General features: G+C 36.3%; 2 protein-coding genes and 1 pseudogene across 2 annotated transcripts; 2 read left to right on the top strand and 1 right to left on the bottom strand.

Moving 5' to 3' along the window:
* The first annotated feature begins 302 nt into the window (after positions 1-302).
* On the top strand, positions 303-99,597 carry ABCB5 (ATP binding cassette subfamily B member 5). The gene is made up of 27 exons (XM_054691917.1): positions 303-355; positions 2,465-2,522; positions 5,195-5,345; positions 8,936-8,990; positions 10,767-10,958; positions 11,045-11,216; positions 13,923-14,047; positions 14,128-14,305; positions 15,630-15,743; positions 17,142-17,252; positions 19,876-20,001; positions 21,528-21,731; positions 33,648-33,818; positions 41,624-41,785; positions 46,146-46,286; positions 57,067-57,210; positions 58,154-58,258; positions 58,455-58,532; positions 62,652-62,735; positions 70,773-70,976; positions 72,522-72,622; positions 74,099-74,239; positions 86,070-86,226; positions 87,754-87,951; positions 90,172-90,378; positions 97,964-98,110; positions 99,400-99,597. Exons 1-27 carry the CDS (start codon positions 303-305, stop codon positions 99,595-99,597), a joined length of 3,777 nt encoding a protein of 1,258 aa, XP_054547892.1.
* LOC119248263 (cytochrome b-c1 complex subunit 6, mitochondrial-like) lies at positions 29,298-29,743 on the top strand (annotated as a pseudogene).
* On the bottom strand, positions 61,909-62,241 carry LOC119248162 (60S ribosomal protein L31-like). Its single transcript, XM_037515173.2, has one exon. The coding sequence runs from the start codon at positions 62,239-62,241 to the stop codon at positions 61,930-61,932; it is 312 nt and encodes a 103-aa protein (XP_037371070.1). The 3' UTR covers positions 61,909-61,929.
* Positions 99,598-103,415: the final 3,818 nt, after the last annotated feature.

The following is a 103,415-nucleotide window of genomic DNA, read 5'->3' on the forward strand; positions in this document are numbered from 1 at the left end:
GTCCTGAAAAACCATGCATTGTACATGGATTATGGCTTTCTACCTTTTACCTTTTCTGTTTCTAGAATTTTTATAAGCTAATCTAAGCCTAGAATATTCAAAGAAGTTTTAAAATCAATAATAAAATCTATGCAAACTTTAGTTGGAGAGGAGAGAAAGGAGGTAGGATGAAACTGAGCAGCATCATATTTTAGAAGCTTTTAGGAATGCAAAAAATGCTTTCTATCAACTAATTGATAAAATCACACATACACATGATATTTGTAAATATTTAATTTCAGAATAATTAAATTATAAACAAGATGGAAAATTCTGAAAGAGCTGAAGAGATGCAAGAAAATTATCAGAAAAATGAGTAAGTTTTCTTAAGTTCTACAAAAAGTATTCTGCGACTTCAAATATGCCTTATCATTTTCACAGATTAGCAAAAATGTTTATAGTTTTTTTCAGAAAATAGCAATACTATTTGCATTTTGCAATATCAACATAATTAGTGTTAGTGTTTTAATAGTAATTTTAGGAAGCATAATAGCTATAGGATTTACTGATATAATACTTCTGATATGTCCTCTTTTCAATTTCTTGTAGCTTACTTTAGAAAAAAATCCCTAAGTGATTTCATTTCAGTTCTCTGTGAATCTATCATTCCATACGTTACACTTTTAAAATAAAATGTTGGATTCTGATTATTTTTTCATTGAATATCTATGATTATGTATTTTTACAAAATTATCTACATATATAATAATTTAATTTAGATATTTAAAATGAAAGTGACTTAAAATCTATTTTATTTCCATTACCCATGACAATTGTGTTACATTTCGATGTATAATCTGTGAAGCAGGAGAGTATGCCTCTACATCACTTGATTCATTAATATAGAGCTTCTAGTAGCCAGAAAGGGTGCTCTTGCCATTCCAGCCCATCTGCTCTTCTCTGCTCTCAACATGGGTAGAAGGAGTTAAAAAACCACCAGAACCCACCTTTGAAGGATTTCCCTGAAGGTCAATGGGACATAAATGTTGCCTAAAACAAAATTTATCAAAAGAAGATAGCTTACTGGGTCTTAAACTTTAAAATATGCATTTGGGATGGAATGGGTAAAGGGGACTTCGCAATCTTAAAACCCTTTTTTTTTTTTTTTTTTTTGGTCATCTGTGAATCATCTCAGAGAAAAATGGCCCAATACATAAGTAAATTATTAACTTCAGGTAGAACAAAATTAAATGACTTACCATTGATCAAAGCTGATGGAACGATATGTTATAAAGCTGGAAAAGAGTCAGAAGTTCATCCTTCTGTGACATCTTTCTTATAAAATTTACTCTGATCCCTTTCCTATCTTCCTTTAATGTTTCAGAATTTTTGTGAGTGTATGTGTTGGGTGTATGTGTTTAATTGACAGATATTCCTGAACTTAGTGGGTGAAACTTGAAATTTTCAACTGGACCTCCTTGAAATGGGACCTAAGAAATGAAATCTTCAAGGGGAGACCAAACTCACTGTACACTTCTTTAATGTAGAACTTTTTCATTTAAACCTCATAGTTGTTCTTGAGCAATTTGTTAACAATGGGTTAGAAATTCTAATCCGCTATCTCACAACCTTAGGATGGTTACTATTTTAATTATTATAAAAAAGAAACAATATAACAAGTGTTGGTGAGGATGTAAAGAAATTGGAACCCTTTTGCATAGTTTGTGGGAATATAAAATGATGCAGATGCTATGGAAAGCAGTATGATGGTTTCTCAAGAAATTAAAAACAGAATTAGCATATGATCTAGCAATTCTACTCTTGATTATATAGCCAAAAGAACTGAAATTAAGTACTTGAAGAAATATTAGTATACCCATATTAATAGCAGCATTATTCACAGTAACAAAAATGTGGAAGCAATCCAAGTGTCCAGTGATTGAGGAATGGATAAACAAAAATGTGGTATACACATACAGTAGAGCCAGAAAGACTGAGGTAGCCAGAGGCTGGGAGTGGGAGGAAGATACTATGGGGAGATACTATTTACTGGAATGGTTATAGAATTTCAGTTTTGCAAGATAAAGAGAGTACTGTAAATGGGTAGTGGTAATGGTAGCACAATAATATGAGTATACCTAATACCACTGAACTGTATACTTAAAATTAGTCAAGATGACAAATTCATTATTATTTATATTTTATGACAATGTAATAAAGATCTAGAGTTTCTTCCATTACCCTAACTAAGGTAGAGACAGCCAGTAACAACTTACTCTCCAGGTGATTATACTGAGTATCTCCATATTATCACTTATAAAGTTTGTTTTTAAAACTTTAGCGTTGGTATAAATTTCATAATGGTAAAATTTGACACTTTGATACAGTTATAATTGAAAAATTATAATTGATACAGTTATAATTGAAAAATTTTGCAAATTATATTCACATTATAACTTTTGTATTTTAAACATTTATTTTCCAGAAAGTTGCAAGAACAACCACCCCAAGTAAGAAAACAAGTCGTTGGACCTATTGAGATAGTAAGTGAAATCAATCTATCAGAAAATTTCAGGGAGTTGTTATTAATATGTAGAATGATTGTGTTTGTTAGTTTATATCTATTTGGGGAAAAAGCATGCATTCATCAAATTGTTATTTCTAATAGGAAATAATATGCAAACAACCCAAACTTCTACAATAAGGTATAAGAAATAACACAATATCCATATTGTTCCCAGTTTAGGAAAAAAGTGTGTGTGTATATATACACATATATGTGTGTTTGTGTATATGTGTCATACATGTGTGTTATCAAGGTATTTTTCCTCACTGGTGGAGAATTCTTTTTTTTTTTTTTTTTTTTTTTGGTAAAATATTATGTAAATAACCAGAGTAGTCAAATTACAGCACCATATATTAAATAATGCCTTGCTCTATGATAAACAGAATTTATCTGGAACAACAGATTTTATTCTGATAATTTTGGTTTGCAAATATAAAGAAGCAAATATATGCTTTTTGTCAGACTAACTGTAAAACACCTCATAATCTAAAATTTCAGTTTTCTAATGTACCTTGTCACTGAATTTTTTTTTCTTTTTTTTTTTTAATATTAAATTTTATTTTTATATTCCCCCATACAATTGCAAACGCCCCATTCTGACCCCAATCCTTCCCCTCCCGCCCCCACCCCCCAAAAAGTGTCTCTGGTTCATAGTTTTTTGTTGATTTTGATTTTCACTTTCTTATATTCATTTTCCTGGTCCCTTATTTAAGTTTTCTAGATTCCTGCTATGAGTGAGACCATCCGGTATTTTTCTTTTTCTTTTTGGCTTATTTCGCTGAGCATGATCCCTTCCAGCACCATCCATGTTGCTGCAAATTGCATGTGTTTATCTTTTTTGAATGCTGAGTAATATTCCATGGTATATATGTACCACATCTTCTTGATCCAGTCATCTATTTTTGGGCATTTGGGTTGTTTCCAAAGCTTAGCTATTGTAAACAGTGCTGCTATAAACATAGGGGTGCAGGTGCTCTTTGGAATTGATGTTTCTGTGTCCTTTGGGTAAATACCTAGGAGTGGAATTGCTGGATCATATGGAAGCTCTATGTTTAGTAGGTCCAGAAATCTACTGGTGGAGAATTCTAAGTGACTTTTACCATTTAATATTTACTGTCCATTATTTTCTGTTGATAAGACATTGATGTGAGTTTTAATTACATTTAAAATTTCATTATTCCTTTTTAAATAAAAAATATTTATCTAAAAATTTTGTACAGCCTATGCATTAAAAAGTATATGAGCATACATCTTTGGGATTAACTTAGGAACATTTTTATACATGTGTTCAACCCCTCTACCTACTCTAATCTACAATATGTCAGCCTGATTGTCAGTATGATTAGAAATAAACATGAAACAGTATATTTCTTTTCCAAGTCAAATCTTACAAACCTGAGAAATAATAGAACATGATAAACTTTATCAACAAGATAATACACTATTCTAGGAAAAGGTGGAAATGCAAATACCCTCTTATCATCTGTGGTAAAAAGTTCAATGCCAACTAAAGCAGTTACTCTATAAATATGTGTTAGCTATTGAATGATTGAATATAAAAACATAACATTTTGTCCCCACTCAAAAATATGAAAAATATGTACTAACTTCCTTTTACTATTTTTCAAATCTGATTTCATTGTATACCAATGTATATTTTATCTTAGTTCTCTCAATAAGATAAAATAAAATCCATGTTTTCAAGTTTTGTTCATGTTTTGGTTTTGGAATATTGTGGGGACCTATTAGAGGCATGTTTATTTATTTATTTATTTATTTATTTATTTTATTTGTTTGTTTGTTTTGTTTATACATGCACTGGGTACAGTCAGAAGCGCGGGAGGGTGAGAGAATTCACCAGAGCCAGAGTGGGGAACAGAGCAGGCAGAGGACTGAAGTACACTGCTGAGGGGAGCAGCAGGCAGCAGGAGAGGTCTGCGCACCATGTGGGATCCTCCTCCGGTGGCCGGGGAGCAGCCGGGGATCGAACTGGCGCCACAGAGGCTGCGGGCAGCTTCGCAACCCACCGCTCAACCGCTGCGCCACCGGGGAGGCCCGGGACCTATTATAGGGCAGAATATAAAGCAGTCAGTAGTTGACTTTCAATCATTTCTTTCTTAAACGGTCTTGCAAATAAATATACTTACTTATAGGATAATATGTTATCCTTGGTAGAAAAAAATCTGAGAAATGTGAAAAATATGATTAATTTACACTTGGTGAATGAATTTTTACCAGGTAATTACTGTTCACTGGTCACTTGTGCCATTGCTATGATCCTGATAAGCCTAGAAAATTTAAAGTTTGAAGATTAACTTTCCATAAGCTAACATATGAAGGCCTTAGAAACAATTTATTCCAGAATCAACAATATAAAAGGATATTTCTGATTCATGACCAAATCTGACCTGACTTGTGTCACACAATTTGTATACTAATTATGTTACTTTATTTTTCAGTATCTTTGTCAAAGTACATTATAAATCCTTAAGATCAGGGACTTTTTTTTAACTTTATAAATACTCATAATTTAATATTGATTATTCCCTTTATCAGTTTGTAAAATAATGTTTACTTGATGGTAAAAACATAAGTTGACTTATTTTTTTATTGCTATAAAGTTAACCGTGTTTTATTTGTTTTCCTCAGTTTCGCTTTGCTGATGGACTGGACATCACACTCATGATTTTGGGGTTACTGGCATCACTTGTAAATGGAGCCTGTCTGCCTGTAATGTCACTGATTTTAGGAGAAATGAGTGATAACCTCATTGGTGGATGTCTAGTCAAAGCCAACACAAGTGAGTACATACCTACCTTTCTGAATTGTTAGGGACTCAAAGCAGTAAATAAAACAAGCAGTGCACAATATATTATTGTACTATCAAACAATGTCTATATAATATGCATTTGTCATTTATTCTATAGTCCTAATAGACTAAAAATCCAACTCCATGTCAGCATTCTTCAAAGAAACAGTACTACTAGAACACATATACATATACACACAAATATATAATCTATATAGGTGTATATATAACATAAAAGTTTCTCTTATTATCTGCAAGTGGAGTGTTCCCATGAAATCTTTGTAAACCACAATGGCATAAAGTGAAGAATCAATTACTATTAATCTGGGTTTTTTTAAGATTTATTTATTTATACAAGAACTGAGGTACAGGCCAGATATGCGGGAGGGTGAGAGGATTCTCACAGAGTGGGGAACAGGCAGACTGACTGAAATACACTGCTGAGGGGAGCAGCGGGCGAGACAGGAGAGTTCTGTGTGCCATGTGGGTTGCTCTGCGCCTGGCGGGGATTGAACTGGCATTGCAGTGGCTGCAGATAGCTTCACAGCGCTGCACTTAACCACCTGTGCCACTAGGGAGGCCCTACCATTAATATATAGAGAAAAAATTTCTAGCATTCCCAGGCCCAAAAAGTTACCTACCACATCATACCAAATAACACATGAAACCTAAAATAACACTGACATGGTATATAAATCATCTGAGACCCACAGTAGCACAGCTTGTTTCTATAGGAATTCAAATCCTTTTCTATCAGAACTGATGATTATATCAGGATTTAATAAAAAAAAAAAAAGAACTTAAGCCATTCCACACCACTGAACTGTAAAGCACCCTTTAAAAAGAAAGCAAGAATGACTAACCCTTGTTGTATATACTCAGATTGAAAGTATATAGATAAGCATTACGTGTAACACTGTAGACATAATGCAGCAAGGAAGCAGAAAAGAATATGAAGAGAAGTACAATGCTAGAGACAGTCATAATAATAGGAAGGGAATAGGAAGGGAATAATAGGAAGGGAATCTAGCAATCAGGTGTATTTCCCATAATTATAGATTTCCCCCAAGTGTTATTACCTTCGTAGCATCCTATTTCAGGGTCATGTCTTTTAGGGTGGCATTCTCAAGATATAAATTCTAGCAATTCTTCTATGCACTAACATAGCATCCACAGTCGTTATCTTGTGAATATCATAAATATTGATAATTCCCTGATTTTTACATGCTTCCCCCAAAATTACACAGCACAAAGAACTCTTATAACAGTTTATTGTAGCTGGAAAAACTGTCTCATTAAGCCTGAACTATCTTTTAAATACTAACCTAGCTTTTTGCAGTGTACCTTTCTAGAGTATGCCCTACTTGACTTTAAACACTAATTTATACCCTCTTGTTTCCTACCTAAAGCCTAATCTTTTAAGTGTCCTAGTCTAGTTTGAGTGGAATAAATTTAGTACTTCCATTTCTGTATCTTTCATGTAATGATTTCCTAATAGACAGTTATTAATTTTTTTGATAATTTAATGATAGAAATTAAGGATGCCATTCTCTTTGGAAAACAAATGGCACTACAGATAACTGAGGAAATATTCATTGATTGAAAGCTATGTCTTGTTCTCACTCTCTCTCTGAATGTGTGACAGAAAGGAAGGGAAAAAAGAAAAAAAAGGATAAATTCACTTAAGACAGTTTGCTTGGAAATATTCTTCTTGTTAGATCTAGTCTATAATTGAGTACCTTACTTCCTATAGATAGGATAGGAAGTACATAGCTGACTGATATTGCTGTGAATTTTTCACTTTTGTTTTTATTTAAAGGCTTCTCCAGATTTCTTGAGTTTTATTGTTTTTTCAAATGTAGTGAACATTTGAAACAGTGTAGGTTTGATAAGAATTTAGACAATTAGGGCCTCCCTGGTGGCGCAAGGGGTTAAGCACTGCGCTATGAAGCAATCCACAGCTCTGCAGCATGAGATCAATCCCCGGCTGGCCAGGGAGAAAAACACATGGCGCGTCAGACCTCTCATATCTCGCTTGCTGCTCCCCTCAGCAGTGTATTTCAGTCAATCTGCCTGTTCTGTTCTCTACTCTGTCTCTGGTGAGTCCTCTCACCCCCCGCACCTCTGGCCTGTACCCCAGCTCTTGTATGCATAAATAAATAAATCTTTAAAAAAAATTTAGACAATTACATGAATATTATTGGTGTATTATGTTTTATTAAGGAGATTTTTTTAAAGATTATGTCCTCAATCTTCTAACCATTGATTTTCTGGCAGATAATAGAGGAAGATTATTTGCCCTTACTAATGAAAATAAGAAAAATAGCTATCATTTTTGTGCCAGCACTGAATTTTTGCAGTTTTTGTCACCATTAATATAATCTCCAAAATGAAATTATGCTTTGTTTATGTGATCCTGTGTACCACTTTTGGACACAATGTATATTCTCTATTAAAAGTGAAATCTCACTAAAACTTCTTCTAGGTTTTCATATTTTGATTCTGTTGATTCTCATATTTACAAGAAACTGCTTTAAAAATTTTTCCCTACAAGAATTCCAGAAATGAAGTAAGGGAAAAATAATTATATTTGTAAGGGAAAAAATTACTTATATTTGCATATAAGTAAAAGTCATAGATATTATTATATATGATGTCATGGTTTTATAAGAGATGATATGTCATAATGTCTTCAATTCATTTCAAATACCTACTATAGAGGTTTGAGAAAGAAAATTGATTGTAGATATAGACCATTATATTAAATTGTTGATAAAATTGGGCCTCCCTTGTGGCACAAGGGGTTAAGACTCAGCACTATGAAACTATTGGCAGCCCCTGTAGCACAAGTTCGATTCCCAGCCACTTGGCACAGCAGACCTCTCCTGTCTTGCCTGCTGCTGCCCTCAACAGTATATTTCAGTCAATCCACCTGTTCTGCTCCCCATTCTGTTTTTGGCGAATCCTCTTACCAACCCACACCTCTGGCTATACCCCAGCTCTTCTATGCAAAAATAAATAAATCTTTTAAAAAAAATAAATAAATTGTTGACAGATTACAACCTTGGCATACCAATTAATATGTATTGTATTTTTTACAGAAACTATATCAAAAGTTTACATAACAAACTTGTAACCCAAGGACTACTTTAAATACAACTTTATTTTTACTATCCTTGTTGTAGCCAATATATTTCAGTGAGCTTCATTTAAATTTTCCAGTGATTTACTATTTTGAGAACTTTCACATGTGTTCTTGCTTTTCTTGAATCACCTCAGCAGAAAAGGATAATTCTATTACTATTACTTACACAACCTTTGCCTGAAATAAAAAATGGCCTAAAGAATTCTTTCTGGGCATGAGCTACATAGTTAATATTTCCTTGTACTTTTTTTAATTGCATAAGTGCTTCTTGAGATCATAGATAATTATTCAAATTTTAGGTTAAAGAGAGAAAATATTATAATCATAAACTGATTATGTGTGTGTTATGTCTATTTTTTTTGAGACCTCACCACATTTGGTTTAGATAACTGAGTGAAAATTAATTTCTATTATAATTTAAACAACTGTTTTACAGCAAATTATCAGAACTGTACTCAGTCTCAAGAAAAGCTGGATGAAGATATAACTATGTGAGTCCAAATGAAATGTTAATATGTTCATTTCATGTTGCTTTGTTCAGTACTTAAGGAAGAAGAACTGCAAGGTTTGTCTAATCATTACTATCACATATTAGCAATTAGAGCAAACGTGTTCTCTTTCACCAGGTACATAAAATATAATGATCACATAATTCTTTCTCCCATTTAAGCTCTTCTTCTTTATACTGAGTTGTATGTAATAAAATTGTCATCAATAGAAAAGTTGTTTAAGGATTTTATTTTTATGACAGTTTTGCCTACTGAAGTTGAAGGCACATATCCAAGAGGCTAAATGACTTGTTTTTTCTTTTTCCAAATTATGTTTCTTAGAAAACCTATGGAAAAAATGCCATAGCCATAAAATTAAAAGCCAAAAAATTTTGTGCAAGAAATAGCAAAAATAGTAATAACATAATAGCATATTAAAATAAAACAGTGAAGTTTTATTCAGACTAATTTTAGAAACTGTTCAGATTCATAGTAAAGCTATACACAGAGTAAAAAGTCGACAATCTAAAATAAATGATTTATAAAGACATTCTGTTTTTGTAGTCTTATGTGTTAAGTAGTGCTTTTACTCTGTCACATATGTTGAGTTTGTTTAGAGAACTGCTGCCTCAATAGATATATTCAGTGGATTTCAGTAATGACCTTACTTCTGAAACTTGAGCAACCCTAAGAGATTCATCACATTGCAGTGACACTCTCTGGGCTATAATTTTTGACCTGTATGTGCCACAGTCACAGATGTCAATTTAAATTTGAAGTGATTAAAATTAAATAAGACTAAATACTCATTTTTCATTCTCAGTCAAATGTTCAGCAGCCACATATGGCTGGCTGACATTTTTGTATTGTACAAATATGAGACATTTCCCTCATCACAGAAAGTTTTATTGGACAGTACTGTTTGGGACTATAGTACGCGTGTTTCCCCCTCAAGTTGTGCTTTGCTGCAGCCTCAACTTTCCTTGAGGGGAAAATCCTATTTTTTAGCACCCTTTATAGAACATTTCTTTATATTGGATATTTTGAAAATTCCTCATTAGGATTTCTACTCTTATGGTTTAATGAAGGCTTCTAATGTACAAACCATGACTTAGGAGTTGCTTACAAAAAAGAAGTTTGTAACTTTTAAAAATAGGGGCATCCATTTGGAAAAAAAAATCAAAAAGAAAGATTAATATAAAAAATATATCTGTGCACAGTATTAAAGGGTTACTAATTTTGAGAGACTATTCTTAACATTCATAATTTAGTATTTGTTACACTGTTGTTTCCCATACCAGTATTCTGTTTTGGAAATGTTTAAGATACATGATAAAATAATTTTCATGATCAAGTGAGCTTGGAAAATCTTGTATATGATAACCTCCTCTTAAATATACACAAGAAGATTGGCATAGTAAAGTCTCCATTTAGTTAATTTTGTTTAAGCTAAGTGTTTCAAACCTATTTGACTATGGAACCTAGTTTTTCCCATAACACCTGTTAATGTTTTGATTAACATAATTGTGGAAACATTACTTTCTATAACATTTTGGTGAAAACAGGTAATTAGTTGTTTCATCAGTAATCATCAGGTACTGATGGGAAACTGGAGTTGTACATTCAATATATTTTACTCTTTCTCATAGCAGATTTTTTTTTTACAGGTTCTAGTATTGTTTCTCAAATATTGATATATTGATAAATATGTCTTTTTGGCAACAAGGGGAAAAAAGTTTTGCTTCAGTCTTACTAAGATTTTCAATCATCTTTTTTCAGGTTGACCCTTTATTATATTGGAGTAGGTGTTACAGCCTTGGTTTTTGGCTATATGCAGATTTCTTTTTGGGTTATGACTGCAGCACGACAGACCAAAAGAATTCAAAAACAGTTTTTTCATTCAATGTTGGCACAGGACATCAGCTGGTTTGACAGAAGTGACACTGGTGAAATTAACACTCGCATGACTGAGTAAGAGGATGATTGTGTAGTATTTCAACTTTGTTTTCACTTAGTGATGTATAAATTACTTAACTGCATTTATTTACTTGTTTCAGTGATATCAACAAAATCAACGATGGTATTGGAGACAAGATTGCTTTGTTGTTTCAAAACATATCTACCTTTTCTATTGGCCTGGTGATTGGTTTGATGAAAGGCTGGAAACTCACCCTGGTGACTCTGTCCACATCTCCTCTTATAATTGCTTCAGCAGCCATGTTTTCTAGGGTAGGCAAGATGACTGATGTGATGCTTATTGAAAGCAGGAATGTGAACTAAATGTTTTACTAAGTTTTTCAAAAAAGATATGTCCATTTTCTGTATCTAAAAAATAACAAGGGATAATATACTCCACAAATTTTTATCATTATTAATCACCTATTTTATTTTATTTTATTTTTTTGTTGTGGAACACTCGCCGGTGGCTGGGGATCGAACTGGCGCTGCAGAGGCTGCGAGCAGCCTCGCAACCCAGTGCTCAACCACTGCGCAACCAGGGGAGGCCCAATCACCTATTTTATTTAATTAATTTATTTATTTACTTGCTTACTTACTTACTTACTTATTTTTAAATGGATGTCTTCAAGTTGCTACAATGAGATTTAGTTTTACTATCTTACTAACACTGAAAAGCATTTATCTTCATTTAATAAATTAATGCAATTTCAAATAATGGTATGATAAAATGTTATACTATTATACAATAGATGCCAGCACAGCCTTGGGTGGTCTCAATTCCCAAATAAATATCCTACAAATCATTTCACTAGAACATATGAGAAAATCCTGAAACAGTAAACACTTAAATACTTTATGTCAGCCATTTCAGGTTTATATATTTTCATAGGATTCTAAATTACTTTTGAAATCTCTATTATGTCAATTTAAGTATTATGTAAATCTGATTCAGTTCTTTAAAACCAATTATATATAGTCATCCTCCCTTACATGCACTTTAGAGTTCTGCATTTTTAGTTATCCATGGTCAACCACAGTCTGAAAATACTGTGTAGAACAAGATGCTTTGAAAGAGAGGGAAAGAGAGAAAGATCACGCTCATATAACTTATTACATCATATCATTATAATTGTGATATTTTATTTTTTGCTAGGTCATTAAATCTTAAGCTGCCTATTTTTTTAAATTAAATTTTATCATAGGTATGTATGTATTGGCAAAGCATATTCAGGCATCAACTGTGGGCCTTGGAATATATCCCTCTCAGACAACAGGGAACTGCTGTACCTGTGTTATAATTTATGTTCTTTGCAGTTATACTGTGAGTATATAATATTAATTTATTCACAGTCTGGTCTTAAAAACAATGCACTTTGTGAAGTCCAAAAACAACTATTATATTTCTCCAAATGATATCTTTAAGTATTCCCAATTATATACCTATCTCCTAGAATAGAGGCACAGTGCACGCTTGAGGAATACAGTTGTATATTTTTTGGAGTTTTTAATTTTGCAAAGCTAACTGTTTTTATGCAAATCAAACCCACAAAATTTACTGTTTACTTGCTAGCAATATATAAATTCAACCAAAGAACAATTTTTTTGGCAATAAAAATATTCTATGGCTGAGTGATTCCTTACCAATAGGCTTGGATGTTTAGACAACAAATTTTTATTTAGGGTGAGTTTAATGTTGACTTTGTAACCCTTATCACAATCTTCATCCGCAGCTTATTTGAAATGGGTACCCCAAGTAGGAAAATTATCCATATTAAGTTACTAAGATTAGAGACTTTACTGCCTGGAGAAGTGAAGTGAATTGGGGGTTTAAAAGGAACAGTAGCCAGAATCTTAAGTACTGCTATTGTATTAACTGATTGGGAAGAGGAAGAAAGTAAAGGTCAAAGTTATCCAGATAATTAAAGAAGCCAGGGTATATGGTTTCTAACTTCCTTCAATTCAATTTAATTTGGCAAACATTTATTAAATACTCCTTATGTACAAAGACTTTTTTGCTAGGTGCTGTTTCCCCTCCAGCAATATAAGAATAATTGTCATTATTAAGTGAATTCAGAAAATGATGAGTATTGTTCAGCTTTTGCTATCTTCTGACTTTAACAACTCAAGTATGTTTTATGTAAAATCAGCTCCAATTATGTGAAATGTGTTTTGAATGTGGATAAATATGTTATGTGAGTTGGCAAGAGTTACAGAGTCACAGTTCTAAGAACAATTTCCCTGCTGTTCCCTTTCATTAAACAGTGTGCTGATTACTAAATTAAATCCTTTACTAAGTAAATGAGCAGTGAGATTTTTAATAGATGAAAAGGCATATTCTGATTAAAAATATTTGAGAAATTAAATAAACCTGCCTGATATCACCAAGAAAAATATCCTTCTCCTAAAATGTCACCTCTTAGTGTTTAGAGATATAGCATTTTACTAGGCAGGCTGCATTATGCAGTTATAATCATACCACAGACAAATGTAGGGTCATCTTCCTCATACTGCCACAATCCTGTGACCTATGCATGTCCTTTGGAATCTTTACTTTTTACGTAATAACAAGTTGAATCAAGCTCATTAATTTGCAGAGTGTATCCCAAAAGAATTGTGTCCCTAATGTCCTTCTCCAAATCAGTTCTTTCCAAGTTATATTAATATAGATATCCATCGTCTAAAAAGAGTTTTTAAATATACAGAGAGAAAACAATGAAACTCTGCTAGTAGAAGGACAAACAGACTTTCAGATTCTAGATTATGTTAGGCTAAGCTCTTTCACTGCCATGAGACTTTTTTAAAAGTAGGTTAATATGTCTGGCCATTAGTTTCCTCATTTGCAAACTGACAAATTTAGGTTAAGTGATATTAACTATGTTTCCAATAATTAAATATCTTCTTCGAGATTCTACTTGAATTAAATTTTTGCTATGTCAGGGTCATTCTTTGGTTAACTTTTGTCATGGCTTATTACAGATAGTCATCTCATTGACTGGTAAAGAATTAAATGCGTATTCCAAAGCTGGGGCTGTAGCAGAAGAAGTCTTGTCATCAATCCGAACAGTCGTAGCCTTTGGGGCCCAGGAGAAAGAAATTCAAAGGTCTGTCCTATTAATTACAATAATATATGTTTAGTTTTACTTTTCCTCAATACTATTACATTGTGTTCTATCTTTTTAAGGTATACACAGAATCTAAAAGATGCAAAGGATGTTGGCATAAAAAAGACTATAGCTTCAAAACTCTCTCTTGGTGCTGTGTACTTCTTTATGAATGGAACCTATGGACTTGCTTTTTGGTATGGCACCTCCTTGATTCTTAGCGGAGAAGCTGGGTATACCATCGGGACTGTTCTTGCTGTAAGTCTTGTTTAAGAGCAAAGGTAACTGGCCTAGGTAAAATATTCTTATCTACAGTTTAATAAAATTTATCTTTGAATGACAATGAATAATCAAATAATGTTTTCAATACAAAAATTTGTTTCCATCAAATTATTTCTATCCATCTTTAAATTATAAATTGGCAATACTTGTTCATCCAGCATGTCTTCTAAATGCATGTGCTTTTCTTAGAGATTTTTTAATCTGACAGTCAAAATGATGAATCTCTAGTGAGACTTTTTCCTTTCAGTCTTGCTGTGGTAAGATGGCATTCTGTTCCTTGCTAAATGTCTTCCCTCTGGAATGCTCTGTAGATTGGACTCTGCTGCCTTTCCTCCATCCTTTCAGCATACAGTTAATGTTAAAAACAAAATATATGCAGTTCTGTTCAACATCACAATTAAGTTTTTTAAATTTAGTTTTTTAAAACCCTTAGGGCTTATGCAATAAATTACAGTTTATTCAGTTATCCTACCACAATTGAGTACTGAACAGATCATTTCAGATTTAAGAATACTTATCTAATTGAACTGAATTGACATTGTCTATATACTTCAGTTCTCATTTGGCCTTCCCATCAATGTAGCTTTTTTTCTTTCAACTAAAATGATCTTGTGGATTTAAGACTTTCCTAATTAACACTTTAAACTACTCATTTATTTTACATTAAACCTGATCAAGAGGGATTTTTGATGCATCCTTGCTCCCCAATTTATGAATGAGTGTGGTCAAATGACTTAAATAAGCCTTAGTTTCCTCACCTATAAAAGAAAAAATAACACGAAGCATGTGGGGTTCTTTCTTTATCTAACTTTTTGCAGAGATTTGTCTGTCTGCAATACAGACAGGAATACAGAAATCAGGAAAGTTTAGACAGAAACAGTACAGTGTCTCTAAGCTAGTGAAACCTATCACATTCTTCTCTTTAAAGCTCAAGGGGTTGACCAGGAAGAAGGGGAATGAAACTCATCTCTTCACCCAACCACGTTTGCTTATGGCCAGCATTCTGCAGTTGAACCAACTGCCATTCACTGCTACCTCCATCCCCAGACATCCCCACAAATGAAAATAACAAGGCTGTTACAATCACAAGTTGTTCTACATTAGGAAAAGTCCAGATATACTTGGAGGAAATGGTGTTTCATTTCTATTTGGCAGCATCTTCTGTTCTTTTCTACCTAATTTCCTAATTTCTTTCCTAATTACTCTTAATATCTTTCTGTGAGTATTAACCAAATATAAACTCCATTCCCTTGTCTGTATTACATAAGTGAGGAAGGATAATTTTTTTTTGTCCCTATAGGTTTTCTTTAGTGTAATCCATAGTAGCTATTGCATTGGAGCAGCAGCCCCTAATTTTGAAACCTTCACTATAGCCCGAGGAGCCGCCTATAATATTTTCCAGGTTATTGATAAGGTAAGACTTCTAAGTGCTTCAAAAGATAGCTACTTACCCCTACGTTTATTGCAGCACTATTTACAATAGGTAAAACATGGAAACAACCCAAATGCCCAAAAATAGATGACTGGATCAAGAAGATGTGGTATATATACGCAATGGAATATTATTCAGCAATCAAAAAAGATAAACTCAGGCCTCCCCAGTGGCACAGTGGGTTGAACACCCGCTGTGAAGCTGTCTGCAGCCTCTGCAGCATGGGTTCGATTCCTGGCCAGCCAGGGAGATTCCCACATGGCGTGGCAGACCTCTCCTGCCTTGCCCGCTGCTCCCCTCAGCAGTGTCTTCTGCCTGTTCTGCTTCCCGCTCTGTCTCTGGTTAATTCTCTCACCCTCCCATGCCTCTGGCCTGTACACCAGCTCTTGTATAAATAAATAAATCTTTAAAAGAAAAAAAAAAGAAAAAGTCATGCCATTCGCAGCAACATGGATGGAACTAGAAGGAATTATGCTCAGTGAAATAAGTCAGAAGGAAAAAGAAAAATATCAGATGGTTTCACTTATAGCAGGAATATAGGAACCAAATAAGACATCAGTGTTAAAAAATAATAACAGTACAGCGCCTACCTGGTGTCGCAGGTGGTTGAGCGTAGTGCTGTGAAGCTGTCCACAGCCTGTGCAGTACCGGGTTCGATCCCCACTGGCCTCAGAGCAACCCACATGGCGAGCAGACCTCTCCTATATCGCCCGCTGCTCCCCTTAGCAGTGTATTTCGTCAGTATGCCTGTTCTGTTCCCTGCTCTGTCTCTGGTGAATCCTCTCACCCTCCCGCACATCTGGTCTGTACCCCGGTTCTTGTATAAATAAAAAATAAATCTTTTAAAATAATAATAATAATAATAACGGTACAAAACACAACAAAACATAAACGGACAATTATAAATCAGAGACATCCTGCAGGGAAGGAGGAGGGAGAGAGATCAGCAGGGGAGAGGGAGGAGCACAGGGGACTGAGGTAATGGTGCACGGTGCATTGGTGAAGGAAATTCTATGGGGACTAAACCTGAGGGGGGTGGGAGAAGCAAATATTGTTTAAAAATGAACAATGGTGTAAGAAATAAAAAAAATTAATAAAAATAAATAAAAGATAGCTACTATTACTACAAGAAGGAAATGAAAAAACAGACACTCTCACTTCACTAAACAAAATCCATGTTGACCAATTGGCTGTGGAAAAGGGATTGTTTATATTCTTCTAGAAACAGATTGAATTTATTGACACTTTCAGTCCAAACCCATGTACTTCTAAAGCAGAGAAGGAGACATAAAAGAAACCCATCATTAAGCTATATTCAGGTTATGTAAAGTTTTAACTTACTCCCCCAAAGATTTGTAATAATTCCTTTGTTTTTCCAAGAAACCTACTATAGATAACTTTTCAACAATGGGATATAAACCTGAATGCATACAAGGAAATGTGGAATTTAAAAATGTTTCTTTCAGTTATCCATCAAGACCAACTATCAAGGTATGTTCATTTTAACAATAAAATTTTACAGTATTTATTATATTATCTTCTGCTGGTTAAAATATCTTATATGATTATTTAGGATCATTTTCACAAGATTTGGCCACTTTACTTAGCGACTTGAGAGAATGAGACAGAGACAGAGGTAAAGGAGGGGGTGGTGAAGAAAGAAAGATTAGTAATGGGCAAATAACTCTGAAAGTGATTGTTAAATTTTGCAACCTCTTTTCTATATTCAACTGACCAAAACATTTAAACTCTAGGAATTCCTCCACTCTGGATTTGGGAGCACACCAAAATGTCTTGGACTGATGGTGCACCTATTGATGATACCTAGAGCTTATTCCATTCAGTGTAGCTAACTCATTTTAAACTCCTAGTGTTCAGTCTGAGAGAATTATACACGTGTGTCTTTCCAGTTTCCCTTTCTTGGTGCTTTTAGTGTACTAGTATTCGTGCCTCTGGTGCTTTCTCTCTCTCTTCTACACACATATATATACACACACATACACACACACACACACACACACACACACAAAAATTTACTCTCCTCCCTCTATCATTCAGCTTTTGACAAGATGTGTAAATGTGCCTCTTATATTGTTTTCCTCCTTTTGTTGTGTTAATGTATTTATCCAAAATAGTAGTATAGTAGTTACTATTTAAAGACTTCAAAGTGCAATTACTAGTAATCATCTGTCATAGAAAAAGAATGTGACTTTAAATGAAATTGGTAAAATGACTAATGTCATCAATCTGTTATGCCTTTTAAAGTGACCACATATCCCCTGCTGAATTTGCATCAAAAAAGTATCTTCCTTTTTCCTCATTTTTCTATAATGTAACTCTTTGAAATTCTCTCTTCAAAGGAAGAGAGAATTTTATTTTAAAATATTTTTGTAACTTAATTACCATTAGTAGAGTATTGTTGTCTTCAACCATTTTTCTTCACATAGAATTTTTCAACTTCATTTTGGAACTACATTTGGAATGAAATTTACTGATGACTTAAACACCATTTGTGATTTTTACATGGGAAAGAACTTTTGAAACAACATTTTTTGTTAAGGTGAAGAATTAATAGTTAAAAATAAAAAGTCCATCCACTTTAAATAAGACACAGATTATTCCAAGGAAAAAAAGGAACTCCTCTCTGTGATAAAAATTCATGTCGCAGAGGAGACACTCCACTAAGGTTTCCCCTATTTCTCGCCATGTAGGGACTTTTTCTCTCCTTGGCCCTTTGAAGGTTTTATTTTTGGTTTATATGAGCATCTGTTTCTTTTTTTTTTTTTGAAGATTTATTTATTTATGCATATAAGAACTGGGGTACAGGCCAGAGGTGTGGGGGATGAGAAGATTCACCAGAGACAGCGGGGAGCAGAACAGGCAGACTGAGTGAAATACACTGCTGAGGGAAGCAGCGGGTGAAACAGGAGAGGTCTGCTGCACCATGTGGGTGGCTCCCTGCAGGTCTGGGATTGAACTCATGCTGCAGTGGCTGCAGACAGCTTCATAGCTTGCGTCTTAACCCTTGTGCCACTAAGGAGGCCCAAGAATCTGTTTCTTTACATATGTGAGGTCAAAGTGACAAAATCCAAGGGCTTATTTCCATGTTTGTTGTGGAATATATACACGTAAGCAGGCAAAGATAGTTGAGGGATTCTCAGTGAGATTGTTATTATCATTTTGGAAGTGTAATTATTTGTGAGACTTCTCTCATGTTGCAAGTCCCAATAATAGTAAATGCCAACACCACCACCCACTTATTAAGAAAATTTTAAAAGTGTTCCCCACAGGCCTCCCTGGTGGTGTAAGGGGTTAAGATGCAACCTATGAAGCTTCTGCAGCCTCTGCAGCAGGAGTTCAATCCCCTGGCCAGCCAGGGAGCAACCCACATGGCACAGCAGACCTCTCCTGACTCGCCTGCTGCTCCCCTCAGCAGTGTACTTCGGTCAGTCTGCCTGTTCTGTTCCCCACTCTATCTCTGGTCAATCCTCTTACCCCCCACACCACTGGCCTGTACCCCAGCTCTTGTATACATAAATAAATAAATCTTTAAAAAAATTAAAAAATAAAAGTGTTCCCCACATGTTAAAATGTCCCCATGATATTCAGCATTAGAGAAGGAGAATTTCTACTGGTAGAATCCCATCCATGGTAGTCCCTAAGGAGTCTCACCAGTTATTTTACTTCTGAGTGTATTTTGCAATAAAGTTAAGTATATTCTAAGAAAAACTCCCTTAAATAGCTCACAAAGATATCTGGAGAGATTTCATTCAAGGTTACAGATTAAAATATAAAACTTTAACTTGATAGGAAATTCATATGAAGTATTTCAGTTGAAAATGTGAACAGTTTGCTGTGACTAATGTTCTATGAGTGCTCTAAATTTACATCTCCTCTTTATAGAAAGTTGATGAGTCTTTTACTATTATTTTCCAAAATGAGATAGGTTATTATTTTATATGCACATGATACAAACATAACAAAAACTAAATTTGTTTTTAAATGCCACCAAGTAATTCATTATTTGCTTATAACTATAAATTTCTGAAAATATGTATATCATATTGTCACTTACCCTAGTTTTATGAACTTTCTTCCCTGTGCATTCCAATAGATTCTGAAAGGTTTGAATCTCAAAATTAAATCTGGAGAAACAGTAGCCTTGGTTGGCCCCAATGGCAGTGGAAAGAGTACAGCAGTCCAACTTCTGCAGAGGCTGTATGATCCTGATGACGGCTTTGTAAGTACAGCTAGCAAAACCGTGTACAGTCCATACAATAGGTCTTGGAAATACCACCTTTTACTAAGAGTTTACTGTTATGTCAACTTTTTATTGTTAACAGTGGAGCCAGGAGAGAAGCCATATTTTTTTTCCTTACGTGCATATTCATTTATTCAACAAATATTTATTAAGTGCCTACTATGTGCCTAGGTGCTGGGGATACATTGGTGAGCAAAGCATAAGAAATTCTGCCTTTACCAAGCTTACATTCTAATAGGAAGAGATAATCAATAAATTAAATAAATTATATAGTATGTTAGAAGGAAATAAATGCTATGGAAAATAATAACATAGTCATGTGTAGTACCCAGAACATATCAAACATTTCAGTTTCTCAAAACATCCCAGAAGAATGCTACCTGTAGAAAATATGCTCACATACTTCCTTTCTGTCATCCATAATGTTTCACTTAACTTATTCCCCCTTGTATATGCAGAGAGAATAAGATCAAGATATTTACAGGGGCATAATTCTTAATGCTACTATTCAAATATCCACTTTTATTTTTAAAAGGAAATCTACTCTCCTAGAGCCTGGTTTCACTTAATTATATTTCTTAACTCTTCATTTGGAATATACTAGACCCATGTGTCCATGATAATATTGAATAACATTAGATAAGCATTCCATTTATAAAGCAGTTGCATAAAATGCCCAGGCCTAGACAGACTACCAGAGTCAGTCAGAAGGGGAGACCCTGTGAGTTGTAATTATCAAACCCTGGCTTCTGTCATTGGCATATGTTGGGTGGTGGGTAATGATACTGTCTGTCGATGGAGAAGACAGCATTTATTTACTATTATTTATGGAAATGAATATAAGATGCTTTTGCCTTTTTCAGGGAAATGGGGTATTAAAAAGAAATAAGGAAGGAAGGTTATTTCCTAAAAAAAATTTAAGATCTTACCAGTCTTACAATACCAAAATTGGGGCCTCCCCTGGTGGCGCAGCCTCTGCAGCGCCGGTTCGATCCCCAACAAGGGTCCCACATGGCACGTAGACCTCTCCTGCCATGCCCGCTGCTCCCCTCAGCAGTGTATTTCGTCGCTCTGTCTGCTCTGTTCCCCGCTCTGGCTCTGGTGAATTCTCTCACCCTCCCGCGCTTCTGACCGTACCCAATGCTTGTATAAATAAATAAATAAATCTTAAAAAAAAAAAAAATTGAAGTCTGTAACGTGTTTACATGAAAATATTTGTCACTCCTAGAGTAAATAACTTTAAAATATCTAATTTATGGATCTTAGAATAAAGATATTTAGGTGTTTGACAAGATTGTAATCCATTTTTTTAGGCTTTGTATTTCCTGTTTGCCAGAAAAAGTCCATGGACAATATATATATTATAAATATTTGTCAAAATATAGTTAATCTTTGATTCCTGAAATACCTTGCTTCTCAGCTCATGTTTTAGACTAGTAAAAAACACTATAAAGCCAGTACAACAAAAGACAAACACAACATCATTGATTCCTTTGGATTGGCAGATCACTATAGATGGACAAGACATCAGAACTTTAAATGTAAAGTATTATCGAGAACATATTGGAGTCGTCAGCCAAGAGCCTGTTTTATTTGGGACCACCATTACTAACAATATTAAATATGGACGAGATGGTGTAACCAAGGAAGAGATTGAGAGAGCTGCAAAGGAAGCAAATGCTTATGAATTTATAATGGAATTCCCAAATGTAAGTGCACCACGTAACCTATGTCCTTAACTTAGAGATTGAGCACTGCAATATTCCAAAATAAGATAACAAAGCATTTAGTTTCTACAGAGTAAGGAATATGATTAGTTGTCTCATCAGTGAGAGAGCGTTATAACAAGCAAAAGAGGAAATGCATCATTGAAAAGTCAGTTTTTTAAAATCATATTTAGTTCTTACTGCTTATCACTACAAATGGAAAAGAAAAAAAATGAAAGATATGTTAAAATAAAACAAAGAAGTAGAAGACAGAATCATCACTCCACGCTGAGAAATGATGTCTGCAAAATGTTGAATTGCGAGGACATCTTGTGGCTAAGACAGGGAATAGCGTACACACGGGTCAGTTTAGTTTTGTGAGACGGTAAAAAGGAAAACGGATCGTTTTTTTAGAAGCACACGAAGGTAATAGTAAAAAAAAAAAAAAAAATTTTGAAATCGTGCTTGGAAAGAGATATAATGGACTAAAATTCTTGATCTGAGGACATAGATCAGATTCTAATGGGTATTTTAGAATTGATAGCTGTAATACCACTTATTTACATTTCTCGAAGTATTTGTCCATCAGTTACTACCTGAAATGGTTCTGGGGAGTATGGTAAAATATGTAAGGAGAGATTTGAAATTAAAATACAGACTAAGTATCACCATCCCATAAAATGATAATAAGTTCACTTTAATGAATCTGTTTTACAGACCACACACTGTGGTTTATAATAATTTTGTTTTTTCTTTTGTATGTTTTATAAAAACTTTTGTTGTGATAGTAATTAACTCATATCCCCATTACTGAGGATCATAATTAGGACAGCAAACTCACTAAAAGCTTCAGATCATTTCTTTGTGTTATAGTTTGGAAAAACACACACTTTCTTTCTTTACCACTCTCAATATCTTTTTTTCCTTCAAACATAGATGATCTTTAGTTTCCTATTTGGAATTAAGGAGCTTTACGGTGACTCTTAAATCCTACCCTATACCTTCTTGCATTTATTCGAAGCTCAAAGATGTCCCTTGCAGAAAATCTAACAGAAAATCCTGAAGATATAATCCAAAGAACAAATGAAAGGTATTATATTAGCTTATCATGATGGAAACTAATACTGCAGCTATGGTGAATCAGAGAAAGAAGAATTAAGTGTAATAATAAAAGTTTCATCACTCATAGCAGGAATTTAAAAAACCTAAATAAGGGACCAGGAAAAAGACTAAATAGTACAAAGTAAAAATCAAAATCAACAAGCAGCTATAAACCAGAGACACACTACAGGGATGGGGAGGGAAGAGGAGAGGAAGGACTAGAGTCAAAATAAGGGGGGGTGCAATTGTATGGGGAATATAACCAAAATGATAATGCATACATTGTGCAAAAATGAAAAATGATGTAAGAATTCTATAAAATAAAATATTAATTAAAAAATAATAAATAAAAGTTTCAGAAGTGGTTAACTCAGGTAGGTGGAAAAATGGGGAAGCTCAAAAGTAAATACCATTAGTTTTTCTATGATGCACTTATATTAAAATTAATATACTAAGATTAACTGACACTTGATAGCCTTTTTCCATAAAAAAATTTTAAAAATGAAAAAAATATATATAAAAATGGATAAAATATATAAGATATATAAGACATAGGACAATTGTTTCCAAGCATTGAGTTAGTAGTAGTTCAAGACCATGAGTCCTGAGAGAAAGGAAACACATGAAGATCTGTTTTAATGTGCGGCATTCCACCTGGGAACAAGTTTCTGACCACATGTCCTTAAAGTGGAATCCAGACAAAATAAGATAGTTCTATTCAGCTGTAAGACAGAGATCAGGTTTCAGGACAGCTAAAGCAACTGAAGAAGTAATGAGAGAGCTGTGGAGTTGAGGTGGGGAGTAGAAGACCATCCTTTTGGGGAGTCTTTGTCTGAGGAAAGAGTACACCCAAAGCCTAACAGAAATAGCAACTGAAAAGCTGAGAGTAAAGTGAAGCAGTGTATTGGAGATTTTGAAAGCACAGAGTAGTGAGATCACGTTAACATCCTTTTTTTTTTAATACCTCAGGCGTATAGCTTAAACACACACACATACACACACGCACATGCACACACATACACACGCCACACCTTAGGAATAAAGACCACGCCTCAGAGTAAAGCTGACTCTGGACCTGCCCTATCAAAGCCTAAAATCAAGCCAAGACAAGATCCCCAGAGGAGACAGAATTTGGAGTTGGGCCCTGCCAAGTTTTCAGACTTTCTGCAGATACACTGCAACAAAGCATAAAACCCAAGGTTACTCAGTTGAAGATGATTAATCAGTATTTGAATTGCCAACTAGAATAAAAATCAGCATTTTTAAAGAAGAAAATAGAATTCAGACTCTTTCTGTCTTATCATGAATAGTATGCAGGATATATTCTACAATAACTAGACATACTTTATTATAATTAGTCTTTATCCTGGAGACACACTACAGAGGGGGAGGAGAGAGTAGGATCAAAACAAGGGGGGGGTGGGAATTATATGGGGACTATAACCAAAATGAAAATGCATAAATTGTGCAAAAATGAAAAATGATGTAAAAAATATATAAAATTTAAAAAATAATAAAAAACAGGGGAACAGAATAATATGACCCATAGCAAGAAAGCAATCCTAAATATATATGTACTTAAAACTATGTATGTTTTACATATATATATGTACTTAAAATATATATGAAACTTAAAAGCTTCAAAATGCATGAGGCAAAAATCTAATATATTAAAAGGAGAAACAGACAAATCTACTATGCTAGTCAAAGGCTTCAGTACTTTATATATCAAGTAAACAAAAACTCAGCAAGTATGTATTGATAGGTGACCTGAACAATACTGTCAACCAGTTCATCTAAATGACATTTGTAGAACACTGCACCCAATAATAGCCAAATACTTCTCCTGGAGTGATCACTGAGATAAGCAATATTCTACTTCATTTAAAACAACTGCAATTTCAACAAATAAAAAACATATAAAATATATTCTTAGACCATAATAAACTATGGAAATCAATAACAAATATATCTGGAAAATTCACAAATATTTGAAAATTACATAAGATACTTCTAAATAATTTATGACTCTAAGAAGAATCCTGAAGGAAAAATAAAACTATTTTGAAAAAATAAAATACATGCAATGCAATGTGTCACTATTCGTAGAATACTTTAAGCACTGCTGTAAGAGAAACTTTTAACATCAAATGCTTACTTTAGAAAAGAAAAAAAGACGTAAAATCTATAAAATATGTTTACATCTTGAGAAGCCAAAGCAGAGTAAGAAGAACAGATCAAACACAAGGCAAGCAGAAGGAAGGAAATAATAAAAATTAAGAGGTGAAATTGAAAACTGAAAACCATTAGACACAAGCACTGACGCCAAAAGCTAATTATTTGAAAAGATAAATAAAATCAGTGAACACTAGCAAAGGCTAACAAGGGGGGTGGGAGAGAGAGAGAGAGAGAGAGAGAGAGAGATTTTACAAATATGAGGAATAAAAGCTACATAACTATCCCAAAGACATTAAAAGGTTTATATTGGAATGCTATGAACAATGCTATACCTATAGATTTGACAGCTTAAATAAAAGTCAGTGCTTTGAAAGATACAAATTACCAAAACTCACTCAAATAGAAATAACACTAAGATCTCTAACGTTGAAACTATCAACTGGGTCTCAAAATAATACTACTACTTATGGATGAAATAAAAATTCAAAGACAAAAAAAGCATCAAGAAAAAACCAAAAACATTTAATAATAAAGTTATATAAGAAGTGTAAGTCTTCTATGTGAAATATATAAAATATCATTGAGAAAAATTAAAGCTCTTAATAGAATGTACCTTATGTATTGATTTAGAGTCAATATTCATGAAGACATACATTCTTCTCAAATTGATAAATAAATTTGATGCTAACAATCTTTTGTGGGTTAACCAAACTCTAGTAAACAATACCTTAAGTGTGTGTGTGTGTGTGTGTGTGTAAATCGACATGCTAATTCCAAAATTTATTTGGAAAGTTAAAAGACCAAGAATAACCAAAACAATTCTGAGGAAAAAAATAACAAAACTGGAAGACCTTTGCTATCTAATTTTAAGGCAGCATTTAAGAAAATAGTAATAGTATAATGAAAGGCTTAATCAAGATCAGTGAGCAAAATAGAGAATACATGCAGAAATAAACCCACATATATCTAGTGAATTGATTTTTGACAATGTCAGTGTAATTCAGTGGGGCAAAGGAAATTCTTTCCAACAAATAATGCTGGAGCAATTAGATACCCATTTGAATAGAAAAAAGGTGAAATCTGGCCCATCACACCGTACATAAATACCAATTTTCCATGGACTGCAGACCAAATGTAAGAATTTAAACTTCACAAATAAAACCTTAGAAGAAAATATTCGTGACATTGAGATAAGAAAAATTTCTTAGATAGAAAAAAATCTAGTATTTTAAAAGATGATAAACTGGACTTTATCATAATTAAAACCTTCTCTCTAAAGTAAACCATATAGAACATAAGATGGCAAGACACAGGGTGAAAGAAAATACATACACAGATATAATGAGGGATGTGGATCGATACCAGCAATAGAATAATAAAACAAAAAAATAAACTGAGAAGTGGACAAAAACACGAACAGTATTTCATCAGAAAGAATCAAATAAACAATATACATATGGAAAATAATCGACATTATTAATCACCAGGGAAACCCAAAGTTAAAAACCACAATGCAGTACCAATTCATTAGAGTTGCCAAAATTAAATAGACTAACAGTAACTTTAGGCGAAGATGTAAAGCAACCGTATCTCTAGTTCATTACAAATAAAGTGAAATTGGTACAATCAGTTTAGAAAGCAATTTACCAGTTTATTATACTGTTAAACATGCATTTATGATAGCATTTTATCCTAGATACCAGCAGTTGAATGGATAAGCAAGTTCATATTGATATAGGTTGCCAGATCAAATACAAAATTTTTAAATAAATTTTTATTTCAAATATATAATGAGTAATGTTTTAATGAAAGTCTATTCCCCAATATTATATAAAACATGATTATATAAAGAGTATTCCCTATTTGAAATTCAATTTTTTTAATTTAATTATTTTTTTTTATTTTTAAACAACACTTGCTTCCCCCCACCCCCTCAGATTGAGTCCCCATAGAATTTCCTTCCCCAAGGCACCCATGCACCATCACCACAGTCCTCTGTGCTCCTCCCTCCCTTCCTCTGATTCCTCGCCCTCCTCCTCCCCTGCAGTATATCTCTCATTTATAATTGTCTGTTTTTGTTTTGTTGTGTTTTGTACTGTTACTTTTTTTTTACACCGATGTCTTATTTGCTTCCCCTATATTCCTGTTACAAGTGAAACCATCCAATATTTTTTTTTCCTTCTGGCTAATTTCACTGAGCATAATTCCTTCTAGCACCATCCACGTTGCTGCAAATGTAATGAGTTTATCCTTTTTGATTGCTGAATAATATTCCATTGTGTATATATACCACATCTTCTTGATCCAGTCATCTATTTTGGGCATTTAGGTTGTTTCCAGGTTTTGCCTATTGTAAATAGTGCTGCAATAAACATCTCAATGACATTCTTCAAAGAAATAGAACAAATACTGATGAAATTCATATAGAGCCATGAAAAACCATGAATAGCCAAAGCCTTACTGATGAAAAAAAGGACAAAGGAGGTATCACACTTCCAAACTTCCAGCTATACTACAAAGCCATAAAAATGAAAACAGTTAGGTATTGGAACAAAAACAGACACACAGACCAATGGAACCAAATAGAAAACCCAGAAATAAAGCCACACTTATATGAACAACTAATTTTTGACAAAGGAGCAAAGAATATGCAATGGAACACGGACAGTTTGTTCAATAAATGGTGCTGGGAAAACTGGACCTCCACATGCAAAAAAATGAAACTAGACCACTACCTATCACTGTGCACAAAAATCAACTCAAAATGGATAAAAGGACTGGACATAAGACCTGAAACCATAAAATATATAGAAGAAAATATAGGTAAAACACTACAAGACATACATCTCAGAAACATCTTTAAAGACTCATCAACCAAAGCAGTGATAGTGAAGGCAAAGATAAACACCTTGGATTATATCAAACTGAAAAGCTTCTGCACAGCAAAAGAGACATTAACCAAAACAGAGAGACATGCCATTGATTGGGGAAAAATCTTTGCACGCCATTCAACTGATAAGGGACTGATCACAAAGATTTACAAAGAACTCACATGGCTCAACAAAAATAAAATAAACAGTCCAATCAAGAAATGGGCAGAAGAACTTAAATGACATTTCTCCAAAGAGGAAATGCAAATGGCCAACAGGCATATGAAAAAATGTTCAACATCCCTTATAATCAGGGAAATGCAAATCAAAACCACACTGAGATACCACCTTACACCAGGAAGAATGGCACATATCAAAAAAACAAGCAACAACAAATGTTGGCGAAGATGTGGTGAAAAAGGAACTCTCCTATATTGCTGGTGGGAGTGCAAACTGTTCCAACCACTATAGAAAGCTGTCTGGAGGATCCTCAGTCTACTGAAAATGGAACTACCATAAGAACCGGTAATTCCCCTACTAGGGATCTACCCAAAGGACACAAAAACATTGATTCAAAAGAACACCTGTACACCTATGTTTATTGAAATTCAAATTTAACTGAGCTCCAATGGTTTTTATGTTTTCACTTGGTTTTGCTAAATCTGGAATGTAGCTTGACATTCAAAGCACAATACCACGTCCTCCAAAAGGAAATACTTAGGTGTAAGTCTAACAAAATATGTACAAGATATATATGAGGAAAACTATAAAACTCTAATGAACAAAATCAAAGAACTAAATTAATGAAGGAATATTCCATCTTTACAGATAGGAACAATCAACATTGCCTAAGTATCAGTCATTCCCAGCTATAGATTCAATGAAATTCTTGTCAAAATCTCAGCAAGTTATTTTGTGGAAATTAACAAACTGATTCCAAAGTTTATATAGAAAGACAAAAGACCCAGACAAGCCAACATAATATCAAGGAGAATAAAGTTAAAGGACTACACTATCTGACTTAGAGACTTATTATAAAGCTGTAGTAATCAAAACAGTGTGATACAGTCAGGCACCATTTGATGACATTTCAGTCAACGATGGATCACAGAGACAGTGGTCCCAATGGACTGTACTAGATCGGTATATAGCTATACCATGTAAGTTTGTGTAATTACACTCTTACAACATTCACACAACAACAATATCACCTAATGACTCATAGACTGTCCAGAACTAGATCCATGTAAATATAACCAACAGATACTTAACAAAGGCACAAAGACATTACATGAGAACAACAACTGTCTTTTCAATTAATGGTTCTGAAACAAGTGGACATATACACGCAAAAAAAATTTTTTTTTTTTTACATAGACCTTACACCCTTCTCAAAAACTATAAAATGGGCTTTTTGGTCCTGAAGCGGGGTAGGTATCGCTGTTGCTGCTCGGCTTGAATTCAGAAACGTAGCCGGACATGGGGCTGGAGGACGAGCGAAAGATGCTAGCCGGGTCTGGAGATCCCAAGGAGGAGGAAGCCGAGGAGGAGGAATTAGTGGATCCCCTGACAACAATGAGAGAACATTGAGAGCAGCTGGAGAAATGTGTAAAGGCTCGGGAACGACTAGAGCTCTGTGATGAGCATGTATCCTCCCGATCACAGACAAAGGAGGATTGCACTGAGGAGCTCTTTGACTTCGTGCATGCAAGGGACCACTGCGTGGCCCACAAACTCTTTAACAGCTTGAAGTAAATGTGCAGCCTCATTCGCCCCAGCTTTCGTCACCGGGGTATCAGGATAATTCCTTATGATTTTGAACATGCCATTTAGTTCTTATTTGTGTAAGTTCATGTGAAACTTGTGGATTTGAATTTACACAGTAGTCTGTGTAATTAACAGTATTTCATCTTAATAAAGTCCTATTATCTGCAAAAAACCCCACAAAACTATAAAATGGGTCATAGGCCTAAATATGAAATACAAAATTATGAAACTTCTAGGAGATAATTTAGGAGGAAGTTTAGATGATATTGGATATGGCAATGGTTTTTTAATATACTTTTTTTTTTTTTTTAAATAGAGGCATGTTTTATTTATTTATTTGTTTGTTTGTTTGCTTGTTTTCTTTATACATGCACTGGGTACAGTCAGAAGCACGGGAGGGTGAGAGAATTCACCAGAGCCAGAGCGGGGAGCAGAGCAGGCAGAATGACGAAGTACACTGCTGAGGGGAGCAGCGGGCGGCAGGAGAGGTCTGCGCGCCATGTGGGACCCTCCTCCGGTGGCCGGGGAGCAGCCGGGGATCGAACTGGTGCCGCAGAGGCCGCGGGCAGCTTCGCAACCCAGCGCTCAACCGCTGCGCCACCGGGGAGGCCCACAATGGTTTTTTAGATACTGCACCAAAGAACATACCATGCAAGAAGTAATTAATAAGTTATACTTCATCAAATTAAAAACAGCTCTGTGGAAGACAATGTGAAAAGAATGAAAAGACAAAGACACATAAAGGACTAGAATCCAAAAATGTATAGAGAACTCTTGAAAAAATAAGAAAACAGTCCTATTAAGAAACGGGCCAAAAACCTTAACAGACATCTTACTAAAGAAGATATTTGGATGGCAAATAAGCAAATTAAAAGATAATACTTATCATATGTTTATCAGAAAAATGTATATTAAAATAACAACAACATACCACTGCACTCCTATTGGAATGACCAAACCCCAGAATAATGACAATAAAAAATACTGATGAGACTGTAGAGCAACAAGAGTTCTCATTCATTGCTGGTGAGAATGTAAAATGGTACAGCCATTTTGGAAGACAGTTTGATAATTTCTTGTAAAACTACACATTCTTAACCATAAGATCCTTTAACTGTGTCCACAGCAGCTAAAAACTTATGTCAACACAAAATCCAAAACACACGAATAAAGCAGCTTTATTCATAATTGCCAAGGGTTGGAAGAAACCCAAATATCCTTTATTAGGTGAATGGATAAATGAATTGTGTTATTTGTGAAATGAAGCAATGGAATATTATCCAACACTAAAAAAGAACTGTGCTGTTCAGCCATGAAAAAAGACATGGAGGAACTTTTTTTTTTTAATTTTTATATTCCCCATACAATTGCAACCCCCTGATTTTGATCCCAAACCCTCCTTTCCGTCCCACCCCCAAAGTGTGTCTCTGGTTCGTAGTTGTTCGTTGATTTTGATTTTTTTCTTTCTTATAGTTATTCTTTTTCCTGGTCTCTTATTTAGGTTTTCTAGATTCCTGTTATGAGTAAGATCATCTGGTATTTTTCTTTTTCTTTCTGGCTTATTTTGCTGAGCATGATCCCTTCCAGCTCCATCATGTTGCTGCAAATTGCATGTGTTTATCTTTTTTGAATGCTGAGTAATATTCCATTGTGTATATGTACCACATCTTCTTGATCCAGTCATCTATTTTTGGGCATTTGGGTTGTCTCCAAAGCTTAGCTATTGTAAATTGTGCTGCTATAAACATAGGGGTGCAGGTACCCTTTTGTTTTTGCTTTGTTTTGTTTTGTTTTTTAAATTTTATTTTTATATTCCCCATACAATTGCAACCCCCTTATTTTGACCCCAATCCCTCCTTTCCCTGCCCCCCCACCCCCCATAGTGCAGGTACCCTTTTGAATTAATGTTTCTGTGTCCTTTGGGTAAGTACCTAGAAGTGGAATTGCTGGATCATATGGAAGCTCTATCTTTAGTAGGTTGAGGAATCTCCACACAGCTCTCCATAGTGGTTGGACCAGTTTGCACTCCCACCAACAGTGCAGGAGAGTTCCTTTCTCTCCACACCCTCACCAACATTTGTTGTTGCTAGTTTTTTTAATATGTGCCATTCTCACTGGTGTGAGATGGTATCTTATTGTAGTTTTGATTTGCATTTCCCTGATTATAAGGGATGTTGAACATTTTTTCATATGCCTGGTGGCCATTTGCATTTCCTCTTCAGAGAAGTTTCTTTTTAGCTCTTCTGCCCATTTTTTGACTGGATTATTTTCTTTGTTTTTGTTGAATCTTATCTGCTCTTTGTAGATTTTTGTGGTCAGTCCTTCATCATTAGTGTTGGGTACAAAAATGTTCTCCCAGTTGGTGGGGTTTCTCTTTGTTTTGGTTATTGTCTCTCGCTGAACAGAAGCTCTTTAATTTGATGTAGTCCCAGCTGTTTATCTTTGCCTTCACTATCACTGCTTTGGGTGATGCATCTGTAAAGATGTCTTTGAGGTGCATGTCATGTAGTGTTTCGCCTATATTTCCTTCTATATATTTTATGGTTTCAGGTCTTATGTCTAGTTCTTTAATCCATTTTGAGTTGGTTTTTGTGCATGGTGTGAGGTAGTAGTCAAGCTTCATTCTTTTGCATGTAGCGACCCAGTTTTCCCAGCACCATTTATTGAACAAACTTTCTTTGCTCCAGTGCATATTCTTTGCTCCTTTGTCAAAGATTAGTTGACCATAGATCTGTGGGTTTATTTCTATTCAGTTCCACTGGTCCGACATGGAGGAACTTTAAATGCATATTACTAAGTGAAAACAAGACAGTCTGAAAAGGTTCATACTTTAGGATTACAACTGAGAATTGGAATTCGCATTCTAATTCCTGAGATTGTAGAGAAGATTATGCTATGGAGATAATTAAAAAGACTAGTGTAAAGATTAATAGATAGAGCACAGAGGATGTTTATTGCAAGAAAAATGCTCTGTATGATAGTATAATGATGTAATAAGAGCAGTTTTAAGTTCAAAGCAAAATTACGAGAAAAAGAGAAAGTTTCCAGATACCCCTCCTCCCTCAGATGCATAGTTATCATTATCAACATCCCCTGCCAGAGTGGCACCTTTGTTATAACTGATGAACCTAGACTGACAGATCATAATCACCCTTAAATCCATAGTTTACATTAAGATTCCCTCTCAGGGTTGGGCATTTTATGGCTATGGACAAATGTATAATGATGTGTATATCATTGATATCAATGAATCCTAATGTAAACTATGGACTTAAGGGTGATTATGATCTGTCAGGTTCATCAGTTATAACAAAGGTGCCACTCTGGCAGGGGATGTTGATAATGATAACTATGCATGTGAGGGAGAAGGGGTATGTGGGAACTTTCTCTTTTTCTCTTAATTTTTCTTTGAACCTAAAACTGCTCTAAAAAATAGCCTTTTTTAAAAAGTTTCATCATATGAAATTCTAGAGCAAATATCTATAGTATCTAATTTGTTAAAGATGCATATAGCCAGAAAAAGTGAAAGAAGACCTAAAAGTCTCCCAAGATTGAAAAGTCTTGCAGTAATTTTTACATCCTATTTTTCAGAATATGCAATAAGGTAATTGTGGAAAATATATTAAATTGCTAATAAACATTTCAAATTATAGTTATGTATTTGTGTTAGCATGGTTCTTTTAAAGATACCAGTATATCCTAAGATTGTCTTAAAAACTTCCAAAATTGCTTCAAATTATCATTAATTTTTCTATAAACTCTCAGTTATCATATTTCCTAGTTTCTTTTAGGCCTAACTAAATTTTCTTTGGTTAGTCCTTTCTTCACGAGATTCTTTTTTATATACAATTGTTTGGTTATATGAAGAACAAATCAAAGGTCAAAATCAGCCAGACTGAAGTAGTGAGTACGCTGATATCAAACCACAACTGTAATTATTTTTTGTTCCAATCATTTGATCATGCTCTTTTCTGTCTCTGTGCTCTTTCCTATTTATCATTAGAAATTTAATACCTTGGTAGGGGAAAAAGGAGCTCAAATGAGTGGAGGACAGAAACAAAGAATCGCAATTGCTCGAGCTTTAGTTCGAAACCCCAAGATTCTGCTCTTAGATGAGGCTACATCTGCCCTGGATACAGAAAGTGAATCGCTTGTTCAAGCAGCATTGGAGAAGGTAAGTGAACGGTTGTATTTCTTACTTCAGTATTCCTGGTTTAGCATTATTTTAAAATACAAGAAAATATGGCTCTATAGAAAATCATTTATTAAGTTTGGAATCCTCAAGATATGGATGGAGGGTGTTCACCCTTTTAAACATTTGTTTAGTATTTATAGGAAATAATTTGGAAGAGAAGAGATCCTATACTTGGTGTTAAAAATATATATGAAGCTGATGTCCAAGCAGCCATGGTATATATGCTCTCATTCCACTATGTCTTTACTTCCCACTCTCCCAAAATCTCCATCGTGACTATAACCATATCCACCAATTGCCTCTTCCAGGCACACCTGTGGGATTCTCTTCCCTGACCACTTTTCCTTGTAGGGCAGCCAGAGAGTGGTCATTTTAACTTCATTCCATCTCAAGTAGAGAAGCATTCGTGTGGTTTGCCCTGACTTTGAACCTTCCTCCTCCAACTGCCCTGAACCCGCAAATATTGCCCTGACCTCCTGTTTACTATAAGATGCTGCAACCAAACTTAGCTCAGGCTTTTAAAATAAACTGTTAATTGGCAACATAATAACTAGTAAAAAGTTTTCCATTACTGGTGAAAATGGAATCTGTATCATAAATGAAGAAAGATGAATGCAGACCATTTTTAAATTACTGTTCCAATTTATACAAAACAGGCATGTGTACATGTGGATATAAAAGAAGGAACAATGCATGAAAATAATAGTAGTTATGCGGCAGAATTGTAGGGGAATTAAGGATTGTTTTTAAATTTTTTTTCAGTTTTTAAAGAGGCGAGAAGATAAAATCAACACTGTAGGGATATATAGGTATGAAACTGCTTTAAGTAAGGTCTGCTGGTCTTTTCTGGGATGAGTATAAGTGGTAAATGGGGTGACAAATAGAACAATAAGCTTGATTATTTATATAAACTGCAGTTTATCAGAAAATGACTCATGGTGAAGAGGAGAATTAAAATACAGAAATAGTAATGAAAACTCTATCACCATGAGATTCCTCTACATCTACTACATACTGTAGTTGTGGAATCAAGCTTTTAGAGAGGTCCCTACCTAAAGAGGGGAAGGAATAGAGCAGGTCTTATTTATGCTAAGAACTCCCAGACCCTGATGCCTAATACAACCTGATCTGTAACAGTCACCAGATTTTATCTAAAAGTGACACCCATTCACTAATCAATCAAAGAAGGTGCAATAAAATGTATTCCTCCTCTTGGGTGAAAGCTACATGCACTCCCCTCCACAGCCTACCCTCACATATTCTTCCCATTACCTCCTCTCCATTGCCCCATTGTCTTCCTTTTAAATGAAATTCTAGAATAGTAAAACTAATCTATAGTAATAAAATATCCAATCAGTATTTTCCTGGGATGTCGGGTAGGTTTTCAGTAAAAAGGAGCATGAAGGAACTATCATTCTTGTTCTTACTTGTATTATTGCAATTGATTCCTTCTTCAATCCATGCCATTTCCAATCAGGGCTCAACACAGCAACCAGGTATTGCCATTAAAAATAAATTTGATCATGTCATGCTTCTGCTTCAAATCCTCCAATGAGTCCCTAGCTCAATCTTTCAGTAATCTAAATTACTAGGTTACTTTCAGTAATCTAAAGAGTTCTAAGGAGTGCCAAGCTCCTTCTGGAACCTATCACACGATTCCCCACCCACACGGAACTTTCTTTGAACATCCAGTCATAGCATTTTTCATCAGCTAACATAATACATATATATTTGTTGATTGTGTTTTTATCTCTTACCTCCCTGGAATGTCAGCTCTCTGATGACAAAGTCTTTGATTGGTAAACTTCAGCATCCCCAGCTTTACAATGATACCTAACCCTTAAACAGCCAATAAAGATTTGTTAAATGGATTTTGGATAAGTATGATACAGAATTTTTCCAAAGTCTGAAGTACTGTTTTCTGGATTTCTTAATCTAGGCTTGCTACAAACAAGTTGTGCTTCACTAATCTTGTTTAAGAGGAGGATCTAGGGTGAGTGGATAAAGGTTTATGCCATAAGCTATGGACTTCCACTCTAGCTTGGACCTGGCATGTCACTGCAGCATGTTTCCAAGCTGTCCCGCTACAAGGAGGCATGGCAGTGAACACCTGCAAGCCCCTGGGGAAGCTGAAAGAAACCCACACTGATTCTATGATAAAGTCTATGAAAGTTCTTTGAAATGTTAAAAGTAGTATGCAAATCTAAGGAATAATTATTATTAAGTGAAGTTCAGCTACACCACATCAATGGAGAATCTTTAAAAGGGCCCTTTACTAATTATGAGGGAAGGGTTTCCATCACAGTTTTATTCTTTGAAGAAACAGTACTGCTTTATTGAAGCCCTCATGAATTTTTCTTTATCATCACTGTTCTCTCTCTCTATGATGCACTGTTAGTCTTCCTCCCAGGCCCCTTAAAATTATACTACTTGGAGAACTGAACAACAAGAAAATTTGTTAGTACATTAAGTTATGGACTATTTTAATAAAACCCCAAGAAGCAGTTATCTAAAGTTGAATTTAGGTTAATTAGTACACAAACACACACATGCACATACATATTTTTCTGTGATTGTTAGTTAAATAACACAACCTTTATTTATTTATGGAATTAGGGATTTGTTATGTTTTTTTCTTTCTCTTTCTTAACCATTTGTAACAACACAATAATTGTGTGGTACGAAAAGGGGATTTCTGCAAGGGGATTTCCTTGACTGGAATTAAGCCAGAAGACTAAATAAAGGTGACACACAGACCACTTTATTCCAAAAGCATCATGGAACATTTTATTAACCCACTTAATCAGACTCATATTTGTAACCATTTATAAGTTATTTAGGTGTAATAAAGGAACAAATGGATGATAGTAGCTGATCCTTACAAAAACTCAGTGAGAAAAAAATATTTATTCTCCTGCTTATTCTACATCTCACATTTACATATGTGCACACTGAGTCATGAGGATATTGAATAACTGCTAGTAATAATGAAGTCAGAACTTGGATCCATACAGTTGGCCCTCTACCCCATTCACATAACCACTGTGCTGTGTCGCCTCAAGACCTCTTCTGACTTGCCTGCTGCTCCCCTCAACAGTGTATTTTAATCTGCCTATTCTGTTCCCCACTGTGTCTCTGGTGAATCCTCTCACCCCCTTACACCCGTGGCCTGTACCCCAGTACTTGCATGCATAAATAAATACATCTTTTTTTAAAAAGAATATATCTACTAGGGACTGAAGCTAAATCTAATCTAATATCTTCAAAACCAGCCTCTTTTAAACACAGAATTGCCATATGATCCAGCAATTACACTTCTTAGTATATACCAAAAAAATTAAAAGCAAGGACTCAAGTAGATAGCTGTGCATCAGTGTTCACAGCAGCATCATTCACAATAGTCAAAAGGTGAACATTTGATGAATGAATAAGCAAAATATGATATATACATGTACTCAGTCTTTAAAAAATAAAGGTAATTCTGATACATGCTATAACATACGTTACCCTAGAAGACATTACGCTAAGCAAACTTAAAAAAAATGAAAAATGTCCAAACATTTATATGTAATAGCTAAAATAGTCAAATTCATAAACAGAAGGTGTAATACAGGCTACAAGATTCTGAGAAAAGGTAGATAGGGCGTTATGCTTTAAAAGGAACAGAGTTTCTGTATGGGATGAAGAAAAACTTGGAACTGCATAGTAGTTAATGCCACTGAATTGTACACTTAAAAGTGGTTAAAATTTTACCATATACAGAAAAATGATAGCAATACAAGCCTCAGTAAAAAAGAACATACACAGAGGAAATGGCCTCTTGGGTCCAGGAGAACCCCACCCTTCTAAAATGGCTAAAGTGGTAAATTTCATGTTATACATATTTTACTAGAATTAAAAATAAAACACCTCTATACAAACCACATTGCTACTTTGGAAAAAAACTCACACCATATCCCATGGTAGTCTTATAATAGACATCCTTTTGTCCCCTTATTGTGTTTATTTTGAGTCTATTGTAATACAATCAGTGGGTTTTTCTTTCATAGATGAATTATAATTTTTACTTAACATGACATTTCAGCCCTTTAAAATATAGTAAAAAATATTAAAAGTATATTATAATATCTTCCATTATATGGGTAAGTACCTCAATGGTATCTGTAAATTTAAATTATTCCTAAGCTTTGTCCTCTCCCACAAATAGGGAAAATGCCTATGTGAAGTCAGGCTTTTCCTGGAGTCCAGCAAAATGGTGAAAGAGTGACATAGAAGATAGAAGTTTATCCCATGCTCAGGGATGGAAAAAATTAGCATAACCAAAATGACTATCATGCATAAAGCAATGTATACATTTAACACAATCCTATCAAAATGCTAGCAGTATTTTTCCAAGTAATTGAACAGAAAAATATGTCAGGTTATATGGAACCATAAAAGGCCTCAAATTGCAAAGCAATCCTGAGAAAAAGGAAAAAATGGAGGTATCATGTTACCTGACTTCAAACTTTACTATAAAGAGCACCAGTAGCTGCTGTGAACTCTGATGTACAGCTATCTACTTGAGTCCTTGCTTTCAATTTTTTGGTATATACTAAGAAGTGTAATTGCTGGATCATATGGCAATTCTGTGTTTAAAACAGGCTGGTTTTGAAGATATTGCTCTTTACTATAAAGAGCACAGATACATTGATCAATGGAAGAAAATTAAAATTCCAGAGATAAATTCATATACATATCAATACCTAATCTATAAGAAATCATCCATGATCATAAAATGGGGAAAGGACAGTGCCTTTAAGAAACATTGCTGGGAAAATTAGAAAGCCATACATAACAGAATGAAGTTGAATCACTCTTTAACTTTACACACAAAAATAAACTCCCAATGGATTAAATATTTAGATATAAGACCTGCAGGAATAAAATATATAGAAAAAACATTAATGATATGTTCCAAGACATCAAGAATAAAGATGTATTTGGAAAATGAACTGATGTACCAAGTGAAATAAAAATAAAAATTAAGTAGAATTATCTCAAGCTATTCGCAGTGTAAGAAAATATGAGATTAAAAAGACATCCTATTGAATGAATAATAATGTATAACTGATAGGGGGTTAATATCTAAGATATATTAAATCACATATCAACAATAAAAAGACAAAACAGTCTAATAAATATGTAGCAAATATAAACAGATAGTTCACCAAAGAGGATGTCCAGAAGACAAGATCAGACATGAAAAAAAAAGTGCTCACCATGTCTTCCAATAAGAGATGCAGGTAAAAAGCCCAGTGAGAGACTCTGATGCCTGTGAGAATGGCACATATTAAAAAATAAATTTAACAAGTACTGGAGATGATGCAGAGAAAGAGGAACCCTACCACATCATTGTTGTGAATGTAACTGGTGCCTACTGATAAAGAATTGGATCACAAAATCTGGTATATAAATTGTATGGAATATAATCTTGCCATAAGGAAAGATAAAATGCAGCCACTTTCAACAAAATAGAGGGAGTTTTAGAGAATTATATGTGAAAAGGCAAATCAGAATGATAAAAACAAACACTACACATTTACATAGCAGACCATTTGATAAAGTAAAATACTTATGAAAACCAGTGGACATTAATAAACACTGGGAAGACTGAGATTAACAGGGAAAGGGATAAGCAGGTTTTAAAAAAATTGACTTCCTAATTGCTACTAAAAAAGGCATCTCTGATGTGTTATTTGTAGCTAGAGTTCTGGACTATGTAAGATATTATGAAAGTAAGCTAACGATTGCAGTATTACCTTTTCTTGCCCACCATTTCCTTCATCATTTACTTTTTGTTGTAAATTTCTCCACAAATAATAGCTTATTAATAAAGTTCAGTGAAGAAAAAAGATATCAATTAAATGACCATCAGTTTTATTATCACCTTTTAACAACTTGTTTGGTAAGTTATTTAGAAGTGGGAATGAAGAGATTTCAGGCTAGAAAAAGATAACATTGTGTACTACTTCATATTCCTAATTGGGTAATACATTGTGGCCTCATCTCAGCAAAGAGTTTAGATTTTGATGTGTTTTCCTCTTAGGTCTTAACCTAAGCTTATATATATATTCACATAATGCCTGCAATTTGAAAGGAAGAATTAAAGAGACGATGAGTCATTTAATATGGCTCCTGAGTACCTGATACTTTGCTATTTGTCACCCATGTTACAAAAGAGAATGCTTTCTCAGACAGATGCCATGACCTAACAGGAACAGTGTTCACCTAGAATGTCAAGCCAATTGGCTATCACATACACAATGGAATAATCAAGAGTTAAGACACCAGAACTTAACTACCATAAAGACCTTCTAATGGTAGATGGTCAGTTAAATGCTGGTAGCTAAAACAGGTGGAAAATTTTAAGAGTTGTGAGAGATTTGCAGGCTGTATTCTTGGAGTACCAGGGTTTTCCAGGAATCGAAGGAATGGAAGAAGGTGGGAAGGAAGGATGGAAAAGTATATAGAACACCCCCAGCCTCTTCCTTGACAATTCAAATAGAGCAACTATTTCTCACATAGAGAACACAAGTGTGAAGAAATTGTTCCAAATCCAAATCAGAGACATTCAGCAGGGGAGAGGGAGGGAGAGGGAGCAAAACAGGGGAGGGAAAAGCACAAGAGACTGTGGTGGTGGTTCGTGGGTGTCTTGGTGGTGAGAATTTTTTTTTTTTTTTTTTTTTATAGAGGCATGTTTATTTATTTATTTGTTTGTTTGTTTGTTTTGTTCATACATGCACTGGGTATAGTCAGAAGCGCGGGAGGGTGAGAGAATTCACCAGAGCCAGAGCGGGGAGCAGAGCAGGCAGAAGGACCGAAGTACACTGCTGAGGGGAGCAGCGGGCGGCAGGAGAGGTCTGCGCGCCATGTGGGACCCTCCTCTGGTGGCCGGGGAGCAGCCGGGGATCGAACCGGCGTCGCAGAGGCGGCGGGCAGCTTCGCAACCCAGCGCTCAACCGCTGCGCCACCGGGGAGGCCCCTTGGTGGTGAGAATTTTATGGGGATTACACTTGAGAGGAGAAATCAAACAATGTACAAAGATATATAAATAAAAATTTTAAAAATTAATTGTTGAAAATCAAGCTTCCTTTATATATATATATATATATAATATATATATATATATAGTAGACTGTGTATGAGATTGCTTACCTTTTGTGCTCAATTAGCATGTACTACAATGAAAGTTACATCCATCATGAGTTTTTATTGAAATAGTGGACTGCATTCTTATATCATTAAACTTTCTTAGTCTGTTTATGAAATTTGCTAAGCTATTCATGCAATTTTTTTTAAGATTTATTTTTATTTATTTATACAAGCACTGGGTACAGTCAGAAGCACGGGAGGGTGAAAGAATTCACCAGAGCGGGGAGCAGAGCAGGCAGAAGGACCGAAGTACACTGCTGAGGGGAGCAGCGGGCAGCAGGAGAGGTCTGCGCGCCATGTGGGACCCTCCTTCGGTGGCTGGGGAGCAGCCAGGGATCGTACTGGCGCTGCAGAGGATGGGGGCAGCTTCGCAACCAAGTGCTCAACCGCTGCGCCACCGGGAAGGCCCCCTATTTATGCAATGTTGAATGACATTTCAAGCTAAAAAAAAATCAAGAAAATTTGGTGCCAGTCATATTCTCATATTTAAACATGATATTTAAAATAATAGTATAACAAGCAGCTTTCTTGAATATTCAGCATTTGTTATTTCTAACTTTATATTCATTTTCTGTCCTTATTGTTGGAAGGCAAGCAAAGGTCGGACTACAATTGTGGTTGCACACCGACTTTCCACTATTCGAAGTGCAGATCTGATTGTGACCATAAAAGATGGAATGGTGGTAGAAAAAGGAACACATGCTGACTTAATGGCGAAGCAAGGTCTATATTATTCACTTGCAATGTCACAGGTAATGTTTATATGACATAAAGTTATGTTAAGCTCTGCCTGCCTGAGACTATGCAGATACCTCTCTTTTTCTCCTTTGCGTAATAAACCTGTCCTTTTAAAATGTAAAATAATAATAATAATAAAGTTGTGTTAGCAGTTTTTTTTAACTTTTCATAGATCATACCACACTAGAAAACATAAGTACCAAATTATAATCTTAGGCTTACAAAGCAGTCAAATTTTATTTACAGATCCTCAGCAAATAAATTGTCTTTAATATGCCCAGAATTGTGCTAGATAATATGATGAGAGTTAAAGAACTAACTGTACATAGCACCTAATTTTGCCAGGCACAATACAAAGAGGCTTCAAAGCTTTATGTAACAGATGTGGGACAATCCAGTTTTATATACAGTGATCTCTTGGTTAGAACACTAAAAAATATAATACACAGTTCCTACATGAAGATTTAAAACTTAGCTACAGAGACAAATGCAAAATTATGCATACAAATGTTATATATTGTATGAGCAAGAGAAGGCATGGTAATGCTAGAGGCTCATTGACAAATTCCTGGTTTTTATGGACCACATTTCTTCTTGCCATGTGATCTACCCTAGTGGATTTAACATAAATTTTTCATTAAAGCATATTAATGTAAGTGATAAGGATTAGATTCTAGCTCTCTTCTTCATTCTGGTCCAGCCTGTTCTCTTGCCCTAGAAGGCAACCTTCTTTCTAAAGGGAACTTACCGGATAACCAATCTCAACACTTCAGCTTTATTTTATAGCTCTAACATTCTGGTTATATGTTAATGATATTTCTTTGCTAATCGGGAATTTAGAATGTAATGAGCCTCCATCTCCTCATCAAATCCACATTGCAAATCCTAGCTTTCTCCACAATGGTAGAATGAAGTATTTCTGAGTACACCTTGTAAAGCTATGATAGTGTAAAGAGAAAAAAAAAGTTTAAAACGTAATCCTATATTGACTTTAAAACTTCCCAGTTCCAGTTGTATTTCATATTAAGCCAATTTTCCTTTAAACCTTAAAGTTAGGTGTAATTTGCTAGTTGAATCTGCACAATTTTTACTAAATTTAACATTCTGAACAATTTAGTAATAAAAGGAAATCACTGTTAGATCAGTAGGTTAGATCCAACTAACCTTATTATGAGAATTTTTTTAAGATTTATTTTTATTTATTTATGCATACAAGAACTGGGGTATAGGCCAGAGATGTGGAGGGGTGCGAGGATTCACCAGAGACAGAGTGGGGGCAAAGCAGGTAGACCTACTGAAATACACTGCTGAGAGGATCAGAGGAGGAGAGAGAGGTCTGCTGTGCCATGTGGGTTAGCTCCTGGCAGGGGATGGAACTCATGCTGCAGTGGCTGGTTATCACTTGATAGTACTGAGACTTTAACCACTGCTCCACCAGGGATACCCATTGTGAGATTTTTTTAAACTACTACACCTAGATCTTTTTGGAAGTATAACTTATTTTTCATTGTAACTAAAAATCTTTTATTAAGTTCTAGGTTAAAATGTTTTACAACACAGACAAAAAATGGTGTTTGTAGTAAAAATGTACAAAAATAAGAACTGGATTCTCTGATTACCTAAAATACTACTCATTCTACTATAAAAAATAATACCATTTAAAATATTAATAAGGAACAATTGTAATATTCTGGGTGTTTTATAGTAATCATAACATGCATGCGGTCTATACAAATAGTAACTCATTCTGAAACTCTAGACTCTATTACATGCAGTGTCCAAATGAATCAATATATGAGAATTCATGATGATCATAAGTGTAACAAAGTAATACTGCTAGTACTAAAAGAATCAATCCTGAGGCACATTATAGCAAACTGATTAAAGTTACATTGGAGTCACACAAGTTGAAACTCCAAGCCTGTCACTCATAGTTTTAGGACTTTGAGCAAATTATTTAAATTCTCTGCACCTCAATTTTCTAATCCCTAAGATGCAGAAAATAATAGTAACCTATTAATGAATTAATGTAAGTATGAAATAAGTTTATTCAGGTAAGGTGTTTGAAGTTATTGTTGAAATAATAAATTTTATTTTATTAGTATTTTTTTTAAGATTTATTTATTTATTTATACAAGAACAGGGGAACACGCCAGATGCATGGGAGGGTGAGAGAATTCACCAGAGCCAGAGTGGGGAGCAGAACAGGCAGACTGATGAAATACACTGCTGAGGGGAGCAGCGGGTGCGGCAGGAGAGGTCTGCACGCCATGTGGGACCCTCGCCCGGTGGCCAGGGATTGAACTGGTGCTGCAGAGGCTGCAGGCAGCTACGCAGCCCAGTGCTCAACCACTGCGCCACCAGGGATTAGTATTCTTAACATCAGTTTAATCAAACTTCAGAAAAGTTCAACCATGGAAATTAATGTTGTTATTATAATGTAGGTAATTATTTATAGACATACTCCTCTATACACATTTGTTAAAATGAAATCATAGCTGAGAAATAAAAGATTTCTTTCTTGGTAGGGAACTGTATGGGAACAAAGAAAGCAAAAGCATAAGAGAATATCTGGTTAAAGATGTTAGCATAGGGCCTCCCCGGTGGCGCAGTGGTTGAGCGCTGGGTTGTGAAGCTGCCCACAGCCTCTGCAGCGCCGGTTCGATCCCCGGCTGCTCCCCGGCCACCGGAGGAGGGTCCCACATGGTTCGCAGACCTCTCCTGCTGCCCGCTGCTCCCCTCAGCAGTGTACTTCGGTCCTTTTGCCTGCTCTACTCCCCACTCTGGCTTTGGTGAATTCTCTCACCCTCCCATGCTTCTGACTGTACCCAGTACTTGTATAAATAAATAAATAAATAAATCTTCAAAAAAAAAAAAAAAGATGTTAGCATAGTATAAGACTGGTTTAAGTTCATTGTACCTTGAAATGACTGATTAACAGTTGTTAAGCTTTTCAAAGAATCACAGTATCCTGAGAAGCCTTACATATGCATTTTCTTCTTTGCAATTCTAAATCCATCTATATCTTTCCATTTCTACTCCCCTGAGTTGACATCATCCTAACTGGGCTCATTTCTGTCTTCTCCCCTTCCTCACATCTTTTCATGGGGAAGTCACAAAATGACTCATACCATACTCAGATGTACAGAGAATATATAACTCCTATATTTCATTAAAACTTGTCTGAAATTCTAAAACTTCTCTGAATTAGAGAAAACAAGAACTAGACATTGAGCACTGTCACCTGTTCTATGAATTAAGCAATTCAAGGTTAACATAACTTCTTTGGAATTCCTTATTCTAAACAAGCTGGTCCCACCAAATTTGCTTTTTGATCAGTTTGGAATGGGCAAGTCTGGAAAGCATTCTTCTCTCCTAAGATCTGTCAAACCCAGGACCAGCTTCACAGTTAAGTGCCTAGCTACATGTTATAAATTGATAAGCTCCAGAAAAAAAGTTAGAAAAAAAGGAATTAGAAAATCACTTTTTTTTAATTAATAAATTTTATTTTTATATTCCCCATACAATTGCAATCCCCCCATTCTGACCCCAATCCCTCCCCTCCCGCCCCCCACCCCCAAAAAGTGTCTCTGGTTCATAGTTTTTGTTGATTTTGATTTTCACTTTCTTATAGCTATTCATTTTCCTGGTCCCTTATTTAAGTTTTCTAGATCCCTGCTATGAGTGAGACCATCCGGTATTTTTCTTTTTCTTTTTGGCTTATTTCACTGAGCATGATCCCTTCCAGCGTCATCCATGTTGCTGCAAATTGCATGTGTTTATCTTTTTTGAATGCTGAGTAATATTCCATGGTATATATGTACCACATCTTCTTGATCCAGTCATCTATTTTTGGGCATTTGGGCTGTTTCCAAAGCTTAGCTATTGTAAACAGTGCTGCTATAAACATAGGGGTGCAGGTGTTCTTTGGAATTGATGTTTCTGTGTTCTTTGGGTAAATACCTAGGAGTGGAATTGCTGGATCCTGTGGAAGCTCTGTGTTTAGTAGGTCCAGAAATCTCCACACAGCTCTCCATAGTGGTTGGACCAGAAAATCACTTTTAAGTCATCTGCTTCATAAAGCTTCTATGCTAAGATCTGTCCCTGCTAATGAAAAATTATTTTAGATTAAGTCATAATTTTCTCCAGTTACTTATGCAGATCTTAAGAGGGCACAGTAAGCTGTTGTTAGTCAATAACATTTTAGTATGTGTTTATCTTACAGCCTCTCTATCAAGCCCAAAATCTTCAGCAAAACTGCACAAGAATCTTCCATTTTTTAGTAGCAGTGTTAGAGGAATGCTTAATAAAGTTCCTTGGAGTTTTTTATTCAAGGTATTATTCAAGTAGTAATATGATTATTCTTCATTTAAGGACATGAAAAAAGCTGATGAACATATGGAATTAATGACATATCCTACTGAAAAAAATAACAGCTCAGTTCCTCTGTGCTCTATAAATAGCATCAAGAAAGACTTTACTGACAAGTCTGAGGAATTCATCCAATATAAAAAGGTAACGTTTCAACCATCACCAAGCATTTTCCCACATGTTTCCCAATGAATTTTTATTTAATCTTTATAATATTTAAAATTAGTTCTGATTAAAAAATTAGCTTAACTTCTCTCTAGCATCAGTTGACACTATAGGGAAGAGGTCCTCAAATAAGACTGCGTCTATGTCATTGTTGGAACAAAAAAAATTTCTCACGAGGATCTTACATTATTCTTTCCTATGAGGCAAACCACGCATTTAAACAGTGACTTGAGGGCCTCCCCGGTGGCGCAGCAGTTGAGCGCTGGGTTGCGAAGCTGCCCGCAGCCTCTGGGACGCCGGTTCGATCCCCGGCTGCTCCCCAGCCACCGGAGGAGGGTCCCACATGGCGCGCAGACCTCTCCTGCCGCCCGCTGCTCCCCTCAGCAGTGTACTTCGGTCCTTCTGCCTGCTCTGCTCCCTGCTCTGGCTCTGGTAAATTCTCTCACCCTCCTGCGCTTCTGACTGTACCCAGTGCTTGTATAAATAAATAAATAAACAAACAAACAAAAGAGTTCTCCTTTAAAAAAAAAATAAAAAATAAACAGTGACTTGAAAAGTGTGACACAGATACCACCATATACAAAAAACTAATTTATTGTAGGGGACCCAAGAGCATACAGTAGAGAAAGGAAAATCTCTTCAAAAAATGGTGTTGGGAAAATTGGACAGCCATATACTAAAAAATAAAACTAGATTACTGCCTCACACCATACACAAAAATTAATTCAAAATGGATTAAAGATTTGGATGTAATAACCCCTTAAGCCATGAAATACATAGAAGAAAATAGGCAAAACAGCCCTTGAATTGGCTTCAGGGATATCTTTGGGGACTCAGTTACACAGAAAGGGAAACAAAAGCAAAAATAAACAAATGGAACTATAAGTTTTTTGTTTTTTGTTTTTTTTTTAAAGAGGCACGTATTTTATTTATTTGTTTATACATGCACTGGGTACAGTCAGAAGCACGGGAGGGTGAGAGAATTCACCAGAGCCAGAGCAGGGAGCAGAGCAGGCGGAAGGACCGAAGTACACTGCTGAGGGGAGCAGCGGGCGGCAGGAGAGGTCTGCGCACCGTGTGGGACCCTCCTCCAGTGGCCGGGGAGCAGCCAGGGATTGAACCGGCGCCGCAGAGGCCGCGGGGAGCTTCGCAACCCAGCGCTCAACCGCTGCACCACCGGGGAGGCCCAACAAATGGAACTATAAGTTAAAAGCCTTCTGCACAACCAAAGAAACTAAATGATACACTACCAAATGATACACTACCAAATGTGTACCCTATATGCAATCAGGGGTTAATATTTAAAATCTACAGACTTCATACAATTAAACAATCAAAAAATGAAAGAAAATCTAGATAATTTCCAGGTAACATTCAGAAAGCCAACAAACACATCACAGCATATAATCACAGAAATGCAAATCAAAACCACAGTGAGATACCACCATAAACATTGAGAATGGTCCATGACAAAAAGACCAGAAACAGGTGTTGACAAGGGTGTGGAAAAAGGGAATCCTTGTATACTCTTGAAGGGAATGTATCCTAGTCCTGTCTCAATAGAAACAGTATAGATTTTTCTCAAAACATTAAAAACAGAAGTAACATGTGATCCAGCAATTCCACTTCTGGGTATCTACCCAACAAATTCAAAGGAATATATGCACTCATGTATTCATTGCAACACTATTTATAGTAGCCAAGCTATAGAAACAGCCTAAGTGCCCTTCAATGGACACTTAGGCTAAAAAAGCTGTGGTATATATACCCAGTGGATTATACTGGCCATTTTAAATGTGTATAGTTTGTTGTATGAAAATTGTAACTCAATAAATTTCTAAAATATATCAGATGAAATTTAAAATTCTATTTTTTTAACTTTTGAAAATCCTTTTCTACAAGATGACTATAATTTCTACAAGATGACTATAATTTCCTATATTTTTATGTCAGATTCCCTTAAAACATGCTATATGACCTGTAGCATATTTAGGTGGCACAGAGTTTTTCATGATTTTACTGAAATTTTTCATTTTGGTTTTGCCTTATTTTATTCTTTTCTATCTTAATAACACTATTTAAGTAATACCCATTTTTTTAACCCTCGCTATATATTTTCCCAAAGGCAAAAAGATTATTCTCGTGACCTACCTACATTCACTGTCTTTGTAATTTAAGTGAGGTAATTTTGCAAACAAGAAAATCCATGCTCAGTTTTCAACAAAGAGTTGGTATTCAGCTTTTTTGATTTCTAACTGTCACCTATCTGAAAAGTGAGGCTCCTTATAACAATAATATTCAGAAAATTTCAGGAGGAAAGATAATTAGTCAATAATAATTAGTAAATAACTAGGGAAACTACTAAGTAGTTTTCAGGATTCTATAGTAATCCTGAAGATGGATCTTAATTTGATTTTTAAAAGTTATATTGTTCAAACAATAGCATTTACATTATACTTGAGACTAAAATTAAAGCAAGAATTATAAACCATTTTATAGTCTTTTCTGAAGATTTCTCTGGTTGCTAGGTTCCTAAGTGTTATTACTTCAGGAGTGAATTCCATGAGGAAGTTTTTTTTTTTTAAGTTATAAATTCCAGTTTATTGAGAAAGAGACATTATTAAGCACATTATTATGATCTCATTTGTGCTCAACGTAGTATTTTTTCAAAGGTAAGGGGGAGGGTTAGCAATTATTAAAAAGGGTGTGAAAATACAATTTATGATTACAAATAGTTTTATTAAGCCCAAGACATAATAGAGCATTACAAGAACCCAACTACATTTCACTAAAGATAGAAATATGTATTTAACAATAACAACAAAAAGCCTATTATTGAAGATACACTAATACAGAAAAATTAAGAGAAATTCATTATGAGATTTCAAAAGTTAATATTCCCAACAATTTGACTAAATGATTTGGGTACTGTGATGCAGGAGGAGGTAGAAATAAGATTTGCAGATTCCTTTTAGTTCCATTACACTAATATTGAATATGTTCAATATACCTTCAAGATTGGGTAAGGCTACAGAGTCAAGTTTTTAACATGAAATGCATGGTAGTTCACTGTCTACTTTTCCTATTCACAGAGCTTTTTCACAAGATTTTTTAAGTTTCTGAAATAAATCCACTACATTTCTCAGACAAAAGCAAGAGGAGTCATTATTGTATTTATCCTCGAATCACCATAACCTCTACTACCTGTGTCACTCTTCACACATCCCAGAAGACCTGACAGATACAGAATGGCTGCTCACAAATGTGCTTTTTCTGTATAAAAGCTGGGATTTTGCATAATGTGATCCTTACTCTGTAATAATAACATCAGCAACTGTTAACATTTATTGAGTACTTATTTTTTGCAAATACTGAGTTAAATGTAATTCTAAAAACAATCCTACAAGATAAGAAATGGCATCATCTCCCAGGGGAAGATAAGGAAAGTTGTTACATTTAAGGACTATGCCCAGATATTTGAAGCGTTTTGCTTATATATGGGAACTCCCCAACAAGCTCTTTTTTTTTTTAATAATAAATTTTATTGTTATATTCCCCATACAATTGCAGCCCCCCCATTCTGACCCCAATCCCTCCCCTCCCGCCCCCGCCCCCAAAAAAGTGTCTCTGGTTCATAGTTTTTTGTTGATTTTGATTTTCACTTTCTTATAGTTATTCATTTTCCTGGTCCCTTATTTAAGTTTTCTAGATTCCTGCTATGAGTGAGACCATCTGGTATTTTTCTTTTTCTTTTTGGCTTATTTCGCTGAGCATGATCCCTTCCAGCGCCATCCATGTTGCTGCAAATTGCATGTGTTTATCTTTTTTGAATGCTGAGTAATATTCCATGGTATATATGTACCACATCTTCTTGATCCAGTCATCTATTTTTGGGCATTTGGGTTGTTTCCCAAGCTTAACTATTGTAAACAGTGCTGCTATAAACATAGGGGTGCAGGTGTTCTTTGGAATTGATGTTTCTGTGTCCTTTGGGTAAATACCTAGGAGTGGAATTGCTGGATCATATGGAAGCTCTATGTTTAGTAGGTCCAGAAATCTCCACACAGCTTTCCACAGTGGTTGGACCAGTTTGCACTCCCACCAACAGTGCAGAAGAGTTCCTTTTTCTCCACACCCTCGCCAACATTTGTTGTTGCTAGTTTTTTTAATATGTGCCATTCTCACTGGTGTAAGATGGTATCTCATGGTAGTTTTGATTTGCATTTCCCTGATGGCCAGTGATGTTGAACATTTTTTCATATGCCTGTTGGCCATTTGCATTTCCTCTTCAGAGAAGTTTCTTTTTAGCTCTTCTGCCCATTTTTTGACTGGATTATTTTCTTTGTTGTTGTTGAGTCTCATCAGCTCTTTGCAGATTTTTGTGATCAGTCCTTTATCATTAGTGTTGGGTGCAAAAATGTTCTCCCAGTTGGTGGGGTTTCTCTTTGTTTTTGTTATTGTCTCTTTTGCTGTGCAGAAGCTCTTTAATTTGATGTAGTCCCAGCTGTTGATCTTTGCCTTCACTATCACTGCTTTGGGTGATGTGTCTGTAAAGATGTCTTTGATGTGCAAATCACGTAGTGTTTCGCCTATATTTCCTTCTATATATTTTATGGTTTCAGGTCTTATGTCTAGTTCTTTAATCCATTTTGAGTTGATTTTTGTGTATGGTGTGAGGTAGTGGTCAAGCTTCATTCTTTTGCATGTAGCGACCCAGTTTTCCCAGCACCATTTATTGAACAAACTTTCTTTGCTCCAATGCATAGTCTTTGCTCCTTTGTCAAAGATTAGTTGACCATAAATCTGTGGGTTTATTTCTGGATTTTCTATTCGATTCCATTGGTCTGTATGTCTGTTCTTGTTCCAATACCATGCAGTTTTGATGATTATGGCTTTGTAGTATAGTTTGAAGTCTGGGAGTGTAATGCCTCCATTCCCTTCTTTTTTTTTCAGGAGAGCTTTGGCTATTCGGGGTTTTTTGTGATTCCATATGAATTTCATCAATAATTGTTCTATTTCTTTGAAGAATGACATTGAAATTTTGATTGGAATAGCATTGAATCTGTATATTGCTTTTGGAAGAATGGCCATTTTAATAATGTTTATTCTTCCAATCCACGAGCAGGGGATGTCTCTCCATTTCTTTGTGTCTTCTTCTATTTCTTTTAACAGTGTTTTATAGTTTTCTTTGTATAGGTCCTTTACCTCTTTTGTTAGATTTATTCCCAAATATTTGATTTTTTTTGTTTCAATAACAAAAGGGATGGTTTTTTTGATTTCTTCTTCTTCAGATTTATTGTTTGTGTATAGGAAGGCTACTGACTTTTGCGTGTTGATTTTGTATCCTGCCACTTTACTGAACTGATTGATGAGTTGAATTAGCTTTTCTGTGGAGTTTTTGGGGTTCTCTATGTATAATATCATATCGTCTGCAAATAGTGATAGTTTGACTTCTTCTTTTCCTATTTGGATTCCTTGGATGTCTTTCTCTTGTCTTATTGCCCTGGCTAGGACTTCCAGTATTATATTGAAAAGCAGTGGTGAGAGTGGACATCCTTGTCTTGTTCCAGATCTTAATGGAATTGCTTTCAGCTTTTCACCATTGAGAATGATACTGGCTGTTGGCTTGTCATAGATGGCCTTTATGATGTTGAGGTATGTTCCTTGTATCCCAAGAATTTCAAGGGCTTTTATCATGAATGGGTGTTGCACTTTGTCGAAAGCTTTCTCAGCATCTATTGATATTATCATATGGTTTTTATATTTCTTTTTGTTGATATGTTGGATAACGTTGATTGATTTTCGGATGTTAAACCATCCTTGTGCCCCTGGAATGAATCCTACTTGGTCGTGGTGAATTATCTTATGGATACATTGTTGGATTCTGATGCTAAAATTTTATTGAGGATTTTTTCATCAGTGTTCATTAGGGAGATTGGCCTGTAGTTTTCCTTTTTTGTGTTGTCCTTGTTCGGTTTTGGTATTAGTGTAATGTTGGCTTCATAGAACGTGTTTGGTATTGTCCCTTCCTTCTCAATTTTTTGGAAGAGTTTGTGAAGGATAGGCACTAATTCGTCTCTGAATGTTTGGTAGAATTCATTTGTAAATCCATCAGGTCCTGGGCTTTTGTTTTTGGGGAGGTTTTTGATTACCATTTCAATTTCGCTAATTGTAATTGGTCTGTTTAGGTGTTCTATTTCTTCTTTATCTAGCTTTGGGTGATTGTAGAGTTGTAGGAATTTGTCCATCTCCTCTAGATTGTTAAACTTGTTTCCATATAACTGTTCATAGTAGTTACTGATTATTCTTTTGATTTCTGCTGTGTCCGTTGTGATTTCTCCTCTTTCATTGATGATCCTGTTTATTTGTGCTTTCTCCCTTTTTTCCTTTGTGAGCCTGGCTAGGGGTTTGTCTATTTTATTGATTTTTTCAAAGAACCAGCTCTTGGTTTCATTGATCTTTTGGATTGTTTTTTTAGTTTCAATTTCATTTATTTCTGCTTTGGTTTTTATTATTTCTTTTCTTCTACTGGTTTTGGGGTTTTTTTGTTGTTTCTTTTTCTAGATCTTTGAGCTTCGAGATTAGGTTGTTTCTTTGAGTTCTTTCTTGTTTCTTGATGTGAGCTTCTATTGCTATATATTTTCCTCTTATTACTGCTTTTGCTGCATCCCATACATTTAGGATATTGGTGTCCTCCTTGTCGTTCAATTCAAAAAATTTTTTAATTTCTTCTTTCATCTCCTCATTAGTCCAGTGGTCTTCCAGTAGTGTGGTTTTTAATCTCCATGAGGTAGGAAAGTTCCTTGCCTTCTTTTTATGGTTTATTTCTAGTTTGATGCCTTCATGGTCAGAAAAGATGGTTGATATGATTTCAATCTTGGTGTATCTGTTGATGTTTGTCTTGTGCCCCAGTATGTGATCGATCCTGGAGAATGATCCGTGTGCGCTTGAGAAAAATGTGTACTCTGTTTTTTTGGGATTTAGTGTTCTATAGATGTCTGTTAAGCCCAATTGCTCTAGGTCCTTATTTAGAGCTTTGGTTTCTTTACTTATTTTTTGTCTTGTTAATCTATCCATTGTTGATAGTGGTGTGTTGAAGTCTCCCACTACGTATGTGTTTTCTCTGATGTCTGTTTTCAGAGAGGACAACAGTTGTCTGATATATTTTGGTGCTCCTTCGTTTGGTGAGTATATGTTAATGAGCGTTATTTCTTCTTGAAGTATTGTCCCCTTGATCATAATGTAGTGACCATTGGGGTCTCTTTTTATCTTTTTGAGTTTGAAATTTGTTTTATCTGATATAAGTATAGCTGTTCCTGCTTTCTTTTTTGGTCCATTTGCTTGTAGGATTGTTTTCCATCCTTTAACTTTGAGCGTATTTTTATCTTTTGTAGCTAAATGTGTTTCCTGGAGACAGCAAAAGGTTGGGTTTTGTTTCTTAATCCAGGCTGCAACTCTGTGTCTTTTTATTGAAGAGTTTAGTCCATTTACATTTAGAGTTAATATTGATATGTTAACATCTGTATTTGCCATTGTGTTTGTCTTTCCTTTGATTTTGTTTATTTATTCTTTTAATAACTTTTTTTTTTTTGGCCTTCTTTCATTGTTATTCGTCCCTCTGAGGTTCTGGCTTTAGGACTCCTTGTAGTACTTTTTGGAGTGGGGGTTTAGTTGCAATGAAATTCCGGAGTTTCTGTTTGTCTGGGAAGGTCCATATTCTTTCTTCAAAGAGGAAGGAGAGCTTTGCGGGATAGAGTATTCTTGGTTGGCATCTGTTTTCTTGGAGTCTGTTGACTATGTCCCTCCACTCTCTCCTTGCCCGTAGTGTTTCTTCGGAGAAGTCTGATGTCAGCCTGATTGGCTTTCCTTTGAATGTTATCTGTTTCTTCCCTCTTGCCAGCTTCATTATTTTTTCCTTGTCCTGGATTCTAGGGAGCTTTACTATTATGTGTCTTGCTGTATTTTTTCTTTCGTCGTGGAAGTTTGGTGTTCTTCTTGCTTCTTGTATATCAATTTTCAGCTCCTTCTTCACATTTGGGAAGTTCTCTTCAATTATCTCTTTGAATATTTTCTCTGTTCCTACTTCTCTCTCCTCTCCTTCTGGTATTCCTATAACTCTTATATTTCCTTTCCTCATGGAGTCAGATAGTTCCCGAAGTCTTTCTTCATTCTTTTTCCTTCGTACTTCTCTTTCCTTTTCTGTTTTGGTTCTTTTTATTTCTGTGTCTTCAAGAGCACTTATTCGTTCTTCCATTTCATCAATTCTGCTTTCATTGCTTTTCCCAGAATTCTTTAGTTCTTCCACTAATTCTTTGATCTCCTGCATTTCTTTTACTTCCCTCTTTAGGGACTCAATTTCATTCTTCTGATCGTTGATTAATTTTCCCTTATCATTGTTTTCCTTTATGACTTGTCAGTTTTTTAATCACGGCAATTTTAAATTCTCTTTCTGGAAGGCTCAGAAGTTCTTCCAAGTTACTGTCGTTGCAATCTGGGGGCTGGTTTTCTTTTTGTGGTGTGCTTTTTCTCTGGAGAGTTGCTAGGTTGCGTGTGGTTCTTCTCCTCCCTACTGTCTGTTTTCTAATTTGCCGTATGCGTTGGGACACTGTGTTGTTGGGACTGGCCGGCATCTTGGGTGGGCTTCTCTGCTCCCCTCTGGTTCCTCCAGGAGTCATCTGTCAGTTTCAAGCAGTCTTTATTGGAGAAAGGTCCCTGTCCTAAAATGCCGATGTGGGGACACACTCCCCTGTGCGCCTGGTCTGCCCCAGCGGTGGGTTCCTGTTCCCCCTCTGGGCTTGGACTGCAGGCCAGAGGGGGTCTGGCGTGGGCGAACTTCCCCTGCTCACCTCTGGCTCCTGAGGAAGCCTTGTGCAGGTAGTCTTTACTGAAGAAATGTCCCTGTTCTAAAATGGTGATGTGGGACACACTCCCTGCGCGTCCAGTCTCAGGCACACTCTTCTGCGCGCCTGGTCTGCCCCGGCTGTGGGTGCTCGCTCTCCCTGTGGGCTCAGACTACTTGTTCGGAAGGGGCCCGGTGTGGGCTAACTACCCAGCTGGCCACTAGCTCCTTCAGGAGCCTGTGCTGGCTTCAAGTCGCTAGGTGGTGCCAGAGATCTCTCCTAGAGCCCTTGGGGAGCTGATTTTCCACCCCGTGGGACAGGGAGCAGAGCGGGGATGGTAGGGTACACCTCAACGGCTTTGGGGTGCTGTGTCTGCCTTGTGCCCCACCGTCGTGGGGAACCCACGCCCCTAATTTCGTGCCCCAGGTCTCAGTTCCAAAGCCCTCAGTTCCAGGACGCGGGCTGTAGCCCAGTTCAGTGGCGCGGGAATGGCGCCTTTTGCACCGCTCCCGTGCCTGGATGCCTGGTTCCTGCTCACTCAGGGAGGGACCTTCACCTCAGTGAGGACCTCCGCGCATCTCCCCGCAAGCCTAGGTCGTCTCCCAAGCCTAGGTCGCAGGCGCGGGGACCTGGGCAGCCGCGATCCCGGTCTGCACTTGCTTTTCAAGCGCGCCAAGCGCGCCGCGTTTCCGCGCCAGCTTACCGGCAGCCCGGGCTGTGTGCGCGTCTCCCGGGGTCTTTGTTCTTCTCTAATGGCGCCCGGAGCAGTTCGCTCACCGCTGCGGCGGATCCTGCAGGGTTCGCCTCAGCTCCCGTTCACGGGGTGTGGTGGCTGCAATAGTTCCTTTCCACTCACAGTCCCGCTTGCTGTGTCGTTTGTTCTTGTGGGTCGTTTTGGTTTGTTGTTTCCTCCTCTCTGCAGGTTGGAGAGTGCCGCCTCTGTGGGCGGGGGAGGGGAGCAGGGTTCTGCGCTTCCCTCCCTTCTAGTCCTCTTTTATGGCCACTTTCTTCTTCCGGTAGTTTGCTGGAGTCACCCGTTTATCTTCCGTGTCCCAGTTCTCACTGGGACCTGCCGCTTTTCCTCCCTATTAACTTTTTTTAATGGGAGATCTTACTCGCAGCGTCTCCTCGCCGCCATGTTGCTCCGCCCCTCTGGATTCCCAACAAGCTCTTATTCATAGTATCAGAAAAGTATTTTTTTCCTTCAAAGACTCATTCATTTATGCATACAAGAGCTGGGGTACAGGCCAGAGGTGCAGTGAGTGAGAGGATCCACCAGAGACAGAGCAGGGAGCAGAACAGGCAAGATGTACTGAAATACCCTGCTGAGGGGAACAGCGGCCAAGCCAGGAGAGGTCTGCTGCAGCACGTGAACTCGTGCTGCAGAGGCTGAGGACAGCCTCATACACTGTGTCTTAACCCCTTGAGCCACCAGGAAAGCCTCATCAGAAAAGTATTTTGTAAATGATCGTGAAACTGGAAAACTTTCAAGCTTAAGATACTAGTATCACTTTTACTTTTTGTACTTTTTCTGCTTAGTTCCTACCTAGATTTTTTTGTCCTAACCTAAAGTATGATAATTGCATTCAGTATAATAGGAGTAAAGAAGAATATACCTGTCAGTTCTTCTGGGCATCTTAGCTGTCCAGGTATGAGTTAATTTGCATTTTTTAATGAGAGCAACTGAATGAAATGCCAAATGGTGATTAATTGCACAAATAGCCACTTTTGGGTGGCTTTTTTGTTTAGGGGGGTCATAATTAGTAATATGAGCAGGAAATTTTTGTAAGAAAATTTCTTCTTTCTACCCTGCAGCTTATTATGTTTACATTTTAGGTCTGCTCCTTAAAATTGGCTAACTTCTCTAGGTTCTATTATGCTATCAAAATGGGGTTTTAACCAAGGAATTTTATTTATAGAAAAGTCTTCCTGAAGTTTCTCTATTAAAAATCTTTCAATTAAATAAGCCTGAATGGCCATCTGTGGTTCTTGGGACAGTGGCATCTCTTCTAAATGGAGCTGTTCATCCGATATTTTCTATCATCTTTGCAAAAATTGTAACTGTAAGTAAAACTAATTTGCTCACATTTTTAACAATTTTAAAGAATATGTACCCTGGGAGAACAGATTACTCTGATCCAGCAAGGGGAAAACCCAGGATTGGTGTCATCCTTAGTGTAGAACCCATTGATAGAAAGGTTAACTAATGATCTCAGGGGATAAACCAGGCTCTATTGTGAAGTGTTTGGCTAGGTCTTGTTGACTAGACAATCAGTAAAGAAATTACTTTGTTTTCTAATTTTGACTCCAGTGCTGTATCAGCATTCCAAAGCACTGAAGCAATAAGTTACACAAACACAACTACTTTCCTTTCAACTAGTCCGAACAATGGCATTTTTTATTACTAGCAAGCTCATAGAGAGGAAACAAGAGTTTGGAATTGTGTCGAAGGACCAAGAAAGTTAATGAATTCAGTGGTCTTCGTAGAGCCATTTAATTCTTCAGTCTCCCAGATTTGCACAGCTACACTTTGTTAACATAGATGTGTATGTGTATGTATAGTTATGTTACATATATTGTAATTTGTAGTTCTGTATATTATAATTACTAACTTTTGGAATGATTTCCAGGGATGTATATAAAGATCTCGTTTCAGATACTGTTCTAAAAATAGGGGGATATTAAAAAACCTGAGTTATTAAAGTTACTAGAAATGATTCAGGCAAGCTGGTGGTTTCTTTGAAAATATACTGTGATAATGACAGCAGGTAAAGAACACTTTTGGCTGATCACATACTTATATAACTTAAGTAAAAGAATTTTTTAAAAATTTAATCAAATGTAATGAATGTAGAGGATAAAATAATGTCATACTTTTTTCCCTGTAAGTGTATATATAATCTTGTGTTGAAATCCATTCAAAAAATCCTAATAGACATTTTAGTTTTTTTCTCTTTCTTTTACATTTTCCTCCATCGCCTGATAAAAAATTATGTTCCTTTTCAGATGTTTGAAAATGATGATAAAAACACATTAAAGCATGATGCACAAATTTATTCCATGATATTTGTAATTTTGGGCGTTATTTGCTTTGTCAGTTATTTCATTCAGGTAAGCTTGTAATGAGTAAATAAAAAAAGAACAAATAATTTTTATGCCATACTTGCTATTTTAAGTTAAAAACAATAACTAAATATAATAACTAAATGAAATGTAAGTAACTAAATATAGCAACTAAATATTACAAAGAACTAAATATTACAAAGAAATAAAGAGATTAAGAATTAATGTAGAATTTGTTTTCCAGGGATTGTTTTATGGCAGAGCAGGGGAAATTTTAACCATGAGATTAAGACACTTGGCATTTAAAGCCATGTTATATCAAGTGAGTATTTAGTTGATTTTTTTTCTTATTTTATTTAAAACATGTTTTTAAATGTTGGAACATTTTTAGTTTTTCAAGAAATCTCTTGACATAATATTTCCTTTAATCATTTTAAGAGCATGTTTTTTGTGTTCCAAGCAGCAAGAAATCTGATGTCAAAACATAATGTGTATTTCCAATCAAAAAAGTTCAAAATTATTTAAAATACAGCTTATAGAAAACAAGGATGAAGAGTCCACTCCTTGCTTCTTACATCTATTTTAACAAATATTTCTTTTAATGTGTAATTTCTACCATCAGAATGAAAAACCAAATTCAAACTAAAAGGGAGAGCTAACACCTGTAATAACTTGGGAAACAGACGTTATTTTTAATTATGTTTATTGAGGTAACTTTGATTTACAATACTATAATAATGTTTAGGGGTTATAGAATCACACCTCTATAACTATATGCTATCAGATCACGCCTACCATCAAAGCCCCAGTAATCCTCCATCAGACCCTTCCCCTTTTGTTCCCTACCCTTTCCTTAGGTAGCCTCAATTCTACAGTCGAATTTCATGGGTTTCTTTTGTTTTTATCAGTTCCTTTGCTTTTTCTTCCTCACTTATGAGTGAAATCATCCTGTATTTTTCTTGAGAAACATTTTTAAAGGAGGAATTCATTTATCTAATTCTCATCCATATAAACAGCTTACTGTTACTTCATTCTAGACTTCTGAAAGCAGCCAATCTCTCCACCCTCATCAGAAGAGCCCTGAATTCAGATAACATCATTCTAACTGGCAGGTTCGGCCTGTCACACACTTGATCAATGACACCTGTGAAATAACTAAAAATAGGTAGATCAAGTAGTGATCTTGAGAAGTGAGTCTTGGAAGCAATTGACAGAAATGTCTAAGATTGGCACCTCTAAAATTCCTTCAGGAGGCCGAGGTGTATTGGGTTACTCTGAAAGCCAGTAATCATTTGGAGCCCTTTGCCTCACTTTCTCTCCGAGAATGCACCATGCAGAAGCAAATAGCTTCCTGCTAGGGTCATTTCTTTGCAGAAATTGAGTTGTCACTCCACTCAAATTGTCAAAACCAGTTTTTAAATCTTGTAACTTTTAGGAGTAGTACTCAGAGGAGCACCAGGTAACAAAACGCCTGGGCCTTTGTGCTCTTTGAGAACAACAAGATATAAAATTCTGCAAAGAGTAAAGCAACTGAGAGGTTTCCCAAAGCAACTTGATGCTCTGAAGCATTTGGTGCCTGATACCCTCTGCTCATAAAGGTCCTATCTCTGATCTGTGCTCCACAATTGGAAACATTCTTTAATCCAGAAAAACAAAAATCTACTTGAAGGATCATAAAGTGATTAAACACTTGCACATCTCACTCATCTTGAACTTGTAATATAATTTTGTTTTTGTTTTTTATGAACACCTTATGTCTTTACCTCAACTATTTGATGAAATAATGTGGAATTTTAATTAATTAATTCTGCATTTCACAGTGGTTGACAAGTTCTGCTTATTTTGGGGTTTTCTGTTGAATTTATGTTTTTCCATATACAAGGAAATTAATAATTTCCAGGAGTTATTGAAAAATGTTCCCTGCATGTCTGATTGCTTTAAACAAAAAACTAAATTTTAACTATTCAAAATATTACTTTGAACTTCCTCTCTGTTCACAGGAAACTTTTGGCTCAAAGCCCTGAGCCAATTTAACCAGTGAAATTGTTGTTAACCAAATATCCTAATGGCTAATACTGGATGTTAGTCCTCTGCTAGCATTACCCCTGTAAACACCACGACAATAACATTCTCATACCAAGTAGCTTCTGCTGATAAGAATGGACCAATCTAGAAATGGAGCCATAAACTCTGATCCTTCAAAAAACACTCACATACAAGGACTTGCCCAGAAACCCTATGGTATTCCTAAGGCATTCTTACATTCCCCATAAATTCAACTGAACCTTTTTTAGCTCACCTTTTGTTTTCCCTGTTAATTCTGCAGATTTTTGTTTTTTGTTTTTGTTTTTGCCTATCTTTGTTTTTTTTTTTTTTAAATAAAAGGAAAGGAGTAGAGCATCTGGCTTTTCTTTATAAATATATTTCCAACTTCACTTTTGTCTATAATAAGAAAAGCTCCTGATAAACAGTTTTACCATACTCTTACTACCTGGTTTTAATCCTAAGATAAGGCTTTTTTAAAGTGCAGAAAGCATGCTCAGACTTGCAATGCTGTTTGTAACCATTTTTAAATCTCATATGAGACAGAGGTGTTTATAGACAGGTACGGTAAATGTATAAAATCTATATTTTCTTTGATTACACGAAGTCCTTTAAAAGAATGTTTTTATTGGTGCTGATTCCGATGGTAATAAAAAATACTGTTCATTGTGTTTCAAACATAAAAATGTATTTTATTTTTATTGAGGAAACAATTTATTGCTGCACACGATTTAGAGATACAGGGTCACACCTCTTCTGATGTATGTTGCCACACCACACCTACCATTAATACACTCATAATCTTCAGCCATAGTCCACTACATTCCCTCCTAGTTCTGCCCTCCCCCTCTGGCAGCTTCAGTTGTATAGTCAGATTTCTAAGATTGATTTGGTTTACTTTTGTCTGTTTCATTGCTTTGTTTTTCTATAGTTCACATATAAGTGAAAGCATCCATTGTCTGTCTTTGTCCTTCTGACTTATTCCACATAGCATTATCCCCTTCAGTTCCACCTAAGTTGTCATAAATGGCAACATTTCATCTTTCTTATAACTGAGTATTATTCCATTGTGTATATACACTGCATCTGCTTTATCCATTCATCTGACACTAGACATTTAGGTCGTTTTCGTAACAGGAACTTCTGAATCTTCCTTTCAGCATTTTTTTTTTCTTTCGGAAAAAGAGTTGATCCCCACCTCTCTGTTCTGTCATGTTGTGAGTCCAAATAAATATTTTTTAAGCTATCTTTGAGACACATTCTCCACATAGTTTTAATCCACAAGAGATATAAGTGGTTTAAATGAGTAAGAAGAAATATTCAATAGCTAATAAAAGGAAATCCAAATTCCTTAGGTTAAGAAATGCTACAAGTACTGTCTGTATTTGCTATTGAAAATTAAATTAGTTATTACATTATCCTTTTATTGTTTATATTTCTTACCTATTTCTTTAGATTGTGTGCTTCTTGTCTGCAGTGGTTTTACCTTTCTTCCTCCCCCTTCAGCTTCTCACAATGTCCAATTCTTGTACGATCTAGCAGTTAATATAAAGTGTCAGGAAAAGACTTGCCTATCAGGACCCTAAAGAGAAGATAGACATTTTTGTTTTCTTTTGTTTTAGTTTTATAACTTTATTTGATAATCAGTGGTTAGTTCTCACCAACATTGAGAGTTTCTAGATTTTTGAAAGTTGTGACAGGTACAAGATAACTTGTGCATATAGCTTGTTTGGTGACTCTTCATCTTCATCATTGTATTTCCTTATTCCTTTGACCCAGAGAGCTTTGTTGAGCCTGGTGTCATTGTGCACATCTGGAGTGCCCATTTCCTTCATTGCAAATTTCGAGATCTCTTTGAGTGCTTGAGGGGCGAACTTCTCAAAGCCCACTCCATGGATGTGCTTGTGAATGCTGATGGTGTATTTTCTGGTAACTACCTTGTTGATGGCAGAATGGCCCATCTTATCACCATTCTTTGCAGGAGCCATTCGGCCTAACCTGAACATGAAAGGAGAAGATAGACTTCTTATCATTACTCAGTTTAGTTAGAAAGATTTGAAAATATTTCTAGATTGTGTTGTAAGTTACCTTACTTTTTAAATACAGTCAGCTTTTCACAAATTTACAACTTAGTGGTTCAAAATGACCATTTTTAATATTATTATAGAATTTGTAACACAATAATGAGTCCAAGGTTTTAGGTTTACATTCTTCAGTTTACATCTAAGTATAGATATTTGTAAAATAAGGAACAAAGGTCATTTGATCCATAGTATTTAGAAGAGTTAAGTATCTGTGAGTGACAATACAAGCAAATGCCTTCTGTTTTACAACAGCAAAATCACAAGTCAAAGAAGTGTCTTTTTGATAACCATATGTTAATTTGTTTGTTACCTAGGACATTTCCTGGTTTGATGATAAAGAAAACAGCACAGGAGCCTTGACAACAATACTAGCCACAGACATAGCACAAATTCAAGGAGTATGTATATTGCTTATTTTAAATGGTGTATGTATGTGGTGTGCATGTGTACACAGATATATCTGTCTGTATTTATATATGTGAATTATCTTGAGATGACCCATATACATAAGAAGACCAGGGAAGTCTCATAGCTCACAGAGAACACTCGATGAAAGATAAAAGTAAACCTTTCATTTCTGGGTCTGTTTAACCAAAAAGAAAGATTTCCACATATAATAGGATAACCAGAAGCCTAAAGATGATACCAAAAACTGAGTTAGAAAAAAAAATCTGAATTAAATAGTAAGAAAGGAAAAAATTAACAAAATGAAAATACACACTTGAAATTTAGATCTTTTAAATTATGAAAAATTTTCCTTCCCCAGAAAATAAGTCTTATTTAACATGTCTCACAAGTTAGATTCATGTGTATATCTGGAAATGATTAAGTGCTAGTTGTTATGCTAGCTAGTTGATCAAGTTAAACAGATCAAGTAATGTATAAACAAAATATTTATACATTATGTTCAAAATCAATGACAAGATGGCCAACATAATGTATATCAAAGTCATTCTTAAATAAGCATGGGGGTGGGCCTCCCTGGTGGCGCAAGGGGTTAAGTCTCAGCACTATAAAACTATCAGCAGTTACTGCAGCATGCATTCAATCCCAGGCCAGGGAGCTAACCCACATGGTGTAGCAGACCTCTCCTATCTTGCCTGCTGCTCCCCTCAGCAGTGTTTCAGTTGACCCTCCTGATCTGCTTCTCCCTCTGTCTCTGGTGAATCCTCTCACACCCACCCCACACCTCTGGCCTACATCCCAGCTTTTGTATGAATAAATAAAGAAAATAAGTCTTTAAAAATGTTTAAAAATCAAAAGGAATAAGGTAATATGGAATAAAGAGTAATTCATTCATTTAAATTATTTGGATAAGATTAACCTTTATATCATACATGAGATTTAAACTCTGATTGAGAAAAGGCATGCAAAATAACAATTCCCACTTTTAATTTTTTTTTAAGATTTATTTTATTTATTTGTACAAGCACTGGGTACAGTCAGAAGCACGGGAGGGTGAGAGAATTCACCAGAGTCAGAGCAGAGAGCAGAGCAGGCAGACTGACGAAGTACACTGCAGAAGGGAGCAGCGGGCAGCAGGGGAGGTCTGCGCACCATGTGGGACCCTCCAGGCCGGAGGATCAAACCAGCGCTGCAGAGGCTGCGGGCAGCTTCGCAACCCAGCACTTAACCGCTTCGCCACCGGGGAGGCCCCCCACTTTTAACTGAAGCAAGAAAAAGTTTTCATTCTCTTTGTAAAAATAAGAACTGTAACAGAGTTATCAGCGTTGCTTGTTTCTTATCATGCATATGGGAGAAAAGGAACATCAGAGATCTACCTCTGAATGGCAGAAAAATCTTAGAAGTATTCTTCCTATTTAGAAATACCGAAGTATCAATTACAGTACTGTTACCAGAGCAACAAACTTTCCATTAAAATAACCCTTCAAAATTGCATTTTCTTTTGGAGGCTGTTTCCACAGCACATGGCAACAGTACCAATTTTTGTAACTTTTCAAGACCTCTGTTCAGTACAAACATCTGCACCAATATTTTTGTTACCTGAGAATTGAACATGTTGGTTACACTTGTCAATAGTTACATACTTCCATATTGGTTGGAAAAACTAATGTTATGATGTAGCAAGAACTCAAGAGGAAAGAGAGCAACATCTTCATCTCTTCCTGAAACGCCTTCATAATTTTGAAAACAAGGCTCTAAATTTCATTTGACGCTATTTAAATTTTATAAAAGCACCAAGAAACTCAATTTTACTGGCATAAATGAGAAAAATGATGTATAGATTTTCACTTAATAATCAAATAGTAAGCATTGCACAGTAGAATTACCTGAATGGCAACATCTATGTTTAGGAATTCTAGAGTTCACTACAAGAAGCAGAAATATCAATCCTGATAATTCCATTTGAACCCCCATTCCACAGATCTTGCTGTTTGTTTCTTTACTGTGCTAGTGTTTTTCTCTTACTACCTATCATTCAAGTCTTTTAAGAATCCAGTAAAATCAATATCCTTACCAGTAAGGTAGTACTGAAAGATCAGTATTACTCACTCAACATTCATTAGTTGGTTCTAATAAGTAGTGTTATCAAGAGAAATTAATGAGAATATTTGTCAGCCTGGTTCCTTATTAGCATCTTGCTAATTCCATTTAATCACTTGAAACTTTCTTGTTGCAATTAGAAAACATTGATAGCATAATAATTCCTTTTCAATTCAAACCAGATTCACTGAATAAGAAATAATATGTAAAGAATAAATGGTTGGAATACTGATGGCAGATTTTAAAGTCACTGAATTTAAAAAGTAAATCAACCAAAGAATTCCAAGAATGAGGCTATGTCTACTAAGATGTAAATCACATAAACTCTTGCTTTATCATAGAAAGATAGAGTCATATCTAACTTGCATAGATATTCTTTCTGTCAAAGAAGAATTATTTAAGAATCCTATTTGTCCATTACCTTTTTTCACAAAGAAACTAGATTATAGATGAATCAGTAAATAATAATTCATGTCAGATCAACCTAAGACATATTCCCTCTCAGTTTCTTTAGCCTATAATGCCAGTTATATTTTATTAAATCTGTGATGGTGAATATTTATAAAATAACTCCTTAATAATAATCAATATTATTTTGAATCCTTTACTAATGACTGAAAATATATTTTCCTGACCATTTTTAGCAGCTCTGATACTTGTGAACATTATGAGAAAAATATGCTAGTGATATTAAAGTTCTAGGGAGACATGATTCCTAAAATAGCCCATTGAATAGCTGAAACTGTTTTAGCCTTAGGTAAGGGTTTATTACCTTACATCTGTCAGCAAACTATTTTCTTTGTACTATGTAGTTTTATTAAAGGTATAAAACCATTTTTTAGATTCCACAAAATTACAAGGTATTTTTTTCTGTATATTTTAGCTACCCTTTTTCATCAGCCAGAATTCATGTATCATTTTTGTTCACAAGAACACCACAGTGTACACTTGATATACAACAGACTGAAAGTCCAGAAAGTCTCATTAGAGCTAAAATCATATTATCCCATTAGATATCAAAAAAGTATCATTTATTAATTCCAATATCCCACTGAGTCAGCTATATAGAATTCAGATATCATTACTGGGACAATGGGTGACCTCGTTTCTTAATTTAAATTCTGGACCCAGGAAGTGTACAAAGCAGTTTGACATTACTTGTGATTCATACAATGACATTACTTGACATTACTTGTGATTCATACAATGCTAGTAGTCCTCTTAATGACTTTACCAAAAATATGGTTGGCATATGATTACTATTTTGATTTATAATTTTAAATTCATTAAAGACATTATCAAGTCTATAGCAAAGCTAATATCCAAAGCCATTTAATTTTTGATAATCATGTTTCAAGTTGATTGGTTCTTCTTGTAAAGAAAAAAGTAAATCTCAACCTCAAACACAAAATACTGCAGTAAAATTTTACCAGTGATAAACCTCTAATTATTGTATAGTAAGTAAAGTCAAGATATTCAGCTATTTTTTCACAAAAACAGAACAAAGATAGTTAAGTCTATAAGAGCAAGTGAACTTCTCCATTGACAATACTGATCCAGTAATGCATGATAAACTTATTTTTTCCCACAAAATAGTTGCTGGTGAATAATAAGTTAGTAGGCTTTAAACGCCGTATGTGGTTTTCACAGGCTGTAAATTTGCCTAACTAAATCTTTTCTTCTGTTCTATAAATGTTTTCACCATTCGTTTTAATACATCTTAAAAAATTGTACTTAGTTTGCACTTAATTTTTACCAACTTCTTTGAAAATGTTCTTACCTTTAGTTGTTCTACATAGACTATTCATAGCAGCTAATTTTCAGTCACTTCATTCAGCATTGGCTTCTCAGAAAACTAACAACTGATAAGTATCATTAACATATGTTAACTCCCTAAGAGCCAGGGAAAACTACTCAAAATAATCTACTAGAGCTTGTTAGAGAGGCAAGACCCTTCTGCATACTCTACCCAATCAATGCCTTGTGAATCATGAGGTTTTTCCAGTCAGTCTGGTGTGAACACATTATGCTGAGTCTTGACAGATGTATTGTTCAGTTGAGTACTCAAGGATATCCTCTGCAGATATCCAAATTTCTCTTTATATATATATATATTTTATATATTACTATAATACATTATTATATTATAATAATGTATAGTATAATATATAGTATATATAGTATATATACACGATTTTATATATATATATTTTTATATATATATATATATCTCCTCTCTAGTGTTCTATGCTGCAAACTCTAATTTCCAAAGACTCCTCAGACTCTCACTTTGTCTCCTCAACTGAGAGAATCTATTGGGTTCTACCTCATTTCACACTCCCTACCCTGCAGCCTGAAAGCACTTTCAAGAAGTAGCAGGAATTTAGAAAACCTAAATAAGGGACCAGGAAAAAGACTAATTATAATAAAGAAAAAAATCAAAATCAGCAAACAACTATAAACCAGAGATACACTACAGGGCGGAATGGGGAGGGGTTGGGGAGGAGAAGAGAGATTAGGGTCAAAATAAGGGGGGTGGGAATTGTATGGGGAATATAACCAAAATGAAAATGCATACATTGTGCAAAAATGAAAAATGATGTAAAAAGAAAGAAAGAAAGAAAGAAAATGAAGAATATTTAAAAAAGAAGAAGAAGAAGTAGGCTGGGACAATCATAGGGCTAACCTTGTTTGTTTTCCGTCCCTGTCCTTGGTTGCCTTTGGTCCAGTATCTTGAAGACCACTGACTCTTGTATTATGTCTATTTATATTTGTTTCAGCTGAAAGGAAAATTCATTTCCTATTACTTCCTGTTGATCACACTGTATTTCTACAATTGCATATTGAGTTTCCTTCTATTTGTTTTCTTGCACTAACCATTCCTCTTTGTACACTTGAATCTTCTTATCAAGGTTGTATTTAGCATAATACCTTAGACATATCTCCAAAAATAATTGTTATCTAAAGATAACAATTGCTTTTGATTTCCAAAAGAAAAATGTACCTGTGCTTTTGTACATTTTGCTGAAGAACCTAACAACGTTTAATTAAATTTTCCTTTGGTTCCTGTTCTAAATTCTTTCCAGAGGTACACATACTGTTCCTTTAGGTCTTTAAAACCATTTCCCATTTTTCTTTAGTTCTTACAGTATTTTTGTCTGTTGTTCTCTGTTAATCTTCCTGGATCAGGATAAATATATGTAGATTCTTCTTATCCTACCACCATCAGGAAAAGGCAGGGTTTATAACCTGTCCTTGGGTGCACTGATTGAATATTTCATTGTTTGAGGTAGCTTTAACCAAAATGCCATTGAAAAGTTATTAGTCTTATTTTCAAGCAGTAAATTAGTACAGAGTTGATAGCCCAAGTTTATTGAATGAGCAAGGATATGCAAGTGCAACTCATTTTATAGAAATTGTTAAATTCCAAACACAAAGCTGAAATACAAGACTGACTCATCAAAACTCTGGCAAGTTTACACTTGGATGTTTTTATTTTTATTTTTAAATTTTTTAAAGATTTATTTATTTATACAAGAACCGGGGTACAGGCCAGACATGCAGGAGAGTGAGAGGATTCACCAGAGACAGGGCAGGGAACAGAACAGGCAGACTGGTGAAATACATTGCTGAGGGGAGCAGTGGGCACTACAGGAGAGTCTACTTCACCATGTGGGATTCTCGCTGCCCGGGGGGTATCGAACCCATGCTGCAGAGGCTGTGGACAGATTCACAGTGCTACAGTCATCCGCCTGTGCCACCAGGGAGGCCCTTTGGATGTTTTTAAAAATGTACATAGTGCTTAAACTAATTTTAAGTGGCATTGAAATGCTTATCTAGTATAGCCCTGTTAAGTATCTCTACTTCTTTAACACACTGCATGATTTTATAAATAAAAGCTATAATCCTCAGCATGCTTTCTGTCTTTTCCTGGTTTCTACTACTTCATTTTCTTTTGATTTATTGTTGTAACCTTTAAAGTTAACAGGATAAAAACAGAGAAAGGTAGTGAAAAAAAGGAAATACATCATGACCACCTAATAGGAAATACTTGAACACAACAGAAAAACTGCCCACCGGATATATTTTATACTTTTGACAAGATAGGTATAGTGTCAAGAACTGATATCTGAAAAAGGAAAAGTCACCAGTTCAAATGTGAACATAAACTACAAAGTCAAAATTAGTAAATGCATAAATAAAGCCTACAAGGCATAAATTATCAAGTAATTGATTGATGTCAAGTAATTTCTTTATAACTTTAACAAATTTTATATTAAAATAACAATGAATATCTTATTCATAAAGCTTGATCGTAATTTTTAAAAGTACTTCTAACTTGCATAGCAAAATATATAAAAGATTGAAGTGACTTTATGAGCATTTAATAATTAATATAGGATGGGGTCTCCAACTGAACCAACTGCATAAGTTCCACAGACTCTCTCTCTCTCCAGGTGGCTAGTCTGTGTAACAGTAACTCTGAAATTCTTGTGAGGGGTAGGAGGAGAGGAGCAAGTACTGTGAACTTAGTTTGCTAGAACTACCATAACAAAGTACCACTGACTAGGTGACTTAAACAACAGGAATTTATTGCCTCATAGTACTAGAGATTAGAGGTCCAAGATCCACGTATTAGAAGGATTGTTTTCATTCTGAGTTCTCTATCCTTGACTTGTAATGATTTGCTTTAACTACCAGGCAAGATGCTAGGTACCTTCACACAGTCTTTCTTCAGTGTGGGTGCAAGAAATCTTCCGAATTTTTTGTTCTTGTAAGAACACCAGTCTTACTGTATTAAGACTCCCCATAAAGACTGCCTTTTAATTTAATTACCTCTTTAAATACTTTGTCTCCAAATACAGTCACATTCTGAGTACATGGTAGGGGGTCAGGAATTCAACATAGGAATTTTGGAAGGGGACATAATTCAGCCCACAACATACACCATCATCTGTTATCTTTAAACTCTTGAGACACACAGTAAAACTCAGCATTAAGTGCCAAATGACATTCTTATTTCAGCCTCGCAGTTCTTAGAGTTAGAACATAATACACTAAGACACTTAAAATAGATTTTTTTTTGTCTTCCTTAGCTTTCAGCATGTAATGGTTTTTGGTGTTTGCTGTTGTTACTTGGTTTTACTTTTTTGAAGTTGTCTTTGATAGTTTAGTGAGAAATAACAGATCATTGGCAAATACAGCCTCAAAACTGAAACCATGAAAGTATTTTTAGGAATAAGGTAAAATCTCTGGTGGAGGAGAGAGTTTTCTTATTGTTGTCATTTTAATGATGATTCTAATTTGAGGGTACTTTAGTAGAAATTGGTGTAATCTTTTAAAGAAGCAATTTGATAATATCTATTAAAAATGTAAGCATACCTACCCTTTAACATATAGTTCCAGTCTAAGAATTTAACATTAGGAAATAAAAGATGAGCACAAATATTTTACACGAAGATATCCAGTGTATATTTTTTAAGTGAAAAATTGGAAATATTCTAAATATTTTTGAAGAAAACTTAGTGACCCAAGAAAAAACTGACATTATGAAATGAAGGGATGAAAGCAGTATATAAAGCAACCTACACACAATAATCCTAATCTAAATGTGCATATGTATTAATAAATCAAGATAAAAGGTGGTATTTCATTTCAAATAGTCTGTGTCAGTCTTGCTTCTATACAGTTTTCTATGGTGTCCCTCTAAACTAAAAGCTAGTTCTTTTGGACTTCTCAGTATTGAACATGATAGAAAAATTGTAATAATTCATTAGCAGAGGGTTGAAAATATATGCATATTATTTAATCTCTAAGTATAAATTCAAAGTAAAAATCTAAGTATTAACCCTAAGATTGAAACTGTAGTAGGAATTCTTGAAAATTTGAAATTAGCTAAGTTTTTTTTCCCAAAACATGTCTGATTGCAGGCAACAGGGTCAAGGATTGGTGTCTTAACACAAAATGCAACTAACATGGGACTGTCAGTTATCATTTCCTTCATATATGGATGGGAGATGACACTCTTGATTCTGAGTATTGCTCCTGTACTTGCACTGACAGGAATGATTGAAACTGCAGCAATGACTGGATTTGCCAACAGGGATAAGCAAGAACTTCAGCATGCTGGAAAGGTACAGTAAAGCCCATTCTTACCATCACAACATTTTAAGAGAAAACCAGAGCTCCCATCTTTATATATTAACCACATTTTTTAGAAACTGTAAAGTGGTGTATACATATATAATACACACAGAGAGCAGTTTAGGATGGGGTGTTGCTATGTTATAGATATGTGGTGCATAATTTAGAGCATGGAGTCAAATTTAGTGAGTTAGAATTCAGATTCTATCACTGACAAATGTGTAATATAAGCAAGTTATATCAACCCTGTTAGACCTCAATTTATTCCTAAAGTGTACTAAAGATTTTTTAGTACATGAAACACCTACCATTATAATATGCAAAACACTTAGAATACTGTTTGAAAGACACTAAGTACACCATAATGCCAGTTGATTGTACTGTTAGCATATCATGGGTAAATTTGATACCATCATGATTCCCCGTTCTCTGGTTGTTATATGATTAAATTTTCCTGAACAATTCCGGGTATTCTGTTTTTCAAAATAAACAATAAAATGTAATAGTTACTGAATACAAGGCAATGGGCTAATATTCATAGTCCCTAAAATAAGATATTACAGGTAAGGACCATTTTTATTCTGATTAAAGTGAAAATTGTATTTAATTACCTGGAAAAATGCTTTGATATAGTTAAGTTTCTCAGAATCAAATTCATAAAAATAATCATGCCATTGGAGACTTAGAGAATCATTAGAATTGCAAGATCATAACATCTAAGAACTGAAAGTGATGTCATTCGATCTAATCACACACCCAAAGTCAGAATCCCTGTACAACATACTTGTCAAGTATACACGCATCGTCTACTCACTCCTTCCTTCTAGTCTCAGGCAGTGCATTACTTTCCAGATTGTCTACCCTTGGAAACCCTTGAAATATAAGCAGTTTTGTTTTGTTTCTTTATTTTATGGCCTTCTATCTTATTCTTCTTGATTTTCATCTTGGTAGAAATCCAAAGTCCATTTCTCCTGACAGCCTTTCAGAAGCTATATCATGTAAATGAGTTTTATCTAGGGCATCCATCCCCAGTTTTTTAAGCCACCCCTCTCATGATACAGTTTCAAATATCTTTACTACATTGGTGAACATTCTCTGAACATGAAAATGATTTTAATATCATTTATGGCCTGCATCATAGAGGCTGTCACTGTTGATACATTATATTTGGCTTGTATACTCATGAATAGGGATACCAAGTGATTGGCTCAGAGAAATCTAGTTTTTGTGCCCTTTGGACCTTTCCACCTTTCTTGCCCTATTGAAGGATAGGGCAGTACAGGCTGAACTACATATATGTATTTGCCTTAGAGATAGTGAATAATTTTTAACCTCCCTGTTTGTAAAATATCACGAATTCCTAATTAACAGGACCCTAATTATTTATTTTCATTCACCTTATTTTTTATGTCATGAGTTTTAGTTGTATATGTCCCCAGTATAAGCATCTAGCACTCATTCAGAAAAAGTTTACCCATTACTAATTTTATTTTATTATTTTACCCATTCTAAATGTCATTATCCTATTTTACAAGATAGCAACCGAAACTGTGGAGAATATACGTACTATAGTGTCATTAACAAGAGAAAAAGCCTTTGAACAAACATACGAAGAAACTCTTCAGACTCAGCACAGGTAATTGTAGATTCATTCCAACTTCATTAACAATCATTTGTTCCTACAAAAGCAGTACTCCTGAATCTCTTTGGTGGTTTACTCTAGAATTTGCTCTAGAATCTTTCCTGATGGCATATCACATTTTCTCATATGACTTCACCAAAAGAAGACTGGAAGAGGAATCAAAGGCAAATACAGTTACAATAAATGTTTTTTAATTCCCCCCACACTACTATGTACTGTCCATTACCATGTATTATCCATTATCAAGTCTACACCTTTTTTAATATTCCTAACACAGGGCCTCCCCTGGGGGTGCAGCGGTTGAGCGCTGGGTTGCGAAGCTGCCCGCAGCCTCTGCAGCACCAGTTCGATCTCCGGCTGCTCCCCAGCCACTGGAGGAGGGTCCCACATGGCATGCAGACCACTCCTGCCACCCTCTGCTCCCCTCAGCAGTGTATTTTCAGTCAGTCTGCCTGTTCTGTTCCCCACTCTCTCTCTGGTGGATCCTCTCACCGCCGCCACACCTCTGGCCTGTATTCCAGTTCTTGTATGCATAAATAAATAAATCTTTAAAAAAAAGAGAGAGAGATAAAACATTCAAGAAAAAATATGAGATTATTCAGTCCCTTACATTGAATCCTTCAAATAGTTCACATTTTAACACAAGTTACACACAATAAATGTGATCACTCCTTTAAATTTTAAACTAGTCTTGCTTATCACATTTACTTAGTAATGCACTTTGTAGTCCTTTATCAGAGAGATAGCTTTGTGTTCTTTTCTATTCATACTTGTGGTTGATACCACCCTTTCGTTTTGCTATTTATTCTGTTAGTGTAAGATTACCGTAGAAAATAGGTCTCAATACGTCTAGACCAATTCTCTTTAACTCTTTCATTAGCTGTCCTTTCTCAAACCTTGTACACTCACTTGAAAGTATACAGAAGCAATGTTACACTGACGTATAAAGTATATAAAGAGAAAATTAGTGTTTTTTGTTTCTCTATAATTCTCAGCGGTTTTCTTTAATTTTTAGAAAAATGTATGTCGGGCCTCCTCGGTTGCGCAGTGGTTGAGTGCTGGGTTGCGAAGCTGCCTGCAGCCTTTGCAGTGCCGGTTCGATCCCCGGCTGCTCCCCGGCCACCGGAGGAGGGTCCCACATTGGCTCGCAGACCTCTCCTGCCGCCCGCTGCTCCCCTCAGCAGTGTACTTTGGTCCTTCTGCCTGCTCTGCTCCCCGCTCTGGCTCTGGTGAATTCTCTCACCCTCCCGCGCTTCTGACTGTACCCAGTGCTTGTATAAATAAATAAATAAATAAATAAATAAATAAATAAATAAATAAATAAATAAATAAATAAATAAATCTTTAAAAAAAAGAAAAATGCATTCCCTTAAATAACATTTCTGTTCTTCTATATTCTTTATACTAGACCTACTAAAATGAACTTCCTATACTTCTTTCCCATTATTTGGTAAATTTTATGTATTTCAGAAATACTTTGAAGAAAGCACAGATCATTGGAAGCTGTTATGCAATCAGCCATGCCTTTGTATATTTCGCCTATGCAGCAGGATTCCGATATGGGGCCTATTTAATTCAAGCTGGACGAATGACCCCAGAGGGCATGTTCATGTAAGTTGAATAAATATATGAACACTTTATAACCAGAAAGTTAAAGGGCATTGTCATTTAAATCACATGTGTAAAAAAGACATGCTTGGAAATATTTTCTTTATTATTTAATATCTGAAAGTACGGTCGAGCTGGTAAAATACTACTACTGATATAACACAAATAATCTGAGTTAAATGCTCAAATAAACTATTCCCTGCTTTGGTTTACTAGACTAAGGAAATAGGAAGATAAATATCCATTCCTTCAAGAATTTGTGAGGCTTAATGGAACTCCAAGGGTGGAGCTGGCATTAATAGTTGTGACTGTAAATCAGTGAGGCTGAGTTCTTTGCTAAGCAAATACTCCAGAAGAAACACATATAAATGAGTATTTCCCTTTAGAAAAGTCATACTCAAAATTGATCATGGCACCTCAATGATGCTGCCTCATCCCACTACATTTGTTGGAGCAGTTACTTTAAAGAATTCTGTTCACATAGTTATGAATTTCTCTACTTTATGGGAACACCTAAATTCAACTTCTCAAATTAGAAAAATTAGTTTTGATGGTTAAATCTGAGCTTCCTATACTTCCTTAAGATACCAGACATGTTGCTAAAGTATGTCATAATATCATTGTTAAACATTTAGAACTAGAGGGCCTCCCCCGTGGCGCAAGGAGTTAAGCACAACACTACAAAGCTATCCGCAGCCTCCTCAGCTCAAGTTCGATCCCGGCTGGCCAGGGAGCTACCCACATGTTGCAGCAGGCCTCTCCTGCCTCACCCGCTGCTCCCCTCCCCAGTGTATTTCAGACAGCCTGCCTGTTCTGCTCACCACTCTGTCTCTGGTGAATCCTCTCACCCCCCGCATCTCTGGCCTGTACCCCAGTTCTTGTATAAATAAATAAATAAATAAATAAATCTTAAAAAAAAAATTTAGAACTAGAGAAATCCAAAAAGTATTTGACTCCAAAACGTAACCTTATGTTCATTCATTTATTTTAACAAACCCACCAAAGCATACTCATCAAAGCAAGGATCAGCCTCTTCAAAATAATGACTTGGAGAGTACCAAGAATGCTGCCATTGGCCTCCCCCGTGGCTCAGCAGGTTGAGCGCTGCACTATGAAGCTGTCTGCAGCTTCTGCAGTGCCAGTTCGATTCCCGGCTGGCCAGGGAGAAACTCACATGGCATGACAGACCTCTCCTGCCACGCCCGCTGCTCCCCTCAGCAGTGTCTTCGGTCCGTTTGCCTGTTCTGCTCCCCACTCTGTCTCTGGTGAATCCTCTCACCCTCCCATGCCTCTGACTGTATCCGAGTTCTTGTATAAATAAATAAATCTTTAAAAAAAAAAAAAGAAAAATACCGGATGGTCTCACTCATAGCAGGAATCTAGAAAACTTAAATAAGGGACCAGGAAAATGAATATAAGAAAGTGAAAATCAAAATCAACAAAAAACTATGAACCAGAGACACTTTTTGGGGGGTGGGGAGCGGGAGGGGAAGGATTGGGGTCAGAATGGGGCGTTTGCAATTGTATGGGGAAATATAAAAATAAAATTTAATATTTAAAAAAAAAAAAAAAAGAATGCTGCATTTGGCAAAGCATGCTGGAAACTCCTCTTTGGGATTTGTCTCCCATAACATAGGCACATTTTTATAATTTCCTCATTGGTGGCTCATATTTATACTTTGAAGATATACTCAGTTTGAGGAAATAACCAAATTTCATTTGAAGTCAAATAATTTCAGAGTAACATGGAATAATTTTTAGTTTCTATTTATATGTCTGTGTAAGTATGTATGTATTTATCAAACATTAATTGAGTGCCCAGGAAGTTTCTTTGCTAGGCACTCAAAAGAAAACAGTCCACCTTTTACCAACCCAGTATTTCTGATTCTAACCTGATTCGAAGGTCACTCAGTGGTTTCTAGGAAGCAGATTTCCTTGTAAAATGAAATATCTGTTTAAATTACAGGTTTTCTGTTCTGCTACATAAAGTATATTCTCCCACTCTCTAAAACAGTGCATGGTATTGCTTAAAGTGATTATATAAACCACAATTTAGCCTTGGGCTTCATTCTGATTATACAACTAATTATTCAAATAGGTTAACAAGCAACTAAATGCAGAATCATCTAAGTTAATTTATTGAGCTCACAACCTGTACTATTAGCAAGTTTTTCTCTTGGTCCTAATGTAATACAGGTTATCCCAAGTTTAAAAGTTGGTTAAATTCCAGTAGTTTACTTGCAAGCCAATTTTTAAGAATCAGAACATATTTTCCCTATGTTGCTATAAACTTTTTGCCATCATCTTTAAATCTCCAGAGTTTTAAAGGGGATCCCATTCCTTCAGAAGAGTTGGTATTCTATATTAGTAGGGAACAAACCTATACATATACCAATGTGGGTTTATCAGTACTCACAGAAAAGTTTTCATTTTGAAAAGCAATTTTGGCCCAAGTGAATTTTTTAATGAACTTACCTGATGATGGTATAAAAAAGCAATCAATAAAGAACCATCTCATCTTTCCAACACCAAATTTTATCAGGTTAGCACATGGTCCACCATGTCTGCCCCTCAGTGGAAATACAAAATTTCCTTATCTATGATGGCTTCTTGTGTTCATCTCTTCACATCAGTTTCTCCAGCTCTGCTATTTCTTTTATGACCTTAAGAAGAGAGAAATCTCTTGTGACCCTAAATCCCCTTCTACCTAATTCCAATATCTCTTCCTCCCTTACAGCAAAACAAATTTCAAAGAATTGCCTGTATTTGTTCTTTAGAACTTCTCATCTCCAGTCTCCTAAATTCATTCCAGTAAAGCCTATTCCCTACCATACTACTATCAAGGTTACCACTGATCCCCTTCTCGCCCACCCATACAGTAATCCAGTGCTCAGTTCTCCAATATCACTTGACCTCTCAGCAGCCTTTGACACTCTCCTTCCTGAGACACACATTTTCTTCTGTAGGCTTTCTCCTTTATAATTGGTTCTTCCTCCTCCCCTCCTTCATTTCCTTTATTAGCTAGTTTTTCTGTCAGGCCCATGTATTAGAGATTTCTTCATCTACATAGATGATTTTAAATATCACCTGTGTCCTTATAACTCCCTTCTGGGTGTTTCCAATTCTGGTCCTGCCCCCTGAACACCACATACTTATCCAACTGTCTATTGGACATTTCCACTTGGGTGTCTAAATATATCTTTTTTTTTTTAAGATTTATTTATTTATTTATACAAGATTCGGGGTACAGGCCAGATGCGCAGGAGGGTGAGAGGATTCACCAGAGACAGAGCGGGGAACAGAACAGGAAGACTGATGAAATACACTGCTGAGGGGAGCAGCGGGTGAGTGAGGAGAGGTCTGCTGTGCCATGTGGGACCCTCCCTGGCTGGCCAGGATCGAACCCGCACAGCTTCACTGCGCGGCGCTCAACCGCCTGTGACACCAGGGGAGGCCCAATATCTTAATATATCCAAATCAAAACTCAAGATTTTTTTCTCCTTGAAATTTCTCTTCCCCAAGACCTCTTCATCTTAGTAAACAGTACCATTATCTATACAGTTACTCAGCCCAAAAATCTAGAAGTCCTCTGTGGCTTTCCTGCCACAAAATACTCCACACCTTCTACATCCATGTTACCCTCTTCCTTACCTCTTTGATGCTCTTGAATGGACCATTGCAATGACCTACTCACTGATATCTCTATATCCACTCTTGCTTCTCTATAATCCACTGTAGCTGCCAAGCTGATCTTTTAAAATACATATATCTAAAGGCAATAATTTATTAAAATACTATAATGACCTCTCACTGAAATTTGAATAAAGCCAAATTCCTTACCATAACATGAAAGTCCTACATAATCAGGCCTCTGCCTGCCTTTTCAACCTTATCTACCACTGTGAATCCTATGCTTGCCATTTCTTTCCCTGAAACTCCCCAGTACAATAATATCTTTGTGCTTACTCTTCCCTGTGCCTGGAATGATCATTCCCCATTTCTTTGCCAGGATGACTTTTTCATCATCCAGCCCTCTGTCTCTAAGTCCCTTCCTCATAGGGACTTTTGTTTATGTCCTAAAGTAGTCTTCTTACCCCTCATCCTCATCACTCTATTCCATTACTATTATGACTGTATGAAATAATCTTTTTTAAAATTAATGTATTTATTAAGGGCATAGACTATAAGTTCAGTGAAACAGAATTTAACCTATTTTGTTCACTACAGGTTTCCTAGAGCTTCCTAGGTTAAACAAGAGCTTGACTTGGTTAAACAAGAGCTTTCCTAGGTTAAACAAGAGCTTGACTTACAGTAGACACACAATAAATATTTAATGAATGAATGATTGAATCAAAAATAAAGGGGGACATTTGAATTAATGCATAATTAGGCAGTCCAGTCATTCCTGCAAAAGTGAGGAATGCCTCCAGAGTCAACTTCCCATACTCCTGTTTTCCACAGATCCTTCTATTCTTTCCCCTTCTACATCCATACAGCTGGCACCAGGTGCTTTGGCAGAAGAACTGGGTCTTAGTCAAAGCCAACCATTTATATTTAAAAAAAGGATGTTTGTGATTGGGACCCTATCTCTACATTAGATTTGTTTAGGTTAAAAAAAGCAAATAATTTTCTTAAAGAATGACACAAAGTGAAAATCATGCAAGTGAAAAGGAGTAGGCAGGATGTTTATTAAAAGGACTTCCCGTGAGTGTCAACCATCTCATTATATATGATAATCCACTATAACAGCAAACCTTTATTGAGTCCTTACTCAGTATTAAAATTTGTCACATATTACCTGCACAATCCTCTCAACTACCCAGTGAAAAAGTATGATTCCAAATTTTTTTGAAGATTTATTTAAGCATACAAGAGCTGGGCTGTAGGCCAGAGGTGAGGTGCTGGGGGGTGTGAGGACTCACTAGAGACAGAGTAGGGAACAGAACAGGCAGATCCACTGAAATACACTGCTAAGGGAAGCTATGGATGAAGCAGGAGAGGTCTGCTGCACCATGTGGGTAGCTCCTTGGCCGGGGATCCAACTAGTGCTGCAGTGGCTGCTGATAGCTTCATAGTGCTGAGACTTAACCCCTTGCACACTAGGGAGGCCCTGATTCCAATTTTATAGGTGCATAAAATTAAGACTCAAGAAGGTTACCTAACTTGACCACAGTCACTTAGTCAGCAGTCACAGATTCAAGTTCATAAATTAAGATGCCTGAGTCCTTTCTTAATAGACATTTATTATTATTTTTATCATTAGAATTATTACTATTGATTCTATATATATATATATATATACATTTTCATATAATGTTTTTGTAAATTTTTTAAAAATTCTTGGTTAGTTTTCTGAACATTTGAATACCCAGAGCTGGACTAGATGAATGAAACAAGTAACTTAGCCCTAAAATATAGGAAAATATTTTTCTCCAAAACAAAAATTCCTCCCCTACCGGCATACCACACTTCTAGAATTTCTTTTCATTAAGTTCATTAAAAAGGACCCTTTGCAAAGACATAAGCATTTTAACTGTCAGAACAAATGTAGGACCATTAATATAAGAACAAAGATTAATGAACAGTAGCACACTGGTATTTCCCAGTGCCCTGAGGGTGGAACAAAACAGGCATCTCTCTGAGCCAGAGCCATAGTATCACTTTTGAGTTTCATTTAATCTGACTATACACAGGGTAAGGCTACCCATACTCTTTAAGTATGGACAAAGGAGAGAGGCGCTGTGAAATATGAGTACAGGACTGTGCAAAATATGAATAGATGAAATCTGCTTTCAATATCAAAGTCTCCATCACTGCTAGAGATCTAAAGTGACCCCCCAAATACTATGAATGTGTCCCAAGTATCCCTTTAAACACACTAACTTATACCTAGTCTAGACTACTCTGTGCCTTCCAGAATCCAGAGTGACAGACAGCTTTCTATCTAATCAATGAAATGAATGGAAGAGGTTTACAAAGAAAACTTCCATCTGCTAAAAGCCTCCTTAGAAAAGAGGCTAAAAGCCTTCCTAGAAAAGAACTTTGTGACATTCTCTAAGTCAATGATTTCCCAACTCAACCATCAAGGAGCTGGTTAAAACTGTAGATATAGATACCCAGAGCTCACCCAACAAATCTAACTAGGAGATTTGTGGATCTGGTATAGGGCCAGGAACCTGCATTTTCTCAAACAATTGCAGATAATTCTGTGGCACAGATCAGGATCGCACTTTAAGAAATTTGAGCATCGGGAAAGAATCCCAAACTGCTCTCCATAGCTATTTAAAACCGTAGGGTTTTCTTTTGGCTTCCACCAGAAACTTTCCTAGCATTATATAAAAATTGGAGAAGTCATATTATACTTTACTGTTAAAAATAAACATGTTTTATTCACCTTAATAAAATGTGAACATATTTTCATGATTTACAGCTATAGGGAGGGATAAGCTCACTCTTTCAGAAATGACAGTGCACCTTAGAAAGGGAATTTTAACAGCAGAATCTCTTGATGTGCTCATAGTATTTGTTAATCAGCAAGGTCACTATAAGTCTTAGCTTTTTCTTTAAAAGCAAAGGGCAACATGCATTTCTTATGCAGAAATGTCTATATCCATCACTATTATTGTAAAAGTGTCTCTGAAATGGATACTCTAAAAAGGGCAATAACATTTTCATTCTGCAGCCTTTAAGCCAGTACATAAATATTTAGAAGATCTCTTGTTTAGATTCTCACACACATATGTGGGATAAATACTCCCCCTCTGCCTGTTAACCTGGCAATTCTAAGTTTTTCACTTTACTGTAAATGCACAGATTTTAAGAAATACAACATAAGTTATCTTCCCCTGTCTGATTTTGCATTAGTGCCTTCAGGTTAGTTCCTCACTGACTTGCCTTTTTGCAAAATAGTCAGAAACCCTTAGTGCCAGTAGAGGTTTCTATAACTCTCCATATCTTTCCTTCAGAACTCCTCTATCGCTGCTTCTCCTTCTTTGCTATACACATAACGAGGAAGCTATGTAGACCAAATATGTAAAAGAGGCAGGCATAACAGTCTTCAGTGCAGTAATAGTAAACCCCAGCTTTGAGACTGCCCATGAAACTAAGCCAGGCAGCTCAGTTTACAGGCTAGTGCTCCAAAAATCTAAAGGCAGATTATCACAGGAAATAATAACTGGACTTTTAATATTAAATGTGATTATTATTTTCTTTAAAGAATTTTTTTTATAGAGGCATGTTTTTATTTATTTATTTGTTTGTTTGTTTGTTTTTGTTTATACACGCACTGGGTACAGTCAGAAGCGCGGGAGGGTGAGAGAATTCACCAGAGCCAGAGCGGGGAGCAGAGCAGGCAGAAGGACCAAAGTACACTGCTGAGGGGAGCAGCGGGCGGCAGGAGAGGTCTGCGCGCCATGTGGGACCCTCCTCCGGTGGCCGGGGAGCAGCCGGGGATCGAACTGGCGCCGCAGAGGCCGCGGGCAGCTTCGCAACCCAGCGCTCAACCGCTGCGCCACCGGGGAGGCCCTAAATGTGATTATTGACCAAAATAGCAAGGTAGATGGGTTTCAATGAATCTTAACAGTTGAGACCTTGAAATATTTAGGGATAGAAGAAGCAAGCTAGACCCCCATTTCCATCTTTGCTCAAATAGGCTAGGGAAGAACTGTGTGTGTCATTATTACATTTGAAAAGCAACATTTCGCCCAAACAAGGAAAACAGGAAAGTCTCCTTTCAGTGTTCACCATCATGGCAGCCACCCAAATTCTTCCTGGCCCCTCCCCAGAGATCATCCAAAAGAGGAGAATCAGATAAGGGCACAGATAGAACAATAACTGAAGGAGACCAATAACCACTAAGGGAGACAGATCAAGGGAGATTTGATATCTAGGACCCTATGAAGAGTGTAAGATGGGAAACAAATTTAACAAACCTTAGCATTCTGGGAGACACAATTCAGGCCAGCTTTCCAGTGGAAGGAACACAAGGAACACGGTGTAGGGGAAAACACACTGAGCAAGTTCCAGCCCCACAGTTTCATAGCTATGTAATCCTGGCACATTGCTTAATTTCTTTGAGCTGGAGTTTCCTCATTTCTTAAAAAAAATGGCAAGAACTCTTGACCTACTTATCTCCTAGGTGGTATCATGTTTATGATAACATTCTGTAAAACCCAAATTACCAAATAAATATGTGTTGTATATTTCTCCCATCTGTTGAGGAATTTGTTTTGGGTAGAAGGGGATTTTTTGGATTGTTATATGGATGTTAGGGAGAAAAGTATGAGTATGGGAATAATTGTAATGGCCACCTCTGTGAGTAAAGATACTCTATCTTCTGATCAAATAAAAGAAATTTAACTCAGTGGGGACTTCAAAAGTCATGATTTGACCTGCTGTGCCTACCTGTATCTATAGAAGTTTGGAAGCTTATTTTCTAACAGAAAGTCTTTCATTAACTTTCAGTTCTGTGACAGAAATAATAACTTACATTGGTTGAGCACTGTACTAAGCACTTTAGATAATTTATGAATTTATGAATAATTATGCAGCAACCCTATTGGTTGTAGATATTCTTGTTATCTCCTGTTTGCCAATAAGAAAACAGAAGCATAGAGAATTTAAGTAAAGCTCAGGGTCGCAGAGCTAGTAAATAAATGGTGGAGTCTGGATGGTTCTAAACCCTCTAGTATACTTCCCATTAGGGTAAGTCACCACATTCTACAAACTGGATATGGAAGTAGAGTTAAGGGGAGACAAATAAATCTGAACCATAACTATGCCGGGTATCCCTATCTGGATCAATTTTGTTAAAATTAGATTTACTTATTTCTATGCTTTTTTGTGTTGTTCCTAACAAAAGGATCTTTTTAAAATTCCAATTTTATTTCAACAATAATGATGGACAAGAGGATTTCCCCATTGGTAGGACATACTTGAAAGAATTAATATAGCGAGGATGCAGTGACAATGGCCCTATGAACCCATAAAGAACCTATAAACCACGGAGGGGGTGGCCCACCACCTGAAGAGCCTTCCCAGACCTCTTCCTGCTCAGTGTTTTCCCTCAGTTGAGCCAATCCAAAGATTTTGCACCATAAATTCACTATAGCAATATAAATCCATATAAGAGTAAACTATAACAGATTAAAAAAATTTCTTCCATGGACAATTTAAGCTTAAGAAAGTTATAGAAAATAAATTTTAAGATTTTTAATTCCTATTTTCCATATTTATGCTTCAAGAGTTAGTTCAACAGAAAAATCATTTCTGAACTGTGGAATATTTCTCATTTATAGATATGTAGGGAATATATAAGCAATTATTAAAGAGTAATACTTTGACAAATAAGTTATTACTGACTTCAAACACTTATTGTAGCTAATTATTCCTTATATCCTACATGGATGAAATTCCCAAGACCAACAGTGGCATGGGAGATTGGCCTGGACATTTCTCTGGAGTAGGTTCTCTCTGAGTTTAGATGCCTCCAGGAGTTTGGACCAGATTTGAGGAGTTATCTCTCATAGATTTACAGCACAGGTTGTTGTACAAAAAAATACCTTTTGAATGGAAGTGAACTGCAGTTTAGTTCACTATCTAATTGGACTAGTCTAGGTTAGGAACATTCTGTACCAGATTAGGCTTGACCTATCTTTACATAGAATACATTGGGGTGGGGGTGGGGGTGAGGGTAGGGAGGCAGGGAAGGAGAAAGAAGGTATAAAGGAGATTAATGGCCCCGACTTAACCCTCAGGTACTTTATCACCACAAAGTTCATACTTGCCCTCCAGGTTCCTTAATATAATCCCCATCAACATCAACCCCCATTCCACTTACCTTCCATTCAATACATAATACAATATAGAGAGCCTCAAGACTCCCTTTTCTACTAAAACTTTTCTCCTTGTTCTATCATTAACCCTTCAGGTCATTTTCCTCCCAAAGACTCAGGTTCTAAAGGGAAAGCCCTACCCCTTTCTTAGTAACGTTTCCATTTTAAAAGGGACTTAACAGACATTAGCCTCTGTACAGTTATGCCTAATACTTAAACTGACTTTTCATGGTGGGGTTATAAGAAAGTAGCTATTTTGACCCATCTCAAATCAGAGGAGAAAAGTTATTTTCTCAGTTCTTGATTTCTCAGAAGTCTCTATCCCAGTAGGACTGGAATCTTGGTCTCGACTCATAATACAATTATCTGCTGACTTTTTGCTCAAACTGAGGCTTAAATCTGATCCAGTCTGATTTTTCCCTCACATGAAAAACAGCAACAACAAAAAAGAAAAACTGTGATGTATTTTTATTTCTTTTTTAAAAGATTTTATTTATTTTTTGTGTGAAGTACAAGGGTGCAGGCCAGAGGTGCAGGGGTGAGGGGATTCACCTGTACCAGGCAGATTGACTGAAATACACTGCTAAAGGGAGCAGTGGGTGAGACAGGAGAGGTCAACTGCACCATGTGGGTTAGCTCCCTGGCTGGGGGATTTTGAACCCAGGCCTTCATAGCGATGGCACTGAGCTACACTGCTGAGGGGAGCAGTGGGCGGCAGGAGAGGTCTGCGCACCATGTGGGACCCTCCTCCGGTGACCAGGGAGCAGCCGGGGATCGAACTGGCGCTGCAGAGGCTGCGGGCAGCTTTGCAACCCAGCGCTCAACCACTGCGCCACCGGGGAGGCCCCCTCTGATGTGTTTTTAAACTCAGTAACCACTTATGATATTTATAGTTCGTTACTAAATATTTCAAATGGCACTTTGAGCTTTTAACTATTTCTGTAAATATTAGTACTAAAAATCCCTTGACAGCACATAACTAGTGGCCACAATAACTTTAGCATTAGACATCCCTGTAAACTGGTATTTGGTATTTTATACTGTTTGACCTTTGTACAGAAAACAAAATTCAGAACCTGAGGTCCAGATCACTGAAGCCATTATATCAACATCCACCCCTTGGTAGGTCCCACCTTTGGAAAAAGCCACAAGGAGACATGTTTACCTTTCTGTAATCAAACATAGCACACAAGTGGCTGGGTTTTGTGATGTCCTTTTACTGACTAATGTTTAAATATTGTCAGTCTTAGCTGAATTATACCTTTACCTCTGCTACTGAGATGTATTATTTTTCATTTCAGTAAAATGTTTCATGTCTAAAATGAAATAGAAAATGAGAAGAAAATTTTTAATCATGGCCATGATATATGTCACATTTCTGTGAATATTCTGTATGCTTCCAAATATTATTTGCATACTTACCATTTTATAATTAACATGTTTTGAAAATGGGATCATCTTCTATCACAGACCTAAAAGATCAAAGCTCATCTTTCCAATCTTGCTAAGAAATATTTTAGTAAGATTTTTTTAAGACCTTAGAGAAGATAATCTCCTACAGCCTTTGCTAGCTTTACATCAAATAGGCAGATAACCAATCATCAATTATTTGTTCTAACTACATTATATGCAAAAAAGAAGAAGAAATCCAATTTATATCTACTGTGTAAATTCAGGACTGACTACTGACAGAGATTCATTCTTCCTATTGTCAGTTGAATTCTCTGTCAAGTCTCCAAGCAATTGAGCAGTGTATCAAAATGCCTAAGAAGTTTTATATTCACTAGTTAGGACCGTTGATCTGGCATAAAAAGCGAGAGATGATTACTACATGGTAGAAAATTACAAAAGAGATATCATTGTCAGGCCTTCAACATTAGTGGTATTGTTTCTGGCCAAAAGAGTATATTCCTATGCCTGCCTGCTTTTTCCTTTGCTTTTAGACTCCCTTGTTTTAAAATAGGTCTAACTAAGATTCAAATCCCTTGTCTTTTTCATAGAGTTTTTACTGCAATTGCATATGGAGCTATGGCCATGGGAGAAGCACTTGTTTTGGCACCTGATTATTCCAAAGCCAAATCCGGGGCTGCACATCTGTTTGCTTTATTGGAAAAGAAACCAACTATAGAAAGCTATAGTCAAGAAGGGAAAAAAACGGTAAGCATAACTATGATTTTAGATGTCCACTTAATTGTCTATATGCATACTCTAAATAGAGACTTAAATGAAGGCATTATTTGATAATTTTGCAAAAGATAATGCTGTAAGAATTATAAGCTTGTATGAAATAATTTTTATGGCTACAAATAAAGAGAAAGGGGGGTCTTATCTTAATCACATTTTCATCTCTACCAAAAAATACATTTTTATATTAAAAACATATACTCTTTTTGCCTGATACCATATTCTTGAACAAAGGCTTGATTCTTATATTTAATTTTATGTACACAGATAAAGTTTTAATCTTGAGTGAAGACTCGCATTATAATTTATTTTTTTTTTTCCTCTGATAATATATGCAAAATAAAAAATGGCCCGTTATTACAGATACCTTTTTTCATGGGAAATATGCCTGCAAACTGAAAAGGGGAAAAGTGGAACTATATTTACTAAATTTATACAAACACATATATATCCTGGTACAGACACTAAAAGACAATGAATGTTAAAAGGGAAATAATAGGGACATTCAGTAATGGGGACAACAATTGGTACTCTTAACCACATGTTAACTCTTACATTTCATTTCTTTGAGCACAAAACAAGATCATCATCAGATATTTTGTGATGTTCCTACCCTCCACCTACCAATGTTTCTTATCAATATGCTGGCCTAAGAATGTGCTGGACATGATGATTAAATCAGAATACTTAAAATGCAATTAATTGAGGGCAAACACAAAATTCAAAAGAACCTAAAATCCTATAAAGCAAATATATAAAGGAAAGTTATAGCTCATCATTTAGTGATAGTTCTGGAAAGTCTTTTTTAGCATTTCTGGTATACAGAAGTATTGGTTTGCAAATTATCAACTACTAAAGAGATTGAAGCATAGAGAGAAAAATAAATTTTTAGGTAAGTATCACTACCAAATAGTGATAAATAAAAGATGATAGGGTGCAGCCTCTGCAGCGCCGGTTTGTTCCCAGGCCACCGGCTAGGGTCCCACAAAAAATAAATAAATAAATAAATAAATAAATAAATAAATAAATAAATAAATAAAAGCTGATAATAATTCTGAATTCAAGACATAATGCATATTATCTGTAAAACATGGCCCAACTTACAAATATACATTTATACAGTTAGCTTTTACAGACTCTTCTATTCTTAATTAAGTGACAAAGGTGTACAAAGCACAAACTAAATCTTTTTTTTTTTTAATATGTATTTACTCATAGCAGCGGTCAGACCTCTAACCTGCATATCAGACTATGTCTGGGTAGTGAAGCTGAAGGAAATAAATGCTTTTTAGGAACTTGGTGAAGTCCAGTATTAATAACAGCAACATATAAAAATCTAAACAAAAGTGACAGAAACCAATGTGCAGTCAAAAACTTTAGAGTGAGGTATACAATGTTTAAAATTAAAATGGCTATGGCATTTTATGGTCAGCTAGTGTACTATAATGTATTACAACCTTCCTAAGCATCCTTCTAAATGCTGTCAACTTTCTTTCACAGAACACATGTGAAGGGAATATAGAGTTTCGAGAGATCTCTTTCTTCTATCCATGTCGCCCAAATGTTTTCATCCTTCGTGACTTATCCCTCTGTATTGAGAAAGGGAAAACAGTAGCATTTGTTGGCAGCAGTGGCTGTGGGAAAAGCACTTCTATCCAACTTCTGCAAAGATTTTATGACCCTGTACAAGGTCAAGTGGTAAGAGTGAATTTAAATACAACTTATCAGGCCTCCCCGGTGGCGCAACGGTTGAGGGCTGGACTGCAAAGCTGCCCGCAGCCTCCGCAGTGCCGGTTCGATCCCCGGCTGCTGGCAAGGGTCCCACATGGCGTGCAGACCTCTCCTGCTGCACCCGCTGCTCCCCTCAGCAGTGTACTTTGTCAGTCATCTGCCTATTCTTGAACAAAGTCCCCGCTCTGACTCTTGTGAATTCTCTCACCCTCCTATGCTGCTGACTGTACCCAGTGCTTGTATAAATAAATAAATAAATAGATAGATAGATAGATAGATAGATAGATAGATAGATAGATAAATAAATCTTTTAAAAAATAAATTAAATAAATACAACTTATCTGGTGGTTAGTGATGCTATTCTTAAACATTCTCTTGGGCTTAAGCATCCTCACTGGTTTGAATAGTTAAGAGTCCAGGAGTTTACTACTTTGGTTTTTTTTTTAATCTCTATTTCTTAACTAAGAAAACAGGCAAACCAATAACAAAAATGATGAATAGGACTCTAGGCTAAGTTCAAAGACCCAAAGATTCTCCAGCCATTATAGTACCAAAAATTTTGATCTTATAAGCCATGGACCTCTTTCAGAATACAAGTGTTGGAGGACAGATCTATGTCCACATCTTGGCTCACTCCTTATTCTATTCTGGTTTAAGACCATAATAATTTCCTTTTCCTCCCTTGCTCAGCCTTCCTGGTGTTCCCTTTGGTCACCTCATTCCCTCCAGCTGTAAAAGCCATATGCATGATTAAGACTTTTTTGACTCAGCTACATTAAACTCTGACTTCTAATCTCAAAAAAAAAAAAAAAAAAAAAAAAAAAAAAACCAACAACAACAAAAACCCTCATCCTCCTTTGAACTTCAAGTACTGTTTTTTTCTTACTGTACCATATATTCCATATATTCAGGTTTTCAATTATCCTTTCTCCCCAGCCACCACATCTTTCTCTTTCTCTCCCTCTCTCTCTTTCTCTCCCTCTCTCTCTGTCTCTGTCTCTGTCTCTCTCTCACACACACACACCCCTTCCAACCCTTTCTTCCTCCTTATAAAAAAACTATTAGTCCCTAAAAATTAAAGACTGTCATTAGTATTCATCCCCCTACAATTTATAGCCTTTCCCCACCATAGATTATCACTATTTGCAAAAGGAAATAACCCAAAATGGCTCCCTTGAACTAGGTAACACTAATCCATTTGTCTATAACATAGCACACTCCCTCCTTTAAACTCTCCAATGGTTTCCCAAGGCAGTTTGAATAAGTCAGAGTCCATACCGTCAAAGTCCTTCATAATTTAGCCTCTGCCTCCCTTTCCAAGTTCCTTTCCTGTCACTCCTCTCCTAGTTGTGCACAATGTCAGCCTTACTGGCTTCTTTAATTCTTTTAACATACTTACAGGCCTTTGTTTTTGCTATTCCCAGCTTAGAATATCCTTACTCTAACTTCTTCGCTGGCTCCTTGTCATCATTCATGTCACATACTAGGTGCCACTTGCTGAGGCAGGATTTCTTAGATTACTTTAGAGAAAACAATGCACCCCACCCCTTTCCCACACCCTCAACCACTCTCTGTACCATTACCCCGTTTTCATGGCACTCTCTTTTTCTGAGTTTATTACTTGTTAGTGTGTTTATTTCCTCGCCCTCTCTGCTAGGATAAAATCTGCAGTAAGGAACAAGTTTTGTCTTATTTACCACTATTTCCCTGGTACCTGAAGGGTCCCCATCATGTTGTAGGTATGTTCATCAAATGTCAGCTGGCTGTTGTTATATGGCCATGTGAATAAGTATGGTTATGTGCAAGATGACATGTTTCTACATCTGAGCTTTTGTATAAATCTACAACAACTCTAACACTGGGCTATAAAAAAGAGGAGTCCTGTTTTACAGTACAGGTTGGTTGTTTTCCACCTGATTGCAGTACAGAATATTCTAGACTCTGGGGAGGTTTCTAGAATATGTGGCCATTCGTAGAAATGTCAGGTTAAGTTTGAGTTCATATTTTAGTCAGTTTCATGCTGTCTACTTCTATACAATGTAATTTATGAGCCTTCCTTGGGTAACATTATACTACAAAATAGCTTAAATTCCTTACCTTCTTGTTATGATTTGTATATGTTTAAATACAGTGAACCATAACATGACACAGTTGTTAGATCTTCACATATCATTCTCCATTTGGCAGCTGTTCGATGGTGTGGATGCAAAAGAATTGAACATACAGTGGCTCCGTTCCCAAATAGCAATCGTTTCTCAAGAGCCTGTACTTTTCAACTGTAGCATTGCTGAGAACATTGCCTATGGTGATAACAGACGTGTTGTGCCATTAGATGAGATCAAAGAAGTAGCAAACGCAGCAAATATCCATTCTTTCATTGAGAGTCTCCCTGAGGTAAGAAAAAATATTGACTACAAAGTTGACAAGTAGTTTACTGGGCCTAAGAGTTTCTTTTATGTGCCCCTTGGATTATACAATTATTTGTTGCCTATAACTAATATAAAGTTAGATTTAAAAAGCAACGTTTGAGTTTTGTTTTGTTTTGTTTTTTTAATCTATCCATACAAGAACTGGGGTACAAGCCAGAGGCGAGAGAGGGTGAGAGAATTCACCAGAGACAGAGCAGGTTGCAGAACAGGCAGAAGGACTGAAATACACTGCTGAGGGGGGCAGCGGGCGAGACAGGAGAGGTCTGCCGGGCCATGTGGAATTGAACTGGCCAGGAATTGAACCGGCACTGCAGAGGCTACAGACAGCTTCACAGCGCTGCGCTTAACCTGCTGTACCACTGGGGAGGCCCCATTTGAGATTTTTGTGTAACTAATTTTCCCAAGACCAAAATACATTAACATTCAATGAATTAACTTTAATATTTGAATTCCTCCCTATCTATAGTTCTATACTCTACTCCTATCTATACCACCATTGCCCCTCTCTGGACCACTCTAGGGTGCTTTCTGCTTCCAGTCTTACCCCGTTATAATTCTCCTTTTTCACATCAACCAGAGAAATCATTTAAAAATACAGATTAGATCATATTCCTTTCTGTTTAAGACTTCCTAATGGCATCCCTTTTTACTTACAATAAAGTCTAGACTCCTTATATGATTGAAAAGGCCTATGATCTGGTCCCCCCTGCCTCAGTAGCTCCATCATTACCATATGTTTATTCTGATCCAGCTGAGCTGGCCTCTTTTCTGTCACATAAGCCTGTCAATTTCTTCCTTAATAAGACATTTACACTTAGTGTTTCTTCCTCTGACTCTTGCAGAGACAACGCCTCAACTTTGAACCTCTTTCAAATGCAGAGACCTTCCCTGGCCATCTTATTTTTAAAAGTCCCCACAATTCCTATCACCTACCCCACATCACATCACAGTCTTCAGGGTGCTTATCACAGTCTGAAATTATCCTGAGTGCTTACTGACTTATTTAATGTTTCCCCTCCCTAAGATAAGAAATGCCTGTCATTTTTATCACCTTGATCTCTGTATTGGCTGTGACAGTTGATGCAAAATCTCAAAAAAGCCCCAAATCTTGACTTACTGTAGAGATGAATTTAGCACAGCAAAGAAACAGCTAACGGTAAAGTGCATAAGTATTTGAGTATTCACATCTGCATACACACATAAAGAAAGAAAATCACAATATAAAATTTTGTTTCTAATTAAAATAGGTATCTCTATTTTAATTTAGTTTTAACCTTTTTTTTTTAAGATTTATTTATTTATACAAGAACTGGGGTACAGGCCAGATGTGCAGGAGGGTGAGAGGAGTCACCAGAGACAGAGCGGGGAGCAGAACAGGCAGAGTGATGAAATACACCGCTGAGGGGAGCAGCAGGTGAGACAGGAGAGGTCTGCTTCACCATGTGGGATTCTCCCCAGCCAGCCGGGATCGAACCCACGCTGCAGAGGCTGTGGACAGCTTCACAGTGCTGCGCTCAACCGCTTGTGCCACCAGGGAGGCCCTTAACCTATATTTAATTAGAAACAAAATTTTATATTGTGATTTTCTAGCTCACTTTATAGTCAAATACCAACATTTAATAGCCATTTTACCAAACAACTAATCTAGTGCCTTGCTCTTTAAGAGAAGATAATGGCCACCATTCTCTTTTATTCTATTAGATCTTCCCTCACTAAGTAGTATCCACACTAAATGGTACCTAGAACTAGAAATAGGCTACTAGTACAACTTCTCTTACTACAGCAAAGTTCTGTAGTACTAACTATAAAGGAAGGATTGACACTTTTAATGAATATTGTGACTCTGTATCTTTCTTTTTTTTTTTTTTTTTTTTTTTTTTTTAAGTAAGATTTTTCTTTTTTTTTTTTCCTTTTATAAAGATTTATTTATTTATTTATTTATACAAGCACTGGGTACAGTCAGAAGCACAGGAGGGTGAGAGAATTCACCAGAGCGAGAGCGGGGAGCAGAGCAGGCAGAAGGACCGAAGCACACTGCTGAGGGGAGCAGCGGGTGGCAGGAGAGGTCTGCGCACCATGTGGGACCCTCCTCCGGTGGCCGGGGAGCAGCCGGGGATCGAACAGGTGCCGCAGAGGCTGCGGTCAGCTTCGCAACCCAGCGCTCAACCGCTGTGCCACCGGGGAGGCCCGACTCTGTATCTTTCAATGGTAATTTCTTTCTTTTTTTTCAAAGATTTATTTATTTATGCATACAAGAGCTGGGGTACAGGCCAGAGGCATGGGGGGTGAGAGGCTTCACCAGAGACAGAGTGGGGAACAGAACAGGCAGATTGACTGCTGCACCATGTGGGTTGCTCCCTGGCCGGCCATGGAATCGAAATCACGCTGCAGAGGCTGTGGACAGCTTCATAGGTTGTATCTTAACCCCTTGTGCCACCAGGGAGACCCAATGGTAATTCCTTTCAATGAAAGCACTCACTACATTGTTAATTCATGGTCACATTGTCAACCACATGATCCTGATCATTTTTTTCCTTAATTCATATGTGGTAAAATTCTACTTTTACAGTCTCTGTTAAATCCTTTTCCTTGTTTTATTTCATTTTATAATTAGTAATATAATAATGCTAGTTGACATAATTACAAAATGTTTATTTGTGCCATTTGACTTTTTTTTTTTTTTTTAATAGAGGCATGTTTTTATTTATTTATTTGTTTGTTTGTTTGTTTTGTTTATACATGCACTGGGTACAGTCAGAAGCGCGGGAGGGTGAGAGAATTCACCAGAGCCAGAGTGGGGAGCAGAGCAGGCAGAAGGACCGAAGTACACTGCTGAGGGGAGCAGCGGGCGGCAGGAGAGGTCTGCGCACCATGTGGGACCCTCCTCTGGTGGCCGGGGAGCAGCCGGGGATCGAACCGGCGCCGCAGAGGCCGCGGGCAGCTTCGCAACCGAGCGCTCAACCGCTGCGCCACCGGGGAGGCCCCCCATTTGACTTTTTTTAATTCATTTACTTATTTTTAATTGAGGTAATATTTGGACACCACCATCAGATAGTCCATCACCTGATCCTTACCTCATTTTATTATCTTTTATTCTTACTGCACAATTTCTCAAATTTATGCATAACTGCACACTACTAAGATTCATTGTGCTAATTATTCACAATAAACTTTGAGAAAGAATATGCTATTTCATAAAAGGCATAAATTGAGAAATTGAGAAGAAGCCAAATATGAACAGACTAAATGTGAAGATGCTGATATACCAGGCTAAGAATTTTAGACTCTATCTTCTTGAAATTAGGAAACTGCTGATATTTTTCAGTAAAGAAATTATACTATCAAGTTTTTATATTTAAACCAAAACTAACTGCTGAAGCTCAGCCTTTTTGTTTGCTCATCCAAGAGTTTCTGTGCCCTCCATGTCAGTGGCAAAGACTGGCATTAAGGTGGCAAGTCCTGGTGCTTACAGCAGTTTAGATGAGAGAAAAAATACAATCCATGTCTTAAATGCCTTCCTTTCCCACTTCCCAACACTCAAATTTTGTATGTTAGCTAAAATGTGAGGTTATATGTAGTCTTTATTAATCCTTCTTAGAATGAATAATCAGTATTTCTGCATAAATAGTCATGTCTGTTTATCAGCTGCTGCCCTTTCTGGGAATGTTAAATAATATATATTCTGTATTAAATACATATATAATATATGTAAAAACATATATAATATATAAAAACACATATATATGTATACATATATATAAATATGTTATATATTAAATACACATATAATATATATAATATATAGTACATTTTCTTCTAAAGGATAGATGGATGGATAGTTTAGATAAATAGGTTTTTTTTTTAAGATTTATTTATGCATACAAGAACTGGGATACAGGCCAGAGGTGCGTGGGATAAGAGGATTCACCAGAGTGGGGAATGGAACAGGCAGACTTACTGAACTACACTGCTAAGGGGAGCAGCAGGCCAGACAGGAGAGGTCTGCTGCGCCATGTGGGTTGCTCCCTGGCCAGGGATCCGATAGCTTCACAGTGCTGTGCTTAACCCCTTGTGTAACCAGGGAGGCCAATAGTAGGTTTCTTAAACTCAAGGAACTGTAAGAGTTTCAAGTAAGGGACTGTGGACCTGTCTGAAAGCTCAAACCAGGAGTACAAATACCAAAGAATCAATTTGGTATGTGCTAAAGTTATATCATCTGTATATGCCATGGAGATGACCAGCAGCATTTGAAAATATGAGTGTGTGACATGGAAAAAATGTTGATATACAGCGCCTTTGTCTAGAGAAACACACCAGCTGTAATGTAGTCCCTACAATATCTACAGTGGCAGCTCTCAGTCAAGTGTTTTCATGGCTCCTTGAGTAGGACATTGCACACTAGAATTAACCTTCTAACTCCTTGCTAGGGACCACAGGGATTCTCCAGAATGAAATTCATTTAGGATTAGACTCTTTCTAGTGTGCCCTCCAGGACTGAGTTGGCTTTTTGCCCCAGTTACATATCAAGAAACCATTGGCCCTTGAGCATTGCATTAAAGAGGTATTTTCAGGGTGTTCACCATCCCCATGTTTGCCAGAAAATTGATTTAGGGGCCTCCCCAGTGGCACAACGGGTTGAGCGCAGTGCTGTGAAGCTGTCCACAGCCTCGGCAGTATGGGTTTGATTCCCTGCTGACCAGGGAGATTCCCACGTGGCGTGGCATACCTCTCCTGTCTCACCCGCTGCTCCCCTCAGCAGTGCTTTCGGTCTGTCTGCCTGTTCTGTTCCCCACTCTGTCTCTGGTGAATCCTCTCACCCTCCCATGCCTCCAACTGTACCCCAGTTCTTGCATAAATAAATAAATCTTAAAAAAAAAGAAAATTGATTTAGACATTCAGTTTAAACTGAGAAGAATGGAATTCTATGGCTCTTCATTAAAAGATAAACTCATGCAATTTGCAGCAACATGGATGGAGCTGGAAGGGATCATGCTCAGCGAAATAAGCCAGAAAGAAAAAGAAAACTACCAGATGGTCTCACTCATAGCAGGACTTTAGAAAACCTAAATAAGGGACAAGGAAAAAGACTAATTATAATAAAGTAAAAATCAAAATCAACAAGCAACTATAAACCAGAGACACACTACACACTATGAGGGTGGGGGGAAGGAGCAGGATCAAAACAAGGATGGGTGGGAATTGTATGGGGACGATAACCAAGATGAAAATGCATACATGATGTAAAAAAGGTATAAAATTTAAAAAATAATAAATAAATAAATAAATAAATAAATAAATAAATAAATAAATAAAGGCCTTCCCAGTGGTGGAAGGGGTTAAGACACAACCTATGAAGCTGTCCGCAGCCACTGCAGCAGGAGTTCGATCTCCCAAGTTCAATCTTCTGGCCAGCCAGGGAACAAACCACATGGTGCAGCAGACCTCTCCTGGCTCACCCATTACTCCCCTCAGCAGTGTACTTCAGTCAACCCGCCTGTTCTGTTCCCACTCTGTCTCTGGTGAACCTCTCGCCCCCCACACCTCCGGCCTGTACCCCAGTTCTTGTATGCATAAATAAATAAATCTTAAAATAAATAAATAAATAAAATAAAACTTTCAGGGGCCTCCCTGGTGGCACAGGAGTTAAAGATACAGTGATATCAAGCTATAGCCAGCCACTGTAGCATGAGTTGGTTGATCCCCAGCCAGGGAGCTGACCCACATGGTGCCACAGACCTCTCCTGTCTTGCTCGCTGCTCCCCTCAGCAGTGTATTTCAGTAGTTCGGCCTGTTCTACTCCTCATTCTGTCTCTGGTGAATCCTCTCACCCCCTTACCTCTGGCCTATACCCTAGTTCTTACATGCATAAATAAATAAATCTTAAAAAAATAAAACTTTGTTTATCTAAAAATGTTTTTAGATCATGATCGAAACAATGCCTATGTCTACATTTATAATCTGTTCTACTTAACAACAGTCAAAACTTGAATATAATTTTATCCAATTCATTTTTTAAACTTCTTTCTTCAATCCTGAGAAGGCCAAGAAATGCAAAGTGATTTCTAAGTTAATGTTATATCTTCTTCAGCAAGAATAATCCATATACAATTAAAGCTAAACTGGCAGGAGAACTACAAGCCTATTTTCATTCCTTTCTTATACCTCCCTGTCCCCACCAATTTTTAGCTTAAGAATGGATTCTCTAATTTGGATGGGAACTTTGTGGAAAATTTTTTTAAAGATTTATTTATTTATACATACAAAAGCTGGGGTACAGGCCAGAGGTGTGGGGGGGTGAGAGAATTCACCAGAGAGAATTCACCAGAGAATTCACCAGATAGAGTGGGGAACAGAACAGACAGACTGAAGTACATTGCTGAGGCGAGCAGAGGGTGAGTCAGGAGAGGTCTGCTGAGACAACTGCTTAGACTTGCTCCCAGTAGAGCTGACCCATGTACACATTCTTTTCTGGGTATCAGTGGTATGTATTTGTTAAGAGAATTGGAAAGAGCTGCTAGAAAGCAATGTGAAACTTTGGAAAGAAAACAGTCAGTGGAACAATCTAGAAAGCAAACAGGAATCCGCTTTGACTAACTGAACAGACAATTGTGATAGCAGACTATGAAGGTTTCAGGATATGTGAAATTTCCTTTATCCTTCATTGGAGGCAAACACTTGAGAATGGGTCACTAGTAGGCAGGAGACCTGTAGAAACTTTATGACATGCTAAATGTCACCATTATATCCTGGAAAGAGAAATAAACTGCCTCACAATGCCGGCCAAACATTATCAGGAAAGCTACCTGTACCTCTGAGGAAAGTATACTGGTGTTTGGAGCAATGTGTCCTTAGAGGTTTATTGAGAGACAAAGCGTAGGAACCCAGTGATTTCCTTGTGGTTAGATACTTTAAATCATCTTGATCTATAAATAAAAAGTAATATAGGGCCTCCCTGGTGGCACAGCGGGTTGAGCACAGCACTGTGAAGCTGTCTGCAGCCTCTGCAGGATGGGACGCAGCAGGCCAGGGAGCTACCCACATGGTGCAGCAGACCTGTCTCCTGTCTCGCCCAATGCTCCCATCAGCAGTGTATTTTAGTCCGTCTGCCTGTTCTGTTCCCCGCTCTCTCTCTGGTGAATCCTCTCACCCCCGGCAACTCTGGCCTGTACCCCAGCTCTTGTATGCATAAATAAATAAATCTTTTAAAAAAGTAATGTAACTTCACAGAAAAAATTCTGTTTACTGGGAACTTGCATTTTGCCAGGGTTTTTTTGTTGTTGCTATACTTTAATTCAACAGTTCCTTTGTAGAAGCAAAATGATAGAGATCTGCAATTTGTGATCCCATTAAATACATACATGTGATGGTTGTGTTTACTTCTGGTTTAGTCTGTTTTTGCACAAAAGCCCAAGGATAGATTTCAGTGTTTGTTGGGACACAAATATTCAAAAGTAGCAAAATTTGAAATATTTAGATGGCTCTCACCTACAGTTGCCATGCTAATTTAAATAACCTAGCCTTGCTTTCTTAATTTCATGTTCCTGTAATAGAAATATAATACACAAGTTGGACTGAAAGGAACACAACTTTCTGGCGGCCAGAAACAAAGACTAGCTATTGCAAGGGCTCTTCTCCGAAAACCAAAAATTTTATTGTTGGATGAGGCCACTTCAGCCCTTGACAATGAGAGTGAAAAGGTAATATACTCTTCTCTTCTCTTATCTCAGAATAGAATATCAAATATGAGAGTGGCGAGTCATAGAAGAAATCAAGGTCAGCTTAGGGAGAGAAAGGCCTGTAGGGAATTGTAACCATAGGATTACCAGTTCTAATGAAAGTTTGGTTAGAGTTTGGATAGAGGGTATCTTATGCTCAGGAAAGGTTTTCTCTCTTGGACTGGCATTACTGTCAAAGGGATTGAATACTTAAATGTTTCCTCACTCAAGGAAAAAAAGTCCAAGAAAAATAACTTTGCTATGTTGTTATTATTCCAGTGTTGCCAAACAAAGTAATAAGGCAATCTGCTTATGTAAAGGAGTCATCCGCACTACAGTGTCAGAGTCTCCTAGTCACTCCACCTTCTGCAGACTATGAGTCAGCTCATTTTGAGAAGGAAGCAGACATCTGACAACAAACCTATATGACAAGCTCCTTTAGACGTTTAATTTTGTAGTTACATCCCAATCCCCTAATTGTTTCTTGCATGTAGTAGGCACTTACTTGTTAAAGAACATTTGTTAGAGGAGTGATAATCATTGATGCTCAAATGTTGATAATATGCTGGTATCTCAAGTCTCACCAAAACTTGATGATTTAGCTTACTGTATTAGCATGTTCATTTTACAGATTAGCACACTAAGATTTAGAAAAGCTAATTAACTTCCCTAAACTCTAATAGAGGTGTTTCATCTACAAGCCCCTGAGGTTAATCTCACAGGATTACTATTAATACATGATTATCATTCTTGATTTCCAAGAAGAGACCGTGTGTTATGAAAGGAAAAAAGAAATGACTTTTAGAATCAGACACATCTGGGCTATAATCGTGGATTCATCCGTTACTAGCAGCATGACCTTGGTCAAAGTCACCTGAGTTTTTGAATCTTGATTCACGCATCAGAAAAATGATTATAGGATTATTGCAAAGATTTTAATGAGAAAGTCATCACTGAGAAAGTCACCCTCCACTCTCATTTTCTGTATACAGCATTGTAACCTCAGGGTTAGTTAGCATAGACACTGTTTTAACCAGGACAGTATTACAGCAAAATTTTACCAAAAAAGAAAAAGAAAACTGTGAGAAGAAATGGAGTAAGTAAATCAGACAATTCTAAATATAGAAATAGTACCTATTTACAAAGTAGAACAGTTTCCTTGGGGATAAGCAGCTAAAGAATGTTATTTGAATACCATTATTGATTTTGACATCAGCAAATTTATTAGCACCTAACCTGAGCTAGCAATTACAGGTCCTTCTTTCTTCCAGGTGGTTCAGCAAGCCCTTAATAAGGCCAGTAAAGGGAGGACGTGCCTAGTGGTCGCGCACAGACTCTCCACAATACAGAATGCAGATTTGATAGTGGTTCTGCACAATGGAAAAATAAAGGAACAGGGAACTCATCAAGAGCTCCTAAGAAATCGAGACATATATTTTAAATTAGTAAATGCACAGTCAGTGCAATGATGCCGTTAGAGTTAGCTAATCTTTGTGTAATGCAAAGAAAGAGTACTTAAAAATTTGGCTTGCTCTGATGTCTTTTTATTGCATGTATCAATATCTAGAATGATGCTACTCTAGTGCAGACATGTTCTGTTTACATACTGTCTTCTCTTCAGATTTTAAAAAGGAAACAAAGTTGCTACATGCATGTGAGCGAAAAGTAGCCCTCACTTCATAAAAATATCCTAAGCACATTTGCATGTTGTCCTAAAGCACAAACTACTTATATAGCATCTTTCTGTAAAACAAACCTATTTTCTCATCAACTTCTGCTATAAAATTGGGAATATGAGCCTTGCCTCCTTAGCACAGTCGGCAGCACATCAATCTCATAAAATTGAGAATATGTTGGGGGGCTGGCAGGGAATATCCAGATAACTAAATTGAAAGATTTTTAACAATGAGAAAGATGTAGTTGAACCTGTGACTTTGTAGGAGAATGATTTTAATTTTGAACTTCCAGCATCTTATAGCACATATTACAGTACTTTGAACTCGTCCTTTTCTCTAGATCACAGAACTTTCAGAATCTAGTGCTCTCTCTCTCTGTATTATTTTCAATAACTACTGTTTCAAAAATTCTATTATCTTTCCTTGTTAAGGAGATAGGGAGGATTAAAATGTAAAACTTCTGGCAGAATTAGGTAGTTATCTTCACTTTACCAGTAAATGGAATGCCTCACTTGATCCATTCTAATGATATCATTATTCCAAGCTTTGGGTTTAGCAGAACAAATCACAGACCTACTTGGGTTGAATACTTACTTGCTTAAAATTAATTACTTTTCTTATAGATGAAAAATTAGAAATGCCTTTCTCTATTGTTATATAATCAAGTAATTTGTTTAAATTTTATATGTACCTTATTTTATGTAACAAGTGTATGATTTTAAACTTCTCTGTAAATAACCAATGCTGGTAAACTGAGTTATGTTTTCCATTACTTAAATATGTGTCTTTATGTAGTGACTTTGTCTCTATTAATTGCATTTTCTTCCATTCACAGTGACCCAGCCAGCTTCTCTACCGTGCACTCTGCCAATAATCTGAAATCTTATGAAAACCACTAAAAAAAGTACTATAGCACTTTTTTAAATACAAAATGCAGATAGGATTGGGGGAATAAGGACCAAATATATTATTTAGAAACATTAGAACTGCAAGCCCTGTGGCCACTTTGCATCAATATATATGCATGAATATGTAGCTTTTGATGGTTTCTCTTCCCATCAAGAGCAGGGTAGGCAGGAGGTAAAGGGCAGCATGGCATGTATGCTTAAAGCAGGAGAACCACAGGTTCCTATTCTATAATCCGTCCTAAATTAGCAAATACCTGCGATAACTACTCTTCCCTTGGCTCTACCAGTGCAACCCCATGGTCACACCTACAGATGTCAGTAAAACATTTCCCTTTCTAATTAATAGCCTCTCTAAATTTTATTTATTTTTTTAAAGATTTATTTATTTATGCATACAAGAGCTGGGGTACAGGCCAGAGATGCAGGGGTGAGAGGATTCACCAGAGACAGAGTGGGGAACAGAACAAGCAGATTGACCGAAGTATACTGCTGAGGGGAGCAGCGGGCGAGTCAGGAGAGGTCTGCTGCGCCATGTGGGTTGCTCCCTGGCCAGCGGGGGAGTGAACTTGCTGCAGAGGCTGCGAATTGCTTCATAGTGCGGTGCCTAACCCCTTGTGCCACCAGGGAGGCCCTCTCCAGATTTTATTTGCATTTTATTTCAAAAGATTTTAAAAGATGGTCCACAGGCAGCATTCTCTTAAATAAAGTTATTACCTTCATTGGAACAAGAACCATGCTGAAAATCATTTTACAAGGATCTGTGAGGTTAACAGCTGATGAAGGCAGAAAGAAATAGAAATCAGCTGCTTTAAAGGACTGCCACAGATTAGAGGTAAAAATGATGTACTGTTCTTAAAATGGATTTAATGTATATTGTTTAAATTAAAACACTGGTTGCAATGGAATCAAAGTATCTTAACTTCAAAATTATTCCAGTCATTCTAGAATTACTTTGAACTAAGGACTTTAGGAATACTTACAGTATATTTTTTTCTCAAGATAGACAATAATTTATATATACCTTTTCAGTTCTATATGTCTAATTTCTTGATTCCTATATTTTTTCTTAAAGCAGGGCACTCTATAACTGAAAAAGAGCTAAATTAGTAATTCAGATATTTTTATTCTTAAAAAAAAGATTTAAATTCAGGTTTTAAATGTTAAATTACTCATTAAAGCTCATACATTCATTATTAATATGTTTAGGTTAATATGTTGATACTTACTTTGGGGCTTAAAATAATGAATGCCAGGTTGTTCAGGACACCAAATCAGTAAATTTAAGAAACACACTCTTCTTACTGTGCCTTGGATATAGTAAAAGTTCATAAATATTAGGTGATTCTGTTTGAAACGACTATCATAGTAGGTATATATTACTGACACTAAAATTAGGCACACACATTTCAAAAAAAGTGATCTGGGGAGATGTATTTTATGCTTCAACAATCAAATACCACTCTCCCATTTTCATAGGTATTATCATTGGTAAAGCTTTGGATAGTTTACTTCTATTCTAGTCTAGCTTAAGTCGTAAAATTTCTTTCCATTTACAATGCAATTTTAATTATAATTAATCTTTAATTTAATTAATTTTAGTCTTTTGTCATACTGAATGAGTTGGTTTAATTTATTTAATTTTGATATAATTTGGTGCTTGAATGTACACTGCCAAATTCCTATTAGATCATTGTGGGCGTAATTACCCCACAAGGCTTCTTCTGTATTACAACACATTCTCTAATCTTCAGGAATTCCAGGTCTCAGGAAAACACTGATTTATGCCAGTCCTGATTCACAGCCTAGTTCTTATTCAGAGTGGCCTCAATCTAAACTTGTTAAGGGATCCTTGCCCTAACCTTTAAGCTTAGATATAGTTAAAAAGAAGCAAGAAAGAAGCACCGGTTTAAAAGGGGGGAAGGGGTGTTCCTGTAAATACCTGGTCAAGAAAATCCTAAATGCAGTGAAGGCAACTGGCCAGAGAGATCAGGACCCATCTGTTCAATGTGCCAGTTTCATAGTATGCATAAAGGTATGTTGTATGTCACTATTGCTTGAAAATATTTCCAGTTAGAATTTATCTACCTTGGAGCCTCCCTCATGGCACAAGGGGTTAAGCTCCAGCACTATGAAGCTATCCACAACTACTACAGCACCAGCTTGATCCCCAGTCAGGGAGATGACCCATATGGCACAGCAGACCTCTCCTGTCTCGCCTGCTGCTCCCCTCAGCAGTGTATTTCAGTAGATCGGCCTGTTCTGCTCCCACTCTGTCTCTGTACTGCTTCTAATAATAGCTAACATCGTGAAATTTTTCATATAGGTATGGGATATATACTTTATATGTTATCTCATTTGGTCCTCCCAACTCTATATTGGCACATATTATTACTTCTCTTTAAAAAGGAGGAAAATAAAGCTTAAGAAAAGTAACTTGGGGCCTCCTTGGTGGTGCAAAGGGTTAAGGAGCAACCTATGAAACTGTCCGCAGCCACTGCAGCACAAGTTCCATCCCCCGGCCAGCCAGGGAGCTAACCCACATGGTGCAGCAGATCTCTCCTGACTTGCCTGCTGCTCTCCTCAGCAGTGTACTTCAGTCAATCTGCCTCTTCTGTTCCCCACTCTATCTCTGGTGAGTCCTCTCACCCCCGATACCTCTGGCCTATACCCCAGCTCTCGTGTGCATAAATAAAAAAAATCTTT

The sequence above is a fragment of the Talpa occidentalis genome, unplaced genomic scaffold (assembly GCF_014898055.3).
Source record: "Talpa occidentalis isolate TD23 unplaced genomic scaffold, MPIMG_talOcc4v2.1, whole genome shotgun sequence".
Lineage (NCBI taxonomy): Eukaryota > Metazoa > Chordata > Mammalia > Eulipotyphla > Talpidae > Talpa > Talpa occidentalis.

What these genes read in the sequence shown, in the direction of transcription:
- ABCB5 (XM_054691917.1), top strand. Translation starts at nt 303, where the DNA reads ATGGAAAATTCTGAAAGAGCTGAAGAGATGCAAGAAAATTATCAGAAA. An exon ending in TCTAGTCAAAGCCAACACAA is followed by an intron (nt 5,346 to 8,935) that starts GTGAGTACATAC and finishes ACTGTTTTACAG; the next exon opens with CAAATTATCAGAACTGTACT. An exon ending in CAGCAGCCATGTTTTCTAGG is followed by an intron (nt 11,217 to 13,922) that starts GTAGGCAAGATG and finishes GGCTTATTACAG; the next exon opens with ATAGTCATCTCATTGACTGG.
- LOC119248162 (XM_037515173.2), bottom strand. Translation starts at nt 62,241, where the DNA reads ATGGCTCCTGCAAAGAATGGTGATAAGATGGGCCATTCTGCCATCAAC.